This window comes from Dromiciops gliroides, chromosome 1 (assembly GCF_019393635.1).
Source record: "Dromiciops gliroides isolate mDroGli1 chromosome 1, mDroGli1.pri, whole genome shotgun sequence".
Lineage (NCBI taxonomy): Eukaryota > Metazoa > Chordata > Mammalia > Microbiotheria > Microbiotheriidae > Dromiciops > Dromiciops gliroides.
Genome location: NC_057861.1, coordinates 412,923,972 through 413,068,150, shown reverse-complemented (window position 1 = coordinate 413,068,150; position 144,179 = coordinate 412,923,972). Strand labels below are relative to the sequence as shown.

At 38.8% G+C, this 144,179-nt stretch overlaps 2 protein-coding genes across 3 annotated transcripts; one reads left to right on the top strand and one right to left on the bottom strand.

Annotated features, from left to right (window-relative positions):
• Positions 1–71,180: 71,180 nt before the first annotated feature.
• PTGER4 (prostaglandin E receptor 4) lies at positions 71,181–85,725 on the top strand. The gene is made up of 3 exons (XM_043978718.1): positions 71,181–71,876; positions 72,422–73,340; positions 83,252–85,725. The coding sequence occupies exons 2-3, from the start codon at positions 72,459–72,461 to the stop codon at positions 83,837–83,839; spliced, it is 1,470 nt and encodes a 489-aa protein (XP_043834653.1). The 5' UTR covers positions 71,181–71,876; positions 72,422–72,458; the 3' UTR covers positions 83,840–85,725.
• A 10,914-nt stretch (positions 85,726–96,639) lies between these two features.
• On the bottom strand, positions 96,640–137,121 carry TTC33 (tetratricopeptide repeat domain 33). Of its 2 annotated transcripts, none has more exons than XM_043978632.1 (5): positions 136,995–137,121; positions 132,243–132,464; positions 105,662–105,743; positions 100,596–100,727; positions 96,640–99,038 (listed from the first exon to the last, which is right to left on the bottom strand). In XM_043978632.1, exons 2-5 carry the CDS (start codon positions 132,461–132,463, stop codon positions 98,685–98,687), a joined length of 789 nt encoding a protein of 262 aa, XP_043834567.1. In that variant the 5' UTR covers position 132,464; positions 136,995–137,121; the 3' UTR covers positions 96,640–98,684. The 2 variants fall into 2 exon arrangements, with proteins under 2 accessions (XP_043834567.1, XP_043834566.1); XM_043978631.1 differs by lacking the exon at positions 136,995–137,121 and adding an exon at positions 136,697–136,963.
• Between the last annotated feature and the right edge of the window lie 7,058 nt (positions 137,122–144,179).

Here is a 144,179-nt window from a genome sequence, read left to right as displayed (position 1 = left end):
GCTGCTCTTTACGTGGTGGCAAAGAATAGGAAGTTGAGGGGGTGCCCATCAATTGTGGAATGGCTGGACAAGTTGTGGTATATGAATACAATGGAATACTATTGTGCTATAAGAAACGATGAGCAGGAGGAGTTCAGAGAAACCTGGAGGGTCTTGTGTGGACTGATGATGAGTGAGATGAGCAGAACTAGAAGAACATTGTACACAGTATCATCAACATTGAATGTTGATCTACTGTGATGGACTATATTCTTCTCACCAATGCAATGGCACAGAAGAGTTCCAGGGAACTCGTGATGGAAGAGGATCTCCAAATCCAGGGAAAAAAAAAAAGAACTTTGGAGTATAGATGCTAAATGAACCATACTATTTCTTTTGTTTTTGATGCTGTTGGTTTTTTTCTATTTTGAGGTTTTCCATCATTGCTCTGATTTTTTTTCTCTTATAACATGACTAATGCATAAATAGGATTAATGTTATTATGTGTGTGTGTGTATATATATATATATATAACCTATATCAGATTACCTGCTATCTAGGGGAGGGGGGAGGGAGGGAGAAAAATCTGAAATTGTAAAGCTTGTATAAACAAAGGTTGAGAACTATCTTTACATTTAACGGGAAAAAAATAAAATACTTTATTAATTTTTAAAAAAAGGTATAAGGTATAAGACTCAGAACCTGTCCTTGGGGAGCTTACAGTCAAGGTAACAAGACATAGATACATCAATAAGATAACTAATACTACAAGGTAGCAGATGTTAAGTGCCTAGTGAATAGCATGATATGATGGAAAGAGCTTGTAAGCCTGAGTTCAGATCCCACCTCTGAGAGAAGCAAACCTAGGTTTCTCTTGATTATCTGTGAGATCATGAAAAAGTCACTTGGCCTCTCTGATTCTCAGTTTCCTCATCTGTCAAATGGGGCTAGTAATATATGTAGTATTATGCCACAAGTCCCACAAGTGCTCTTGTGAAGATGGAATTAGATAATGCATATAAAATGCCACATAAAGCTTAAAACAACATGTAAATTAAAGCAACCATCCATCTTTTGTTATCCTTGTAAATCAGTCTCCCTTGTGCAGCTTAATTTTATTGGCTTCTTAATGACCCAGGCTTCTCCTGAAGCTCCTTATAAGAGCATGTTAGAACATGTTGGTATTTAAATATGTCCACATATTTGTCCAAGCTAGACCAGTTAAGTTCAGGTCTAAGCTTGTAGGAGACAATGATGAATTGCAAGCTATGTATATACAAACCCCAAGGCCAAGGTTAACAGGCCGGCTTGCAGCAATTGTGGATCCTGTAGAAGTAGACACACTACATTGTTAACTTACACCAAAAACATTGACAAGCTTGCTAAAGATCGGAATTTGAGAGGATTGAGTGCTTCCTGAAGGTCAGGATGAATCTAAATCAGCCATTTCTACTGTAATAGTGTTTACCCCGTCCCCTGCTGCCTGAAGCCCAGGTGTGCTATATTTTACTCCTCCTCGGGCTGCTCCAGTACTCTTAAAGGATTTGGGTTTGTTTGGTCTCTGCCACTGGCTGAAGCCCACCCCACAACTGTGTTTCCCTAATTTTAGGGTGTTCCCAGAACTCCAGTTCCATTTAATCATTTAACAGATTAGCTTTTATAAAGGAATATTTATTTCAAAGGTGTAACAAGAACAAACATACAAACATCACCCCCTTCCCAACACCTAGGGACGTAATAATCCCTTATATACTCCCTCAGTTTGAAAAGGAAGATTAAGTTCACAGCCTCATTCCTTTCCTATATAGCCTATTCCCACCAAGTTCTAAATCTAATATTTCCCTGGGCATCCTATATATTGGCACCCTAGCCTCTTAGATCTTCCCTGCTTCGATGGTTGCAACAGACAAATACAAGTTAAATGACTCGCCAGGATCACAGTAAGTGTCTGAGGCCAAATTTGAACTCAGGTCTTCCTGATTCCAGTGCTCTTCCCACAATAGCACTTAGCTTCCTCTAAAATCAAGCTTCTTAGAGACACAAGTGAGGGGGCAGTGTATTTCAAACATGGGGAACAGCCTGTACAAAAACCTGAGACCTGAGTTAGAGTGTCATGCTAAGACTGGAGACATGGCATTCAGCTAGTTCCCTCATCAACATTTTACAGAAATAGTAATGACTTCAGGAGAGTCTTTGATGAATGACTTGAAGGGGGATAGAAACACATAACACCCTCATGGTTCATGTTCCTTCAGGTAGGGATTGTTAGTCTTGGGCATCATCCACTGTGGAGGTGGTTTTACTTCTTGGGCTACATTTCCATCCTGTCACTTTTATAGCTCAGTGTAGTCCTATAACCTTGAAGATCAAGGACAATGTATCTGTTCTCTAGCCAAAGGAAAAGAAAATGACACCAAAGAGCTGAGGCAAATGTATTTTTAAAATCTGACCACAGGTTGGACCTACAAGGATGTGAAATTGTTTCCCTGGTGATCTTTATTGTGTGGGTGTGTGGGGTGTATTGGGTGTGTGTGTGGGAGGGGGGGTCCTGTCCTTTTGATTGGTTTGGTATTAGGTCATTTGTTCCAAGTGTGAAAGTCAAAATGCCTCTTTAGCTTATTCATCTGTGACAAATCCCTAGGTCTTGGGTCATGATCAAAAGGTAAGACCTCACAGAACAAAGTTAACTGCTGTAGCTCACTGTCCTGACTTTGGAGTAATTATCCTGCTAGGTTCACTGGAAAGGGAAAAATTACCACATGCCTTGTTCTCAAAAATCAATAAACCCCTGACAGAATATTCCCTGGATTCTTATCATCTTTCATATCTTAGTGAAAAGTGAGATGCTAATTTTCTTTCCTTCATATGCTTCCCAAGTTCCTGTGGGCAGTCAAAGTGGCATTCATTTCCTATTTTTAAAAATAAATTATAATAAACAGGGAAATAAAATTGAGCTAAGAGAAACAGAGAAGAGGTGAAAAGAAATATTAGCATGAGTGATAGTCTTAGTAATGAGTAATTCAGAGATACCCAAAGGGGAAAAGCAAATTATGCCTAACTACAAAGGATAAATATTATTTGAGGCAGAAAACCCCTAAAAATAACAAGAAGGCTGCTCTGTATTGTGACACATGGAAACATCAAAACCCACAACACTCAACAATGTGCAGTGTTGTGGCTAACCATTTGCAAAGGTCTCCACCTATATTTGTCCATGAGCACACATACACATACACACACACAGGCACACACATATACTTTGAGGGACTGTGAAAAAGCAAAAAAAAAAAAAAAAAAGCAGAGCTCAACATATTTGCTTTGAATCTATGAGGCTGACTTCAAATGTATGTGTAGATGAATTTTTTAACTTTCGTGAAAAAAGAAATAATAGGGGAAGAAGAGCATATTCATCCCCAACTTTAAGTCAACATCTATATTAGGGGAAAGCCTCAAAGAGAAAGCAAGCACAGGTTACTTTCTGGACCATCTTCATTGGTAGCAATGGACCACCTCTCTCCAACCTGTCATTCCCCCTGACTAGTCTTCCCAACCAGTGAGGCCAAAGCTTAAACCTACAGTGGAGATTGAGAAGCCCAGAAGTCCCTTGGTGGAACATTACCAATGCCTCCACTAAATTATGATAGCTGGGACCATGGACTTCTTTACAATTATCTTGATAACAAAATGTAAATGTGCATGAGCAGGGAAAGCAAAAACAAAACAAAACAAAACAAAACTTAGGACTATAAAGCTAGAGATAAAATGAACCCTAGAAACCATCAAGTTCAACTCCTTCATTTTACAGATGAGAAAACTGAGGCACAAAGAGATGAGCTGAATTGGCCAAGATTAGACCACTAGTAAGTGTCTAGAGAGGACACTTTCTAACTCCAGCCCCAATACTTCTTTCCCCTGTACTTCATGAACTACTTCTGTAACTTGGGCAAGATGACATGAAATTGCTAAAAACCATGGCAAATGGCTGACCATGGAATTGACAAGTCCTGGTTTAGAGATGCAGCTGATCAAAAAATCACCAGCCTGCCATGATGTCTGATATACCAAGATAATCATAGGACCACAGAATTTAGAGGCAAAAAAGAATAGTCATATTCCAATAAATGTTTAACAATAAACTCTGAGGCAAAAATGTATTGTATTTACTTTGCATGTGAGGGATGAGTCACAGCAGCAGAGCCATAAATAGATAATTGATAAATCGAGTCCAGCTTTTATAGCCCTTCTCAGAGCCCCCATCCTACCCTGCCTTGGCTAAAGCATCCCCAACCACTCCCCTCCCTCCGTCCTTCAGTGGGGATGCTTGTATTCTGCCACAGCACTAACAGCAGGCAATAATGGCAGCTGAGCACCTCAGGGGTTAATCTACATTATTGACAATTTCCATTACTTTCTGAAGTCTAAGTAATCAACAAAATGGTCATTCAAACCCTAATATGTAGCATTTGCCTATTTCTGAGGGGGTGATGGCTCTCACATAAAATTTAACAATCAGCTCTCTTGAACCTATGCAAGTCAGTTCCATTATACCCCTTTAAAGGACCCAAGGGATCATCTACAGACTGAGGACTACAGGGAGGCTTAAGTATCTGACTGGGTAGAAAGTAAAAGAGTTAGAATTTTAATCTAGATGCTCTAACTCAAATAGTCAAGGACCAAGATTTCTAGGAGACCCTGTTTAAGGGCTTTACCTAATGAGGAGCTTCTGTTAACCAATTAACACTGATTATTGTCTCCAAGTAGCTACTAGGATGGCAAGATCCTAAGGGAATGGGACATAAGACAGATCAGTGTTGATAAGAGCAGAAAAGATAAGGAAAGGTCTGAAACAGAGGATGCAAGGGTTCAGATGATAAACTTTGCCCACATTTCAGTCTGGAACTAGGTGGGGTCCCCACTGTCAATATCCAGATGTCATAAAATTGAGTTGAGAATGTAGTTCAAATGATCAGAGGTGAGGAATTTAACACAACTAGATCCTTTGCTCCATTGATAGGCTGAATTAAAGTAAACTAAACCAGAACATCTGATCTAGTATTTGTCCTACGCCCTGTTAAATGACAGCTCAGAGTTCTTATCATAGCCCTTCATGAACAGAAATTTTACAGTTAAAGTGGAGAGATAGGAGGGAGCAAGGAATAGGAGTGATATAGAGATGCCCATAACTTCCTCTGACTTTGAGGGGAATAGCTTCAAGGTCCATAGTTGACCCATTTTAAATCATCACCTGGGTTATATGACCTTCAGATTCAAAACTAAGAAAAATGGCAACTTCTAAACATAATGTATAATAATGCTGTCTGCCAGCAAGGTTTTTCCTTCCTATCCAAACAAGGCACCTGCGGGAAAATCATCTCCGCTCTTAGCAGCGAGCCCAGTTCAAATGCTACCTTGTTTCAATGAGCCAAGACCCTTACTGGGAACTAAGACCCTAAAGATTCTGCTACACGTTGCATTTGTCAGTCCATATGTCTCAAAGGCAATGTTTCTTTACAGCAACATAGAATTTGGTCTGAAATGATGCCCCTACTTAACTGTAATTATATTGAACCATGGTACCCTACTTCACCTTACCCAAGATTCAAGGCTAAGGTCTGGGGAAGGAACAGACACCTAAAAATAACCAGAGTGTTTCTATGCTTTTTACATCACCAGGTGTGCTTATGGAGAAGCCAAGTCAAATTGGCCCATCTAGGGGGAAAATCACTCCTATCCCTCTTCCAGATCCTCTTGACTTCGAGCCTTCATTCATTTGATGACTGTCAACAAGCTTTTATTAAGTGAATACTAAAATGCCAGGGATTATGCAGACACCGGGCAGAAAAGACAAATGATCCTTGAGGAGCAGGCATTCTGCTGCAGGGAGCCAGAATCCAAAGACTTGACCGCTATCCCCTTGCATATCCTCCCTCAACATGGATCTTATCCACAAGGCACTATGATTTAGTTCAACAGGTACTCTAAAGCCCCTGCTATGACCAAGGCCCTGCCTCTCCCAGTTATTGCCATCTAACTAAATCTCCCAGCAGCCTCCTTAGTTTTAAAAGATAAAGCAACATTGGCCTCAAAGACAAAAATCTAAAGGAAAATGGATAACTGCCCTTCAATTTAGTTTTAATAAATAATAAAAATAATAACAGTCCTTCAGGCTTATGCAATTCCCTTGCTTTTCAAAGAACATGAGCACTACTAATTGGTGTTTTGATGCCACATTGAAAGCTTTCTAAATGTATAAAAGTAAAGGTGTCTCAAGATTAAGCTTTATATACCCACCACCCTTCCCCCTCAAAGCAGGGGGCTGTCCCAGCTGCCCTTTAATCAAGCCCCTCATAAAATAAAATTTAAAAACCGAGGGCAGAGCAGAAAATAGAATGAGAAGCCTCCCACCTCCCAGCCATGCTACTTGCAAGACAACACTTGCTTCTGATAGAATGTTCCCTCAGCCATGTAATTTGTCATTTAAAAAACAACACTTCCATCAATTAGGGTGTTATGATACATGATGTAAGGGAAGGCTAGAATTCTAAAGAGCTGAGCTAACACCACACAAAAGAGCAAATGGGTGGTAGGAACATCTGTCAGTTTCTTGACAACCAGTTCTATGTCACCCTTATGATAATAATAGCTGACATTTATATCATGTTTTCAGGTTTATAGAGCACTTCACATAGATTATTTCATGTGACCCTTGCAACAGCCCTAAGAGGTAGGCAACCTAAGTGTTTTTATCTGAGTATTTTATATAGGCTGCAATATTGAGAGGCAGTGTGGTGCAATGGAAAGGATGCTGAACCAGGGTTTAAATCCCAACTCTATCACTTACTACACGTGTGATAATGGGCTCTATTTCTCAATAACAACAAGAATATGCATTTATTAAGTATCCACTATTTGCCTGGGAGGTGGGAAAGTGGAAAATAGTGCCAAGGCTTGAAGTCAGGAAGACTCATCTTCCTAAATTCAAATCACACTAGCTGTGGAACCCCGGGCAAGTCACATAACCCCGTTTGCCTCAGTTTCTCCATTTGTAAAATGAGCTGGAGAAAGAATCGGCAAACCACTCCAGTATCTCTGCCAAGAAAACCCCAGATGGGCTCACAGAGAGTCAGACATGACTGAGAAGACTAAACAGCAATTTGCCAGGGTGCTAGGTGATAAAGATACAAAGGCAAGCAAAACCTCACCAACCTTACATTCTAATGAGGAGAGCAATGCACAAAAGAGAACTGAAAGGGGGGACGGGGAGGATGCCCACATTGGGACATGTCAATAAAGTCCAGAGAGTGAGAAGCATAGCTGGGAGAAGAATGAAGCACGACCGGCCCAGGCCTTTCCTCAAAATGAAGGTTCCCAGAGGAACTCACCAATGGGAGAAGGGCACCACAGGAGTAAAGGAATGTTCCAGGACAAAAAGGCCATCGGGGATGAGGGAATTTACAGGGTGGTTAGCTTACAATTCCTGGACTGTAAATTGAAGAAGTTAGACTTGTTGTTCAGTCATTTCTGACTCTTCATGACTCTGTTTGAGATTTTCTTGGCAAAGATTCTAGAGTAGTTTGCTATTTTCTTCTCCCGCTCATTTTACAGATGAGGAACTAAGGCAAACAGGGCTACGTGACTTGTCCAGGCTCACAACAACTAATAAGTGTCTGAGGCCAGATTTGAATTCAGGAAGATGAGTCTTCCTGACCCTAGGCCCAGCATTCTATCCACCACGCCACCTAGCTAGAGGTTAAAGTAAAGATCTCTAAATTCCCTTATAGGTCTAGATCTATGATCTCATGATTTGCCCAATGTTATGACAAATAAGTGGAGAATCTAAAATTCAAACCTAGATTTTCAGACTTCAAGGTCAGGGATATTGCTATTGCACCCTGTTGTCTCCCAAGTCAGCAGACAATAGTTTTGTTTCTGCACTAGCATTTACACTAAGTTTTAGGTTATTCCTCTTCCTTTTTTTTCATTAAAAATCAATGAGTAGGGGGGCAGCTAGGTGGCACAGTGGATAGAGCACCGGCCCTGGAGTCAGGAGTACCTGAGTTCAAATCTGGCCTCAGACACTTAACACTTACTAGCTGTGTGACCCTGGGCAAGTCACTTAACCTCAATTGCCTCACTAAAAAAAAACAAAAAAAAAATTTTTTTTAAATCAATGAGTAGGGGCAGCTAGGTGGCACAGTGGATAGGGCACCGGCCTTGGAGTCAGGAGTACCTGAGTTCAAATCCGGCCTCAGACACTTAACACTTACTAGCTGTGTGACCCTAGGCAAGTCACTTAACCCCAACTGCTTCACTAAAAAAAAAAAAAAATCAATGAGTAGGGGCAGCTAGGTGGCGCAGTAGATAGAGCATCAGCCCTGGATTCAGGAGGACCTGAGTTCAAATCCAGCCTCAGGCACTTAACACTTACTAGCTGTGTGACTCTGGGCAAGTCACTTAACCCCAATTGCCTCACCAGAAAAAAAAAAAAAACGAGTAGTTTAAAGTTTCCAAAACCAGTTAATATTTCTTTTTCAGTTTTTCAAGTGAAGAATTTTGCAGGGAAACACACTTATAGGAGTATGGTTAGGGCATAGTTCAGTGGTACAATTTTCAAATTGTACACAAACAGAAGGACTCTCCTCTCAGACTCCAACTCTTGAAAGAAACACTAAATATAATTCAAATAAAATTTAATTCATTTCTGGGATATGACTTTTTCCAATATTCAACACAAGCTAGCCTTCAGAGTCAATGGACAGGAAAGAAATAAAACTCAACCACAAACTGTCTTGACACACAGGCCTTGTGAAAACCAATTTGAACCAGTCCACTGAAGGTTCATTTACCTTAAATTCCATAGCCCAGCTCCCTATTGACCTTCACACTGCACACTACTGGTTCTCTCTTGAGTTAAAGAAGATACTTGGTATTACAGGGGCATAGTGGTATGGAATCTGAAAGTAGAAAGGGTCCCAAGGGATCCTCCAATCCAGTTCTTCATTTTGTCTAAGAGGAAAGTGAGGTCCAGAGAGATGCCGACTTCTCGTAATTGAAGTAAGTTTCCCTCATTCTCCTCTTATTCATTTAGCCAGGGAAAAAGAATCATTGCTCTTAAAGGGATATACAGACATTCAATTAAACATGGAATGTTTTTTAATGGCCTGGTGATAATTACATAGCAAGATATCATTTCCAGTTACAAACTTGCTGCTGAAGCTCCTTTTATTTCCACAGTTCTTTCTGTTAATTAACCTGGTGGATCAATCCAGATTACTGTGACCAGACAAAAGGAAAAAAATCTCACAGGTAAAAAATATTTTGCTCATATAGTTCATTTACTCTAGTATAAAAGTCTCTCTCAGGACTTGCTAGCTAAAGATTTCTATCTATTTACACTATCTGGCATTTATCATTTCGCAACCTAAAGATACATTGACAGGTGTGGCCTTTTCATACAAACTGAGAACACAATATGATCTCCAAGAGTGGGCAGAAACTCAAAAAGTTACCTTCTTTAGAGAGCCACATCTGCAGCTGTAAGCTCTGACTGTAGGGGAATCACAGGGGAATTTGCCATGAGAAGCTATGTTATTCCTGGCCATTGAGCTACTGTTCTCTCTTAATTCAGGGGTGGGTGGCTGACCACATTGGCAGCCTCTTAGAAAGAAAGGAAAAAGGGAAGTATGAGCCTCGTTCTGTTTCTTCCACAAACATTTACTGTGCCCCTGTCTTGCTTCTCATCTTGTTATGAGCACTGAGAGCATTATCCAAATTGAGAGCTGCAATTCCTCTTGTTGAGCTTTGGATGCAGGGCTTCATTTGCAGTCAGGTTTGAGCACCCTGCCTTTCCAAGTCATGTCTATTGACCATACATTGGTGCCATGTTACATAAGGGATTACAGAAGTATACCATATAGAAATTTCATAAATGTACCCAGAGGTAACAATCATATGCACAAAGGAATAAGAAGTGAAGTTTTAATTGATGCCATGAAGTTCTGTTCTCATTAGCATTATAAAATTAATCAAAAAAAATCAAAAAAATCAATCAAAAATTTAAAAAAATTAATCATTTATTTATGGTAATTTTCACTTACCACACATCTGCCAAAGTGTTCTGAGGGCTACATAGGCAATTAAAAATAATCACAACAGGGTCAGCTAGGTGGCACAGTGGATAGAGCACCGGCCCAGGAGTCAGGAGTACCTGAGTTCAAATCCAGCCTCAGACACTTAACCCTGGGCAAGTCACTTAACCCCAATTGCCTCACTAAAATAAGTAAATAAATAAAATAATCACAACAGCAAATAAAAGGATGCCAATTAAAATCAGAAACAAATACTTAGGTATCCTAGGGATCTGTCATTGGCCCAGTGCTAGTTGGCATTTTTATCAATGACTTAAATGGAGACATGCTGGTGAAATATGCAGATAACAACAAAACTGGGAGGGATAGGCAGCATGTTGGATGACAGAGTAAGGATCCAAAAAGTTTTCAACAGTCTAGAACGATTAGCACATAAAACCAAGTGAAATGTAATAAGGATAAATGTGAAGTCCTATACTTTGGTTCAAAAAATCAGCACAAGTACTACAAGATACTTGAAGCGTGGCTAGGGGGAAACTAGAAGATGCAGTGGATGGAGTACCTGGCCTGAAATTGGGAAGACCTGAATTTAAATCTAGCCTCAGACACTAATTAGCTGTGTGACCCTGGGGAAGTCACTTAACCTTGTTTGCCTCAGTTTCCTCATATATAAAATCAGCTAGAGAAGGAAATGGCAAACTACCCCAATATCTTTGCCAAGAAAACTCCAAATAGGATCATAAATAGTTGGACAAAACTGAAAAATTCAGAGGCATGGGTAGACAAGAGTTTCTAGCATAAATAAATAAATAAATAAATAAATAAATAAATAAATAAATAAATAAAAAGATATGGAGGTTTTAATAGATTTCAAGTTCAGTATGAGTCAACAATATGGCAAATCAGGGGAGAAAATCAATGCAAACCTAAACAGTTTTCAGAGGAGTACATTGTGAATCTAGGAGGTTTTCATTTCGTTGCTTTCTACCCAGTTCAGACATCTGGAATGCTATGCTCAATTCTTGATGCCAGAGTCAGAAGCACATTCAGGAGTACATCTGGAAGAGGACAATCAATGTAGTGAAAGGACCAGAGGTCCTGACACATGATGATGGAGTCAGGAAGGCTTACCTCAGCAAGGAGAAGACAAAAGCTATGAGGTAGAGCACAAATGATTTGCCATGCTTGGTTTTAGAGGGCAAAACTGGGAACAATGAAAGTGACAGAGAAAATTTAGACCTTATGTAAGGAAAAACTTCCCAGCATTTAGAGCTACTCCAATGTGGAATAGCCTGGCTTAGGAGGGAGGGAGTGTCCCCTCACTAAAGGTCTTCACACAGAGTCCAGATGACCCCTTGTCCATGATGTTGTAGAGAGGATAAAGTGTGTGTTAGAGCAAGTGATCTTCGAGGGCCCCTCCTACTCTAGGGTTCTGTGACTTGATGATGTTAGATTAAGAGAGACCTCAGGGATGCCCATCAAATGGGGAATGGCTGGACAAGTTGTGGTATATGAATGTAATGGTACTATTGTGCTGTAAGAAATGATGAGCAGGAGGAGTTCAGAGAAACTTGGAGGGTCTTGCGTGGGCTGATGATGAGTGAGATGAGCAGAACCAGAAGAACATTGTACGCAGTATCATCAACATTGTGTGTTGATCTACTGTGATGGACTATATTCTTCTCACCAGTGCAACGATACAGAAGAGTTCCAAGGAACTCATGATAGAAGAGGATCTCCAAATCCAGGGAAAAAAAAGAACTGTGGAGTATGGATGCTGAATGAACCATACTATTTCTTTTGTTTTTGGTGCTGTTGTTTTTCTATTTTGAGATTTTTCATCATTGCTCTGATTGTTCTTTTATAACATGACTAATGCAGAAATATGTTTGATATTATTATATGTGTGTGTGTGTGTGTGTGTGTGTGTGTGTGTGTATAACCTATATCAGATTACCTGCTGTCTAGGGGAGGGGGGAGGGAGGGAAGGGAGGGAGGGAGAAAAATCTGAAATTGGAAAGCTTGTATAAACAAAAGTTGAGAACTATCTTTACATGTAACAGGAAAAAAAATACTTTATAAAAAAAATTTTAAAAGAGACCACAGGAAGTGGCATAGTCACCAGTCTTTTTCAAAAGCACCAAAAGTAGAATCATATAATATTACAGTTAGAAGAAGCCTTAGCAATAATCTAGTCCAAGCCCCTAGTGTTAATGATAAAGAAAACAGACCCAACGAGTTTGTGACATGACAAAGAGGGAAGGTTTAGTTAATGGCTAAGCTGGAATTAGAAACTGAGCATCCTGTCTCCCGGTATTCTTTCTAGTACCCCATGTCAGCATTTTTCCAAAGATGACAGAAGTCCAAGATTTAGCCAACATCAAACAACACAGCCATTGAGCTAAATGGATACCCACATACGTGCTCCAGGTAAAACAGTAATGTATATCTGGAGTCTTGTACTTTGCAGTCCTCACAGAGGTATATAGATATAAATCATTATTATGTTTGTGCTTTCAAATTAATTTCCTATGGTCTGTTTCTCCTCCTCTTTACCCTTACAATGTCAGATGTCGCTTCACATCTCCCTCAATAGGAGGGAGCCTTCCTTCCCATGCCTCCTTCTCTTAAGTGAGAAGAATTTGATTCAAAACTCAACTCTGCCATATTCGTGACATTGGGCAAGTCACAACCTCTCTGAGCCTCAGTTTCCTCATCTGTAAAATGTGGGGCATGAGACTAAACAACCTCCAAGACCTTTGCAGCTCCAAATCTATGATCCTATTAAAATACTTTTACTCAGATTTGCTTGTTGCCTTCAGATAGTTGGAAGACCTATTCCTCCTCCCCCACCCAGAGGTCTAGTCCTACCTTTGAGGTTCCTCAGGGCCACATTCTTTCTTCCTAGAAGTACAAAGGAGTGCTCCCACTTGAAAAGCTTTTACCTCTCAGAGACCCAGTGGAGCCCCCAATAGAGTTATCCATGACATCCTCTTACCCTTTTCTAAGGACAAGACTGGCAAGTTGCAATGGGTGTGAACTGGTAACATTTTAAAGAGTATTTTCATGGCTTTATTAGGCCATCATCATACCTCCCAAAGCACCTCACTGTGATCATTTAGAAAAACTTCTATTAAACTGACAATTAGCAACCTCCTGTTCCCATAATAAATTATTTAGCTATGGTTCCTGAAGAGATCTTCAGGACAACAGATCAGAACTCTCTTTTACTGCCCAGACTTATACAGCAAAGATCATCATTTTGGCATGACACTACCACTAAAATATTTTCCTTTTAACTTTTTTTATGTCTCCATGTCTCTCTCTCTCTCTGAAAAGAACTCTTATGCTATGAGTCCTTCAATTTTACAGTTTACATATACATATATTATACATGTAAATATTCCACCGCAGCATATCCTTCTATAATCCTTCAGAGCAAATGCTTTGCACCTTTGATACAAGGTGAGTTTATTGTTGACTGTCAAAGTTTTTTTCTTTATCATAGTCCAAAAGGAGGCACAATGGTAGAGTAGAGAGTTACTAAGAAAAAGAATCTCACCTCTGACACATGCTGGTTGTGACACCTTGAAAAAAAATCACAACCTCACAATGCCCCCAGGAAACTCGGCAGGAGAGCAGACATTCTGCATTGGCAGACAGAGTTTCCTCCCTGGGAGTTAACCCAAAAAAATGGAATTACAGGTCCAGGCTTCTACCACCACCCGACAAAAATTCAAAGAATATATTTTTTTACTTTTATTAATTAGAAGTAACTGATATTTGTATAGTGCTCTGAGATTTATAAAGTTATTACTTACACACATAATTTCATCTGAACCCCACAATTCTATGAGTATAATCAGCATTATCTTCATTTTCAGATAAGAGAAATTAGTTGATTTGACCAAGGTCACACAGCTAGCAGAGTCAGAGGCAGAAATCTCTCTTGGCTCTCTTTCCACTACAATATGCATCTGCACTTTTTTTTTTTAGGGGCAATGAGGGTTAAGTGACTTTCCCAGGGTCACACAGCTAGTAAGTGTCAAGTGTCTGAGGCCAGATTTGAACTCAGGTCTTCCTGAATCCAGGGCTGGTACTTTATCCACTGTACCACCGAGCTTCCCCTGCATCTGCACTTTTAAAAAATTATAATAATGACAGTGAAAAGAGCCCCAGACTGGGAATCGGGTGAACTAGATTTCAGTCCCAGATCTGTCAGTTATCCATATTGTTGTTCAGTTGTTTCAGTCGTGTCCAACTCTTCATGACTCCATTTTGGGATTTTCTTAGCAAGGAAACTAGACTGGTTTGCCATTTCCTTCTCCAGCTCATTTTACAGATGAGGAACTGAGGAAAACAGGGTTAAGTGACTTGCCCAGGGTCATACAGTCAGTAAGTACCTAAGTGTAGATTTGAACTCATGAAGATGAGAATTCCTGATTCCAAGCTCACTGCTCCATCTACTATGCCATGTGGTTGCCCTGTTATCCTTCTAGCTTGGCACAAATCATTTTGCTATCTCAGACCTCAATTTTCTCATCTATAATATAAGGGAAACAGACTACCTAATTACTAAAATTTCTCGTAGCCATAAAAATCTAAGATCTAGTTAAAGGTTTGAAATATCAGTGTGAATTATTCCCAATGTGAAAATCAATACAGATCAGCAGCTTTCCTGTAACTTAGTCAATAAATATTTACTGAGTGCCTACTCTTCAGCATGTGCTGGCACATACTGATACAAATACCAAAAAAGAAAGACAATCTTGGCCTCAAGTAGCTTACAGTCTAATAGAGGAAGACACCATACAAAAGAAAGCTGAAAAGGGAGAAGGTGGGTACCCAGTGAAAGGGTATCATGAAGAAATCAAAGAAGTCCAAAAGAAGTTCAGGGGAGAACTGAGTGTCTTGGACGTCCATCTTGAGAATGCCTCTATAAGGCCTATGCTCCCAAAGAGATCAAAGAAAGAGGGACCTGTATGGACAAAAATATTTACAGAAGCACATTTTGTGGTGGCAAAGAACTGGAAACTAAGGAAGTGCCAATCGATTGGGAAATTGCTGAATAAATTATGGCATAAAGATATAATGGAGTATTATTGTGCCATCATTAGAAATGACATAAGGGAGAATATATGAAAAATCTTGGAAAACTTGCATGAATTGAAGTTGCAGATGAAATGAAATTGAAGAGTGAATTGACCAGAACCAGGAAAACAATTTATGCAATGACAACAACATTAGAAAGACAACTTCAAAAAACTTAAACAGATAGACATAATAATGACTCATGACTCTAGAGCTCTGAGTATGTGACTCATGACTCTAGAGCTCTGAGTATGTAACATGCCACTTCCCTCCAGTCAGAGAGGTAATGGACTCAAGATGCAGAATGAGACGTAACATTTCTGGACATAGCCAATGCTGGAATTTATTTTTCTTCATTATGCATATTTGTTCCAAGATTGTTTTTTTCTTTTCTTTTTTCTTTTTTATCTAGAGGGGGAGAAGGGGAAACGGGAAGGTGGAAGAGAGAGCAAATAAATGTTAATTGAAAAAATATATATTTTAAAGAACGTTAAAAAAAATAAAAAGAAAGTTACCGGGAAGCTAGGTGGTGCAGTGGATAGAGCACTGGCCCTGGAGTCAGGAGTATCTGAGTTCAAATCAGGCCCCAGACACTTGACAGTTACTAGCTGTGCGACCCTGGGCAAATCACTTAACCCCAACTGCCTCACTAAAAAAAAAAGAAAAAGAAAGTTACCTAGGCAGAGATAAAGTGACTTTCCCAGAGTCATTCATTTAGTATGCTCCAGGTCATCTTAACCTCAAGGTTCTGCCTCCAAGTGGACATCTATCCCCTATGCCCTGCTTCCTCTCATACCTTATACAAATAAGAATTTTTAGCTTCTCTCAGACTATATTTGTACAATTTTCCTATTCCTTTCCTTATTCCCATATGCACATAGACTTTTATTCTCTGTAGATGCAGCTCTATGCTACACAATGTACCAGACAGCTGTCCAACCACAGTACTTGGGTTTGTTGGCCCATGATCTAAGCAACACCTCATTTAAGTCTTGTCTCAGTCTTCTTCTAATAGTCAAGTCCACAGTTCATCTTCTTCTTGTAAGAGTTGATCCTAAAGATTCAAAAGGAAGAGATGGGAGTGGGGGGGGAGGGGAACAGCAGTGGCAAAGTAGAAGTCAGTATATAAAACCAACAAATCAGATACTTAAAATATTTAGAGAGCTGCTAGGAACCACAGTGACCAGTAGTCTGTTGTTGTTTGTCCTTTGTTTTCAAAGAAGCTCATGACATTGGGGTGATGTCATGACTTATACTGAATTGGATTTAAGTGAGGGAGGGCTGAACCAGTAGTCTATCCATACTTGAAAGGAATACCCATGATAAATATATATATCTAAGCCCTAGCATAACCACCAACCAAGAGGCAACTGTTTGGAGGGCAACAACTACAGCTTCTATGATCTCAGCCCTTCCTATACTTGACAGCCCTAATCCCTAGCATAAGACACATGGATCAAATAATTATACCCCAATACCTTCACTTACATGAAAGAATATAAAATTAGTATATATACCACATAAGATTGTAGCTTTAGAGTTGAAAAAACTTTAAGGTCAATCTAATCCAACCTACTCATTTTACAGCTGAGGAAACTGAGGCCCAGACCTGCTAGTAAGTAACAGAGCTGGAATTTGAACCCAAGTCTAGAAGATTCATATAGAATGCATTTAATCCCTTTTTTGACATTTACCATTGCCTCAGGTACAAGGAAGAAGAGATGCCCTGACAAGACACAGAGTAGATCTGAGAAGATAAAGAGACATAGAAATCAATGTAAACAAGAGCCAAAAGAAGTATCCAAAAGGAAGTCAATGAATGCTGAGGTTGGCATCTTGTACTAAATAGCCCAGTGAAATTCTCAGAAATTGTAAGATGAAAACAATTGCGGAGGGGGGGGGGAATCAAATTCAGGACTACTATCTTATTTCCATAATGACTGGATTTTATATGACTAAAAACATGACCACTTTAAATGAATGGAACTTCAATCTCATTTTCCTGTACCTACACACACACACACACACACACACACACACACACACACACACACTCTACTTAATTATAAAGGGGGGGAAAACTTCCCTTCCTGAGAAGTGAGAAGGAGGAGGAGGGAAGTATTTTGACCTTTAAGGAGCTAACTGATTAAATAAATCAATTCAGAATTAGTGTTTTAAATTTGGATTTAGATCACAGCTGAAGGAATTTCTCTGAGATTTTGCAGTTGCTATAAAACTGGCCCAAGGGGAAGGTCAGCTAACTAACAAGAATGAGACAGGATACAGAGACAGCCCCTGTCCACAAGGAGTTTACAATATAGCTGGGAAAACAAGACATATAAAATAACTACAGAAAATTTGTTATATAAAAAATAATATAACCTTCACCTCTCCCTTATCAAAACCAAAGAAAGCCCAGATACCATCCAGGACTGCCAGAAGAACAACATGGAGGCTCATCCCCACCTGGATGAGCTGAAACTAACCAGCTACAATCCTTTCAGTAAGATGGAAAATTAGCAGGCCTTTCTATCTACATTATCACTGCATGCTCAGACTTAGTAACTATGTCCTCTGAACCCTTAGGCACTGTGACATGAAGTACAAATACACTGTATGGAGTCCCTGGTCTTTACCATCCATCCATCTTGCATCTGAACCCTCCTATATGTGTCGTCTCACTCAATTAGAGCATGGTACCTTGAATGCAGAGAATATCTCACTTTTTCTATTTTTGTCTCCAACATTTAAGAGATTTTGGCACATAGTAAGCTCTTAATCAATGACATGTCAACCATTGTACAAACTAAATCTATGGATGGGAGCTGAGAAGACAACAAATGGAGTAGTAAAAAAAAAAAGTCTGGGGGAAGAGCAATCCCTGAAGAGTTTCCTGAAAGAGGTGAGGCTTGAGGGTGATGTGGAACATGAATGGACAGAAAGTAAAGGGGAAGGCATTTAAGTTGAAGTAGTACTATATGCCCAAACAGAAGTAGGAACAAACAAGTCATATGTAATGCCATTAAATTTGTAAAGCCATTAAATCAGCCTGGCTGGAGCTTTGCGTCTAAGTCAGGAGTAATGAGAGATAAAGTTGGCCAGACAGGAGGCAAATAGCAGATCAGTTCATTTAGAGCCTGGAATGCCAGGCACAGGTTGCATATGATGGGATAGTCAACAAGGAATCATTGTGGATTCTTGATTAAAAAAAAGTTGATATTATAAAATATTTAAAAGAAATTATCAGATCACCTGTGTGTGGTATAGATTAGAGGAAATAAAATAGGAAACAAGAAAAAACAGGATTCAGTTGCACTAATTCGAGTAGGAAATAATTAAGTAACTAATGTGGTAATTTTTAGAACAGAAAATATGGTAAAATAAGAATTGTAAGCTTGCTAATGGACTGAATGTTTATGGACAAAACTGAGAGAGCACTGTACTAAGTACTAAGTTCTAAGGAAGATACATTTTGGATAAGATGTGGCCCCTGCCCTCAGGCAGAAACACAAATATTTAGAATGCACGATATTGCATCAGTGCATTAGGGAGTTGCAAAATAACATGTTCTGTGAAATCCAAGGGAAAGAGTGGTTAATAACTGGAGGGATAGGGGAGGCCTTTGTGGAGGAAGTAGCATTAAAATTGAGTTTTAAAGGATGGGTAAGAAGTAATCAAGGGAAGAAGAAAGAGAAAACTGATGTGAACAAAGTTACGGAGGTGAGAAAGCAAAAGGCATGGTTGGAGGGTAGAGAATAGTCCAACTTGACTTGAGTTTAGAGGTCAGGGAGGGGATATAGAGGAGATAAAACTGAAACAGTGGATAGAGAGCCAGGCCTGGAGTGAGGAAGACTTCTCTTCCTGCCTCAGACACTTACTAGCTGCATGACCTTAGGTAAGTCACTTAACCCTGTTTGCCTCAGTTTCCTCATCTACAAAATGAGCTGGGAAAGGAAATAGTAAACTACTCCAGTATCTTTACCAAGAAAACCCCAAATATGGCCAAGACAAGTACGACATGACTAAATGACTTAACAACAACACATTGGAAAGGTAGAGTAGTACCAGATTGTAGGTGACCTTTGTGATGTTTAAAATCTAAATTGTGGTCGCCTTAAATTAGAAGCTTTAGCACTAGTCTATCCTAGAGTTCCAGCCTGGTTGGGTTCTTCCTGAAGTCCTCCTCCACGAGCCTGCTTTAATCAGGAACACTCCAGCAAGCTCTTTGTGGAAGCTTTTTATAGATCTGGAACAGAGGCTGTCCTTACACACTACTTCAAGCTGATTGGTTGGCATCATCCAAATCCATTGGTTCTGAAGGTGTTCTCAAGGTGTGATTACAATCCAGTTAACTTGAAGTGGGCTTAATCAGCAGTCAATCACTCTCACTTGATTCAATCAGTCTAGATTAATCTCCAGGTGGGTCTTTGAGTATCTGTTAAATCCCATTATTTCATCACACCTTGAATGCAAAGCAAGGAGTTTAAGCTCTCCTCTTTCAATCAATAATGAATCAAAAACCATGCAGGTATTATGCATTGAACTCATTGAGAAAAGAAGGAAGTGTTCTGGAGGTCAATGCATGGCTTCCAGACTTTTTCTATTCCCCAATTCCTGCCATCATACTATGGGAATTTGAGAGAGACAGAGACAGAGACAGAGACAGAGAGATAGGTAGATAGACAGATAGACAGATAGATAGACAGAGATACTCTCTCAAATTCCTTAACTATCCAGATCCTCAACTTATTCATTTCCCATGACCAATTCTCCCACTCCACCTCAGATACAAAAAGAGATGTTCATATCCTTGATCTTGCACAAATACACCAATTCATATTCATGAACTTTGAAATTTATTCCCCCTCTCCTTCTGCTTTAAAACCACAAAGCCTGTTCTTTGTCTTCACTATGACTTCCAATCTCTTGACCCTTCAGTTCTGTCCCAGGTTATCACCTATGCACTGGCTATACTCTCTTCACTTCCCTATTTTCACCCCTTAACAACTAACAATAATAATAGTTAGCATTTAAGCAGTACATTTGCAAAGTGCATCACAAATATTATATCATTTTATCCTTGATGAACCAATTAAATTCTACTCTGTCTTCCTGAGTCCCTTGCCCTGTTATACTATCAACAGTCTTTTTTTTTTTTTTTAGTGAGGCAATTGGGGTTAAGTGACTTGCCCAGGGTCACACAGCTAGTAAGTGTTAAGTGTCTGAGGCCGGATTTGAACTCAGGTCCTCCTGACTCCAGGGCCGGTGCTCTATCCACTGCGCCACCTAGCTGCCCCTACTATCAACAGTCTTGCCCTGCCAAGCCTCAGCTTTAGATTTCCACCATCCACTGCTAAATGAACCAGGAATTGTGTGACTAGGCTACACTACAAATTTATGTTCCATATTCTCAACTGGGCTCTCACTGCAGCAAAGCCATCCTTTTAGATCTCCATAATTGACTCTTTATCCCACTCACCACAGAAGCTTTTCCAAACCTTTCTATCCTTTTTCACATCTCCCACAGCTCCCCCTCCCCCAGCCTTTCAGTGAAAAACTTCACCATATATTTCAATGAAAAATGAAAACCATTCACTGAGATCACTCTCTTCTCCCTTCTTCCTCATTTCTTTCACCTTCAGAGGACATTCTGCCACTGTCTCCTTCTTCACTGCTATCTCATATGAAGATATGGCCCTTCTCCTTAACAAAGCTAAGCCCTTTCCAGGCATTTCCCTCAGTGATTCCATTCCATCCCATCTTCTCCAAATGATTGCCTCCTCTATCATTCCAGCTCTCTCATTTATCTTCCATCTCTGCCTGGGTACTGGCTGCTTCTCTACTGCTTAGGAACTTGTCCATCTAGCCTAATCTCAAAAAACCCTCACATGACACATCCTTTCCAATGAGCTATTATCCCATATCTCTCTTGCCTATTTTGGCTAATCCCCTTGAGATGACTGTCTTCACTTCCTTTTATCTCACTCTCTTCTTAATTTTCTACAATCCAGCTTCCAACATCATCATCGAATTGAAACTACTCTTTCCAAAGTTACTAATGATCTCCTAATTGCCAAATCTCATGGTATTTTCTCAATCCTCAATTTTCCTGACTTCTTAGCAGGCTTTAACACTATTAATTACCCTCTCCTTTCTGATACCTTCTTCTCTAGGTTTCTGTGACATTATCCTATCCTGGTTCTCCTCTTACCTCTCTGGTCACTCCTCATTCTTTTTTTTCTGGAACTTCATCTAGGTCACACTTACTAACACTAAGTATCCCCTATGGCTAGGTCATGCACCCTCTTATCTTCTATCTACTCATTATTTCACTTGGTATTCTCATAGCTATGCTTATGATTCTTAGATCCACTTATAGCACACCAGCCTCCAGACTCTTGTTCTCAGCTGCCTATTAGACATCTCAAACTGGATGTCCCATAGACATCTTAAATTCAACATGTCCAAAACAGAACTCATTATCTTTCCAAAAAGAAATCCTCTTCTCTTCTGAACTTCCCTATTACTGCCAAGGGCACCATCCTCCCAATCACCCAGTCTTGTAACCTAAGTGTCATATTGGACTCATCACTCTCATCCCACAATATCCAGTCTGCTGCTAAGTCTTGTTAATTTTGCCTTTATAGCATCTCTGCTATATAAGCCTCTTCTTTCCTCTGCCACTGCCACCACCTTGGTATAGTCATCTCACAAGTGGACTGTTATAAGAGCTTTCTGGTTGATCCTCCTGCCTCAAGAATCTCCCCATTCCTATTCTAATATATTTCAATTCAAACTATTCAAAGTTATAATTATGTCAAATATATGGTCATTGGTTCCAGAACAATGAAAATATACACTGTAGGGGGAAACTAGGTGGCACAGTGAATAAAGCACTGGCCCTGGATTCAGGAGGACCTAAGTTCAAATCCGGCCTCAGACATTTAACACTTGCTAGTTGTGTGACCCTGGGCAAGTCACTTAACCTTAATTGCCCCATATATATACACATACATACATATACATACATATATATACATATACACATATATGTATGTGTGTATATGTGTGTATACACATGTATATACATATATGTGTATATGTATATATACATATATGTGTATATACAGTGTAAATGTGAACAGTGTCACCACTTCACAGGATTTGTTATTAGTATTAATTAGGACCTACCTGCATTAAAATCTGAGGAGCAAATAATATTTATTATTATTGATAATAGTTATTATCTGAATATTATTATTATAGCATTTAGATAGTACTTTACGGTTTGAAAAGTAATATTTACCTAGGTACCTATCTATATCTATCTATCAAAACTCATTCAATTCCTACAACAAACCTATGACACAGATGCTATTATTATCCTCATTTTATAAAGTTACTAAGGCACATAGGTTAAGTGACTTGCCCAGAATCACACAGCTTATAAGCGTCTGAGGCCAGATTCAAATCCAGATCTTCCTAACTCCAAGTCTTGAACTGTATCTATCCTCTTTGCCACCTATCTGTCCAAACTAGAAACTCAAACCCATGTAATCTTATAAATGAATAAGGAAATTGGAGAAATTTTAGATTGCTTGATCCATCTCTTCTTAGAGATATGTGATAAATCTCCATCCATAAAAAAATAATTTTTTTAAATGGCAAACCTAAAGAGACAGCCCTTCAGAGAAAAATTGGATTCCATTTAAGCAGTTACTTAGCAACCTCCAAATAAACAAATTAATCGGAAACATCTGAGTACAGATTTTGGCCAAAATTCAAACTTACTATAACTTCATGTGCCATAAATTTGCACCAACACTGATCTAGTTCAAGGGTTGAAGTGTATTTTTTTTTTTGTTAACTGACACCTTCTCATACTTAAGGAAAGGAGGGGAGGTCAAACTCCATAGATCAAACAGTGTCTAGAATGACATGAATATTATAAATAGCCATATATTATAAGACAAATGTTTATCCAGGTGACTATTCAGAGGACTGCAAGACCTCTGAGGTTCCATTCAGCATAGAATGTGTGATTCTGTGATCATATCTAAATGGGAAACAGGAATGGACGATGCTGTTCTTTTCTGGAAATATAGGTTGTTTTTGGAATTCTTTGTAAAGTCATAGGTAGTATCTTTTGCCAAAATCTGGGTTTGAGTTTAACCAGGCCAAATTCTCTTGAAAAATAATCTGTAGGTAGGGCATCTAGGTGGCGCAGTGGATAGAGTGCCAGCCCTGGATTCAGGAGGACCTGAGTTCAAATCTGGCCTCAGACACTTGACACTTACTAGCTGTGTGACCCTGGGTAAGTCACTTACCCCTCATTGCCTAGCAAAAAAAGAAAGAAAGAAAGAAAAATAATCTGTAGCATTTTGCCTAATAAAAACTACATCTAGGTTCTTCTATTCTTTAAACCTTTTTACTTTATAATGGCAGTGCCAATTAGAAAAACCTTCCTGCTTTTCTCTCATCACTTTACTTGAAAACTTTTGGCTTACTATAGACAGTCTTAGATAGCCAAATGCTAGCAATAATTACTTTTGGTTGAAATATTCATTCATTAGTTATGATTTTTTTTGTAAATAGCACACAAATCTTTTATATTCATTCAAGTATCTTTTGTCAAAATGACACCAGAATGTTTTTTAAAAGGGACTGTGGTCTTATATGTGCATAAATATTTGTGTACATATGTGTATGTATGTATATGTATTATATATGTGTGTGTTCTGATATAGAGTGTCTTAAAAAAAAACATGCATGGGGCAGCTAGGTGGCACAGTGGATAGAGCATCAGTCCTAGATTCAGGAGGACCTGAGTTCAAATCCGGACTCAGACACTTATCATTTACTAGCTGTGTAACCCTGGGCAAGTCACTTAACTCCAACTGCCCTGCAAAAAACAAACAAACAAACAAACAAAAACAACTACATGCATTTAGGGGTAGCTAGGTGGTGCAGTGGATAAAGCACCAGCCCTGGAATCAAGAGGACCTGAGTTCAAATCTGACGTTAGACACTTGACACTTACTAGCTGTGAGACCCTGGGTAAGTCACTTAACCCCAAATTGCCTCTCCAAAAAAAAGAGAGAGAGAGAGAGAGAGAGCCAGAAAGAGAGAAAGAAGTATATTGAGCTTTTGTCTTAGTCACTTTCAAGAGTATAGCCTCAGTTTATCCTCTGTCTCCCTGGAGTTTCCGACTCCAACTTCCTAAATGTATTGTTTTTCTCTATAAGAATGTCATTTCCTTGAGGTCAAGGACTGTCTCCTCAGCTGCTTAGTATAATGCCTGGCACATGGCACAGGCTTAAAATGCTTTTTCATTCACTATCAGCCAGTAGCCTAAATTAACTTCTTGTTCAGTCATTTCAGTCATGTCTGATGCTTCATGATCCCATTTGGGGTTTTCTTGGCAAAGATATGGGAGTGGTTAACCATATCCTTTTCCAGCTCATTTTACAGATGAGGAAACTGAGGCAAACAGGGAGAAGTGACTTGTCCAGAATCAAACATCTACTATCTGAGGCCAGATTTGAACTCATGAGTCTTCCTGACTCCAGCCCAGCACTCTATCTGCCTAGCTGACTCCTTCTTACTATACCATTATAGCAAATATCTTGGATATAAGTTAATTAAGGCTACTGGCTGATAATGAATGAAAAAGCATTTTTAAGCCCGATACTATGTGCTAGGCATTGTGCTAAGCCACTGAGGCCACAAACAACAGCTGGGTGGCACCACAGTGTACGGAGCGCCAGGCCTGGAGGCAGAAAGACTTATCTCCTTGAGTTCAAATCTGGTCTCAGAAACTTACTAGCTGTATAACCCTGGGAAAGTCACTTCATCCTGTTTGCCCCAGTTTCCTCATCTGGAAAATGGGCTGGAGAAGGAAATGATGAACTCTTCCAGTATCTTTGCCAATAAAACCCCAAATGGGATCACGAAGCGTCCGGCATGATTCAAAACAACTGAGCAACAACAACAAAGCAAGGCAGTCCTTCACCTCAAGGCACTTACAAAGTCTTATAGAAGAAGACAATATATTTAGGGAAGCTAGCTTTGGAAACTGGAGGGAGACAGAGAATAAGCTGAGGATACACCCTTGAAAACAGCCAAGATGAAAGCTCACCTATTAGAGACCAGAGCCTAGGGGCAGGGATGCAACAGTCCTAGAAACCCAGCCACTTCAGGCTATACCTGGAACCCTGAGAATATAATTCCACACTCTGAAGTAGCAGCCTCAAATTGCAGGCTCAACCCCCCCCCAAGCAAGTACTCTTTGGGGAAGTAGCCCCAGAAAAGGATGCTACACCTTACTGCTTCAGTAGGAGTTCTGATAAGGCTGTGGTCACACCCTCAAAATAAACTAGAATTAAGGGGAGTTATCAAGTATGTTGGGGGATAAAGGGGGGGAGAGGATTTTTCTTGAACTAGATGATTTCTTCATTACCTACTTTACTTTGCAGGTATAGACACAGCCTAAATATCTCTCAGCTATCACTTCAAAGGTTCTTGAGTCATCTCCTTTCTAAAACCTAAGAAGTGAGGTATTGGCAAGGAACCAAAATGTCTAATGATCCAGGTTATGTCATTGCAAATCCATTTAGAGCTGGACAGAAGCCTCTACAGTCTGTTATATAATTTATAAATAAAGTAAGGAAGTGGTAAATTTGGCCAAAAGTTTAAAGCTTTCAATTTCATGTAGCCTATCCCAGAACAGCTTATTCATTTTGTGACTATTTGTCTGCTATGTGAAATATTTTACAAATATTATCTCACCTGATCCTCACAAAACCCTGCTATTGTTACTCCCATCTTACATTTAAAGAAACTAAGGCAGAGGAAGGTTAAGGGAGTTACTAAGTATCTGAGGCCTCACTTGAACTCAGGACTTACTGACTCCAGGCCCAGCACTCTAGGACAGTGGTGTCAAACAAAAAGAAACGGACGGGGGGGCGGGGAGAGAAATGGGGGCTACTAAACTGTACATAAGGGGGAGCTAGGTGGTACAGTGGTTAGAGTTCCTGAGTTCAAATCTGCCCTCAGACACTTAACTAACTAGCTGTGTGACCCTGAACAAGTCACTTAACCCCTTTTGCCTCAGTTTCCTCATCGGTAAAATGAGCCGGAGAAGAAAATGGCAAACCACTCCAGTATCATTGCCAAGAAAACCCCAAATGGAGTCACAAAGAGTTGATCACAACTGGAAAATGACTGAACGACAACAAAATTCTTTATAGTAAATATCAGTTAATCAGTGCCAGCCACTGGAGGAGCTAAAAACTTTGGATAAGGGATGGTCTCTGCCCTCAAGAAGCTTACCATTTAGCACAGAAATAAATCATCAACACAGATAAACTCTAATACACAATCTCAGCAGACAAGTAAATTAGAGGGAAATAAAGCAAAGTGTTACTGTTGAGATCCAAGTGAGAGAGGTTCTTACATGCTCAGGCATCAGGGAAGGGTTGCTACAGTATTATATAGCTCAGAATCCAAAGAAGCATTGCTATAGCAAGGAAGAAAAGAAATCTTGCTGTTCGATAGAGTACAACATTACTGAATTCAAATCCCACCTCGGACACTCACTTGCTGTGTGACTCTGGCTCACTTCCCCTCTCTGAGCCTCAGTGTCTTGACCTGTAAAATGGGGATTATCACAGCACCCATTTTATAGGATTGTCCTAAGAGAATGCAAAACATGAAGCTCTATATAAATAAGAGCTCTGGTTGTTACTATTTCCTTCCAAACTGGGCTAGTACTTGAAAATTCATAGCATGTACCTAGAAAAATCTGCTATCTGGGGCAGCTAGGTAGCGCAGTGGATACTGGAGTCAAGAGGATGTGAGTTCAAATCTGGCCTCAGACACTTGACACGTTCTAGCTGTGTGACCCTGGGCAAGTCACTTAACCCCAATTGCCTCACCCAAAAAAAAAAAAAAAAGAAAAAGATATGCTATTTCAACTGAAAATGAATAATGCCTATTCCTTCCTATTAATAGGATTTTCTACTAGATTATCTGCTCTTAGAAAGCAGGAAGTATATCTTCTACTTATTTGCATCCTCTCTACTTCTCCTCAGGCAGTTAGGTGATGCAGTGGATAGAGAACCTGAATTCAGAAAGACCTGAGTTCAAATCCAGCCTCAGATACTTACTAGCTGTATGACCCTGAGCAAGTCACTTAACCTTGTGTGCCTCAATTTCCTCATCTGTAAAATGAGCTAGAGAAGGAAATGGCAAACTACTCCAGTATCTTTGCCAAGGAAACCCCAAACAGGGTCACAGAAAGTAGGACACAACTGAAACTGAACAACAACAACAATGAATGAGGCAGGATGATACAATGGAAGGTACTCTAGACCAGGTAATCAGAAAACCCCAAAGGGCATCACACTGAACAACAAAACCACCCCCTTTCCCCTCCTCCTCACTCAAGGGCCTTACATAGAGCACATTCTCTGTAAGTTGTTTTTTTTTAAATGCATTGAATGTGCTGGCCACTACAGAACATCCCTTTCCTATGCTGAAGGTACCGTTGTAGTTATTTAGAAGTGTAGGAAAAGTGGGAAACCCTGCAAGTTCTAACCCTTATAGCTGTAAGGATGGATTCATGAAAACTGTTCTTATATGGTCAACGTTGACGCTCAAGAATAGAAGGAAAGACACCTTTGGCCAACTAGCCCAATGTGCTTGATCAGTCTTGCCTTGGATGTCTCTGACCATAGGTATAACTGGACTAGCAAAGGAGGAACTGGATGGAAAGTTAGGAAGCCCCGTGTTTTAGCCACAAACTCAAATAACTGGAGAGAGATCTCACCTCAATTAAACATTCTTCATTTCTAATAGAATAATACTATCCAAAAAAAAGAAGAAGAATACTTTCACTTTACCTACCATGAGAATTGGGGAAGGGGAAGGGCGAAGGTCTGTGCATATGATTTCATCGATGTGGGAAAAATTCAAGAGTATGAAAACATTCTTTACCAATGCCTTTGACCTGCAATTTATGATCTCAGAAAGCTGCCTGGGGCCCCGAGAGATTAAGTGATTCACCCATAGTCATACAGCTGGTGCATGTCTTAGGCAAGAGCTGAACCCAGGTTCCCCATCCACTAAGTCTGGCTAAATCTCAAAATATAGTATAAGGATAATTAGATTCTATCTATTAATCCCTTTAAGTTGATCAGAAACAGATGTGAGGGAAATTCCAAGCATTGTTATAGGAATGTTATAAATGATAAGACCCTAGGAAAGTTTTTCATTCCATGTAACTCCAGAGATATCAGTCTACACCAGCAGTTCTCAAAGTATGTTTTACAGACCCATGGGGATCCCCAAAACCATTTGAGGGGGTCTACAGAGTCAAATGTGTTTTCAAAACAATGCTAAGATGTTATTTGCCTTTTAAAATAGTCCTCCATTTTCCCATTATGAATTTGTGTGAGGCCAGATTTTCTTCATATACTTTAACCAAAACAACATATCACGGTGGATCATGTGCAAAAAAACAGATATGAAAATCCAGATGTCTTCTATTAAGCCAGACATTAAAGCGATTTGCAAAAATATGTAAAACAATGCCATGCTTCTATTTTTTAATTTAAAAAATATCATTTTTCATAAATATGTTATTTATGCTAACGTGTATTAGCTTATTGTCCTAGCAAAAGATACATCATCTCCTCAGTTCCCAAGGGCAAGCCAACCACTGTTCAACCCCAAATATCCAGGTGGAGGCATTAGCAAAGCTCCCAATGGAATGGATTTGAGGTCAAGGCAGGCCCAGAGACTTAGATAATTTCCTTAGAAGGGCAAGGGAGAGTCTTCTCTAAGATATCCAGGGTCACCCTCAGCCTACTCAAGAGGGGAACTCAAGTTTCCAAATGGATTTTAGTAACAATTCTAAAGCCTAAGAAAATTCTTCACAAAAGCCTTTCTGCACACCCAGTATCACAGAACCATGCCATTTATACCTCCTCCCCATATACATACCTAACCCCCTGAGTGTTGCTATCACCCAAAAAACAAGTAGCAGGAATTGAAATTAAGGATGCTTCAAGAGACCAATGTAGAAATCATATGTAACTCAAGATTTATCTGAGGCCAGTTAACATAGCTGAGATTAAATTCGAGTTCTCTAGATGGAAGAGAGGGAATCAATGAGGCTAAATCATAATAATATTAATCATTTTTGCATTCAGCACACTCTCTGGGCTACTTCCTCCAATCTGCACAAAAATTCACAGGTTGGGTTCCCAGAGGACTGCCTACTACCTCGGGTTCTAGTGCTATAATTCTACTATTGCATCTCATGAGTCTCAACCATATGTGAAGATTAATAGGAGGTACCTTATGAAGGATTTAAATAGGGTTGCCCACCATGTAAATCTGTTTGGGCATGTAAAAGTTGGTTCTCAGGCAAAAGTTGATTCTCACTCAGCTGAACCCAAAGGGGCTAAGAAATGTGAAGAATATAAGGAGAAGTAAGACAGGTTTCCCTTTGTGTCTCATTTTACCAGGAGTTGGGCACCCTGGTAAACAGTTTAATTATAAGAGGCCTACAGTTAAGTACTCATAAAGGGTCCAAAGGAAATCCATGTGTAAAGCTTATTTGGTAGAAGAAGAAGAAGAAGAAGAAGAAGAAGAAGAAGAAGAAGAAGAAGAAGCAGCTCCCTCCTTCCCTTCTTCAGTCTTGAGTGCTTTTGTCTTAAGATCTTATCTGTATTACATCTAGTGAGCAATTTACATTTATATTATTAATCTCCCTCTACTTATAAAACTTGAGTTGACTAAGTAGTATTATCTCAATGTGCCACCATTGAGATTGTGACTTCTGGACAGAGTTACTATCTTCTATAGCTTAGAATGAAGTAAAATGTTTTTTGTTTTTTTCCTCTCTCTACCCAGATCTAAACCATGATAGTGTTAATAACACAGGGATTGGTGGGCAATAGACTTTCTTTCATAAAGAGGGGAATAAAATGAAAACAATGAGAGAGGAACAATTTGTTTACAACCAATGGCTCATGCTGCCAACTACAGAACAGAAATAAGCTTCTCCTGATTTCAATTCCTTCCCCCTTGTGTGAAGGAGAAAGAGGCAAATCTCTGAGAAGTTGGGCAGTTAATGGGAGGTACTTCCTTCCTCAGGGCAGAAGAGAGAGGGAATAAATAAATGAATAAACAAACAAATTTTAAAAGAGGGTGAATGGATGAATAAATGAATGAATTGTTGCTTTATCCCACCAATTATAGCTCTCAGAAGTCTCTTGAGTCCTGCTTCCATCTGCCCAGCAGAGCAACAGCAGCAGCATGTTTTGCAATGTCAAAGTCTCTGAAAAAAAGGAGAGTGAGCATCCAGAAACCAAGAAAGGTGCTGGTCAATCCTTGCCTTCCCACATAGTCCCAAAACAGAGAATGAGCTCTCAAACTCTGGAACTGACAGATTCACAAAACTCTCCTAAACTTTCCAATTTACTCTCCTAGTTCTTCACTCTCTGAAATTATCCACACACACACACACACACACACATCAATCCCAGAAGCCCAAGTTCCAAAATGCTACCAAATCATGGACTTTACAAATCGTGGTTCAACTCCCAAGCCAAATAGGTCAAGACCAAAAAAAAAAAAATTTAATCAAGACTTAAAGGAAGTCAGGGAAGTCAGTAGGTGGAGTTTGAAGCAGGAGAGCATTGCAGGCTTGGGGAAAATATGCAGAGCTAAGAGATGGAGTGTTTTATTTGTACCTGAAATATAGAACTCAAGGAGCTATAGAATCTGATTGTTATAAATATTTTTGTACAAATAGTTCCTTTCCCCTTTTTTTGATGTCTTTGGTATATAGACCTAGCAGTGGTATTGCTGGATCAAAGGGTATAAACAGGTTTATAGCCCTTTTGGGCATAGTTCCAAATTGCTTTCAAAAATGGCTGGATCAGTTCTCAATTCTGCCAACAGTGCATTTATTGTCCCAGTTTTCCCACATCCCCTCCAACATTTGTAATTTTCCTTTTCTTGTCATAATTAGCCAATCTGATAGGTATGAGGTGGTACCTCAAGAGTTGCAAAATCTTTTTTTTTTCATTCTAATGCCTTCCCTCTGTTAATTATTTCCTACTTATCATGTATACAGTATTTTGTGTTTCTTTGTATTTGTTTGCATGCTGTTTCCCCCATTAAACTAGCTCCTTGAAGGCAGTGATTGCCTTTCCGCCCCCCTTTTTTTGTTTTGTTTTGTTTTGTTTCATATCCCTATCAGGCACATAGTAAGTGCTTAATAAAATTCGTTAGATGGGATTTCAACTTGGTATACCAGTGATACACAAAGATAATAGGATTTATAACAAGAAATGACCCAAGAAGTCATAAAGTTCACTCCCTTTGCATTGCAGGTGAAGAAAAAAAAGTGAGGCCCAGAAGTTCTGACTTGCCTAGAGTCATGTGAATAGTTAATAGTACTGCCAGGATCTGACCTTCATGTCCTCCAGATTCTTTATCTTCTCCCCTATATTTCTTCCCAGTAGACCAGGCTCAAAACATAGGTGTCATCCCCAACTTATCTCACCTCCAATATCTAATCAGTTGTCAAGTCCTGTCATTTCTACCTGCAAAACATCTCTCCCATATGCCCCCCCTTTCTCCTCTGACATTGCAACCGCCTAGCATAGGCCCTCATCACCTTATCCCTGGACTATTGTAATAACAGTCTGGTTGGCCTCCCAGCCTTAAGCCTCTGCCCACTCTAATTCATTCTCTACTCAGCTATCAAATTGATCTTCCTAAAATGCAGGTCTGACCATATGACTACTCTCTTCAATTAGCTCCAGGGGACCCCTATTACCTCCAGGATCAAATATAAAATTCTCTGTCATTTAAAGTCCTTTATAACCTAGTTCCTTCCTACTCTCCCAGTCTCTGAACATTTTCACTGGTTGTCCCTCACTCTACAATGTTCTCCCTCCTCATCTCTACCTCCTAACTTCTCTGACTTCCTTCAAGTCCCATCTTTTGTAGAAAGGAACATCAGAGGTCATCCAGTCCAATCCTCTTTAACACAGAAGAGAAAAATGAGGACCAGGAAGGTTAACTGGCCAAGGCCAAGTATGTAGTCATCATCAGGGACAGGATTTGCACTTTGCCCTCTAACCCAAGGGTCAATGCTCTTTCCACTGGACCATGCTGCCTCACTACTATAGAGTTGTAAAAGAAAGCATTGAGGCTATCTGGCTATTTATAGTTATTTGAAAAAATGCTCCAAATCACTAATAATTGGAGAAATGAAAATTAAAGCAATTCTGAGGCCCTACCTCACACCCCTCAAATTGGCAACAATGATAAAAAAAATGACAAATGACAAACATTAAAGGGGCTTTGAGGAAACAAGTACATTGATACAAAGTTGATGGAACTGTGAATGTATGTAACTATTCTGGAAATTTAGGAATTATACATAGTGCATGTCTCTGACCCAGATATACCACTGCTCAGCTTATATTAAAAAAAAAGATTAAAGAAAGAAGAAAAGGTCGTCTATGTACAAAACTAATCATAGCAGCTATTTTTATGGTGACAAAAAAATTGGAAACTAAAGTGATGCTCATCAATTGGGGAATGAATGAGGAAACTGTGGCAAATGAACATAATGAAATACTAATGTGTCATAAGAGAAGAAAAATATAATTTCAAATAGATATAGAAAGATTTGTGTGAACAGGGTGAAATAAGCTGAACCAGAAGACCAATTAATACCATAACATCAATATTATTTTTTTAATTTTGAAGACATATAAATTGATAAAAATGAAATGAGCAGAACCAAAACAATTTAAACAATAGCAAAAACACAGTAAAAATGAACTTTAAAAGTTATAATCAACTCAATGACCATCTATGACTCTAGAGGACCAGTGATGAAGCATGCTATCTCCTGACAGAGGTGGACTCAAGTTGTAAAATGAGGTATATTTATTTTGATATGGCCAGTGAATTAATTTGTGCTTGGTTGACTTGCTATATTTTTACAAAGATTCTTTTCTTTTTCATGGGTTGAGGTGAAGAATGGGGAAGTAGAAAATAAATTTCTATCAATTTTAAAAATAAAATTCAAGTTAAAAAAAGAAAGGATTGAAGGCTTTTGAAATTGTAAAAGATTTACAAAGTAACAACAATATTGTAAGATGATCAGCTGTGAATGACTTAGCTATTTTCAGCAATACAATAATCCAAGACAACTCTGAAGGACCTATGAAAAATGCAATCCATCTCCAAAGAAATAAGTGATGGTGTCTGAATACAGATTGAAGAATAATTGTTTTTAGTTCCTTTTTCTTAAGTTTTTTTTGTCTGTTTTCTTTCACAACCTGACTAATGTGGAAATGTTTTGCAAGACTACTCATGTATAACTTATATTGAATTGCTTCCGTTCTTAAGGAGGGGGAGGGAGGGAGGAAGAGAATTTGGAACACAAAGTTTTAAAAATCAACGTTAAAGATTGGTTTTGCATGTAATTTGGGGAAAAATTAAATTCTAAATAAATAAATGAATGAATGAAAATAATTTTTTTTATTTTTTAGTGAGGCAATTGGGGTTAAGTGACTTGCTCATGGTCACACAGCTAGTAAGTGTGTGTTAAGTGTCTGAGGCCGGATTTGAACTCAAGTACTCCTGACTCCAGGGCCGGTGCTCTATCCACTGCGCCACCTAGCTGCCCCGAAAATATTTTTTAAAAAAAGAAAAAGAAGAAATTGTAAGGGCTTGAGGGCTGGTGAAGAGGGTTATTATCCTTCCTTAACTACCTTGTGTTTACCCCATATTGACTTTGTATCTATTCTGTTCATATTCCTTGAGAGCAGAGATTATTTTATGTTTGTATCCCCAGCACCACCTAGCATAATACCTGTCACAGATTAAGTATTTGACAAATGTGTTTGGTGATTAGTTGATTGAAGACTGTTAAATGACATTCCCTCCCCTCCCCTGTCTTCTTTCCTCTTCCCTCTCATTTTTGTGGCTATTGAGCTAAAAGCTGAAGGAAAGTGCACATTCCTCCCCTTAGCTTTTATAGATAGACCATTCTGAGGAGTGGAGAGAGAAAAGAGAAGTCACAGAGGGGGAATGGAAATAAACCAGTGATGAAATAATGAGGACCTGCCTAATAGTCTTATAATGCTATGCAACTAATCCCTGAGTGTACATTCTATTTATCCATGCAGATTATCAACTCTTTTTGTGTTTTCTACCTGGACATGTCACTATATTGAATGCTCCTCATATGGATAGGGAACTACTAACTACTCAGTCAATACAGCAATGCCCAGCACCTCTGTAGGATTGTCCAAAAAAATGGAAACATTCAATTTATACAAATTTTACAAATAAAGCTATCTCTTTAAATGACAAAGCAGGGGTTTTATTTTAGTCTTTAACCAGCTAGGTGGTGCAGTATATAGAGTGCAAGGCCTAGAGTCAAAAAGACTCATCTTCCTGAGTTCAAATCTGGCCTCAGACACTTCCTAGCTGTGTGACCCTGGACAAGTCACTTAACCCTGTTTGCCTGAGTTTCCTCATCTATAAAATGAGCTGGAGGACATGGAAAACCACTCCAGTACCTCTGCCAAGAAAACCCCAAATGGGGTCATGGAGAGTCAGACACAACTAAACAGCAACAACCATTTAACAGAAATCTTTCTCAATTATACAACACTTAAACCAATAACATGAAACATAATATAACTTTTTATCAGTTACTAAGTTATAAGCAGTAACCTTTGTACCGTGCTATAAAGTGCTAGACTGTAATATTCTGCTGGAATGCTGTGGGCAAGAAATCTAAAGACAATTAGATTCCTCCTGGGTTATCAAGGTATAGAGAATGGTTTGTCACTACATTAAATGTCCTTATTATGCTTTAAACGTTTTCTGACTGCTTTTAATAATTCTTCTGTTTTCTTTCTTTGTTAGATGTCATTTCTCACTTCAAGGTATCCTGCCTCCAATAGAATCCTTTTTCTAATCTGAAATCAGGAATCGTGATTGTTAAATGAGTAACTTTATTGGACTTGAGATTGTTAGGAAAAGACTGAAAGAGGGCCTCGGAATGGTGCTACATCTGTCCCACGGTCAACTGTAGCCCTTTGTTCTCGAAGAGGACCAAAACAACATCACTACATTAGAGTCAAGTTACAGTGTGTCCAACTGTAGCTGGTCAGACCAATACAAGCTCAGACGACTCTATCACAATTCAGGCATGAGGAGAATGGAGATGTCTCTAAATTTTCTCATCTCACATTTTTTTAGCTACTGCAATTCTGCTTTGTCATAGAGCACAGCACCTTCTTTGATGTGGGCACACCACAGGACCACAGTTGTCCTGTGCCAGTATCCCCTTTGTCATACAATCAATTCCAAAGCTGTTAAGAGACACCTTGAAAATGTCCTTGTATTGCTTCTTCTGACCTCTACGCGAGCACTTGCCTTCTGTGAGTTCTACATAAAACGGTCTTTTAGGTAAGTTCGAAAAATGTGGCCAGCCCATCGGAGTTGCGCTCTCTGCACTAGAGTTTGAATGCTTGCCAATTTAGCTAGAGAGAGGATCTCAATGTCTTGTATTTTATGCTTCCAGATGATCTTCGGAATCTTCCTAAAACAATTCAGATTGAAATGATTCCATTTCCTGGCATGGCTCTGGTAGACTGTCCAGGTTTCACAGGCATACAATGATAAGGTCAGCACAAGAGCTCTGTAATCCTTCAATTTGGTCAGTCTAATACCTCTTCTCTCCCACTTTCCTTCCAAACACTGAGCTAGCTCTGGCAATGAGTGGGTCAACCTCATCGTCAATGTCTACATCCCTAGAAAGTAAACCACCAAGGTAAGTGAACTTATCCAACAGTATTCAAAATTTCTCCATTTACTGCAACTGATGGTTCACATATGGATGGTGTGGTGCTGGCTGGTGGAGTATCTATGTTTTCTTGGTGTTCATTATTAAGCCAAAATTAGCACAAACAGCAGAGAATTGATCCATGTTTTGTTACATCTCAGCTTCAGAGGCTGTATTGAGAGCACAATCATCTGTGAACAAAAAAATCATGCACCAACTCCCCCTCCATCTGTCCCATGGAGTGGGGAGGGCACAAATAGAAATAAACATTCAGATGCCCAGACTCAGAAGTCTTTCATCCTATTAATTACATCTTCCAGTGCCTTATGGCTATTTCTGATATTCCCATAATAGGAAAAAGGGCCCCACCCTCAGACTAAGTAAGTGTTTGAGTTTGGGGTAGCTATTTCCTGGCTCTATTTCATGAGTTACTGAGCATTCATTGTGTCTGTGGCTTTGGCCTGAAAGAGAAAAGTGCTGAGTACCCAGCAAGGTAGACAAACCTCTGATAAAGGCCTACTTTCTCTTCAGTAAAGAATAATACTACCAGTCTCTACATTGCACTGGAAAGCTTGCATGTAATTGGCAATTAACATCTCCCCTCTGCATCTCCTCAGAGCTGGCTATCTGCGGAAGCCAAGGGAAGGAATGTATGCCTTGCCAATGTTCTTTGTTTCTTCTCATTTTCCCTTCCTTCAGCTTTCAGCTCAATGATCACAAAGGAGTAAGGGAGGAGGAAAGAGGAGAGAGAAAGGGAGGGAATGCCGATTTAACAATAGATAAATCTGGGTAGTTAGCTGGCCCAGTAGATAGAGCACTGGCCCGGGATTCAGGAGGACCTGAGTTCAAATCCGGCCTCAGACACTTGATACTTACTAGTTGTATGACTGTGGGCAAGTCACTTAACCCCAATTGCCTCACCCCCCAAAAAATAGATAAATCTTTTTCATCTCTCAAGGCTCAGGGACTTTTCTGAAGTGTCTGAATTTTTTATGTGAGGGAGACATCTAAAACTTCCAGGGATACCACTGAGTAAATCCAATAAAGCGATTGTGGACTTCACATACAAATTTACAATCAATCAGTCTATGTGACATATCTCAGATTGAAGCCAAGGCAAGCAAACCAATCCAGTATCTACCAGCTGTGACCGCAGAATTCATTTGCCTCATTTGTAAACATTTTTTTTAAATTGTCAGGCTTGTGGTTAAACATCTAAAATATACCTATTTGTTTTTCACTCACAGAAGTTCTCCTTTCTGGAAGAATAGACTCACCAAGCTCCAGCCACTTCCGCATTGACAGTAATCACTGTTGCATATTTATATCAGCCAGGGAAGCCTTTGTTGATTGTGGTTTTTATTTTCCTTCTCTTGAAAATATTTGGAAAACTTGGAGGGAAAATGAATCAGCAACAATGACAGCTGCACTTAAGAAAACATTCAATACAGTTTATCATTTATGCATGAGACTAGAGGAGCTTAAGTACTTAACTCCCAATTTCTGAGAGATATGTGAGTAATGATGCTTCATTGTGTGTACCTAATTCCAGCTTGCTGATTTTGTACAATTCAAAATCTTTTATCTAGTCCTTAGAAAACTATCCCTAACCCCAAAGTTAAGTCCAACACCAGATCTGCATTCAAGTATTCATTTAAGAAGTTAGAATATCTCAAATGTATTTTATGCTACCAAACTGTTTCTTTAGTGTCTTCAGAAAACGTTTATCTTCCTTTTAGAAAATAGAATAAGCTACAATGCATTTAATTCTGACAAAACTATTAGGGTTGAGAATTGTAGAGGAGAGTGGGAGCATAAGGGTAGAAGGGGGACTTTAAACTGCTTTCTGAATCAAGGGAATTCTTTGAAAATTATGTTATAGGAGCATAGATTCAGGGCTAGAAAAAAACCCTAGAGAACAGCTAATCCACCTCTCTCATTTAACATGTCATGAGTATCATCAGGGGAACTCCACCCACCATCAACTCCAGTCGAGTCTGAACCATGGAACATGCCTGTGTTGACCTGGAGTGAGACCCAATTTAAGGCATGTTCAGCAGGATGAATTCTCACCAGAGCCAATGAAGAAGGGTAGGGGTCTCTCTGATTAAACCCACATCATACAGATGGAGAAGCTGAGGGTCAGAGGGGTAAAGCAACTTGTCCAAGGTTACCCTGACAGTAAGTAGAAAGCTAGTATTTGGACTTCGATTCTTTGACTCCAGATCCAATATTCTAATTTCCCATCTAAAATACCACTTTCATCTTGTTGGTCCCCTGTCATCGAATCCAGTCCAAACACTTCTTCCTAACTTTCATCAACATCTGGCCCCACTCTACCTAGCCAGCCTTATTTCCCTCTATTCCCCAATATGTACCTTTGTTCCCATTAGGCAAGTCTACTCTCTGCATTCCCCACATGGTCCATGTTCATTCCCATCTCCATGACTGTTCTTCCTCCCCCTCTTGATACATCTTCCCTCCCCCTTATACTTATTTAAATCCTTTTCATTTCTCAAGGCTCAGATCAAGTCCTGACTCCTCTGTGAAACCTCCTAATTATTCCCACATATATATATATACATTTCCTTTTTCAAACTCATGTCAAATAGTTGTATTACACAGTTTGTCAGTAAACATTTTCATCACTATCACTTCTGTCTCCTCACCTAAACCGTAAGAACTTCAAGGTTAGGGACAGTGCTGAACCTGCAGTCAAGAAGACTGATTTCAAATCTGTCCTCAGACACTTACTATCTGTGTGACTCTGGGCAAGTCATTTAACCCTGGTTGCCTCAGTTCATCTGTAAAATGAGCTGGAGAAGGAAATGGCAAACCACTCCAGTATCTTTGCCAAGAAAACTCCAAAAGGGGTCACAAAGAATCAGACACAATTAAAATGACCAAACAACAACGACAACAAAAATTCTTAGAATTATGATGTTGCCTATCTCAGTTAAAGAACATACCTTATAGAAACAGGATTCTGTTTCTTTCATCTGTAAAAATGAGGCCATAAATTTGTCCTCTTCACTCTACTCATATAGTCAACTACCACTTCTTGCGTAAATTCTTAGCCTCCTAACTGGCTGACTTTCTTCCAGTCTCTCTTTTCTCCGATCCATTCTCCACACAGCCACCAAAATTAACCTCTTAAAGCACAGATTTAAAATTGTCCCCTACTACAAAACAAAACAAAAATCCTTTCATGCTTCTTTATTCCCTGTAAGACAAAATGCAAACTCTTTCACAAGGCATTAAAGGCCCTCTGCAATCTAGCTCCAAACTCCTTTTTTGCTTCATCTCTTTACATTGGCACAAACCATTTCCCATACTTGGAATATACTCCTCCTCATCTCTGCCTTTTAAAAATCCTTATCTTCTCTCAAGATTCAGTTCATATGAGGGTAGCTAGGTGGCGCAGTGGATAAAGCACCAACCCTGGATTCAGGAGGACCTGAGTTCGAATCCGACCTCAGACACTTGGTACTTACTAGCTATGTGACCTTGGGCAAGTCACTTAACCCTCATTGCTCTGCCAAAAAAAAAAAAAGATTCAGTTCATATATTACTCCTGTGAAGTCTTCCCTTCCCTTCCTCTCTCCTCCTTGCTAGTTCTGTCTCTTTCCTCAAATGACCTTTTATTTACTTATCTCTATTCCCAGGCCTGGAGTACTCACTCTCCTTTCTTAACCCCACCTCCTGGCTTCCCTGGCTTCCTTCAAGGGACAGATAAATTCCCATGTCCTGAAAAAAAAAAATCCCACTTGATCCTAGTGTCTTTTCTGAGACCTACCCCAATTTATCCTGGCTACCTCTTATTTGTACATAGCTGTTAACATGTTTTCTCCCCCATTACACTGTGAACTCCTTGAAAGCAGGGATCTTTTGCCTTTCTTTGGATTCCCAGCTCTTAGTTCAGTGCATGGCAAATAGTAGCTGCTTAATTACATGCTAGTTGACTGAGTGACTTTTCTCTTCCCACCTCTCCCAGTAAAATGTAAGCTCTTTGAGAGCAGAGAATCTGTCCCTTTTTTCCTTTGTATATTAGTGGTTTTTCTTTTTACCCCTAGTGGTCTAGCATAAGATAGCACCTTAAGCATAGTATGTGTTTAATGAAAGTGTGTTTAAATGAATTGAATTAAATGTGCTTTTGAGCTTTGAGCTGTACCTTGTTTTCCTCAGAGATGCTCCTACGGGAATAAGAATATTATCAAATTCTTCCGAATTCAGCTGCTTTCTTTCTATAATCGCAGAAATGGCCAGTGATGATAGCTAGATTTCTAATTAAGGGATACTACCAAATAACTCAGAACAACTGTGATCTTTCAGACCCAGGAACATAATAAGGTCAGGAAACAGAATAAACTATCATAAATTGAAATGGACTATGTGAGCATCCCTAGTGCCTCTAATCTCATTATAATCCACATCATTTTAATGGAATGTTAATTAAGTACCATTTACATTTCTCAACTCTGAAATTCTTCTGGAACTCTGGACAACCTAATTTTAGGAGGCAATATTTTATCATCTCATCAACTAATATTGATTTGATGCTCATATCACTATAGACTTAGAGAGTGGACAGAAGATCTAGTTTCTGTTCTCTTCACCTGGAATACTCTTGAAATGTGAGGTTAAAAGAAAAGTCCTTCAGATGATTAAGTTACACAGCCTAATCCTTATTTCACTTATAGTCACTTTTAAATGATTTTTTTAAGAAATAGGAAAAGAGGGGGCAGCTAGGTGGCACAGTGGATAAAGCACCTGCCCTGGATTCAGGAGGACCTGAGTTCAAATCCAGCCTCAGACACTTACTAGCTGTGTGACCCTGGGCAAGTCACTTAACCCCCATTGCCCCACAAAAAAAAAAATTAAATTAAAAAAGAAATAGGAAAATAGGGGCAGCTAGGTGGCGCAGTGGATAGAGCACCAGCCCTGGAGTCAGGAGGACCTGAGTTCAGATCCAGCCTCAGACACTTCACACTTACTAGTTGTGTGACCCTGGGCAAGTCACTTAACCCCAATTGCCTCACTTAAAAAAAAAAAAAGAAGAAGGAAAAGTTATCTGTATAAAAAAGTTTCCCTCCTCTAGATCAAATGAGTTAATACTTGTAAAACACTTAGCACAGTACCTGGCACATAGTAGGCACTACATAAATGCTTGCTCCTTTCCCTACAGACCTACTCCAATGTTTCATCATAGTAGTGCAGGTGACAGGCTTCTTGAAGGCTAAATCAGCAGAATTCGTGATGTGGCAGGTTCTACAAAGCTGGGAAGACTCTAAGTTTAGTTCCAGTGACAGAACTGCATGTCTTGTCATCCAAGAAGTAGTCTCACTAATTTCAGAGGCTAGTCACCAGATTAACCATTGGGTGAGATTATTTTCAGTCACAGCAGTCATCTAAAATTATCCACTAAGTTATAGAGAGATTATGATCTTTGTCATTGGAGGGAGTACCACAGTAACAAAATCGCAGATCCCTGAGAAGGCTAAGGCTGATGGATCACCTGAGCTGGGAAGTTCTGAGCTGCAGCAGGCTAAACAAATCAGGTTTCCAGAAACCAGTATGGTGAGTCCTCAAAAGCAGGTGGCTCCCAGGTTGCCTAAGGAGGAGGTAACAAGCCCAGGTCAGAAACAGAGCAGGTCAAAGCTTCTATGCCCATCAGAATGGGATTGATCCATAATAGCTACAGCACTTTCAGCTGGGGTGAAATAGAAAGGGTTTTAAAAATGATGAGGGAGATTGCCTATACATTTTCTGAAACGGTCTTCCACACAGTCAAAAGGAAATGGGGGTGGGGGGCAGCTAGGTGGCACGGTGGATAGAGCACTGGCCCTGAATTCAGGAGGACCTTAGTTCAAATCCGGCCCCAGACACTTGACACTAGCTGTGTGACCCTGGGCAAGTCACTTAACCCCAATTGCCTCACCAAAAAAAAAAAAAAAAGGAAATGAGGAATTTCAGTCAATTATCTAGTAATTTTAAGCAAATAAATTAAAAATTGACTCTGATCTTGATTTTGTAGACATTTTAGTGAAATTATTTGGGGACCTGAGTTACTTGGATAATTGCCTCAATTATTCACCTCACTTCACCATTGTGGAGATAAATCAGTCAATAAACAGGTATTTATTAAGCATCTAAAGAGATGCTGGTCATATGTTGTCAAAGTACTTCTTACACAATTTGATTTCCTTGTCCACTTTCACAAAAATCACCTCTTATACTTTTACTTCTTAGGTCCTTTGCCTTCCACCAATCAAAAACATCTTATTCTTGTATACCTGCTATGGACTCAGCCCCGTGAAAAGTACAGAAACATCTGTTCCTTGTTTTGAGATTACAGCTGAAAAAGTAGTTGAAAAGATAAAGTATCTTTATTACTTTATTACTAGAGTATGTCTATATCTAAAGTATATAAAATACCTTACTGGATCCACAATTCCCCCCCAATGCCAGTGCTGCCTCCAAGATACAGATAGGTAAATCCATATCTTATCATCCTGTAAGACTTTTTCCCATTTGCTTTTGTAAATCCTATGGAAAGGATGAATACTTAATGTGCTAGGGTGGTACCAATTTAACATGTGAGTTATTCATCTGCTGACCCTCCCTCATATTATTGACCCACCTTATTTTGGGGTCATACATTCCTTTGATATATTTTGTCACTCCTCATACATAATTCATTGATGGAAATAGGACATAACCAATTTATGCCCATTACTTATCTCCCCATTGTCCCATGGGTGACCCAACAGGTGTATTTTTCAGTGATTATGGTATTAAATGATTCAGTACCCAATAACACCACCAGAAGACTATTGGTCTTAGAAATATTGATGTTTTGTTTCTAAGAGAAGTTTGGGATTATTGAAAGCACCATCCAGCTTCATAAATAAATCAAACTTACTCTCTTCCTCCCATTCAAATGTGGGCACAGTTGACTAAACGACCACTGGATCTGTGTGATATAGACATCCTAATGGATCTGCTCTTTGGACTGTCCATCCAACCACATATCAGAGTCTGGAAAATAGGAGTTCTTTATTAACTTGCTTTTGCCCATAGGATTGTTAAGCCAAACTCATTTTGAATATTTGTGTATCTCCTTTAGGAGGTTCTGCAATATTACCGGTCTTGATGCCATCTGTAAAAAGCTGTTTCTGGAGGACTTCACCATCTCAAAAGGAATCAGTGTTTCATTCAGATTCCTCATTGGAAAGCTTTCATGACCTCCTGGTCACCCTGTTCAATGCATCACTTGATCCTACCAATCATGGGATCCTGAAACAAGTAATATCTCTCTGTATGATCTTAATATGCAAGTAGCAGGCAGCCTATTGGAAAAGAGATTTTAAAGCTCTATTTGGCTCTATTGAATCACATGCCTTTGTATAACCAATAAACAATAAGCTTTCATATTTTCATCAAACTTGTATAAATTATTTTCATCAAGGTTTTGTAGAGATGAGAAAGGAGGTCTGTAGGTTAGTAGTTATTTATGTCCTCTCTCTCATTCATCATTTGGTAGATATTAATAATATCCATCATTTTTCTTCTCCTCCTTCAGATGCCTTGAGAATGGATGACTCACTATCTTTAAAACAGACATCTGTGCCTGACTGTTTTGCTCTAGGTGCACTTCCCATTTCTTTAGTAATAGTTCTACTTTCCAATTCACAACATGGGGGCTGTGATATTAGAATCTGAATATGATGGTTGTCATGCATGAAGAAAACACTTAGTTAAAGAAATAGCTTCCCTTTTTTTCATCTGTTTGTTGTCTTCTTTCCCATTTTCTCTTTAAATGCATGTAGAACAGGTCAACTCCCAGTGAGATTTTTATTGCTCTTTTTAGAGCTAACTTTCACTGCAGGCTGAAGCTTCCATATTTGTTCCCAGTAGTCTCTGTTTATAAATGTGTGTGTCTATGTGTACTCTCCCTCTCAGGAACCTCCTTGGTGTGTACGAATCTTCTCTGCCTGACTGTGATGTTGTTATTTAGTCATTTTTCAGTCATATCACTCTTCCTGACCCCATTTGGGGTTTTCTTGGCAAAGATACTAGAGTGGTTCCAATAGGAATGATGTACATTTTAATTCTGTATGATTAATATATTTATATGTTTTCCAAGACAAAATCTTGTCACTTCTCTCCTTAAACATCCTCCTATATGTTCCTTTCTCTCCACTCAAACAAATACCACCCAAGTTCTGGCCTTTATCATCTCTCACCTGAACTATTGCAATAATCTCCCTGCCTCAAGACTCTTCCCACTACATTTTCAACTTCCAAAGTATTTCTCCTAAACCATAAATCTGACTATACCAACCTCCAGTTCTATAAATTATGTTGTTTCAGTCATTTTTCATTCATGTTCAACTCTTCATGACCCCATTCAGGGTTTTCTTGGCAAAGATACTTGGAGTAGTTTGCCATTTCCTTCTCCAATTCATTTTATGGATGAGAAAACTAAAGCAAACAAGGTTAAGTGACTTACCCAAGGTCACACAGTTACTAAGTGTCTGAAGCCAGATTTTAACCGAGGAAGATGAGTCTTCCTTCCTCTGGGCCCAGCACTCTATCCACTGTGCCACCTAGCTGCCCATCTATAAGTCATAGTGGACCCCTAATACCTCTAGAAACACATATAGACTTCTTGGGCTAACATTGAAAGCTCTTCACAAACTGGCCCCTTCCTATCTTTCCATTCTTTCACTTGAGTCCCCTCTGTACTACAATCTAGCTACATTGACCTACTTCTGTTCCTCACACGTAACCCTCCATCTCCCATCTCAGTTCATTTCTACTGGCTCCGCCCCCCCCATACCTGAAATGCTTTCCTTCCTCCTCATAATTTTTCTGACTCCCTTCAAGGCTATTTCAAATCTTACCTCCTCAGGAGGCTTTCATGGTCCACAGACACATACCTACCCCCAGCTACAATTGCCTTCCTCTCCAAGATTAACTTTTTTTTTTTTTTGCAGGGCAATGAAGGTTAAGTGACTTGCCCAGAGTCACACAGCTAGTAAGTATCAAGCTGGATTTGAACTCAAGTCCTGAATCCAGGGCTGGTGCTTTATCCACTGCGCCAACCTAGCTGCCCTCGAAATTAACTTTTATCTACTCTGTATGTTCCTGTATGGATCTACTTATTAACCAGTTATCTCCCCTATTAGAATGTGAGTTCCTTGAAGACCACATTGATTTTGCCTCTCTTTATATATCCCCCCTCCCCGAGATTAGCACAATGCCTGGCACAAAGTAAGTACTTAATAAATGCTCTTTAACTAATTGGCTGCTTAATTGATGCCTATTGATTACATGTTTTATTATCTAGTGACCAACAACAGCACAGACATTTTTAAATGATGACAGGGGTGAGAAAGGAGGTTGAGTGATGGCAGAGAAGAGAAACATATATATATGAATCACAGAATGGGAGGTACTCTGGGTGGAAAACATTTTAGGAGCCCTGCCTGACAGCACAGGAGAGCTCCTTATAGCATTATTCTGAATGCTCTGGCTCAACAGAAGACATTTCACTTTGCTAGTGATGCTCAAACAATATCATTCCCTTTTTAAAAAAATGGTCTGCTGCCTTCAGTTCCGGAGACAGAGTCCCGGGTCCAGTCTCATAACTTGGGCATCTGGCAGCATGGCATAGTACATTAGCCTTTGTCAAAGCTGTCTTCAATAAAATAAAAAAGGAACCCAGAATTGCTTAAGCATTAAATGAATAAGCCCTCTGAATGGGCTGGTGGCAGACACAATGTAGCAACTCTGCCAGGCTATTCCAAATTAAATATTGATACCTTTCTCCCTCTTTTTTGTAAGGCAATAATCTGCCTTCCACATGGTAGCTAAGCATAGGCCAAAGGCTGTGTGCTTTTTATCACAAGGGACAAGTGAAATGATTGCAGAAAGTAACAAAGGGGAAATGACATTATCGCTACTACCTTATCATACATGTTTAATTAATGCAAAGTTAATAAGCCTTATTCCTGAATCCTAACAATAAAAGGTCATGTCTGGATCTTCCCCTGAAATCTACAATAGAAGGCGAATTCAGAAGAAAACATACAGGAAGTAGTATATATTTCATTGATCATTTTGTTAGAACAGAAAGTCATGTTCTTTCAGAATTGCTGTAGTGTAATCTGATTGGTTGAAATAATATATTTGATTTGTACTCACTGGGCTATTATCTTTATAAAGACATGCAAAAAAGCATGTTACCCCTCCTCCCTATCCCCCACCCCCCAGAATAAACTAAATCAGATCTGGTTTTGACTAATAAGTCTTAAGGAAATGTACTAGATTATTTTGCTTTTATATTTTTCAGGGGAATTTTTGTTTGTGAGGCAACTCTGAGAACATTTTCATAAGAATGCATTAACTCTCTGAACCTAGGAATATGGGAAGTTGTCAGAAAGGATACTGAGGGAATTGGACGCAAATTTTGTGGGTAGCTAAAAATTTCTATGGGCATTATTCACACATAAGTGCTGGTTATGGTGACAGTTAAAGTGAAATGGAAAATAAAATAGAAAATAATCCAGGCAAAGGTTTTCAGGGTTTTATTTTCCCTTAAATTACCCAAATTATTGTTTTCAATCACTACATAAAGAAACTCAATTCCATCACCATAGTACAAAGTAAAACACAGATCCAGCGATGAAATGATAAACTTAATCAGTGTAGATAGATATTTGCTGACAAGTCAATGAAACAATGGAAAGTTTCACTTTGATGTCTTAAATCTAATGTAGTTATCAAAATGAATGGATAAATGTATGAAGGAAAGTGGGAGAGTAAAGGCATTTATTAAATATTTACTGTGTGTCAAGCACTGTGCTGGAGATACAAACAGAAGAATAAGATCTTCCCAACGGTCAAGGAGTTCACATTCTAAAAGAGGAAAGGTTTCAAATACCAGGAAGATAGGTCAGAGATCCTTAAAGGATAATAGCAAAACAGATGTAAATGGGGGCAGCTAGGTGGTACAGTGAATAAAGCACAGGCCCTGGATTCAGGAGGACCTGAGTTCAAATCCGAGCTCAGACACTTGACACTTAGTAGCTGTGTGACCTTTGGCAAGTCACTTAACCCTCATTGCCCTAAAAAAAAATAAAATAAAATAATAAAAAATCAGATTTAAATGCATCTTTACAGTGTCACTTCCATTGATGAGAAACTACATCCATATCTAATACTGAACTATTTGACAGTGGCTTTGGTGAGAGCTTTCTTTCCTGGGTCTTCAGTAGTTTTGACTTCTGAGGTGTCAGGGACTTCAGCTCTGGAAAAAATAGTTATGAGGTCAAATCTCTACAAGGATTCTTGGAATCAGGGCCAGTGGTCTTGAGCTTCCGGGTCTATCAGTAGTAGTTGGTCAGAGGTTGGTGTTGGTGATGGTCATACCTCTAGAGGTTGCTCCTTTGAATGGACCTGAGCTGGAAGCAGGACCCATAGTAGTTTAAGGAGAAGTGGTGGCAATGGTTTGACCAGGTTGGTGCATGCTGCCTTCTGTCTCTCCCCCAGAGTTCCTTGTTACCTCAGCCAAGCTGACTTGACTACCCCAAAGGTAGTAAGTGATCCATTGTTGATGTTGTTTGGTGGTGAGGATGATGGGTCCCTTCTCCACAGGTATTGTTCCCTTAAATAAGTGCCAGGCTAGAAGTCAAATCGTAGAATCACTTCTAAAAAACTAAAATTAGAAAATAAGAAGGTTGGGCAGTAACTCTGATCCTATTTAAAAAGATGTATCCCCTATGGTCACACCATGGGTTATCATTAGAATGTGACTTATGGAGCAGCTAGGTGGCACAGTGGATAGAGCATCAGCCCTGGATTTGGGAGGACCTGAGTTCAAATCTGGCCTCAGACACTTGACACTTACTAGCTGTGTCACCCTGGGCAAGTCACTTAACCCCAATTGCCTCAGGGGGGAAAAAAAGAATGTGACTTATAATCACTCTTTGTCCAAAAGGTTTTTTCTTTTCTTTTTTTTAAAAGTTCAGTGAACTTCACCATCCCTAGTGTTCACTACAAGAGAAAATAGCCCAAGAGAAGATATCTTCAACTCTTCCTTTGGCTAGAAAATTAAATTCTCAACTTTTAGAAGTGTTGCAGTTACCCAGCTGTAAATTCAAAAGTTGAGCCCAGATCACATAGCATGCTTTCATCTGGTTCATTTGAAACTTGTATGATCATGTAATATCTGCCCAAGTTTTAGTGTTTTACCTAACTACCTAAACAATACAGATAAAATACTCCTGAGTCTGCCAAGGTAAATAAGCCACAGGTAAGCTTTTCAACAGTTAGACCCAGTTTAAAACTTGCAATCAACAGATCTATTTTGAAGCTGAAATTTCCTGTTCCATTAGACAAACGGTACCACCCCTATGTTAAACATCATGAAGTCAAGCCTATAAGGAAAAAGTATAAAGGGCACTTAAATATAAAAAAATACGTATCCCTGATATATTCAGGTAATGGAGGCTACAGTAGGAATTGGTTTTCCTTTTTTAACCCACTTTATCTGGTTAAAGGCTTCAGTTCTCAGCTCTAGGTATCTACACATGACCTTAGGATGTCTTTCTCTGAGGCTGGTAAAATTTTCTAACAGAACAACCTTTGATCACCTTTCACCTGGGCAATTATAAGAACTTCCTAATTAGTCTTCCTGCCTCAAGAATGAATGAATGAATAACTGAAAAATGAAAGAAAAAGCAGGGATCTATTATATGCCAAGAAATGTAGCAAATATTGAACATACAAAATCAAAAGTGAAGACAATCCCTGAATGAAAGGACATTATGTTCTAATCGGGGAGAGAATACATAAAGGAAGTGGTAGCCAGTAAGGGGTATTTTGGTTTGGGAAGTTAGAGAGATGATGAGTGGATAGAGATATAGGCTAGATTGACAAACTCTTTCCAAAAGCAATGGTTGTATTCATTTTAGTTTAGTTTGAGAACTGGAAAGCAGGAATTGGAAGGCCCTAAAGGTACCTCAGCTTTCAAGAAGATGACTGAGGAATAAAGTGAAGCAAGGCTGGGGGGAAAAAACCTACAAATAGTAGGCCACATGAGGCACTCACCAATTAGGACAGTGGGTTCCTATGATGGAATTCCAGAGATGAGAGTTAAGTCCTCCAAGGCAAAGTCTGTTATCCAGGGGGAAGCCTCCACACAGCTGCCAAAAAGATGTTCCTTAAACAAAGATCTAAAGGTTATTCCTCTGATCAATAAGCTTCAGTGGCTCCCCTTGCCTCTAGGCTTAAATACAAACTTCCCTGTTCAGCATTTAAAACTTGCTTCTTGATTGAGTGATTGAATGAAGGACTTGAGCAATGTTGTGACAACCTACACAGAACTCCATTTAATTGAAGGAGGATCTAATCAATTGTGAGGTAAAGTTGGGTTGAGAAACAGAGTGGCTTTTCAGGGTATCCTAGCTGATGGCAATCATGTGGAAGTCAAGTATTGATCAAAAAGGTACATAAATGGCATGGTTCTCAGAATATATATCCATCATGCAATTGTTTTGATAATGAATATATGACCTCCTACATAAGCTATTTATAGATACATATTTATAATATTCAGAAAAAAGGTTTGGTCTAGGTTCTTCTCTCTGTCTTATTCCCAAACACAGTATATTTGGTTTTTAGGATTTCAGAGCTGCAAGTGACTTCATTTAAGTGAAATCATTTAATCTGAGTCTCAGAGATGTTTTTTGCCAAATAACAAGTGAGTAGCAAAACTGGAACCCAGAATCTTGAGTCCTTGCCTGGATTGACATAGACAATACCACCAAATGCTTGAGCTTTAAATATCTAAAATATTTTAGCACACTGTATTTAATATTAATAGAAATAAACTACTTTCTGCAGATATTAGAAGACTCATGTAGACCAGTGTTGTTCACGTCAGTTTGGTCACAGAACACCTTTTTAGCTTTGAGTACATCAAAGAAAGTAGGTCATCATGGAAAATATCCCAAATCCAGAGTCAGAAGAGCTGTGTTCAAAATCTTGCCTCAAGAGAAAATAAAATTCTTAAATAAGCCCATTTTAGAAAAAGAAATTGAACAAGCCCTTAATGAACTCCCTAAGAAAAAATCTCCAGGGCTAGATGGGTTTACAAGTAAATTCTACCAAACATCTAAAGAACAATTAATTCCAATACTATACAAACTATTTGGAAAAATAGGTGAAGAAGGAATCCTACCAAATTCCTCTTATGAGACAAATATAGTGCTCATACCTAAACCAGGAAGAGCAAAAACAGAGAAAGAAAATTATATACCAAATTCCCTAATGAATATTGATGCAAAAATCCTAAATAGAATATTAGCAAAGGGATCACAGCAATTGATCACCAGGATGATACACTATAACCAGGTGGGATTTATACCAGGAATACAGGGCTGGTTCAATATTAGGAAAACTACCAACATAATCAACCATATCAATAACAAAACTAACCAAAATCATATCATTATCTCAATAGATGCAGGGAAAGCTTTTGACAAAATACAGCATCCATTCCTATTAAAAACACTAAAGAGGAGCAGCTAGGTAGAATAGTGGATAAAGCACAGGCCCTGGATTCAGGAGGACCTGAGTTCAAATCCGGCCTCAAACACTTGACACTAGCTGTGTGACCCAAGGCAAGTCACTTAACCTTCATTGTCCTGCAAAAAACAAAACACTAAAGAACATAGGAATATATGGAACTTTCCTTAAGATGATAAAAAGTATTTATCTAAAACCATCAGCAAGCATTAGATGTAATGGGGATAAGTCAGAAGCATTCCCAATAAGATCAAGTGTGAAACAAGGATGTCCATTATCACAACTATTATTCAATATTGTACTAGAAATATAATAAGCAATAAGAGAAGAAAAAGAAAATGAAAGAATTAGAATTGGCAAGGAAGAAACAAAACTACCACTCTTTGCAGATGATATGATGGTATACTTAGAGAATCAACTAAAAAACTACTTGAAACAATTAACAACTTTAGCAAAGTTCCAAGATATATAATAAACTGACTTAAATCATCAGTATTTCTATATATGACCTAACAAAATGCAGCAGCAATAGATAGAAAGAGAAATTCCATTTAAAATTACTGTAGACATTGTGTTTTTGTTTTTGTTTATCCTTTTTTGAGATTTTTCCCTTTTGTTCTGATTCTTCTTTCACAACATGACTTATGCAGAAATATGTTTAATGTGATTGTACATATGTAACGTATATCAGATTGTTTTCTGTGTTGGGGAGGGGGAGGGAAGGGAAAGAGAGAGAAAGATTTGGAACTAAAAATCTTATGAAAACAAATGTTGAAAACTATCTCTACATGTAACTGGAAAATAATAAAATACTTTTATGATTTAAAAAAAATAACTGTAGACAGTATAAAATATTTGAGATTCTACCTGCTAAGGCAAACCCAGGAACTTGATGAACACAATTACAAAACACTTTTCACATAAATAAAATCAGATCTAAACAAATGGAAAAATATCAGTTGCTCATGGATAGGCTGAGTTAATATAATAAAAATGAGCCCAAAAAATCTCATCTCAAAAACTTAGCTCTGTAACCATGGACCCAGAGCATTAATAATAATACTTGTACTACAATATTGTTGTTAGAATAATACTCTGTAAATGTTGAAGCATTTTAAAACATTAAATGTGAGTTAGTATTAGTCTAAGGAATCATGCATATTCCTTGTTTGTTTGTTTGTTTTTGTTTGTTTTTTTCAGGGCAATGAGGGTTAAGTGACTTGCCCAGGATCACAAGTGTCAAGTGCCTGAGGCCACATTTGAACTCAGGTCCTCCTGAATCCAGGGCCAGTGCTTTATCCACTGTGCCACCTAGCTGCCCCCATGCATATTCCTTAAGCATAGATCACACCCCTTACTCAGTAAACTCCATTGTCTTTCCATGGCTTCTAGGATCAAAAAAAAACTCCTCTATTTTGTTTTTAAAAGCTCAACACAACCAGGCTTTCTTTCCACAACCTCTCTTTCCAATGCCATTGGACATTACTCTTCGATCCAGTCAAACTATCCTCTTCTCTGTTCTCCATACATGACATTCATCACTAATCTCCATACCTATGCATTGACCATGCCTGAAATACCCTCACTTCTCAGAGTCCTTCTCTTTCTTAAAGATACAACTCAAGCCATTGAAGCCATTCCTGATTCTCTGCAAGTGTCAATGCCCTCCTTCCCAAACTATTCTGTAGTTTAATAGCACTTAGCACAGTGTTTGGCATATAGTAGGTGCTTGGTAAATGTTTATTGAATGAATGTTTTTATTTATTAATTTTATATTTATGTTGTATATATTCTGATATGAACTTGTCTCTTTCATTAAGATGAAAGCTCCTTATGAAAAGATTGTTTCATTTTTTTTTATATCCCTAGCACAGTTCCTGGCACATAATAGGTGCTTAGTGAATATTTGTTAATTGATTGGTTGATAGACTACTTCCAGGACAAAGCAAAGTTTTTTTTAAAAATGAAGCAAAAATTACACCTACTGTTTAAGGACAAAACTGTTAAGAACAAGAACAATGAATATTTTTGATGTAGAAATGATTCTATACTTATTTTGTTATAGGAAAAAATGTTACCAGCACCAAAATGTCCCTGTGATATCTACAAATACAGGTGCAGACACTGAATACAATAATCTCATTGTGTCTTCGTTTGGATAATTAGAATATATTTTTTGCAGTGGATCAAGAGAAGGATTGGGTGCACATTTTTGATTCCTGCCATTTTTAAGAGGGCCAGTCATCAAAAGAAAGGTGACACCTGCCAAAGAAGTACATTACCAAAAAACTTGGGAATTCTTGGGGAATGTAAGTAACTTTTAACTAGTCATCAGAGATCCCTTGGTTACTGAGTGGTTTGCAACTCATAAGCTTTCTGTGAAGATTTGTTTTTATTATTTTTAGGACTTCCAGATGGGACCCCAAAATAATTCCAGTTCTCCACTAATTACTGGCTCTGTGACATGGGATGACTCACTTGACCTCTCTAGGCCTGAGTTTGCTCATTTATAAAATGAAGAGGTCAAACCAGCTGACCTCTACAGTGTCTTCCAGATGTAGATCTATGATCCTATCATTTTTTTTTTCCTAGTAAGGCAATTGGGGTTAAGTTGACTTGCCCAGGGCCACACAGCTAGTAAGTGTTAAGTGTCTGAGGCCAGATTTGAACTCAGGTACTCCTGAATCCAGGGCCGGTGCTCTATCCACTGTGCCATCTAGCTGCCCCGATCCTATCATTTTTCAGCTCTATATCTTATGTACTTCTATGACCTGATGTCATAGATCTATGACCCATATGGTCAGTGAGAGCAACCAAATGTCAAGCGCTAATTTTATTACAGTTTTATTTGGAACTTTCACATGATGGAGAGATATTAATGACTCATGGTTGGATTGTGCTAATATAATAAAAATGACAAAACTACCTAGCTAATTTACAGATTTAGTGCTAAAGCAGTCAAAGTACCAATGTGTTACTTTATAGAACTAGACAAAATAATAACAAATTTCATCTGGAAGAACAAAAGGTCAAGAATCACAAAGAAAATGATGAAAAAAGGAAAGCAGTGGCTAACAGTGCCGGATTTCAAATGTCACTGCAATGGACTAATCATCAACGCCACTTGGCACTAGTTAAAAAACAGAATAGTTTATCAATGAAATAGATGAATCAAGTAAAACAAGGCCAGTAAGTAATTGTACATAGTAGCAGAGTGTTTGATAAAGCCAAAGACAAAATAACTGTGGTAAGGATATTATATTTAAAGCTGGAAGGGATCTTGGAAGGCTTTGAGGACAGCCCCTTATGCTACACATGAGGAAACTAAGACTAAGGAAGGCTAAGTGATTTGTCCAGGTCACACAGCTCAGAAACATTTGAAACAGAATTCAGATTCAGGTCTTCCTGGCTCCAATTCCAGTTCTTTATCTCTTTACCACCCTGCTACCTACAGACTCCCTTTTCAATAGTACTTGCTAGTAAAACTGGAAGACTATCTCAATCAATCAGTAAACATTTATTAAGAGCCTACTATGTGCCAGGTACTGTGCTAAGTGGTAGGGATACAAAAAGAGGCTTATAGTCCAAAGAGAGATACAACGTATAGACAAGTATACATAAAGCAAGCTATCTACAGGATAAATAAGAAATAATTAACAGAACGAAGGCAATAGAATTAAGAGGGTTTGAGGAAGGCTTCCAGCAAAAGATGGGATTGGAACTTAAAGCCAGAAATGATATACAGTTATCCCTTCCACATGGCAGGGGTTAGGGCCATAGATCCTCTGAGATCTGGAAAATTCATGTAAATTTTTTGACCCTTTATACCAGAGAAGAAATCTGAATTTCTTCTTTTTTCTTTTATGAGGTATTTAGAACATTAAAAGATAAAGTATGTTGATATTATATGATACCATACATATATATTATGCATTTCTGCATTTCCAAACTTTTTCTGTACCTTTCACTGACCTTCACAGTTTTGTTCAGTTGCTTTTAGTCATGTCCCACTCTTCATGACCCCATTTGGAGTTTTCTTGGCAAAGATAATGGAGTAGTTTGCCATTTCCTTCTCCAGCTCATTTTATAGATGAAGAAACTGAGGAAAACGGGGTTAAGTGACCTGATGGGTCTTCCTCACTTCAGGCCCAGAACTCTATCCACTGTGCCACCCAGCTGCCCCCATTTCTATTTGAGTCTGATACCACTGTCCTAGAGTGCTGAGCCTCGAGTCAGGGAGACCTGAGTTCAAATCAGGCCTCAGATATTTTAGTAGCTATGTGACCCTAGGCAAATCATTTAAACTTCCTCTGCCTTGGTTCCCTCAAACGTAAAATGGGAATAATAATAATACCTACCCCACAGGGTTGTTGTGAAGATCAAATGAGATAACATTTGTAAATATGAAATACATTGTCTAGCACATAGTAGGCAAAAGCAAACCAAACATTTTGACCCTGAAGGGGAGATTAAAAGGGAGGAAAAAGGGGACAGCTAGGTGGTGCAGTGGATAGAGCACCAGCCCTGGAGTCAGGAGTACCTGAGTTCAAATCTGGCCTCAGACACTTAATACTTACTAGTTGTGTGACCCTGGGCAAGTCACTTAACCCCAATTGCCTCACTAAAAAAAAAAAAAAAAGGGAGGAAAAAGAAAAGCAAATAACTAGAACCTAAGGAGATGTTGATTCACTCACTGCCCATCACTTGGGGAATGGCAGAGCTAATTGTGGTATGTGTAATGATGGTATGTCAACTGAACAACAGGAGAAAAAACCCTGAATTCTGTGTAATTCCAATGAACAACCTGTGCAGATAAGAAAATTCTCTCTCTCTCTCTCTCTCTCTCTCTCTCTCTCTCTCTCTCTCCTTTGCAGGTGTGCAGGATTATAGCTGTAGAACATTGTGGCCTACCATGTCCCACTGTCACACTCAATCAGATAGTCTTGCTGAATTGCTTTTTTCTTCATTTTTTTAAATTATAAAAAATGTTCTTCTGAATAAAGGAAGGGAAAGGATATATTCAGAAAATTAAAACAAAAGCTATCAGTAGGGAAGCTAGGGCATAGGCCCTGGATTCAGGAGTACCTGAGTTCAAATCCGACCTCAGACACTTGACACTTACTAGCTGTGTGACCCTGGGCGAGTCACTTAACCCTCATTGCCCCGCAAAAATAAATAAATAAATAGATGATCGAGTAAATAAATAATTAAATGAATGAATAAATAAATGAATGAATAGATGAATAAGTAAATAAATAAATAAATAATGAATGAATGAATGAATGAATGAATGAATGAATGAATTAAACAAAAGCTATTGGTAAACTTTTTTTTAAAAGTTTAAAATTCCTAAAACATTTAAAATGTTTTAATCTAGGGGAAAAAAGTAAAATCTATGTGCAAAATTTGAGGCCCACCTATATATTGGGAAGGGGTGGAATGACAAGTAAAACTCATCTTGAATCGATACTTTATTTTTAGGTCTTATGCAAAAAACCACACACACACAGGATTGGCTCCTGTAAAGACAGAAAACTTTCTAATTTTCTTCCTCCTCCTTCTTTATCTCTGCCATCCAGCTTCCCTGGCTGCCTTAAGTCACAGCTAAAATCTTACCTATTGCAATATATCTTTCCCAGTCCTCCTTAATCGTAGTGCCTGCCCCCTGTTGGTTATTTTCAATTTAAGCTAAACATAGCTTGTTTGTACATAGTCACTGGCATGTTATCTTCCCCATTAGACTGTGGGCTTCTTGAGAGCAGCAACTAGGTGTTTTTTTCTTTTATTTCCTAAGCAGTTAGCACAGTGGCTGGTACATGCTAGCCCCTTAACAAATGCTTGTTGATTGACTGACAGAAAAGTCAGGGTTCATGTCCAGTTCAATAGAAATGCTGTTTCTTTAGTATGTGGAAGGCTCCTCTCTCCATGGCAAGCATACTACAGGAAGGTATTTATTATGTTGGTAAATTACATTACAGATATTCCTGAATTGTCTTGACACAGTTCAATAGACATTGCTTGATGCTATTCTTATTCTTATATTCTTAGAGAGTTCTTTTTAAGTCACACACCCTATCATATTGATTTTTTTTCCTTTTGTGTCCCCAGATTCTGAAAAATAATTTTCTTATTGGCTTTTCTATAAACTTTGCTAATTCACATAAACTAAAGGGTTAAAAGGGACCCAAGAAGCTGGGCAGCTTGGTGGCGCAATGGGTAAAGCACCGGCCCTGGATTCAGGAGTACCTGAGTTCAAATCCGGCCTCTGACACTTACTAGCTGTGTGACCCTGGGCAAGTCACTTAACCCCCATTGCCCCGTTAAAAAAAAAAAGAGACCCGAGAAATCAAATAGTCCCCACCTCTAATGCTTACACTCCAAGAGAGTTTTTAACTTGGATTGCCTGCATAGGGATTACTGATTTCAATACTTCCATGTACCTAAGAAAACTCCCTGGGGCAGCTAGGTGGCGCCGTGGATAAAGCGCTGGCCCTGGATTCAGGAGTACCTGAGTTCAAATCTAACATCAGACCCTTGACACTTACTAGCTGTGTGACCCTGGGCAAGTCACTTAACCCCCATTGCCCTGCAAAAAAAAAAAAAAGAAAAAGAAAAAGAAAACTCCCATTCACAGGTTTGCAAAGTACTACTGACTTGGAATGCCCATTAAAACAGAGAACCCACCATTTAAATACAATTAGTCGGGGCAGCTAGGTGATGCAGTGGATAGAGCACCGGCCCTGGAGTCAGGAGTACCTGAGTTCAAATCCAACCTCAGACACTTAACACTTACTAGCTGTGTGACTCTGGGCAAGTCACTTAACCCCAATTGCCTCACCAAAAAAAATTAATAATAATACAATTAGTCAAGGGCACAATATGTGCTAGATGCTATATACTCTTTTCCAATCAGAATGAAACCAAACGTGTATGGATGTGTGTGTTTATATGTATACATGCATGCTATGAATTTATAAACATATATATGTGTATGTGTGTGTGTGTATTATTGACTCTTCTATAAACTTTGTTAATTCCCAAAAGCTTAAGTTGAACCTAGAGGTCCTTTAGTCCTCACTTCTACCTGAAACACAAACTCCTATAATAGCCCCCGAAAATGATGAATCTAGCTTTTGCTTCAACAGCTTTAGTGAAGACGAAGTCACTATCTCCTAAGCTAGTCTACTCAGTTTTTAATCACTCTGTTTGGTAGGAAGATTTTCCTTATACAGGGTTGAAATATGCCTCCGAAAAACTTCCACTTGGCAGTAATATTTCTGCCTCTGGATCTCTATAATATAAGCCTAATCCCTCTTGCACAGATCAATACTTCCAATATCTGAAAAAGGACAAAAAAAAAACATAAAAAGGGAAAGTGTTCTAAAATACTAATGGAGTCAATGTACCTGTTTCTTGTCCCGAGTTCGGGTTGTTCCACTAAGGAGAATTCTTCCTGGCATTACTAATGTGAAAAGCCCTTGAGGGTAACTCCTTAGTAAGATGTGAATTTCTTGTTTTGTCCTTACTGGTCATTTCAGTGAGATAGTGCAATAAGACCACAGTGGTAGGGATTTACTTCTTCCAAGGCATTTCATACAACTGAGCTTATCCTTAGGGCTTGTTCACTGAAACAGGGGGCAGGTAAGAGAGAAGGAGGGATAGGAAAGAAAACAGAGAAAATGTTCTTGAATGCCCAAACTTAGTTCCTTGAAAGGAAACCTTTGTAGTCATGTGCCCCCCCCCCCCCAGGCTCTGGAGAACCACTGGCTTTCCTGGGGTATTTCCTGGATCCTCCAGCTTAGACACAAGGAAAGAATTCTTGAACCAAGTGAGGGCCAGAGCCAAGGGAGAACAGGGACAGACAGAGCTATAAAATGCAACAACAAACCCAGACTTCACCTTTCACTAGTATTGTGAGTAATTTAGATTCTATGTATCTGAAGGAATGCCCATTGACTCTGAGTCACTTACCCTTTTCAGGGAAGAAGATCACCGAATACTGGAAAAAATGTATATGTCCCTGAAAGGTGAGGGGTCACCAGAGGGCCTGGTTGCTTAACTCTCTAGCAATGCCAAGTTCTCTTTTCTTTCCACAGAAGTCCTATCTAACACAGTCCTCTAAGTCTGGAAGAATAAATAGCTCATCAGAGAGGAGTCATGCTTTCTAACAACCCCGAGCACTTTCCTCCAATGTGGGCAATGGGGGATGGAGGAATAACCTAGGGAGATAACTGTAAGATGAGAAGACTTTAAAGCTCTCTGTAGCAGCCTGGTGGAACAGTGGATGGAATGCCAGTCCTGGGGTCAGGAAGACCTGAGTATCTAAGTAACTGAGGGTACTTATTAGCTGTGTGATCCTGGGTAAGTCCCTTAACCCTGTTTGCCTCAGTTTCCTCATTTGGAAAATGAGCTGGAGAAGGAAATGGCAAATAACTCTAGTATCTTTGCTAAGAAAACCCCAAATGAGGGGGCAGCTAGGTGGTGAAGTAGATAAAGCATGGGCCCTGGATTCAGGAAGATCTGAGTTTATATCCAACCTCAGACACTTGACACTTACTAGCTGTGTGACCCTGGGCAAGTCACTTAACCCTCATTGCTACACACACACACACACACACACACACACACACACACACACACACACACACACACACCATTCTGTAAATTGACATATAACAAATAGCTAGCAAGAACACCCCAAATGGGGTCACAGAGAATTGACATGACTAAACAACAACAAGTAGAGGCAAGGCTTATAGAAGAGAAGGCTTTGAGTGTGTATCTTTTATGTTTTGGCTGGGTTAGAATAAAGAAGGTTCCATTTTCAATAGCTTACGTGCTTACCTGGGAGCTAAAGGTTGTCACACTATCACTTATATTACCTTCATCAGGTGTGAATACATCTCAATTGAATCTCTCAATCAGAGGTGTGAATAAGGGGTGGACTTCTCCCTTGAATCAATTAATCAAAGCTATTTAAACTACACAGGATGTTTGCTCAGATTCTTGAGGGATTTGACCATGCTGTATGGAACTTTTATAAAACCATAAAGATAGTTTGGAATTGAGGAATTGAGCATCTGGCAGGAGAGATGAGTTACCCAAACCCAGATCCTGAGAAGAAATGTTTTGAGAGAGGAGAGTACCTTGGCCTCTCCACTACATCCCCTTAGACAAGAAGAGAACCTTGTAAACCTCAGAGGGTTGAAGGATTTTGGAATTCCCATTGGCATCCTAGCACCCGGGAAACAGGTGATGCAGGATTTCCACTGGGAGGCAGGACAAACTGGATATACAGAAGAAAGACAAAAACAAATCAAATCCTTATGTTCAGATGAAACCCAGGATATTGGCACATACCTGAGAATACTTAGGGAGAAGTCCCTAAGACGGAACCTAATATGTAAATCAATAGCTTTGGTTCTGGGTCACAGGTTGCATAAGAATTCATTACTATTAAGGTATTAGCTCAACTAGTAGCATAATTAATTAATTCTAATTAATTCACATTCTGGAAAATATACTACTGGGAAAAGTCATTGGAAAATGATATTTTTAAAAGAGCATCAATAAAATATTAGCATACTAAAGTAGAAGGAATAGTAAATCGTATATTCATGCAAATTGCTAAGAAATCCTGACTCTATCCTCACTACTTATGTGACCTTGGGCCTCTCTGAGCTGCAATTTCCCATCTATAAGTGAGGTGGATAGACTAGATGACCTTTATAATCCATTCCAGACCTAAACTCATGATCCTCTGAGATTTCTATAATATGCATGTCATGTTCCACCTACTAAGCTCTTCCAAAATTGTTTATTATGTGACTTTACAATTAACATTTTTTCTGTATGCAAATGGTGCTCTGGAGAAAGGATCACCTTCTTAGATCAGTCTTAATTGGGCTTGATTTCCTAATGTTTAAATGGCAGAGAAATCTCTCTGTAAATCTGTTTAAGCAAAATTCTATAGCTTTTTTTTATGTAGTCAAATAATGACTTACAGTAAAATTAAAATTCAGATGGAATAAGTTAGTCTCCCCCAAAAAGCCTTATAACAAAGCTATTTGTTGATTTAAGATGAAACAAATCCTAGTGCTTTTGGAGATCAAACCCTTCAGGATTTATTTTCAAAATGATGGTAGAGGGGCAGCTAGATGGTGCAGTGTGTAGAGCACTGGCCCTGGATTCAGGAGTACCTGAGTTCAAATCCAGCCTCAGACACTTAACACTTACTAGCTGTGTGACCCTGGGCAAGTCACTTAACCCCAATTTCCTTACTAAAAAAAAACAAAAAAAAATCAAAACGATGGTAGAATTCCCTTCCCATAAACCAAAACAGTTCATTTGGCTTATTTTGAAGGAATTAACCTCCAAAAGACCTTTAGATCTTCAACTCTCCTTAAACTGCATTGAAATCTAACCACATAAACTTTAAAGCTTTAGTTTATGATCAATATCCATTAAGCTGGAGGGGAAAAGATGATATATTTCACTGTAGGGACCAGGCCTGCGGCTAAATCCTTGCTTTGATTTCAACTAAGTGACTATGGTGGTTGTATCTTCCCTTTCACACCATGTATGAACTCTCATTCCAGGGGTGACCATATTCTTCACCCTGTTGGTTCCCTTGGATCAGAGATCTCTTACTAAACTCTGTCATTTTTTCTCTAATCCTGCTCACACAGGTTTACCTGGTGCCCACTTTCCCTCGGGTTCTTGTCCCTAATGCCATATTCACCATTTCTCTCCAGCATATTAAGTACCGTCATCAATGCCATGAATAGGTTCTGTGAAAATGAGAAAACAGAGAGAAGCACCATTACAAGGACACAACTCCATATTCTACACATGCTTATGTATGTACTTATATAGCTTAGAATGTTGAGAGTAGGCATTACTTCATTCCATTAGTTCGTATACCAAGAACCTAGCACATTGCCTGAAACATAATAGATATTTAATGAATGCTTGGTAAAGGTGAAGGGGGTAGGAATAAGAAGGTAAAAAGGGATGCCATTGATGAATGATTATAAGGGTGAGGAAAGATGTTCCGTGAAAGGAGATAGGCATCTTGTGCTGAATATTATCTGGTGCTTGGAGAGACCACTGTTTCTGCCTTGGGATGGGGATTCTTGAGGGATTTGACCATGCTGTATGGAACTTGACACTTACTAGCTATGTGACCCTGGGCAAGTCACTTAACCCTCATTGCTACACACACACACACACACACACACACACACACACACACACACACACACACACAACATTCTGTAAATTGACATATAACAAATAGCTAGCAAGAACACCCCAAATGGGGTCACAAAGAATTGACATGACTGAACAACAACAAGTAGAGGCAAGGCTGACCTCTCAGATCAACTAACTTGTTCTTGCCCTGATTCCCCTGGGTTCTTGAACTGACTTCTACTTCCTGAGGGTTCAGTGTCTCTGGATTTTTGAGGTTGAAAGTTATCTGGTATCTCAGGACTTCAAAACCCTTGAGCCTGGGGTGTTTCCATCTGACCACTTCCACAGTCTCCAACCTAGGGCTTTCTTAGAGGAATCCTCCACTCGGTCCCTCAAGACAAAGCTTTATTTTGCAGACTGCAGGTGTCCCTGGTTGTCTCTGGTTGACCTGACAGGCTACCTCGAACTGTTGCCCATCTTGTTAGCTCCAGGCAGACTCTTTGCAGTTCTGGGGTGAAAGCAGGAATTTGCTGTAGTTGCTCATTCTCATATTCTCATTGGTTTTCTGGATCATTATTCAGCCTGGTGAAAACCTCAGGGTTTTATTAAAGTAGGTATGTGAGAGTTGGACCACACTCCAGTTTAGATGACCATCTTGGCAGTAGATCAACTGCTTTCTAACTGGTCTGAGATTAAAGGTTCCTGAATAATCTATACTCTACTTCCCACCAATCAGAGGTTGCAGGTTTTTAATCTCTGGGAATCAGTCACTGGTGGGGGGTGGTGGTTATAATATATTGAGGATGCTATTAACAAAACAATATTGATTGGGGGAGCATAGGGGGATAGGAAGGGGGAGGCTATACCTGCTATGATAGAACTACACTCACCTCCTCTCCCTCACTTCACTCCGAAAAGGGTAAGACAACTTTTCCAAAAAGGCACAGTTCTAGATAGTGAGGAAACAAAGCCAAAAATAAAAGTCCCTGCCCTCAGGAAGACCATATTCTACTGTGGGAATGCAGTAGAATGTAAGAGAAGAGCATTTTTCTGACTTTCATTCTTAAACCTTCTCCCCCTATTTACACTTGAAATTGGACTAACTGCCCATATAATCCCTGATCAGTTGGCACACTATTGCTCAAAAATAAAAGCTAGCCTTTATATGGCTGTAAAACACTTTATAAATATCATCTCATTTTATCCTCACAACAACCCCAAGACGCAGCATTTAACCGAGGTTAAGTAACTTGCCTAGAGTTACACAGCTAGTGCCTGAGGCTGAATTTGCATTCAGATCTTCTTCCTGATTCCAGGCCCATCACTATCTATTGAACAACCTAGCTACTTAATAACTTTTGCCTTGAATATATTCTTTCTTCTTGATACATTAGTCATTGACCACTAGCTCTTGACATAAATGGAAAGTTAGGCTATCTCTCTGGCTTGCCTGTCATCTTTGTTCTCCTCCAACAAAATATGAGATACCCTTGTATAGCTCAGAAAATATACTCATCTCTAGGGAAAGGAGGGTACCCAAAAGCTAATGACATTTTTTCCTCCCATCCTGTCAATATCAATATGCAGAATGACATCATGAGGGAAGTATAAACCAAGAAGAGGAAGTTGTCAGCACAGTATGAGCTAAGACTGACAGGTTGCAAAGTATATATTTGGTTCTGAGACACCACTGTTTTGGCTGGTTTTTTTCATTGCTTCTTTTGCTGATGTACAACTCCATAAATTTCTATGATTTTTTCCAATGTGATACTGATACACTCAAAAGCACAGACCTGAAAGTTGGCACTGTTGAAAGTTAGTACAATAATCAGATTTTTACCTTTTCTCAGAAATCTTGAGGATTTCTTATAATTCTTATAATTAAATGGTTTTGCTGCAGAGCTCTAAAGAAAATCTACCTGTGGCCAAATGACTCATTACTTGATTTGCCATTCTAACAAAAGCCATAGAATCATGAAGTTTCACACTAAACCATAATTTCCATGTTAATGGTTTAAAACCTATTTATTTGTTTTGAAAGCATTTTTAGCATTATTTCTTCTGATTTTCTTTTTAAATTTATCTTTTTGCCATTAGCAAAAAACCCTGACATTTTGTGTAGTGTATAGTTTTAAATTATAGGCACATACTTTTTATAAAGTACCTTATCTTTTAAAAATATAAATAATATAGCAATATACATAAGCACTAAACAGCAGAGAGAAACATGGAAACCACTAAGACCAAATATAAAACAATCCTCAGGATTTCATTTTTAATTTTCCAGTGAAACTACTTTGGTCTTTGAGCTGAGGGTTAATCAGACCTTGGTGTATTTACTATTTCTTTACATCCTGAGAGAAATGTATATGAGATCATATGGAAACCCCCCTCTCTTTATTCTCCTTGGGCCACTGCTCCCATCACTATTGTCCCACAAGCTTCAGCCAAAGCATGCAGCCCCCAATAATGCAAGGATCACATGATCATAGATTTAGTGCTAAAAGATTTAGAGGGCCTTGGAGGCCTTCATTTATAGATGGGAAACGTGAAATCCAGAGTGGAAAAAGCAACTTACTTAAGGTTAAACATACTTCATAACAACACAGGCAAAATTAAATTATTATATGGTAAATGTAATCAATATAAGAAACCAGTTAAGATATGGGAAAATCTCTTCTCTTTCATCAAAGGGCTCTCCTTCCCTAGGTTTGCTTGCCTTATCTGAATTATTATCTCAACCCTCACATAAGCAGGTTTGGTTTGGTTTGGTTTTTCTAAAGACCTTTTAGGTTTGACTTATGAAAAATAAATACCATTAAAGTTATCTGTATGGTTCTCATCATACTCAATTTAGGGAGTTATTGTGATTTGATAAGAAAAAACCTGAACTAGGAGGGGCTCCATTATTAATTAGCTGCTTAGAAACAGTTAACAATAGTAATCATGAGAAAGAGAAAAGGGGGGGAAATTGTACAAAAAATATTTATAGCAACTCTTTGTGGAGGCTAAGAATTGAGAATCAAAGGAATGTCCATCAATTGAGGAATGATGGAAGAAGCTGTGCTATATGATTGTGGTGGAATGGTCTTGTGCTATAGGAAATGACAAACAAGATGATCCCAGAAAAACCTGGAAAGACTAATGAACATCGATGTATAGTGAAGTGAGCAGAGCTGGGAGGACATTGTGCATAGTGACAGCAGTATTGTTCAATGAGTAATTATGAATGACTTAACTACTCTCATCAATGCAATGATCCAAGACAATCCCAAGGAACTAATGAGGAAGCTTAACTATCCACCCCCATAGAAAGAACTGATAAAAAGAACACTTGTGAATTGTACATATATAATCTGGTTGCAATCTTGTGGAGGGGGGAGGAAAGGGAGGGAGGGAGGGAGAAAAATTTGGAACTCTAAATCTTATGAAAATGAATGTTGAAAACTACCCTTACATGTAACTGGAAATAAAATAAAATAAATGTTTGTTGCTAAAATAAAACAAAACAAAAATTAGCTGCTTAGGCTGGGCAAGTAGATTGGATATTGGAATTTGGAATAAAAAAAATAGAATTAAATCCAAATTATTCCACCTGCTGCATATAGGAACTTGAACAAGGTACTTAAAATTCCTAAGCCTCAATTTCCTCACCTGTTAATTGAAAGAATTAGATGAGATCAGAGATTCTAAACTTGGGGTCCATTAACTTGTTTTTTTAAAAATATTTTAATAATTATTTCAATATAATGGTGGGGGAGGGGCGTGTAAACCTATGTATTTAATTTTATACATTTAAAAGCATTATTGTGAGAAGGGGTCCCTTAGGGTTCACCAGAATGCAAAATGGGTCCATGACACACACACAAAAAAATTTTAAGACCTCTGGATTCCATTGTCTCTAAGGTCTCTTTCTTTTTATTTTTTCCAGGGCAATGAGGGTTAAGGGACTTGCCCAGGATCACACAGCTATTAAGTGCCAAGTGTCTGAGGCCGGATTTGAACTCAGGTCCTCCTGAATCCAGAGCCAGTGCTTTATCCACTGCGCCACCTAGCCACCCCCTCTAAGGGCTCTTTCAATTCTAAAGTTCTATGATCTATAAGTTCTATAAACCCTATGCCTCAATTTCCTCCTATGTAAATGAAGATAAATATTTTCACTAGTCTAGCTACCTAGCATATGTATATCAAATGAGATAATTAATGGAAAAGAAATTACTCTGGAACAAAACACTAAGCAAATGCAAGGTCATCATCATTATTATTATTGAAAAGGAAAAGATCTGTTTGTCTTTAGAAGTAGCTGTGAGAACATGACTAATATGGAAATATGTTTTACATGACTGCACACATATAACCTATATCAAATTGCTTACAGGAGGGGGAAGGGAAAGGAGGGAGGGAGGGAGAAAATTTGGGACTCAAAATCTTACAAAAAATGGATGTTAAAAATTGTTTTTACATGTAACCGGAAAAAATAAAATATTTTTTAAAAAAGAAGTAGCTGTTAGGAGGATTTTTCTAGAACAAAAGTGGGGAGGGGCAGTAAACAGAAAGATTATTGGAAAGTCCTCACTCCTACAGAACAGATGTCCAAACCAAGGGATTCCCTGCCTGTAGGAATGCTCCTTCTGAATCTCTATCTTCCCAAAGATACCAAATGAAGCAAGTGTCTCCTATCCATTGCCCATTTCCTTAATAAAAAAAAAATCAATCATTCTTGGGTGAACATTACTTTCTGGGATAAGACTACCTCCAACTACCATGGTAACCATTATTCAATTAAATTCAATTGAGCAAACATTAAGAACCTACCATGGGTAAGGCTGGTTGTCCTAGGAGTTAAAAACAAAATCCAAAATGAAACTGTGACTTCCCTCAAGGAATTTAAACTCTCTCCTAAGAAGAATTATAACATATACACAAAGAAGTAAACACAAAGAACACACAAAGTTAGAACAAAGTAATTTCTGACTAGTTACCAGAAGGTAGGAATAGAAAGGCAAGGGAGAGAGCAGGAATCAGGAAAAACCTGGAAATCAGTGACATCTGAGCTGTGCTTTGAAGAAACTAGGTATTCCACTAAGTGAGATAAAATGGGACTTTGTTCTAGAGAAGGGGAAATCATTTAGGCAAAGCCACAGAGACAGGAGATTTCATGTCACATATGACCAATAGCTAGTAGGACCATTTGACTGAAACAATACATAAAGGGGGTTAATACGAAATAAGACTGAGAATGTTGTTAGGAGCCAGATTATTGAGGGCTTTAAATGCCAAGACAAGGATTTTGTATTTCATTCTGGAAGCAATTGGGAAACATCAATTATTTTCAAAGAAATGTGAGTCAAAAATAACTGTTCTAAAATGTTACATTTTTCCCTAGACTGCACAAAAAAAGAAGGCCTAGAAAATGAAAACAATTCAGAGCAACACATTTGACACATCAAGAGAGACACAGAGAAAGAGAGAGAAGGGGAAATACAAAGATCATGGCCATAACCACAAATACTCTCTTCCTCATGCTCACACTTGTTTTCCTTACTATCATGCTCTATGTAACCCACTGGCCAAGTATAAGGGAGGCTTGTATCCAAAGGTACTATGCTATCTGCTATCTGAAGTTTTTCCCCTATGATTATAGACATGTATGACCTATAATGAAAAATTGAGAACAAACACAATTTGGATAGACTTTAATACAAAAATGATTAGCACTCTGATCTTAGCAGGAATACTCTGGAAGTTACCAGTCTTAGGTTAATTAGGGGATCCAGAGTAAGTCCTATTCATTTCACTGAGCCTTCTCCCAGGGCTCTTTTATCTCATTCCTTAGCATTCCCAAACCACTTTCTCCTCCTTGCCCTGATTCTTTACAGATTCCTTCCTTTTGGGGGAAAAAAAAACCCCTTTCCTCCCTGCTTTTTTTCCTTTGGCCCTTAGATAGGATGGAAGCAGGCTGTTGCTACAGACATAGGCAGCCTTTGCTTTCAGGCAAAAAGAGCAACTCTTCCCTTTCTCTGTTTACCCTTGAGTACTAACGGATCAACTAACTGAGATATCAAATAGACGGGTCCTTTGGCATGATACTTAAGCTTCCCAGACTGGCACTACCAGGGAAGTATGATCCTACTGCTAATTAAGAGCACTCCTACTTCTGTCCCCCTACAGTCATTTTCCTCCTGATAATGGGATATTGACTTCAGGCCAGGCTCCGTGCCTTGCCGGAGAACTAAAAATCTGCAGCTGCATCAACACTGGCAAAGAGAAAGAACAAATGTGAAGCAATAATTGAGATTTCAAGGAAGAAAAAAAAAATCACAGGCACATATTAAAATTAACTAGATATTTCAAATGATTGAACTTCAAAACTATCATCCAAATAATCATCCCCAATTCAATTGCCTTTGCTAGGATATCATTTTGTCTGTGGAATATACACAAATCACTCTGGTAGCCAAAGAAAACTCTGCTGCCCTTGCTTTCCGAATGCTAAACACAAAAACAAAACCACCTCCTTGAATCATTTTCTTGAATTATAATAACTAACATTTATATGCTTTACAAATATTATCTCATTTCATCTTCAAAACAACCCAAGGAGGTAGGAGCTATTATTATCCCCACTTTACAGATGAGAAAACTGAGGATTGGAGAGATCATGATTTGCCCAAGGCCACACAACTATAGCAAGTGTCTGAGACAGGATTTGTACTCAGGTCTTCCTGACTCCAGGTCCAAGACTCTATCTTCTGCACCACCTAGCTAACCTGAACTGTCAGGTTGTGGCTGAAGGTTGTTAGAAAAATGGTTGTTTTTCATCAATCTAAACTTCTACTTTATGAATGTGGGCAGTGACTAATTTTGTTACATACTTGCTTGATGGATCTTTAATTTAGTTCATTTTCCTTCAAAACCATTGTCTCTTTAAAAGACATTTGGCATAGGAAGTACCATCTAAACGGTTTTCTCCAGCTGTGTCTTCTAAGCAGCCTGAAATTCACATTTTAATTGCTTCTTACTCAGTTTCTTCATTCTAATGTATCATCCAGTATCTAAAATGAACACTTTCTGTATCATGCAGTGTTCCTCTAGCTATCATCTGGGATGGAAATTATGAGACCAAGAAACTTTACTTAGATATAATCCACAAAATAGTAACCACAGTATTTCCTACTTCCACTGTAAGTTTTTTTTTTTACTGACAACTGCTATGAGCACAAGGAAAATATGATCAGCAATAGTGATGTAATGTGATTAACATGATGTAGACTGGGCAGTTTCTTATTTATTGCTGATTCTTCTGTAATGCTGACTTTTAAAAGATTGGTCAAATTCAGATAAGTATAGATGAAATTGTCTTGGGGCCACGAGAAATTGAGCCAAGGTCATTAAATTATACATATATATAGTTGAACTAATAGGTACTTTCCGATCTAGAATGCTACCATTTATGTGACCTTTAATAATAATTATGCTACATTTATATGTTTAAAAGGTTTATTGGTCCCTGCCTTTTGTGAAAAATAAAGATCAATTCAATTCAAAAGGCCATAGCAGCCCAAGTCTTTCTTTAATTACTACAGAGGAAGAGCACTCCCTCTGTAGTCAAATGACATAGGTTCAAATTCCACCCCTGTTAATTACTCCCTGTATGATCTTAGGCTAATCACTTAAACTTTCTGAGCCAGTTTCCTAATCTAGAAAATAAGAGGATTAGACAAGACTACCTCTTTAGTCCTTTTTTCTTCCTTTTTGCAGGGCACTAAGGGTTAAGTGACTTGCCCAGGATCACACAGCTAGTAAGTGTCAAGTGTCCGAGGTCAGAGTTGACCTCAAATCCTCCTGAATTCAGGGCCGGTGCTTTATCCACTGCGCCACCTAGCTGCTCCCACCTCTTTAGTCTTTCAGCTCTAGCTTTATGACCTTAAAATCACCATATTTGATTTCTTGATCATTCCCTGCCTTTAGAATTAAGCTCTGGAGTTTCTCTTGTAGCTAGTTGTGAATAGACCAGAGGTGGTTACAAAATATAGGAACGAAGAAAGAGGTTTATAGAAAGGGTGATTTACAGGAGTGTAAATTGGAAAGTTCCCCTCCCCCACTCAGCTTATTTTTGGTGACTAGGACTCCAAAATTACAGTTCTGATTTTTAGACATGGGGGTGGGGAAAGAGTGGTAAGTACACAATAAGAGTGACTTTTCCCTGCCTTCCTCTAGAAGCCAAAAGAAATAAAAAGAAACTAAAACTCGATAGGCATAGTAGGGGAAGCTGAGAATTTTGAAAATTTGGCCCCAGAAACCAGCAGAGGTAGGCTCTATTTAAATCAAGTTATCCATCCCCACACCCGCAAACTAACCAATCTTTCTTTCCAAGAAATAGGTGATATGAAGATCACCACTCTTAGGTTTAGCGACCCAAATCCAGCCACATATTGTCATTCTGTATCAGGTCTGGGTGGGGAAATCCCTGGGCCTGAGCCAGAGAAAGCAACCCCGCGGTTAGACACAACTACACTTAGGGGAAAACAAGCCAGTGGAGAAAGATTTTCACATTCACGTCGGGTAAGAGAGAGGTCAGGTTGGTGGCGGATGCTTGCCTCTACCGCGTTCTTTTTCATCCTGCCGCCTTCAAGGCCGCAGCTCCTTCTTCACCCAGCCACTGCCTAGGCACCCTCAGCTCCTTTTATGGCGTAAGGATGCCAGTGCACCCTCCCATCACCAGCCTGGCACCCATAGCCTACTGGGCACACCTTCCTGTGCTATCCTAATTTGCATTCCCTAAGGCTACGGGAGGACAAACATATTCCTAAAGGTTGTCTTCCTTTCCCATTCCGTACAAGAAAAGATTGGAGATTAGCCTACTGAGCATATAGGAGAGTCAGGAGGCATCTACCAGAAATGATTCTCTATTTCACCACACACACACACGCACGCACATCTCCAAAACCCATTCCTCTCGCCCCAACGGGGGAAAAGGAGGGAGGAAACAAAGAAGGAACTCAGAGGGGGAGAGAGAAAGGAGCTTCCCCGGCTTCTCTCCGGCGGGGAAACCTCGGGCTACATCGGCGGCCACGAGTGGATGATGATACTGCTGCTGGCTGTGCATGCTACCTTCCTACCAACGAGCGGCCAAGGTACGGGAAGCTGCCACCCAGTGGGTACGAGAGCTGCCTGCTGATAAAGTGGAAAGGAGGCAGGCGGGAGACCAAGTCAGGCTCCCTCCCAGTACGTAACCCCGCCCACAGAAGCCCTAGAGACCTCCCCCCTCCCCCACCCTACTCCACCCCCATCCTCTTTTTACCTTCAACAGCAGGGGAGCCTTGCTTCGGGCTGCGGAGGTGGGGGGAACTGACCCCTCCTTCTCCCCCGCCAATCAGGCCAATAGCTAGATGGGAGGTACGTTGTCGGTCTCCGCCCCCGCTAGGGAAACTTGGAGGAGGAGAAAACTTTTGTGCAGAGTCTCAGAGATCTGGACTGCTGCACATGCCCTGAGAGAGCAGAGGAAGATGAACCGCTCCAGGTCCGAACCCCAGCAAAAGCGGATCCCAAGCGATCCCAAGGACGCGGGAAGTTCTTACAGCCCCAGCCGCCGGCCTCGATAGCCATCCTCCGCCGGACTGCTGGGAGACCAGAGACCATCTGTGTCCACCTGTGGGATAGGATCTTTGCGAGAGCCTACCTGCGTGCGCCCCAGAGCTCAGGGACCTTCACTGTTCCAAGGAGTTAAGAAGGCGGCACATCCCCTAATTTGGGCTAAGCCCTCAGAAATCCAGACCCCGGACAAAGTTCATTCACCACATCCTCCTGCACATCCTGCTCTCCCGTCTTTCTTGATTCTCCTAAAATAAAGGCAGGCTGAGCTGAGATTTAGTCTCGAAAGCAGGCAGGCAGAGGAGACTCGAACCCTCCCTAGGAAAGAAAAGCTTGGCAAAACCACGCTGAGGAGGCAAAAGGCTGTGGAGGCAGATCAAAGTGTTTCAAAAGGAATTAAGGGTGCAGAAGAGCCTCTGGTGACACCGCGGTCGCCGCAGGTGAGAGCTTGGGGGTTTGGGGCAATGAGGAAGGAAGGAGGAGGAGGGAAGGAGAGAGGAGAGTAACTTTGACAGGAGCTAAGGTGTTGCCCTAAACTGAGAGCGGGAAAGGAGTACAGGGGCACAAACCAAGTTTGGCGGCTTCAACTTTCACACACACCCGCAAAAGACAAAACAACAAAACAAATCCAGCACCCTCAATTAACTTTTTTAAATGAGCATTGTTAAATAGTATCAAGTCCTAGGCAAGACAGCTTTCCTCCCTGCCCTGGGTCCTAATTTTCCTACTAGCTGGGGGGGGGGGGGGGGGGAAAGGTGAGGATGCTTTAAAAAACAAATCAAAAGCCTACATCTTTGGTGCTGTAATACTGGTTAAACCTGTAGATTTCTATCTAGATTAAACCTGATTATCAGCTGCACGAATTATAGTATGCTTACGCTTATTATATATGTGTGAAAGCCGAGCCCCAGAAAAAAAAATCAATTATGCTAAATGCTCGTTTCTTCTCTCCATCGCTCACACTCTCGATCTCTCTCGGTTGCAGACTCTCCCCCTAGGCTCCTTCCCCTCTAGCCATCATCATGTCCCTCCCCGAGGTCAACAACTCTGCCTTTCGCCTGGCAAATTCGAACGGGTCCAATCAGTTCTCTACGGTGACAATTCCAGCGGTGATGTTCATCTTCGGCGTGGTGGGCAACCTGATCGCTATCGTGGTGTTGTGCAAGTCTAGAAAGGAACAAAAGGAGACGACCTTCTACACATTGGTGTGCGGGCTGGCAGTCACCGACCTGCTGGGCACATCGCTGGTCAGCCCGGTCACCATCGCCACCTACGTGAAGAAAGAGTGGCCCGGGGGCGACGCGTTGTGCGAGTACAGCACCTTCATCCTCCTCTTCTTCGGCCTTTCTGGCCTCAGCATCATCTGCGCCATGAGTATCGAACGCTACCTGGCCATCAACCACGCCTATTTTTATAGCCACTACGTGGACAAGAAACTGGCGGGACTCACGCTCTTTGCAATTTATGTCTCCAACGTGCTCTTCTGCGCCCTGCCCAGCATGGGACTCGGGAGCTCCACGCGTCAGTACCCCGATACCTGGTGCTTCATAGATTGGCGCACCAACGTGACCACTCACGCCGCCTTCTCCTACATGTATGCTGGCTTCAGCTCCTTCCTCATCCTCATCACTGTACTCTGTAACGTGCTGGTGTGCGTGGCGCTCATTCGCATGCACCGCCAGTTCGTGCGCCGCACCTCGCTAGGCACTGACAGTCACCACCACGCTGCCGCTGCCGTGGTCTCCGCTGCCTCCTCCAGCCTTGCCTCCTGCTCTGCTGTCCCTCGTCTCAGTGATTTTCGTAGGCGTAGGAGCTTCCGCAGAATTGCTGGTGCGGAGATCCAGATGGTCATCTTACTCATTGCAACCTCGTTGGTGGTGCTCATCTGCTCCATCCCTCTCGTGGTGAGTTTGCCAAGATTCTACTCCCTTAGAATCCTGGAATGTCCGAAGGGAAAGGGATCAGCTAGAAAACCCCACTCATTTTACAGATAATAGCCTAAAGTGAGCTAGTTAGTGAACGATCCAGAACTAGCACCCAGGCCTCCTGATTCTCAATCGAGTACTCTTTCCCTATGACCCAGCTGCCGTTAGGAAAACTGCTGGTGAACTTTACCCTTATTTGGTCCTTTCCTTTAGCAGGTAGCTTATTCCCATTGTTTTGTCATCTCAGCATCTCCCAAGGCCTTACTTTCCAGTTCCCCTTGAATCTGTTGTACCCTCGTTCCACACCTGCTTGTGGTGAGCTCTGCCCACAAGGATTTGAGGGGGGCTTTCTACATGTTATTTCTTTCTTTCGGAGTATTTTTTTCCTTCCTTCCCCAGGCTAGCTGCCTCTCTTTTGCTGTCTTCTTGCCATTTGAGAAATACTCTACTCCCTCCTGTTGCCAGATGTGGGGAGAATAAAATAGAATACCCTCTTCCTTAGACAACTCTCATCCCTTTCTTTGCCCACACAGTGTCAGAATAGAACCCGAACTTGATGGTACTCTACAAAGATGGGATTTTAAAAGGGACTTTTCAATTAAAATCATAAAGAACAGTAATTTGGAGCTTGAAAGGGGCCTGATAGAATCCTGGATGATCTGTAGTTCAACAAAGAAACTCAGACATATAGAGAGACTCAGACACCTGTATCCAACACAGAAAGTCAACACTCCAACCTGGGTCTGCCAATTTGGTGCCAATCCAACTGCACTTCATTTTTCTTATGGAGAAAATTCCCTTAAATTTTCACAAAACATATATTTCAGCACTAATGCAAAACTGATCATTCACATACATTTGTTTTGTTTGTTTGTTTTTGTTTGTTTTTGCAGGGCAATGGGGGTTAAGTGACTTGCCCAGGGTCACACAGCTAGTAAGTGTCAAGTGTCTGAGGTCGGATTTGAACTCAGGTACTCCTGAATTCAGGGCTGGTGCTTTATCCACTGCACCACCTAGCTGCCCCCCACATACATTTGTAATAATTCACACATCTTCCTTCACAGTATGATTCTGACATGAGTATATTAATATTATTGGATTCTGGTTTTGCCATAAATTCTTTTTTGCCATACTCACCTAAACAGATGTAGATTAAGTATAGACCTGTGATTTCATTCATATAGGGAACTCCTTCCAAGGTGAAGGAGCTCCCTCTATGGATTCTCTGCATCTTGAATCTGACAGAGTTGCCTTGAGCGAACTGGGAGGTTTTTCACTGTGTCAGAAGCAGGACTTGAACCTAGGTCTTCCTGACTTTGAGACCATCTTTCTAACTATTGTACGTCATAGCTTCTTGTGGATTTAGATTGTCAGGAAAGCTAATGCTAAACCATAGAATTGATGATACTTTTTTAAAAGTAATTCAAAAAAATTTTTTTAATAAAAATAGAAAAGTAATTCTATTTTAATCCCACTAGTGTTTTCTTCAGCTGTAAATTCACCATCAGTTCAATAACTGGACACATCAATTCTTCCTTGCTCTGGTTGGAATGTATGATAATACATATAATAAAGCTTTTATTATTTGCCACCAACCACATAGGGACCATGATTGTTAAAACAGAGTGTCTCTGATAAAGATGAAAGTAAATAGAAGTGACTTGTGTGGATGGGAGCCAGTTTACAGTAGTATCTTGCCAGAGTGTATAAACAGAAGCACAACATATGGCCCAAAGAACCTAGGATCAAATATAATCTGCAGAGTTAAATCACTTTTGCTAAATTAATATGTTTCAATGTCCTTATCTGTAGGATGAAATAAAAGTGAGATTTTGGAAGCAACAAGCTTACTGCTGCTAGGACTAGAATTCTTTGGTGTTCTCCCTTGGCTTCACAGTATAGTAAATGACAATGTAAATGGTTGCTATTTATACAACATCTACTTTGTAGAAGTAAGAACTAGAAAGTTAAAAAACACGTAATTCAAAAATGTTTTGTGGTAGTTCCAAAAGGACATCTGTACAAAGTGTAGTAGGTTTCTTTGGAAAAATGTCTTCTTCCAAGATCTGAAAAGGTCTAAAAAGACAATCATTTTAATGGACAAATTCCTGGTTGCTTTGAATTTAAGAGTCAAGCTCATTTGTGATAAAGTTCTCATGATTGTGTGAAATAACAGGGAAAAAATTCAGCAAAAAACCTCATAGCTAGCAAACTACAAGTATCCTTTAAGTGTTCTTTCTCCTGTGTAAGATTTTTAAAGAGATAGTAAGGAATTTCAGCCTATGAATGAAAGACATTTGAACAGGATAAGCATTGAAATATGCTTTTGTAAGGAATCTATAGCTTAAATCTGTTTTTTACTTTAAAAAGACAGCAATGAAAACCAAGGTTTCATTTACATTCATGATAAAAAAAGAGATGTGATAATGGAAAAAATTGAATCAAAATTAACCATTTTGAGCACTCTAAAATTATTACCATATAAGACTATGTACTGCTTAACAAGCTTACGACTAAATGCAATGAGCCAAGGAATAATCCAAAAGTGAATAATCAATAAACCTAATTGAAGCCTAAGCTTCAATTTCAGGAAACCAATAAGCTGGACCTTAGGGATCAGTGTTGTCTGTCTGAAGGGCAAACCCTTTACAATCATTTAAGATGAGTAGACAATGATGATAGGCAATAAAAAGTTTACTTGGATTTCCAAAAAGCTGTGAAAAGATTAACCAGAATAACAAAATGTTAAGGAATAAAAGCCAAATATTGCCTTGTTTTGAAAAGGCATAAACTATCAGGAAAAGAGTAATAATGATCGTTTACCAGCTGTGATTTCTTTAGCTAGAGTATTAGTAAAAAACAAAACAAACCCTGTTCCTGTTCACGAGAATGATTAGAAGTTATTTCAGATTTTAGTTAAGTCTTTGAAAGAATTTTTACCTGCATAACAAATTGAAATTTATTTATCAAACTAAGCTGTAAGCAGAAAAACTCTACCTTTTAAAATACTCTAAGAAGACAATAGAAAAAATAGCTGTTTGCACACTCTTGAAGGGACTCAATTTGAATAATATGATGAAGGGAATCTGCAGAGTCCTCTGAAGAAAGTCATAATGAGAAAACAGATAATGGGGATGCTACATTATGATCATTTCATCCATTCCTCCATTTATAGCTGGTTTCAAAACCCAGGAAGGTTTGAAAAAATTATATCTCTACTCATGGAATAAACAAAAAGGAATTCACACTCTAGAAGGCTGCAGAGAAGACTGCCACCAAAGGTTGTTTCAATGCAATAGCTAGATCAATTTCTGGCTGCTCATGTTTGCAGCTCTCCAAACAAAGATAATCGCTGTAATCAAATCCCATGCTTCAGGGTATGAACCAATTTGCTGCAGGATCTGGAAAATTTATTTTTTTTTTCATCTCCATTCACAATTAGCCTAATGTGAGGTAGTCTTTTTTTTTAATTACTCCAAATTTAAGAAAAATCCATCTCACTATTAAAAGCAGGTTAGCAAATTAGACAAAAGTAACAACTCTGGCTTAATATGTCTTTAGTCTAGAAAATGACTGGCCATAGGAGTTTTTGTCTTGTTTTGGTTTTTGTTTGCTATAAAACCAATTGTCTTTATAAAGCCTTTGCTAGCATGTGATTAGGGGAGGTTTATAAAGACAGATGAAAACCAGGTAAAAGAATACTTCTTTGTTTATAGTCGGCTTACTGTAAAGAAAGCAATAAAATGCCCTGGGAGGCATTTCAGACTGGGTTAGATGGTGCAGGTTTAGGGAAACCACTAACACAAGAACAGTCTTTGATGCCATTAGAGCGGAATCTGAAATGTTTTGTTATTTTTCAAGTTTATTATCTCCTTAACTTTAAACATAGCACATTCTAAGACTGACAGTAAGCTTCCTGGTATGTATATTTACACATTACTTTGTTTCTGTGACAAACAGCTGTATTAGAGCACTGTGGTTGACATCCTCTCCTTTCTCCAATTTTCTTTTCCACAGCTGAGTTTTACCCATCACTAGATAACCTGAAGCCTTAGACAGGCTTTGTTTTAAAGTGGCTAAGTAGATTAGTCCACCTATTAGAAACCAAACAGCATCATTAACCTTCTCCCTCACATGTTAACTTCCTTCCTTATTGGTAAAGTCCATTGACCATAGTAATTACTTTATCACAGTAGCATGCTTGTGAATGATGTGATAAATTTCCAGCAGTTTTCAACTCTTAGAAACAGGTATTTCTTTCAGATTATACCCTATACTTGTATTTCATATTAGAGTTTTCCAAGAGGCTTTCCCACCCATTATCTCTATATCTTTAGCAGGTATATTATTTCCATTGTTCTGTCCCTTCAGCATCAAAGGCTTAGATCTTTATACCTATTCTCCACATACTTAGGTCTTGGATATAATCCAATCCCCATTTTACACCTCTTCATACAAAACCTCACTATAGGTATTATTAACCTCATATTACAGACCAAGGAAATGGGAGCTTAGAAAGGCTAAGCAGTATGTCACCAGTTAGTGACAGAGTCCGACTAGAATATTTGAATGAAGACCTTCTGGCATTTAATCCAATGGTCTTTTTGTACCACCACATGTATCTAACTGTGACATTTCTGTCAACTCTCTGGTTAACAAATGCTTCCTAAGACATACTGATGACAATGTGATGGCCTGCATTTTTTTTTCAGTGCTGAGGTAAGGGTTTTGTTTAAAAAATAATCTTTGTCAGGGACTTTGGTTAACAGTTGTGTCAATTTTAGATTTTTTCACAAGGTAACTATCTAGATGAGCACACTCAAACCATTTTATGCTCTTCAAGTAAAACAGGTACCACAGAACCTCAGTAACAGGCCACTTTCACTCAGCAACAGGTCATTTGAAATCATACTTTCTTTGCTCGGCTATGAAATCATTTTAATTAGGATGTCAGCATCCTTTCTCAGTGCAACTTCCTTGCTTCCTTGCTAATTTTGGACTGTTGTTATTGTTCAGATGTTTTTTTCAGTTGTTTGACTCTCTGACCCCATTATGGGTCTTGGCAAAGATACTGGAGTGGTTTGCCATTTCCTTCTCCAGCTCATTTTACAGATGAGGAAACTGAGGCAAAGAGGGTCAAGTGATTTGCCCAGGGTCACACAGCTACTAAGTGTCTGAGGCCAGATTTCAGTTCAAGAAGATGAGTCTTCCTCACTCCATCCACTGTGCTACCTAATTGCCCAGTAATTATGCACTAAGTCTGTATTTTTGCCCTGTGACTTTCAAATTGTGTTTGACTGAACCTCAGGTTTTTGTTTGTTTGTTTTGCAGGGCAATGAGGGTTAAGTGACTTGCCCAGGGTCACACAGCTAGTAAGTGTCAAGTGTCTGAGGCAGCATTTGAACTCAGGTCCTCCTGCATCCAGGGCCAGTACTTTATCCGCTGTGCCACCTAGCTGCCCCTCCGATTTTTCTAAAAGTACCTCTAGAGATTCCTGGAAAAGAAGCATGGTTATGGCAGGAGTGCTTTGTGACTATCCTATCACCTCCAGGCATCATCCCCATAATAACCCCAAAGATGACGATTCAGGGAAGGAAAGGCAATACCAAAGTTTTCACGGATTCAAGAAGTTATAAAGTCACTATCTAACCATTGCCAAGAATAAACCACATATATAAATCTACATTTACTCTAAGCCAGATTATTTTCTTAACGTTGGATTTAAAGTTGGTTAGGTTGTTTGTGTTCTTTTTTTTTTAACCTAAATTATTTCAAGATTTTTTTTTCCTGACTCAGATTCTGTTTTATCAGTAGTACACCTTCCCAACAATGAAAATCGCCTGAACATGTTTATTCTGTGTAACATTTAGGGCCTGTTGAACAGGATTTTCAGAAAAAAAAATGCTCTCAATTTTCCCACATAAATTGGATTGTTTCTCCGGATGTATTCATTCTGATACAGGCTTTCTACCCTCTGGGAAAAAAAACAGATCAAATAACCACGATAATGTATTTATATAAAACACTATTAAGATGCTGTATCTTGAAGTAAAATCTCCATGGAAATTAAGTTGGGGGGGGGCTAGGTGGCACAGTGGATAAAGCACCGGCCCTGGATTCAGGAGGATGCGAGGTGCAATCCCACCTCAGACACTTGACGCTTACTAGCTGTGTAACCCTGGGCAAGTCACTTAATCCTCATTGCCCCACAAAAAAAGAAAGAAAGTTGGCATGAAGATTTCAACATCAGCTCTGAAAGTGTTCCATTAACAACTACCTGAGAGGTTTTAACAATAGTACAACCCCCTCAACTTTGGTTTAACCATTTTTACCAGAAAAGGTTAAAATAGAAATGTGTTCTTCTTCACGTGACTGTCATCCATCCATGGCCTTCTAGTACACGAAGGCAGCCATTCATTCTGGACATTACCAATGTTGTTTGACTGCTAGGTAAACAAAAACACAGAGATTTTACTCTCCTTGCCTGTAGTCATCCAAGTCAGTGATGAAAGGAGGCTTGTGTTCTGTGAGTTAGTGCTAACCACCGACTTGTTAAACATTCAGTGGCATTCCCATTTCTCTAAGATACTGCCATGGATTTCAAAAGAGAACTGTGTTCTTTAACACTTCCACCTCTGCTGTGAATTTTCCAAGAATTTGCCTTCTTTCTCTAGTCTTTTTTTTTCTTTCACTAGTCTCTTGAGGTGAAAGAGTAGAGGCAGGCAGCACCTGGCCATTTCAAAGGCAACACTCTTTGCTAAATACAGAGTTTACATTCAACAAAGGCAAATACTTTTGAGTTGATTATCCTTGGCTGCAGGCTTAGAAATTGAAAAACTTAGTTTGCTTTCTTTAAGGAGATGGAGTAACCCTGCCACCTAGTGGCCGTAATTCTTGATTCTTGTTAAAATCATAACCTACAGATTTACCACACAAAGCTTTTTTAAAATTCAAAAACATTATTTACATTATTTGTTTTTACAATATTTACACCATTTACTTTTTTTAAAATGTAGATACAGTGTTTACATTACTTGGGCACCTAGGTGGTTCAGTGGAAACAGTGCTGGGCCTGAAGACAAGAAGATTCATTCATCTCTGAGTTTAAATCTGGCCTCAGAAATTTTTGTAGCTGTGTGACCCTGGGCAAGTCTCCTAACCCTGTTTGCCTCAATTTCCTCATCTTTAAAATGAGTTGGATAAGGAAATAGCAAATCACTGCATTTATTTCTACCAAGAAAAACCCAAAGAGTAGGACATTACTGAAAAATGACTGAACAACAATGATAATTTATATTACTTATAGGTGATATAAATAATGACTATATAGGCAAATAAAGAAGATACCTATAAGTATAGAAGTTAAAAGTGATCTTTGTGTTTTCTTTCAAGAGCTCCTTCAATACATAAATGAATGAAAAAATAAATAAGGCCCTGTATTTTCATCAGTGTAGGCAAAACTGGAGGGGGAAAGAGAGGAAGTGAGGGAATTCTCTCCATTTATGCAGCTTGGAAACTCATTCTTAGTGGCTGCCTGGGTGTATTAAGAGGCTGATTTGCTCATAATTTCCCAGCTAGTATTTCAAAGGGAGGACCTAAACCCAGCGCATTTGAGAAAAGGACCAATACTGGCCTTCTAACTTGCAAGCTTCTTTGTCTCTTTAATCTCTATATCAGACCTAGAAAAACAGTAACCAAGCTAGAGATATATTTGAGTGTCTTCTAAAATGTTACTATATGACCTAGAGAATGCATTAAGGGAGCAGCTAGGTGGCACAGTAAATAGAGCAGCAGCCCTGGAGTCAGGAGGACCTGAGTTCAAATCCAACCTCAGATATTTGACACTTACTAGCTGTGTGACCTTGTCAAGTCACTTAACCCACATTGCCCAACCAAAAAAAAAGAAAAAGAAAAAAAGAGAATGCATTAAGGTTATTATGCCAAAGTGGCTGAAATTGAATATAAAATACATGTGCATCTCTCATCCAAAGATTAATTCTATATTAATCACTATGGCCCTTTTGTTTCTAGTAATAACGGTAATAACAACTGACACTTATAAAGCACTTAATTATTTAACACTTTCCTCACAATAGCCCTGTAAGGGAGGCCATTTAAGTTTCAATATCCTCATTTTACATTTAAGGAAACAGTCCCTGAGAGGTTTAATGATTTACCTTTGGTCAGAAAGCTAGAGTGCTGTAGTTTGGGGTTAATTTCTATATGGATTACTATTTAAAAACAAGAAACTTTTGGGGGTAGCTAGGTGGTGCAGTGGATAAAGTACCAGCCCTGGATTCAGGAGGAGTTGAGTTCAAATCTGACCTCACTTGACAGTTACTAGCTGTATGACCCTGGGCAAGTCACTTAACCCTCATTACCCTGCAAAAAAAAAAAGAAAGAAAGAAAGAAACTTTTAAAAATATATATACAGCAATTACATTCACTGGCATAACTGGGCAATAAGTAATTTTTATTTAATTTTGTCAAAATGCTTTTGTCTTAATAACTTTTTGCAAATCTTTTTAAAATGTATTTGCCCACTTTCCTGTCCTCCTAATCAGAGGATATCAAATATCATTTAATGCTTGCCTTATGATTCAGGGTCATTATTATGAAGTCATGTTACTGTGTAATCCTAGAGATACAATAGATGATAATAGCTTCACTGGCTACTGAAGATAATAATGTGTTTGTCTTTATGTTGAATAGTAAAATGAACTGTTGTGGTTTTTTGAGTCTTTTAAGTTTGCTTTTTGTAGTTTTTCTGTTTTCTCCATTATCTACTATTAATTCCTTCTGTTTTCAGTGTACCGTTCTCTAACATCGCCTCTTCCAGCTTCTGCTCTGTTGCTTATAATCTGTTTTAGCCTGGGGAAATAGCAAAACAAGTGTGTTCAAAGTCATTTCTTACATGTGAAATAGGCTCTGAGTATTTGATACACTGTAGCTTTTTTAAACATTGAATATTAAACTGCATTTAAAAGATTTGTGAAATCAAGTTAGTTTTTTGGTTTTGCCTTTTCTAATTCCTTCCTTCCTTAATCCTCCTCTTCCTCCTCCTTCTTTTTCATTTTATTCTCCCTTTTTTTGTCCAAAAGGATCCCAGGGTAAAAATAATAATAATAATAACATACCCAGTAAAAAAAATCTCTCCATTTAAGGGTTTCTTTAAAAATTTGTGATCAGACTATGATTACAAATCTCCATTCACCTTTAGAGAAAAGAAATACAAAATTCCCCCAGTCATGTTGGGTGCTGGGATCACTAGATAGCTTCTATGTGTGAAGATTTAAAAAAAAAAAAAAAGAAAAGATTTGTATGCACCATCCTCATCATTCAGTAAGCAGCTGCCTAGCTGATTAGTTCCAGTAAAGCTGCATTTGGAAGGATTAAATCGTTCCCTTGACATTCCAGGACTGAAAATTACAGCAGCTATTTCTAAACTATATTAAAAAGGGCAATTCTAGGCTTGCCTGTGACAACTTATGTGAAAAAAGCGTTTCATCTAAAACATACAACAGTGAGAAGAGAGATTCGTGGTAAGAAAGAACTCAGATTTCAGTCATGGTAGTAATTGTGGAATGTAGCTAGGCCTCCTCATAGATTAAGATGATAGAAATAAAAGATAAAATGTATCTGAAATGACTTAGCGAAAGTTTGCATGCACCAAACAATGATCTAAAAAAGATAAAATATTAATGTCTTAGATAAAGGCAACCAATGGCATAATTTGCTGTTCATTCTTATTTCTCAATTTACAAACTGAGTTCCCAAAGTTTTTGCTGAAACCTTCCCTCTTGCTACAATCTGCCACTGGAAAAGCTTTTTTTTTTCAAGTACTTTTCCCTGGACCAAATTTAAGTTTGGGGTATATGTCCTTGTTTTAGGTGCGTGTCTTTGTGAACCAGCTGTACCAATCAGAAGAAGAGGAGGAAAAGAAACTTGACCTGGAGGCTATCAGAATTGCTTCAGTGAACCCCATTCTGGACCCTTGGATTTACATCCTTCTCCGAAAGACGGTGCTCAGCAAAGCAATAGAGAAAATCAAATGCCTCTTTTGCCGCATCGGAGGGGGTCACAGGGAGCGGTCAGGGGGTAACTTCAACTGCACAGAAGGCCATCGGACATCTGCCATGTCCAGCCACTCGAGGTCATTCATTTCCCGAGAACTGAAAGAGGTCAGCAGCACCTCCCAGACTCTCCTTTATATGCCAGAACTCAGTGAAACTGGCACTGGGGGCCGTAATCTGTTGCCAGGAGCCGGGCCCGGGCTGCCCGCATCAGACACCACCTCACTGAGGACTATGCGGAGCTCAGAGACTTCAGACACCTCCCAGGGGCAGGACTCAGAGAGTGTGATATTAGTGGATGAAGTTGGTGGGAACTCTAGGGCAACAGGCCCTGAACATAAGGGTGGCTCTCTGCAAGTCACTTTCCCTAATGAAACATTAAACTTTTCGGAAAAGTGCATATAGTGGGTATAAGACAAATAATCATGCTGTTTCCAGGACCTTATAAGTAAGGTCCAGTGCACTCAACACAGAAGGAGGGATTTGGTCATGCTCTGATGGGCTACTTTTGTCTTGCCACCTGCTCCAGAGCAGTGATCTCTGACTGTAGATCGGGCATGTCCCCTGGACTCCAGACATTCTCAGTGCCATGGCTGGGATATGTGTCTGTGACCTAGGACTGCTCCCAGAACTTGATATCTGTAAGAGTCCAATCTTTGCCTCTCTCAAGATGATAGATACTTTACTGTTCCTTTGGCATCAGGAACTTAATATCTAGTACTAAGCAATGGGTCAGATTGTAAGAGGCCTCCATTCAGACAAACTACAAGGACTGTTTGGTAGACAATTTCGGTGTCTCCCCAAAGCAAGAAAATGTGAATTTTTATTGCTGTATATATCATGATTGAAAATATTTAATGCATTTTCTTCTCCATGAGAAGGTTTTATTATTAATACAAAGTATGATGGAATAATGGCATAGACTTTCCTCCCAATATTACCTGCTGATATTATAGATGCTACAGGTATATGATTGATTTTTCATGAGGTATGTTCAGGCCAAGCTGTGATTGGTTGACTGTTGATGATGGAAACAGTAGATCTGAAATTTTAATGAGAGTTTTTAGTAATATCAGAAGGGTAAAGAAAAAAGTAATAGTCAGGTTATCATTTTCAAATTTTAAATGCTAAAAGTTCTTTTCAAAGTATATATAATACATATTAAAAGAGAGGGGAATGTTCATCCTTCAAAGGAGCTCATTCTTTTAGGAAAGCTAAATATGCCTATGAATATTTTCCCTTTAAATTCCCACTAGCACATTGATTTTAGTAGTGTGCTATGAATCTTTATTTCTTTAAATGAATAAAACCCAAACTGAAGTGTGTAATGTAAAAACAAATAAATAAATAATTTCAGGTCTCATTTTTTTCCATCAAAATAAAATGTACATATTTTTGCCTAGTTGCAGGGGGGGAATCTACAATATCCATTAAGCTTTGAGCGGAAAATGGGTCACATCATTTAAGAAAGTCCCTATTTGCCAGATGTGGACAGATGGAAGTATTTAGTCTTCCACAGGGCAGTCATGAAAGTGTACCTCTATAAGGAATGTAGAATGGGTTCTTTCAGGGTCTCCTTATAATAGCTTATTGTATCATACATTAATCTTGTACAGAAACTTGGAGGAGCCTTTTTCAAAGAAATATTAAGCATGTTCTGTTGCCTAATGTGTTTTGTGAATTGCTTTATTGTAATTAAATTCTGAGCCTGTTATTGGTACTGTTTGAGAAGTTGCTGTACCTAGTCAAATTATTTTGGCAATCACAATAAAAAAGAACATTCAGTCAGATATGACCTCTCCACAATTTTGAAAGGCTAATATAACTTTAGAATTGAATCACGTAGTTCACAACTTTCTCCAAGTCACAGCTTTCGAAGCCATTTGAATGCTTCATGAGTGAAAGTTCTTCTATCCTATAAAGTAGTTATCAGGATACAGAGACAACCATGAAATTCCTTTCAAGTTTCAACATACTCCCCAAAGTATCTACAAACCCACTTCTGTGGAAGAGCATTGGTGTAGTGGGAAAAGCCCTGGGAAAGACTCAGAAGGGCTGGATTCCATTCCTGGCTTTGCCACTAACAATTATGTGGATTTGGCCAAGTCCCTTCCATCCCCTGAGCCTCAGTTTCCTCCTCAATAAAATGAGTGGTTGGATTATATGACCTGAATTCTCTTCCAGCTCTGAAATCCTGTATTTCTCTTATAGCAATGGAAAGCAACATGGCTACGTCCATGTCTGACATGAGTTGGTGTACATAAAATAAAAATGGCTTTCTGTATATAAGACAAGTTTTGTGAACATGTTTCTTGATCATTATTCCTTGTGTAAACAAGCCCAAAATCTCTCAGACAGACATACCCCATAAGGGAGGTACTAAAAACATCTTTGAGCACTTTAACTGAATAAACTGCTGTTAGTAATGAGAGACCAAAGGGTTAGAAAAATGTGACCCTAAACCTCATAAACCATGTAACATGAAGTAATTAACAAACACTAGAATATGCTTATGGAAATCCTGGGCGTATGTCAAAAACAGTATTATGAGAGCTTAAACTCCTAATACATTCTGTTTTGCCAATTTAATAAAAGCCTGAGAGGATATGCTTTCAAGTACTATCTTAAGTTAATAAGGAATATCAACATTAATTCCTTTTGAAAATATCTGGAGACTCAAGACAATGCCCATTCACAAGCAGGTATTGCTAATATGTATATCAAAGACCATGAAGAACATCAAATGACCATTTCTTCATCCTTTTCTGTCTAAAAAGATTTCATCTAAAAATCTAAAACAAGCAGTAATTTCATACTGTTTATAAAAAGATTTCTACAGCAGAAAATTCCATGACATTTTAATAACTCAACAATTCTGCAAAGCAAGTAATGGAAACATTGCCTCCATTGTGTAGACAGATCCCAATGGCCACACAACTTGTAAATGTTGAGAACTAGGGCTTGAATTCAAGTCTCCTAACCCAAAATCTGGTATTTTTTCTATTATATCACATCCATCTCTGCTTTAACTGTTCACTTTGAGTGACATTTATTCATATCCCAGCACTAAATCAGGTACATTAACATTTGAGAATCGATAAACCTGTGCATAAGGGAGTGCAATTTTTACCTTGACATCTGAAACTGGTTTCGAACATTGGGTTGGGTTTTTTTCCAGAAAATAGAAAAGAACAGATATCACTCCCAGATTAGTTTTGATTGGCTTTTCTAGGAGTGGCTCACGTACAAATGGTAAGTAAAATAATAACCCGAAATCCAAAGCCCTGGTCCACGTAAAGAGTACAAGACAGAACAGGGTGTGAACTTTAGGCTATTCTCTATTCTTGAGAAAGCTGATTCAAACTAACAAATTATCTTTAATTCCATCTGTAATGCTCAAATCAATGTTAGCACTGCTTGATGAATACAAAAAGTCCTATAAGAATTGTATCAAAATGTTAAAGCTGAAGTTGTCAAGGAAACCTAAGGACAACCAAAAGCAGAATGGGGACTTAGCTCAACTAGGAAAATGAGGAAGATCAAAGAATAAATAGGACCACTGTTGGAGTGGATGGATAGATATCTGACAAGAGAAAAGGCAGTTCTCTACTTTTATTTCGCTTCAGTTTTATCTGCCAAGAAAAATTATGTAGGAACTGGAAAGGTCAGAACAAAAATTTCTAATGGAGCAAGATATATGAAATAGGAAGGAAGGAAGGAAAGAAGGTGGGTGCATTGGATAAAGCACCGGCCCTGAATTCAGGAGATCCTGAGTTCAAATCCAACCTCAGACACTTCATACTTTCTAGCTGTGTGACCCTGGGCAAGTAACTTAACCCCAATTGCCCCACCAAAAACAAACAAAAATGCATGAAAAGAAGAGAGATGGAAAAGTATTGAAGAAGGGCAATGTCCTGATTTCCAAAAGAGGAAGCAAATGAAAACTACAAACTGTAGGCCAGCTTGTTTGTACCTGATTCCAGGCAATATTCTACAATTAAGGTATAGCACCCTCTAGTGGTGTACTTTAGAACAGGAGTAGATATTGCCTGCTAGCTATGATTCTTTTAGTTGGCTACTAAACCAGAACTCAGGGCAGCTAGGTCACACAGTGTGCCAGTCCTGGAATCGGGAGGACCTGAGTTCAAATTCGACCTCAGGCACTTACTAGCTGTGTGATGCTGGACAAGTCACTTAACCCTATTTGTCTCAGTTCCTCATCTGTAAAATGAGATGGAGAAGAAAATGGAGAACCACTCGAGGATCTTTGCAGAGAAAACCCTATATGGGGTCATGGAGAGTCAGACATGACTCAACAACAAGCCAGAATTCAATGGATATACTAAGTAAGTAATTTCTGACCCTCAGGATCACCTTCTTGACAGCTTTAAGATATTTGAGGACTCAGCTCCAGAGGGTTGGTAAGGCTTAAGGATGGGAGGAATCTTCCTTTGACCCTGTGTGGCCCAGCTATAGGAGCAAATGACATCCTAGACAAGACTTTGCCTGGGATGGGGCCATCTCCTGTTTGTTATCTTCTTTTATTTCATACAAAGGCTTGTGAGATTAAAAAAAAAAAAAGCTGGCAACTCAACACATCACCACCACCACCACCTTCCTGGACAACCAAGCAATGAAGTATTGGCTACAGAAGCAATCAAAGTAGGAAATAGCAATAGAATCAGAGGCAGATGGGATGGGAAGGAAAGAGACACCCACAGGGGAAAACTACAGGAAAGAAAAGAGACCATTTGGCTTTAATCTGGCTGTACTCAGTGAAGGTGAAATGTAAAATAGATAATGATCTGCCCTGTCTGCAAATGTCCCAATGAGGTTTGAATTCTAACCTCTCAATTGATCCAAATTCATTCTATAATTATTTATTGCTTAGCATTCCCTTTTCTGTATCTTGGGAATAAAACTGCCTGTTCTATAACTGATTCGTAGTTGTATTCTGATACCATTTTATCCCCTCCCCTTAAATCCTATTAGGGAGGACCTCTTGGACTAAAGCTCAAAATAGAATTGTTCCTCAGGAATTTGAAGTAAGAGTAGAATTGAAGTATTGTGGAGCCTGGGTCCCCTATGGAGGAAATCAAGGCAACCCAAGAACAATGAAGCTAAGGCTAATTCCAGGGCAGGTAAAAGACAGGAAAGCGGGGCAGCTAGGTGGCACAGTGGATAGAGCACCAGTCCTGGAGTCAGGAGGACCTGAGTTCAAATCCAGCCTCAGACACTTAACACTTACTAGCTGTGTGACCCCAGGTAAGTCACTTAACCCCAACTGCCTCACACACACACACACACACAGACACACACACACAATCTAAAGATAGGAAAGCAAAGGTCACTTGGTCACCTAGGACCTGGTAGCCTAGGTTGGTAGTCCCAGGATAGCAACTCGGCTAGAAAAAAGAATCAGGGATCACAAAGAGTCAGCCCAACCTCCTCCACAATAGGTTATTATACCATTCCTAATAGGTAAGTGGTTATAAAAAAAAAAAAAAGGTATGAACAATGTTCACAAGAATCACAAATTACAACTAACCACACGAAAATGTAAGTAAGAGTAATTAAGACTATGTAAGAGAAATTAAACTAGTGACAGACATTCAACTTAAAATAACTATGAGGTTTTGTCTCACACCATGAAAAGTGAGAAAGATAAAAAATATGAGACTAGATATTCAAGAGGCTATAGGAATACAGGCACACTGAAGTGGAGCTGAAGTGCTTTAACCATTCTGGATTTCAATTTGGAATTACGGAATTGGATATTTTTGCTTAATTGTTTTTCTTTTATCACAAGGTAAGACTCAATCTAAAGGGAGGAGTGGGAAATGACTGATATAAAGACAAAAGATATAAAAAAGAAAAAAAAGGTGTCAGGAATTTCTTTTTTGGACTAGATAGGTAGATGAGCGAAATGATGTAAATACAGTTTACTTAGCAAGGCATCTGACAAAATATTTCATCATATTTCCATAGAAAATATGTGAAGTAAATGAAAGTACAGTTAGACAGATCTATAATTCGTTGAATAGTCAGGCTCAAAATGTAGTCATTGATGGTATGCTGTCAGCTTGGAAGGTCTCCAGTGTAGTGTCCCAAAGATCTCTGCTTTTTTCAAACATTACTGTCAGTAACTTAGACAAAAGCAAAGAGGACACAAAGTTGGGAGAGATAGCTACCACTGGATGCCTGTCAGGAGTCAAAAAGAGAAGACTGAGCCAAAACTGATAAGATGAACTCCAATAAGGATAAATGGAAAGTTTTACACTTGAATAAAAAAAGTCCATTTAACCAAATCAAGATTGAGTTCCAAAACAGTTTGTCTAAAAGAGATCTACAGGGATTCATGGACGCCAGGTGAAGTTCAATGAGTCAACAGGGTGACATAGCCAAAAATAAATAGATAGATAGATAGATAGATAGATAGATAGATAGATAGATAGATAGATAGATAGTGAATGAATAAATAAATAAGTGAATGAATGAATAAATAAATAAATGGATAAATGAATAAATGAATAAATAAGTGTGTGTACATGTATGTATATATGTGTATATGTGTGTGTATGTATATATGTGATCTTTGTTGTTTTTTCATTTGTTTTCAGTCATGTTTGACTCTGTGACCCCATTTAGGGTTTTCTTGGCAAAGATACTAGAGTGATTTACCATTTCTTTCTCCAGCTCATTTTACAGATGAGGAAACTGAGGCAAAAAGGATTAAGTGACCTGCCCAGAGTCACATAGCCACTAAATTTCTGAGGCCAGATTTAAATTCAGAGATGAATCTTCTTGCCTCCAGGCCCAGTACTCTTTGCACTGTCCCACCTAGCTACACCAATATGATCCTGGGCTTCATTTAAAAAGGCATAGCTTCCAGGAGTCAGCCCTGATCAAACCACATCTGGAGTATTGTTCTTGACATCACTTTTTAGGAAGGACACTGATAAGCTAGAGTGTTCCTGAAAAGCAGAACCAGAGTGGTGAAGGGTCTCAAGTTCAAGTCATACGAGAATCAGTTGAATGCAATAGGGATGTTTAGTTAGGAGACAATAAGACTCAGAAGAAACATATCTTTAAGTACCTGAATAGCTATTAGGAGAAAGAAGAATTAGACTTTTTCTGTTTAGCCCTAAAGGACAACCAGGAATAATAGGTAGAAGATGGAAGAGAGGCAAATTCGAACAACATCAGGAAAACTTCATGACAATTAGAGGTATTAAAAAGTGAAATAGGTTCCCTAGTTAGGTAGTGGGTTCTCCCTTACAGGTCTTCAGAGGCTAGATGACTACTTGTCAGATGTATCATGCTAGGTATGAGCTAGATCAGATGACAGAATTTCAGCTAAGAATTTCACCCTTCCAACTAGAAATTTTGTGATAAAATCTGTATGTGATAAAGATTAATCATAATAATAGTTAACATTTATATAACATACAACATTTATATAGTATATATGCCAGGCACTGTGGTAAGGAAGCACTTTACAATTATTATCTTATATGATCCTCACAACCATTGGAGATAAGTTCTATTATTATCCCCATGTTACAGATGAAAAAACTGAGGCAAACAGGGATTATGACTTGTCCAGAGTCACACGGTTAGTGCCAGATTTGAAGTCAGGTCATCCTGACTCTATGTCCAATGCTCTATCCACTGCACCACCTAACAGTCCCTATCTAGCAGTGGTTTACAGTATGGATTGGAATGGAAAGAGGTAAAAGAGATGGAGCAGAGAGAGATTGGAATAATCTAGCCAAGAGGGAATGAGGACCTGAACTCTAGTATCAGTAAGCAGGGGACACTAATGTGAGGGTGAGTGTAGAGGTAGGGTTAATAGAAGTTAGCAACTAACTAGATATAAACAAGAAAAATTCAAAGATGACTGTGTTTTTAAGACTGGGTGGATAACAGTGGCATTAAAAAAAAAAACAACAAGGAAGAGGATTATTTGAGGGGGTACAAATTCCATTTTGGACATGTACTTCAGATGCTAGTGATACATCCAGATGATACAGTTTAAAATGTTGGTCTAAGGCACCCTTATACACAGTTGATGGAACCAATTGTTCTGTAAAGAAATTTGGAATTATCCTTTAAAAAAAAACTGACTAAAATGTCCATTTTCTGACACAGGGACTCCACTGCTAGATATATACCCCAAGGAGGTCAAAAATAGAAACAGATGTTTTATTCATCAAAACATCCATAGGAGAACTATGGATATTTGCTGTTGTTGTTGTAGCAAAGAACTGGAAATAAAGTAGATACCTATTGATTAGGAAATGGCTAAACTTATTATCTAAGGTCTCTTCCAGCTCTAATGATCCTATGGACCATAAGAAAAAGAGATTATGAAAAATTAAGAAAAGCCTGGGGAGACATATTAACCAATTCTGGGAGAAGTAAAAAGAACCATAAAAATAATATATCAAGGACTACAATGATATAAATGAAATTAACAACAAAAAAACAAACCTACAACTAAATGTTATGTATTTATGACCTAAGCTTAGTCCCAGGGAAAACAATATTACTATTGTAATGTTCCTCTCTCCCTTTATCCAGAAGGTAGAGAAGTATTCATGTAGACTATTGCATATTTTTCAGATTTGATGTGCTGGTTAGTTTTACTGAACTGCTTTTTTCCTTTTAAATATTTGTTATGGGGAGGCAGCTAGGTGGTGCAGTGAATAAAGCACCGGCCCTGGATTCAGGAGGACCTGAGTTCAAATCCAGCCTCAGACACTTGCCACTTACTAGCTGTGTGACCCTGGGAAAGTCACTTAACCCCCATTGTCCCACTGACTAAATGAATGAATGGATGGATAGATAGATAGATAGATAGATAGATAGATAGATAGATAGATAGATAGATAGATAGATAGATAAGTAAATGAATGAATGAACAGCTAAATTAATAAATAAGTGGATGAATAAATAAATGAATGAGTGAGTAAGTGAATAAAAAATAAATGGAATGAATATTTGTTACAAAGGATGGTTCATTGAATAGGGTTGTGGAGAAGGAAATATTTGGAAATTAATATAACAAAAACAAGACAATAATAAAAATAAGAATTGTTTTTAAAGAAATGCAATTCAAGAGTTCAGGGAAGAAGTCTGAATTCAAGATATAGCTTTGAGTCATTCACAGAGGTAAAATTGGAAGAAACTGACAAGGCAGGTTCAAAACTAGTTATGACCAAACCCCAGGAGTTGTTATTAATGGATCATAATCAAGTTGAAAGTCTCTAGTAGAATCTCCCAGGGATCTGTCCTTGACCCTGTGCTGTTTAACATAATTTATCAATAAGTTGGAGAAAGGCATAAATGGAAAAATTATCAAATTTGCAGATGATACAAAACTGGGAAGGATGGCTAACATGCTGGATGACAAAAGGCCTTGATGATAGGCCAAATCTAATAGAATGAAATTTAAGAGAGAAATGTAAAATCCTACACTTGAGTTCAAAAACCTCTATACCACACATATTATATGGGAAAGGCATGGCAAGAAAACAGTTCCTAGGGGAAAAAAATGGGAGTTTTTGTAGACTAATTCAATGTCAAGTCTCAAAGAAGCAAATGTGATCTAATATATTATTCAAGATACAGTCACATGAACTAAGGAGATTATTCCATTGCATTTTGCCCTGGTCAAATCACATCTTATGTTGTATTCAGTTTATACTAGGAAGAGCACTGACAAAATGGCTCATGTCCAGAAAAGATTTAAGACCAAGGTGAGGGGAGAGGAGACCATATCCTATGAAGATGCTTTATCTGAACACTTGGTGAGAACACAGTGACTGTATTCAAGTATTAAAAGAGTTGTCACAGGGGCAGCTAGGTGGCACAGTGGGTAAAGCACCGGCCCTGGATTCAGGAGGACCTGAGTTCAAATCTGACCTCAGACACTTGACACTTACTAGCTGTGTGACCCTGGGCAAGTCACTTAACCCTCACTGCCCCACAAACAAGAACAAAAAAAAAAATAAGAGTCGTCACAGAGAAGAAGTAATGAATTTTATTCAACTTTTCCCCAGAGAGCAGATCTAGGAGCCATTAGGGCAGGTTATTAAAAAGGCAGAGTTGGGGATGAATGCACAGAAAATCTTCCTGATAATTAAGAGTTGTCCCAAAGTGGAATGAGCTGTTTTGGGAGATAATGAATTATTCTTGTAACGATTGGAATGACGCCACCTGCTGGAGACTTACTGTAGAAGAGTTCCGCCCATGAAGCGAAGGTCTTTGAGGGCAAGACCGGGAGTCTTTTCTTTGGCATCAAGAAGTGACGCGGGCTGGTGGGAGGAGGAAGGAAGAGACTGGCGCTCAGTCTCGCGCTCTTTCCTGGGGACTCTGGTGGAGAGCGGAGCTAGAAATGTGCTCTCCCTTTAATAGATAAGAATCTAGGCCTTTCTCTTTACCAAATTCTTATTCTCCTTAATAAATGCTTAAAAGTCTAACTCTTGCTAAAGCTTATAAAGTATTGGCGACCACTCATTAGATATTTTAGACAGTTTAGCTAGAATTTTAGCCCTTAACATTCCTTACTGGAGGTCAATATGTCATGGATCTGTTATTCTTTCTACCAAAGCAGATTTCAAACCCTCAATGACTCGGTAAACAGAATTCAAGACTTGCTATAGCTGAAGCAAGAGAGTAATCAATATGACAACAACAATGAAAGGTAACATAATATTTAATATAAAGCTTCTTGAGGGAAGTGACTTTTTCACATTTGCGTTGATATCCCTAACACAGTACCTGGAACATAGCAGGCACTTAATAATTGCTTCTTGATTATTGAAAGGAAAGCAACACTGAAAAACCTTAGAACAATACTCAGTGCAGAAGGTATAAGAAAGATGGTTGATTACAGGTATGGAATGATGCATACATTTCCAGATATAGCCAATGTATTACTCTTTTGCTTGACTACACACACACACTATATAGATATAGATATAGATATGGATATGGGTATGGGTATGGGTATGGGTATGGGTATGGATATAGAGATAGAGATAGAGATAGAGATAGAGATAGAGATAGAGATAGAGATAGAGATAGAGATAGAGATAGAGATATATGTGTGTATATGTATATATACACACACATGTATACACACACACTTTTTGTTTTACAAGAGGGTTCCATTGGGAGTCAATGAGAAGTGACAGTAATGTTTTTAAAAAGCTATTTTAAAAATTAATGTAGGGGCAGCTAGGTGGTGCAGTGGATAGAGCACCGGCCCTGGATTCAGGACGACCTGAGTTCAAATCCGGCCTCAGACACTTAACACTTACTAGCTGTGTGACCCTGGGCAAGTCACTTAACCCCAATTGCCTCACTAAAAAAAAAATTTAAAAAAAAATTAATATATAGGGGCAGCTAGGTGGCACAGTGGATAAAGCATCGGCCCTGGATTCAGAAATACCTGAGTTCAAATCCGGCCTCAGACACTTGACACTTACTAGCTGTGTGACCCTGGGCAAGTCACTTAACCCTCATTGCCCTGCAAAAAAACCCCAAAAAATTAATGTATAATGTTTCAATCATAAGAATCCAACTATTAAATCGTTTAATTTAAAAATAAAAAAAGCTCAGTAGTCAAACTGGTAATTAGCCTTTCTCTAAATTGAGCTAGACTAGCCCTTGGACAACAAAGTCATTCACTGAACCCAATACTTGGTGACTGCACCTTAGTCTGACCTGCCAGAGTTTGTGCTCCATTGGCATAGCCTTTGAGAATACAGGATCATCTCCATGTCATAAGGAGTCCTTGGTCTTTAGCAGAGGTCAGAGGGCCTAGCTGAGATAAAATAGGATACATTTAAAATCACACAATTCTAATTAGAAAGCACCTCAGAGATCATCTGGTCAAACCCTTTCACCTTACAGATGAGGAAAGTACAGCTCAAAGCGGGTGTCTTGCACAAGGTCATACTGGGAGTAAAGAGCATGGAGGTTGTTTTCTCCTATAAGCCCAAGAGCTCCAAATTCCATGGAATCTGCTGCCCCCTGGTGGTTTCAATAAACATGGTTCTATTACTTTCTCCAGTAATGTTCTACAGTTAAAAGAAATACAGAAAAGTGGATACCGAAGGGTTATTCAAGATAAACAAGATAATTGAAATTGCACTTGGAGATCAATCAACAGCATCAAATACCTAATATGTGCCAGGCATTATGACAGACAATCAGGATAAAGACCCCACTCCCTCCAAAAAATGAGAGAGAAAAGTTCCCCAAAGATAGTGAGTACTATGAGAGGCAGTGTGGTATCATTAACACAGCACTGAACATAGAGTTGGGTTAGCCAGTTTCAAATTGGCTAAGAACGTCACATGGAACCCAAATGTGTGATTGTGGAAAGTCACACCCTCTCAGAGCCTGTTTCCTCCTCTGTCAGATGGAAATAGTTACCTGCACTATGTACCTCACTGGCACATAGTTGTACCAGTTGTACATAACTGTAAGAAAAGTACTTCGAAAATTTTAAAGTATTATATAAATGTAAATAACTTTTTTAAAATGCTGCCTCACTTAAAGCCAATTCACTTGCAAGACAAGACATTGCCTTCCTGATGCCATTGGTCCTCTCTGAGAAATAATGACTCTGCTATCCACAAAGTAATCTTTTAAAAGTTACATTATCTATACTTATTAATTTTATACAGCTCATCTTTTCTTCGAACAAATCTATACCACAATATCCCTGGAAACAATTGTATAGCAAACTTTGCTGGCATATTTGTGGAGTGTAATAACTTGACTAACCAAATATTTTATTTACTTAAAAACTGACATAGTTAATATACATTCCTGCACCTCTTTTCAAATTAGAGCATGTTATATGCTTCGTACTAAGATTATGCTTAACATAATTTACTGTTATTTTTCTGTTAATGTGATTGTACTAGTAGTTTGGAAAGGCTTAGGTTAATACTTTCAACTGAAAGACTATCAAATAACTAAGTTTTCACTGTATCTAACCCTTATTTGCAAGAATGAGAGCACTGATAATATATATGATAGATTATACACATTATTCAGAAAGTGTTGCTAGCTACTTTCTCAACATGGAAGTAAAATGATGCTTGCCAATCCCTCCTGTTTCCTTTTTACCTTGATACTCTCATGCCTATCTCAAATTATATGGAATCACACGTGTAGAAAGAAAGCATAAGCAATAGTACGATGCTTTATTTGACTAAAGAGGGAACAGCCTAGTTTACATGCAAAGGAAAAATGACAAATTAAGTTTGGGGTTAATTTTGAAAGATTCTAATGGTTGGACAGCAGCTCCATGGGCTGATAACTTATAGTAATAACCATATACCCTGGCAGAGGCTTCACTTTCATGTGAAGGAAAGATCATAAAACAATTTAACTGATTATCCTCTGTTTTTACATCACTCTTCCCAAAACTGAAAAAAATAGAATAAGATTAAATATCTACAAATGAAGTTATCTCCTAAGAAAGGAGACATACATAGGAAACAATAGTTTATTGTACTGTTTTCAAAAATCTCCCACACTAAGTAAAATTAAAATTGGAAATTGCAGAAAACCCCACAACTTTATTTATACATGGATTTTACAATAAACAAGAAAGCATATATATCCATCACACAAAACAATATGTTAAATTACAAGACTGTTCACATCTATGCTTAACCAATTTGTAATTATTATTTAAAACATTAAGTATTTTCTTTTGAAGCTATCTTAAACTTACCATTGTAACTGGAACCACCTCCCTGATAGATCAAATACATAGTACAATACTTTCTACAGCAGAATTAATCTGCTGATTTCTCCATCTCTGAGTAATGCACCCATAGATCCTGTCAAAAAGCCATCCAATTATCTGCCTCCAAAGTAGATGGGGGGGGGGGGGGGAAATCCACATAATGAAGCAGATTACTCTGATTCCTGTCAAAGGTAATGAATCTTAAGACCAAAAAATATCTTTCTGAGATTCAGGAATATGATAAAACTTCTTCTTAACAGTATATTACACTGGTGGATTATAAAATCAACTTGCATTAGCAAAGATGTTTAATTTTCTATGCATTTGATAGTTTTCATTCAAAGATATCTTCAGTAATTTCCAATGGTTAGCAATATAAAAAATGAACTTTTAGATTTTAATTATAGATATGACGAGTTAGTGACTTAAGAACTAATAACTTCATCCTCATTTTTTGAAGGACAAAATTTAACTAGTTTTTAATGCTAAGCCATGTTCTTATCCAAATGAGATAGCTCCTATTGAGATCCACAGCCTGAAAATAAAAATCTACCCTCTTAAATATCACATATTAAAATAACCATAAAGATAATTTTAACTTTTTGTAGAATTTAAACTGGAAAAGGGTGTGTATGTTGCTGTGCTCTAACTGTAAAAAAATATAATAATTTTAAAAGTCCACATTTTTAAAAAATGATTAATTTGTGGCAAGGACTACTTACTCCTTAGTGCCAGAATAATGCTTTTTATCATGGATTTGACACATCTGATAAATGTTGAAGGGAAAGAAAACCATTACAAATCAGTAATTTTTTTCTTTTCTAATATTAAAACCCAGACCAAAAGTATGGATCAGTTAAGAGAAGTATCAGAAATTGATTATAATGTATAGACATGCATACTTTTTGAAGTCTCCAAGGTTCTGAATGACATTCCTATATTCCATATTCCTAATGATACTCTGACTATTACCTCTCCTTTTTTGTTACAATGCTTAAATATTTTTAGGGTCTACTTGGGTTCCATCTTCTTTTCACCTAAATAATATATTTTGAAGAGGGAGAAAAAGCCTGCTACTTTTGCCAATTTCAAAAGATAAATATAAATTGGAATAGTCAATTCACAATAAAGGTCTTCATATCAATCCACAAAGGACAAAGGGGACCTGCAGTATTTTTGAACAAGCTTTTGCTTTTCAAATTATGCATTAATAAAATGAGTGCTTTTACATAAAAAAACCTAAACAAAATATGTTAATCACTCAACATTTTACTCACATTTCTTGAGGTTGCAATTCTAAGTCAAGAGTCATCAAAATGCTGACCAGACATTATGCAATGATTCTACCATTAAGTTTTCAAATTTCTCATCTCAAAAATATTGGTTTCACCCTGTTCCTTAAGGATGGTTTTCTCTGCTGCTAAAACTTTTAAGTGATGCCCAACATGCCAGATTCAAGCTACATGCATTGCTTTATCGAGCTTTGATAAAAACAGAACCATCTGGAATTGTGGCACCATCTTCCTTCTCAGTGATGGTCTCTACAGTCCCGGATGCTGACACAATCACCATTGTTTTATTTGCTGAAACTGGCTTGTGTTTTTCTGCAATTGCTGCACAAACAGCAACAATCTCATCACTTTCAAAGTCATAGTCTGGAATCGAGGTTGGTGACAACTGTATTTCTTCAGCTGGCGTTTCAGTTCTTTTAACCTTCTGCGCTGCTTTCTGCTGCTTTTGCAATGTTCTTGCCCAGGAGAGGTCTTCTTTCCATATTTCAGGATTCATTGGATAGATGTGCAAGGCCACTTGGAAACTTCGAATTGCCTACAAAAAAAAAAAAAAGGTTAGAGGTGTTCAAGGTAGTATCTTTTTCTATATTTTCTATTTGTGTTTTATATTATGAGTTCCCTGGGAACAATTTATTGCCTAATATAAAAAACATTATTTGTTGGGGGCAGCTAGATGGCACAGTGGATAGAGCACCGGCCCTGGAGTCAGGAGTACCTGAGTTCAAATCTGACCTCAGACACTTAACACTTACTAGCTGTGTGACCCTGGGCAAGTCACTTAACCCCAATTGCCTCACTAAAAAAATAAATGAATGAATGAATAGATAGATAGATAAACAAACATTATTTGTTGATGATGACACTTCCCAGGGTGCAAGCCAGTGACTGGCTGGGGCCTTGGTAATTGGTACTGATACTTCTCATCAAAGTCTTGTGCAATGAAATATATCAAAAAGGCACTAATGAATGAGAGGAGAGGAACAGAATAGCAGAGGGTGAAGTTAGCATCTGTTAGGATCTCTATTAGTGGACACTCACTCCCTTCCCCCCTTCCCCATGTCAGAACAGCACAAAGCTATAAGAAGGAAACAAACAGTGCAGTGGCTGTAATCACTTTGCCCTTTTCTAAGAGCCAGTCCTCTCACACCTGTAGAGGCAAAGCACCTGAACCTCTTCTGCCAATAAATCACTTACCTGAGGAACTTGCAGCTCAGCAAGATCTTCAAGAATTTATTAATAATTATATTGCTCAAATTTTTACAAATTTTACAAGAGAAGATATAATGAATTTTTAACAGAAAACTCACAATTTATTTTCCAAATGGCTTTCCTCTAGAACCTAAACACTGATTGCTTTAACATGGAAAACCCTTGGTATATCCACATTTTATTAGTACAGAATAAGAGGCTGTAATGAATTGAGAAATATATATAGAAGGCAAAATGACTTTTCAATGGATGCTTCTAAAAAATGAAGGGGGCCATATATATATATATATATATATATATATATATATATATATATATATATATATATATATATATATATATATATATATATATATATGGTATGTGAGCCATTGAATTTAGAAACAGCCTCTTTTGTTCAAAGAGTGAATGCCAAAACTACTATGACCCAGGTACTTCCCAACAGTATGTGAATTCCTTTTGTAGGTGGGCAAAAATATGAAATGTAGAGTTCCAATAGCAAAAGTTGCTTTTGCACCACTCTGTCACTGTTACTATAGAAGTAGGTGGGGTTAGTACTTGCATTTGTTCTCCTTTCCACTGATTACCCAGGCCAAAGATTCTAAGTGGCTAGCCTACTGGTGATGAGTCTCCATACTTAATTAGACTGGTCCTCAGAGCACATACAGAGTCTGTTTCCAAGATTCTAACTGGAGACTTTTCAGCATGGGAAAATCTACCAGGGCCACTACTCTGCTAGCACAGTTCTGGAGAAGAACCTATCCAGGTCTAACTCTATGATACTATGAACAAGTCATATGAATTATATAAATTAATGAGCTTTTATATTCAAATCTAACTTCAATAAATGTAAGTCTTCAGGATTTGGAAAATGTTTCCTTACCAAGACAATCTCTCCTAATCCAAGCTGAGCACGTCCCAGAGTTTGCCAAGCTTCCCATGAATGTGAATTTCTCTGAACAGCCATTTCTGCTGCATGAACTGCAGGGAACATTTCATGAAGAGACATCAGAACCTACATCAAAGAAAAGAAAAGCAGAAAAAGGAACCAAACCATCAGTTAGTGTCGAAAACTAACAATTAGTTTGCCCCCTAAAAAAAAAACCTAATGAAGCACTTTTTTTTAACTTTTCTCTCTCTGAATAAAATTTCTTGTCACATTAAATGATGCCATTTTAACTTTTGTTCCCTTCCTCTTCCATTTATGTTTTGAATTAGGAGACCCCACCCCCACCCCAAGTAACTAGAAAGTTCTTATTTAAACATTAAAATATATCACTTTTCTTCTTCTAAACACAAATTCTTATAGCCATAAAGACAAAGAAAATATGGTTTGCAGGGCCACATTTCCAAGGCAGTCACACCAGTGCTAAGAGTTACCTAGGCTAAAACACAACCTTCAAGTCACAACCCAATGCTGGGAGGACCAGCAGCTTTCCTACTTTAACTCTAAGAAGTCTCTGCTCTTGTAGGGAGAGAAGTGGGAAGAGAAAGGGAATGTTAAACTTCCCTAGAGTGCTTTCTTCAAGAATTAATGAGTTCTTTCTTCAATCCCACCAAGCCAGATGGAACAATTAATTCTACAGTGCTCACGAGGTCAAGAGATCTGGCAGGACCCATTTTTAGACTACATGAGGTCAAGTTCTTCTTAGGTGTTAGGGAACTCCAATAATTCAAGATCATTAGCAGATTCTAGAGCTCATTTCACACAGGTGGCCACAAATCCTAGTTTAGTGGACATAGAAGATTTAAAGCAAAACCTATATTATAAAATAAGGCTCCCTATGGTGTATGGACAATTTTTACATGTGTTTTCCCTGGTTACCCAAAAAAGTCTGTAAAAGACTTGGCCAATTTTAGATCTTAATAATACACATGTCCATACTTGTGTGTTAAGGGTTCACTTTAGTGATGTTTTACAGCTATTTCCTAACAAAAATGTTTTCTATTTTTTGCTGTTTTATTTGAGGCTTTCAAATCTTTTAGTAAAACTTAATCCTTGGGCAGCTAGGTGGCACAGTGGATAAAGCACTGGCCCTGGATTTAGGAGGACCTGAGTTCAAATCTAACCTCAGACTCTTGACACTTACTAGCTGTGTGACCCTGGGCAAGTCACTTAATCCCAATTGCCCCGTTTAAAAAAAAACAATCTTAATCCTGGTGCCTAGTTCCTGACTCCTTCTGTCTGATTTTCCCATATAACTATCTGATATAATTAAGTATGAGTATCATTTTAAAACAATTCATAAATATTTCTTTTAAGTATATTTTAATCTCCTACTCAGGCCTTAATTCTTATATATATATATATATATATTAGATCATTAAAAGGTTAAGTGATTTATTTTATTTTTTTTTACATATAAGGTATTTTATTTTTTCCGTTACATGTAAAGATAGTTCTCAACTTTTGTTTATACAAGCTTTACAATTTCAGATTTTTCTCCCTCCCCTAGACAGCAGGTAATCTGATATAGGTTATATCTATATATCTATATACATATACATATACATATATCTATACACACACACATATATACACATAATAACATTAATCCTATTTCTGCATTAATCCTGTTATAAGAGAAAAAATCAGAGCAGTAATGCAAAACCTCAAAATAGAAAAAAAAACAACAGCACCCAAAACAAAAGAAATAGTATGGTTCAATCAGCATCTATACTCCACAGTTCTTTTTTTTTTTCTTGGATTTGGAGATCCTCTTCTATCATGAGTTCCCTGGAACTCTTCTTTACCATTGCATTGGTAAGAAGAATCTAGTCCATCACAGTAGGTCAACACTCAATGTTGATGATACTGTGTACAATGTTCTTCTGGTTCTGCTCATCTCACTCATCATCAGCTCACATAAGACCCTCCAGGTTTCTCTGAACTCCTCCTGCTCATCGTTTCTTACAGCACAATAGTATTCCATTGTATTCATATACCACAACTTGTCCTTAATTCTAAAAAGAGTTAAGCTGATTATCAGGAACCAATTATCTCTGAAGACAACTAAGCTCTATATGCCAAATATAGGGCAACCAGTTCCCAAAGAAGATTCTAAGTTTAAAATTATAAAAAAATTCACTGATGACTCTTACAAGAGAAATCTCGCTGCCTCATAGACAACCATAATTTGTTTTTTATAATAGTCAATTTAAATGAAAATTTAAATAAATTCCTTCTTTAATCTATGCGCAAAGGCATTGTGAGTCTTCCTTCTGATGCACACTCGCTGCCAGGCCCTTGGCAAGTCCTATCACCTCTTTTTGCCTCAAATAACTAATTCTCTGGGGGGCGGCTAGGTGGCGCAGTGGATAAAGCACCGGCCCTGAATTCAGGAGTACCTGAGTTCAAGTCCGGTCTCAGATACTTGACACTTACTAGCTGTGTGACCCTGGGCAAGTCACTTTACCCCCATTGCCCCGCAAAAAAAAAAAACAAAAAAAACAAAAAAAACTAATTCTCAAAGACCAGAAGTTGAAAAGCAGGTGTCACTATGTCCTGGTAGTGGAAGTTTCCCCTACCAATGAAATCATAGGTCACAAACACCACTAAAAATAATCCATGAGTAATGGAAATGTGCTTTAATTCTTTTCCAAATAAAACTGTCTTCAAATGATAAAATAAGAGGAAAAATGCTACTATAATTCACCTTGGCCTACCAAACAGATGCTGTGTGGGTGGTTCTTCATCATCATCATCGTTTATATAGAATTTCAAGGTTTGCAAAGCACTCTAATATATTATCTTATCTGATCCTCACAACAACCCTGTGAGGTAGGTGCTATTGTTATCCCATTTTACAAACGAGGAAACTCAAGTTCAAAAAGGCAATATGACAGCTAATAAGTATCTGAGGGGCAGGATATGAATTCAGGTCTTCCTGGCTCCAAGCTCAGCATTTTCACCCACTGCTCTATCTACCTGACTCATGATGAGCATGTTTATCATATAAGTTTAATAGCAGAATACTCCAATCAGCCAATGAATCCATAATCTTGCTGATGTGGGCATTCTTTTTAATAATACATAAAATGATACACCTAGGTCCGCCTGTCCTGTGAAATTCTTGTTTGTATTTCTTAAAAAATAATTCTGCCAAATAAAATTGTTTTTTAACAAAAAAGCAAGATTAAAAAATACCATTAGTTTACCTTAGCCTACCAAATAAATACTACATTTACATAATGAATTCCAGCAGGTAGCATCACAAAAATTTTGATAATATTATACTTACTATAAAACAAAGGGTACATGCATTCTCAGTATGATTAGTAATGTGCTAATATGATCACATGATTTTAAAATGCATTCAATGAGGGGGCAGCTAGGTGGCACAGTGGATAGAGCACCGGCCCTGGAGTCAGGAGTACCTGAGTTCAAATCTGGCCTTAGACACTTAACACTTACTAGCTGTGTGACCCTGGGCAAGTCACTTAACCCCAAATGCCTCACTTAAAAAAAAAAAAAAGAAAAGAAAAGAAAAAAAAATGCATTCAATGAGACAGCCAAAAAAAGTAGGAAAGATGTGTGTAAGAGAACTTAAATACACATCTACCACAGACAGCTATTTTAAATTCTCAAAAAGGAATTCAAAATAACTTTCACTGCCATCTAAGAAGCCCCACACAGTACTTCAGAATACCTTTGAGAATCCAGCAAAAACAAATCTTAATAATACAGAAATTTTGATTAACAAGTTTTCTATGCAAGCAATTTTTAGGAATTGGAAGGCAAGAGAATCTGAAGCACAAAGTAAAAACTCAATAAATATTTGCCGAATGAATAAATAAAATACTGCAGTTGTTTCTCCTTCCCTTGGCTTAGTCACCAGCAAAGTCTAGGCCTTTTAGCCAAAAACTTAATCTTCCCACAACCTACCTCCCATGAAGTTTAAGGTCAGTGAGTGACCCTACGAGAAGAAAAGCGCTCCACAGACTAGTGGTATAAATCTGTCCAAGAGATAATATCATGCTGGCCTAGCATTCAGGGAGCCATGTATCATGCTATCGTGCCATGATGGAGAGTGCTTTTAACTGTTTCACAACAAGAAGGCACCAAGTAGGGCAGGGAATTCAGGCAGTTTTCTAGCACTAAGTCAGGCTTTGTTTAATTACTTCATCAAGTTATTGTTGCTGCTGTTGTTCGCCTTCATTCTCGAAGAGGACCAACGACATCACAAGGGTGATGTCTTGATTTGACTTTCACATGAACTGGGTTTAAGTTAGGCAGAGCTGCAAAGTCGTCATCCTCAAATGACGTCTAATAAGGCTGCTGATGTGACAAGAACAGCCACATTGACTGCATGACTTCAAGTCATTTAGTTCCCTGAAGTAAGTTCTTTACTTCCTGAGGCAGAAAGGACAAAGTTTTCTCAATAATTATCCTTTTTGGAGGAGATGAGAGCAGAGGGACGAAGGGGACAAGAAAAAATCTGGTGAGTCTGACTACATTCACTCATATTTCATCGGACAGTGTTAACTTGTCACAGTCCTCTAGAAAAAAACATAACTGGAAGTCAGGTTCTACTTGGCATTATCTATGCAACTAACTAGCTGTATAACCTTAGATAAATCATTTATTCTCCTTGTGCCTCAATTTCTGTATCTGTCAAAGGAGATCATATCTGAACTACCAATGTACAGTGTTGTTGTGAGGATCAAATGAGAAGAGACAAGAAAGAATCATGAAACAGTTAAAGCACAGAATGTCATTAAATTACATAAAATGGGCCTTGATTAGTGGCATATATTAGTGTCCTCTTTGCCAGAAACTGTAAAAGAGACAGAGATGGCTAAAGAGAGGTTTAAAGTAGGGCTAAGTTTTCCATCCATTTTTAATAATATTACACACAAAAATACTTTTTTCAAATTCAAATCCAATTTTTAGGACTACTCACTTTCTTCACTTGTTACCACTTAAAATTCTAAGAGTACAAATATTACCTGTGATTTCATCTCATACAGGGTAGCATCATCTGGAGTTAACTGAAGTGCTTCATCCCATTTGTGAATTGCCTCCCAGTACCTGTAGTCATTAAAATAACATTATAATTTCACTAGGTCCCTCCAAGTTCGCCAATACTATTAAACAAGCATTTATTAAGAAATGTGAATGGATAAAATCATTCTAGGAATGAGAGAAATGAAGAGCACAGAAAGATGAGAGCGATGATATGGGTGAGAACAGGCAAAGAACCTTGAAACTTTCTAGGGTCTGACTAAATCAATCTTATATTCAATAAATGATAGAAGCTAAGAACCCCAAGACCACTGTGAAAAAAGAACATGGGGCTGTTTTCAAGGCAAAAATCTATAAAGCACTTTGGTAGGTTTTACCTGTGATTTCAATCAATGAGCACTTATTACATGATCCACTATTTTCTCAGAATTGTACCAAGCAGGCCTGGATTGGCCAAGGCCCCCAATAAGAAAAAGCCTGATTCCTACGTGCTCCCTGGGAGGACTCTTATCCCTGTCCCCACACTCTCTGAGAGTCACAGAATCTTTTAGTTGGAATGGCCCTCCCCAGGAATCATCTAGTTCTAATAGGTCATTTGGGGTTCTACCTCTCACGTCAAGGAGCAGTTCCATTTAAAAGGCCTGTCTCCATAGAGGTAGTCAGGAAGCCTCAATGCACCCAAGAACAAGACACTAATTATCTCACTAGGCTGATCACTCCATTTTTGGTCTGATCAAATTGTTCAAAAGTTCTTCCTCCTAGTGTACTAAAATTCAGTTCAGTTCAATTCAATTTAACAGGCATTTATTTAGCACAAGCTAGGTGCTAAGTTCTGGGAATACAAGGACAAAATGAAAACAACTACTGCCTATGAGAATTTACAGTTTCCTGAGGGAAAATAAGTATAAAGAGACAAAATATATTCAAAATAAGTTCAATAGGAAGAGGAGGGCAGTAATAGCTTGGAGCAGCAAAGAAAGGCTTCCGAGGTATAGGGAAGGGGCATTGGAGGTAAGCCTTAAAGGGAGTTATGGATTCTAAGAAACTGAGGCAAGAAAAGAGAACCTTCCAGGACTGAGTGAGGGCTGGCCCAAAGACATGGAGGTGGGAACTCGTAAGGAATCCACTCTGGCAAGAAGGTAAAGTGAATGGAAGGTAGCAATAGGAAAATATTCTGGAAAGATGGGTTGTAAAAGGGTTGAAACACCAAACAGAGGACTCTGCGTTTTATCCTAGAGGAGACAGGAAGCCCTTGATGGGGATCTGGGAATAAGATGCATAGAATCAACAACATCACCATCACTGCTAGCATCTGTGTGGTGTTTTTGTTTTAAAGACAGCAAAGCACTTTGCCTATCTTATGTGATCATCCAGACAAAACCATCCTCTGAGGCTGAGAGAGGTTAAGTGACTTTTCTAAGGTTACACAGAAGGGTCTGAGGCAAGACTGGTCTTAGTTCTGCCCTTTGGAGATACAGAGTAAGGTGAACTCCTTTTCTACATAACGAACCTTCAAGCACACATTTTTTTAATGACAGCTTGTGCTATGCCCTCAAGTCTTCCTTCTAATCCACCCCTCCCCCAGACTATACATCCCCAATTTCATATGGCATGATTTCCTTGACCCTTCACCATCTTATTACAAAGTTTCAAATACTTCACTTAAAATACAGACTTCAACAAGGAGTACAGTAGGACCTAACTTCCTTGATCTGGATACTATACTTTTATCAAGGCAAGCCAACACTGCATTTGGGGTTTTGGCTGCAATATCACTTTTCTGGCTAATACTGAACTTGCAGATAACTGAAACCTTTTCCAAATGAACTGCTGATAATGAAGTCGGCAAGCATTTATTAAGCCCCTACTATATGCCAGGCATCATGGTAAGCTCTGGGGATACAAAGAAAGGCAAAAATAGTCCCTAGCCTTAAGAAGCTCACATTCTGACAGGGGAGTCGAAATGCAACAAATGATATATAAACTACTATGTACAAACAAGATAAACACAAAGCAAATGGGAAGCAAGCTCAGAGTCAAAGCGCTAACATGAAGGAGGAATAGGAAAGACTTGAAAGAAGCCAGGGAATCCAGGCAGTAACTACTGCATGTACTTTGATCAAGCCAAATACTGAGTTCAGGAAAAAAAAAAGAAAGAAAGAAAAAAAAAAACTTCATAAATTGCCTATTTCATCTTATTATTAGTTGTGGGCAGTTTTGGGGGAAAGAATAAACTCTGTTTTGGCAACAGGATACCCAGGGTAACAAAGCAGAGTTAAGATTTCTAGCAAGGTCTTCTCACTTCAAATCCAGCGCCTTTTCCACACTACTTCTCACGGTGAGTTTGAGGACCCAGCAGGACATGAGATGTGGGGAATAAGGTTGGCAAAGAGATCAGAGATGAAAATAGAGATCTGGGAATCATCTATACAGAGGTAACAGCTGAAAATGTAGGAGTACATGAAACTTTCTTAAGGGAAAGATTGAGAGGAGAGAGAAGCAGACTTAGAACAGACCCTTGGGAAATACACAACTTAAGGGGCTCTTCACTTTCCTCAACATTTCTAATATCTCTACCCGTTTATACATTCTTAAGTATTTATCCCTAATCTGATTTCAGTTTCTTCTCTCTCTCCAAACTCTGCCCTATAGTTAGCCATGTGACCTCTACAATGGCATCTGCTGTTGAGTCCTCTGCCCCACTGTCCTCTGGCCATTCTTCTCTTGCCAAATCTCAGTTCTGGATCGATCACTCCTACCTGCCTCCTCCACTCCACTCACAAGCTACTGAACACAACCAGAGGAAGTCTCACAACCATACTGACAGAAAACATTACGAGGGGGCAGCTAGGTGGCACAGTGGATAGAACACCGGCCCTGAATTCAGGAGGCCCTGAGTTCAAATCCAGCCTCAGACACTTGACACTTACTAGCTGTGTGACCTTGGGCAAGTCACTTAACCCTCATTGCCCAACCCCCCAAAAAACAAACAAGCAAAAAAACACTACGAATTCATGTTATCTAGTCCTCACTGCAGCAAGGCAGTCTTTTCATTCCTCCCTAATTAATTCTCTATTTCACTTCCTTCAAAAGATATTCATACTCTACAATTTAGCAGTTCCTCAACCAGAACACTCAATCTTGTGTTTTCATGCCTTTGTAACAACTTTTCTCAATGCCTGAAAATTTCCTGACTTCCTCAAAACTCAAGTGAAATCCCAGCCACTCCAAAAGGCCCTTCCTAGTCTTCCCCACTCAAACAATCTGTGGTATATGATGATGATGGAATATTATTGTGCTATAAGAAATGACAAGCAGGATGATTTCAGAAAGGCCTGGAAAGGGGGCGGAGCCAAGATGGTGGAGGAGAGGCTGTGATTCCCACAAGCTCCAGTTAAACCTGTCCACTCACTCCCAAATAATGCAGTAAAAAAAAACAAACAAACAATAAAACACCAGAGCAGCCTAATGCACCTGCTGATCGGGTTGAACAGCTCAGCCAGCTGTCCAGACCCAGCCAGGAACAGACAGTGCCTCTAGCGCTCTTCAGAATCTTCAGCAGCAGCAGCAGCTTCTTCTGAGGCTCGGATTGCAGACTGGTGAGGGGGTTCAGCAGTAGGCCAGGGTGAAGTGGAGGCAGTCTCTGCTGGAGTTGGGGCAAAGTGCCCTGGTTGTGAACCAGCAGGCTGAATCGGGTGGTGGTGGCCCAGTGGGGGAGGGGCACAGGCACACCAGGCTTCAGACCATAGAGAATAAGAGTTCAATCAGACTTCTGTTTCCAGGTCAAAGAGAAAGAGGCTGTGGTTACTCACAGGCCAGGCAGGCTGAGAAGAAGCCCAATCACCCCCGGCCACGCTGTAGCTCAGAACAGTGTGTCATGGAAGCAGCACTACACTTTAAAAAGAACTTAAAAGCCAAGAAATAGGTGGCCAAGATGAGCAGGCAGAGAAAGCAGCAGACCATCGAAAACTTCTTTGGGGGAATGGTAGACCAGAACACACCCTCAGAAGAAGAAAATAACAAAATCAAAGCTCCAACATCCAAAGCTTCCAAGAAAAATATGAATTGGCCTCAGGCCATGGAAGCTCTCAAAAGGGACTTTGAAGAGAAAATAGGAGAGATAAAAGGAAGATTTAGAGAGATGGAGGAAAGAATGGAAAGAGAAATGAGAGCAATGCAGGAAAGTCATGAGAAAAAAGTCAACAGTTTGAAAAGCCAAATGGGAAAGGAAACAGAAAAGCTCTCTCAATAATTTCCTAAGAACTAGGATTGAACAAATGGAAGCTAGTGACTTTCTGAGAAACCAAAACACAGTAAAGCAAATCCAACTGAATAAAAAAATAGAGGGCGATATGAAATATCTCCTTGGAAAAACAGCTGACCTGGAAAACAAATCCAGGAGAGAGGATTTGAAAATCACTGGACTACCTGAAAACCATGGCCAAAATAAGAGCTTAGACACCATCCTCCAAGAAACTGTCAGGGAAAATTGCCCTGATATTCTAGAAGCAGAAGGTAAAATAGAAATTGAAAGAATCCACCGATCACCTCCTGAAAGAGATCCCAAAAGGAAAAACTCCAGGAATATTCTAGCCAGAAAGGCCTGGAAAGCCTTATAGGAACTGATGTATAGTAAAGTGAACAGAAGCAAAAGAACCAAAAGAAGACTATGCACAGAGACAGCAATATTGTTTGATAAAGAACTGTTAATGACTTAACTATTCTCAACAACACAAAGATCCAAGACAATCCCAAAGGACTACTGATTAAACATACTATCCGCCTCCAAAGAAAGAACTGATATTGAAGGAACACAGACTGAACACTGATGTTTTTCACTTTCTTTCATTTCTTTTATTCAAATTTTCTTGTACAAAATGACTAATATGGTCACATTTTACATAATCATAAATATATAACCCATATCTGATTCCTTACCACCTCAGGGAGGGGAGAGGGGAGGGAGGGAAGGAAGGAAGGAAGGAGATAAAAATTAGAACTCAAAACTATAAAAATGTTTATTACTTTAAAAAAAAACTGAGCAAAGAAGGAAAGCAAAAGGTAAGGAAGATACCCAACAGAATGCAGAATTCCAGAAAATAGCAAGGAGATAAAAAGGGTTTCTTTTATGAGCAATGCAAAAAAATAGAACAACAGAATAGGAAAGACAAGATATCTCTTCAAGAAAATTAGAGACATTAAGAGAATATTTCATACAAGAATGTGCTTTATAAAAGACAAAAATCATAGGAATTTAACAGAAGTAGAAGAGATTATGAAGAGGTGGCAAGAATATACAGAAAGATCTTAACATCACCAATAACCATGAAGATGTGCTTACTAATGTAAAGCCAGACATCCTGGAAAATGAAGTAAAGTGGGCTTTAAGAAGCATTGCTAACAGTAAGGCTAGTGGAGATGACAGAATTTCAACTGAGCTTTTTAAATTCTAAAAGATGGTGCTGTTAAAGTGCCGCACTCAATATGCCAGCGAAATTTGGAAAACTCAACTGTAAGGGGCTATAATTCTAGCTATACTATTTAAAATCTAATGAGTGGTTGCCAATATATTATAAGCTTTAGCAAGAGTATTTAAGTGTTTAAGTATTTATTAAAGAGCATTAGGATCTAATGATCAGAGAGAAAGGTAAAAATCTATTTCTAAGAGACCCCATCAACCAACCTGCCATAGAGAGGTCAGGAACAAAAAGAACCCAACGCCTCCTGTGAAACTGGGCACATCCCCTCCACATGTGCACATACAGCTCTAATCTAATTGGCTGGTAGCTTTGACAGACAGTACCCACGAGCCAACATCACTTCCTGACACCAAGAACCTTGACCATATGGCTTGCCCTCAGACACTTTCTCATGGTGGAGCTTTCCTACAGTAACTCTCCAGCAGGTGGCATCATTCCAATCGTTACACAACAGTGGCCAGTGGATTAGAAAAGATCAGTTTACATCCCAGTCCTAAAGAAGGGCAATACCAAGGAATGTTCAAGTTACTGAACAATTGCACTCATTTCACAAATCAGCAAAATTTGCTTAAGAATCTTCATACTAGGCTCCAGCAATATGTGAACTGATAGTTACCAGAAGAGCAGGATGGTTTTCAAAGAGGCAGAGGAACCAGAGACCAAAATGCCAACATTCACTGGATTATGGAGAAAGCAAAGGAGTTCAAGCAAAACATCTACCTCTGCTTCATTGACTACTTCATTAAAACCTGTGTGGATCACAACAAAATGTGGCAAGTCCTCAAAGACATGGGAGTTTCAGATCATCTTACTTGTCTCCTGGAACAACTGATTGGTTTAAGACAAGAAACAGAGTGTGACAAGATTATATAACATCGCCTTGATGTGACCATCAAGGTCAGCTACTGCACTGATCGTAAACAATTTAACTTGAAAAGGCTACAAGTCAAGACTAAAATGGAGGCAGAAGTGGTAAATAACTTTTTGTCTGCAGATGACTGTGCACTCAATGAAGCCTCTGAGGCTGAGATTCAACAGAATATGGATCAATTCTCTGCTGCGTATGCTAATTTTGGCCTGACAATCAACACCAAGAAAGAAAAGGTTCTCCACCAGCCAGCACTGCACCATCCATAAGTAGAATAATGGAGAAATTCTGAATGCTGTGAATAAGTTCACTTACCTTGGCAATATATTTTCCAGGTATATCTACATGGATGATGTAGTTGACACACACGTTGCCAGAGCTAGCTCAGCATTTGGGAAACTCCAAAAGAAAGTGTGGGAGAGAAGAGGTTTTAGGCTGCATACCAAACTGAAGGTCTACAGAGCTGCTGTGATGGCTTCATTGTTGTATGCCTGTGAAACCTGGACAGTTTACCAGAGCCATGCCAGAAAACTGAACCACTTCCATTTCAATTGTCTTAGGAAGATTCTGAAGATCACCTGGCAAGATAAGGTATCAGACACTGAGGTTCTTTTCTCAAGCTGAACTCCCAAGCATTCAAACTACTGCAGAGAGCACAACTTCCACGAACAAAGCCTGAATATCCAAATACGCATTTATCTAAAAGATTATTTTATGGAGGATTTGCAAAAGGCAAGCACTCAGCTGGAGGTCAGAAGAAGCTGTTCAAAGACACTCTCAAGGTCTCTCTGAAAAACTTTAGTATCAATTGTGAGACATGGGAGACACTGGCACAGGAGGACCCAGCATGATGTGCCTGCATCAAAGAAGGTGCTATGCTAGATGAGCAAAGCAGAATCACAGCAGTACAAAGGAAACATGAGATGTGCAAATCTCCATCTCAAATGTTCAAATGGACTCTCTGTGCCCAACTTGTGGCAGGACTTCCAAGCTCATATTGGGCAGATCAGCCAGTTGAACACGCTGTATCTTGATCTCAACATCATGATGTCATTGTTCCTTCTTGAGGACAAAGGACAAATGACAACAACATTGTAACCTTATTTATATGCAGAGTACACCTCATGACATGCCAGGGTACATGAATCAAAAGTTGGAAGCAAGGTTGCCCGGGGAAATATCAACATTCTCAGATATACAGAACATATCACTTTGATGGCAGAAAGTGAAAAAGAATTAAGAAACCTCTTGATTAGGGTCAAATAAGAGAGTATAAAAGCTGGCTTGAAGCTTGCCAGCTTAATAGCAAAAAAAAAAACAACAAAAAAACCCTAAGATCAGGAGCAGCTAGGTGGGGCAGTGGATAAAGCACCAACCCTGAATTCAGGAGGAACTGAGTTCAAATCTGGCCTCAGCCACTTGACACTTACTAGCTGTGTGACCCTGGGCAAGTCACTTAACCCTCATTGCCCCACCCCCACCCCACCCCATCCCCCCAAAAAAAACCGAAGATCTTGCTAACTGGTTCCATTACTTCCTGGCAAATAGAGGGAGAAGAAATGGAAGTAGTGTCAGATTATTATATTCTTTGGCTTAAAGATGACTGCAGATGGTAACTGCAGTCATGAAATTAAAAGATGATTGTTTCTTGGAAAGAAAGCTATGGCAAATCTGGATAGCATACTAAAAGGCAGAGATATCACCTTGCCCAGAAAAATCCATATAGTCAAAGCTATGGTTTTTCTGGTAGCAATGTATGGCTGTGAGAGTTGGACTATAAGGAAAGTTGAGCACTGCAGAACCAACAGTTTTGAATTGTGGTGCTGGAGAAGACTTCTGAGAGTCCCTTGGACAGCAAGGGGATCAAATAAGTCAATACTTAAAGAAACTAACTCAGACTATTCACTGAAAGGTCAAATACAGAACCTGAAACTTAAATATGTTGGCTACATAATGAAAAGATAGGACTCAATGGAAAAGACCCTGATGTAGGGAAAGATTGAAAGCAAAAGGAGAAGGGGATGTGAGAGGATGTAGTTTCATGGAAGCAATAAGCATGAGCTTAGACAGTCTTTGGGATATAGTGGAAGACAGAAGGGTCCTGCATATACAAAGTCAGACATGACTGTTTGAATGAACAACAACAAATATGGAGGACAGAATGGAAAAGGGTGAGACTGGAATCAAGAAGCCCAGATGAGAGGTTTCTAAAGTAGTTCAAGTAAATGTTGTTAGGGTGAGGGAGATCTTGTAACTGGAGAGAAAAGAATGGATGTTGGATGTTGTGGATTTTTATATTACACATGCAGATGAAAAGAAAGAAATGACTTAGGTTTGTGAACCTGGTAGTACCCATTACAGAAATAAGGAAAGGTCAGTTTAGAGAAAAAGATGATGTTTTAGACATTTGAGTTTGAGAAAATAATAGGAAATCCAGCTTGGGACACAACCTTAAGAATCAAACAGTAGGAAATGAATAATGATTCAGCAAAGGGGACCAAAAAAAACTTTAGTCAGACAGGCATATGAAGGACCAGGCTTGTGTGACACACACCAAAGAATGTTTAACTCTATTATGAAAATGAAATTCTAGAACCTGAAGGAAAGGAATAATATAAGTACAGGTAAGCAGGCAAAACCTTCTTTAGGTTAACTAATATCATTAATATCTAAGAAATAGTTTGAAAGACTTTTTTGGGGGGGTGGCAGGGTAGGACAATGAGGGTTAAGTGACTTGCCCAGGGTCATACAGCTAGTGTCAAGTCTCTGAGGCCGGATTTGAACTCAGGTCCTCCTGAATCCAGGGCTGGTGCTTTATCCACTATGCCACCTAGCTGCCCCCTAGAAAGACTTTTAAAAGAATTGATTAAATTACTTATTTCAGATAATATTTTAAGGTAAATGTGTTTTTCACAATCATCTCCTAGTATTATAAGCATAATTATACCCGTTTTATAAATAATGACACTGAAAATTAATAGTATTGTATTATAGCAAGATGACAAAGTTTTTAAGTGTCAGAACCAGGATTCAGTCCTGGGCCTCCTAGCTTCAAGTCTAGTATTTTTTTCGGGGAATGACCTAGTGGTAGCTCCTCTACCTTCTAGAAACAGGTATAGATCTAGCCCCTTTAACACATCTACCAGAGGGATAAATGAGATAATATCTGCAAAGCACCTAGCACAGTTCCTGGCACCTAATGGATGCTATATAAATGCTTATTGCCTTCCCACACCACCCACCCCCTGAGGGAGGCAGAGCCAAGATGTCAAAGCAGCAGAAAGTACAGCTAAGTGCTACCCAATACTTCTCCTTAGAAAATGCCCCACACCAAGTCCTGATCAGAAAGTCCAAAGGAAAAAAAAATCACAGTGAGTTATTTTTCCAGCCCAAGTTGGCTTTGGAAGATGAATGAAGAGGTCTGAGGATAGGGTCTAGGTCTAGAATGGCTACACAGAGCATATCAGGGCAGGGAGAACCTATGCTCCAGAGCAAGAAGAGGTTCCAATCCAGCACAGAGGAGCCAAACTTGTTCAGCATGTAGGAACAGGTGCCAGCTGGCTGCTCTGATCTTGCTACACAGTTCTGGGTTCCATATACAGGGGAGGGTAAGGAAGGGGCTTATCCCTAAAGGTGGCATTCTAGGGTGAGGAGTAGTCACAGCCTTTCAGCTGTGTATACAAGCAAGGAGCAAGTTCAGAAGCATGTAAGCTTCTCGATTCCAAAGCAAGGTACGTCGTTCTGAACCCAAGAATGGAGCAGGCTCTCAGTTCCAGCCTCCAGCCCACCCTGCAGTAGAATAATCAGGAAAAGAAACTCAAACCAAAGGGGTGCTCACACTTCTGTTGCTCTGAACTGGCAGTGCTTTTTAAATGGCTGATTGTGGCTGAATCTAGCAGCAATCCCCTGGGATACTAACTGGGCATAAGTCCTCAGGCCTGTGGCACAGACCCACAGAAACTGCTGGTCAAAAATTTGCAAAGCTCACATCAGGAGGGCAGCTATCAGCCTTTGCCCTAGATCAGACCATTTTGGGAGCCCTGAAAATTTGCAGGTCCTCAGCCTAAGCTGTCGCTGAGATGCTAGAATACCACATTGAATAGCTCAAGAAAGAAGCAACAAGACCAGCCCAGACATCCTCTCTAGAAAATGTGCAGAATCCAACCTAAAATGAAGTTCAAAATCAGGAAGTATGCTGGAAAAATGAGCAAACAAACAAAAACTCATCATAAAATGTGAGTGTGGTGTCAGGGACACTTGAGACAGAAACCAAGAAAAAGAAAATAATGCCAAACATCTACAAGCAAAGCCTCAAAGACAGACACAGCTTGGTCGAGAGTTTAACTATAATTCCTAGAAGAGATGAAAGAAGAATTTCAAAGAGTTTTAAAATATTTTTATACGTTAAATGAGAACATTGGAGGAAAAAAGTTTTTTTGTTTTTTTGTTTTTGGAGGGGCAATGAGGGTTAAGTGATTTGCCCAGGGTCACACAGCTAGTAACTGTCAAGTGTCTGAGGCTGGATTAGAACTCAGGTACTCCTGAATCCAAGGCCAGTGCTTTATCCACTGCGCCACCTAGCTGCCCTGGAAAAAAGTTTTAAGGGAATGAGTTAAAGAAGAACAAACTGGAAAGGAAATCTAGTCTGGCATAAGAGATAAAAATGCTGACTTGGGGGCAGCTAGGTGGCGCAGTGGATAGAGCACCAGCCCTGGAGTCAGGAGTACCTGAGTTCAAATCTGGCCTCAGACACTTGACACTTACTAGCTGTGTGACCCTGGGCAAGTCACTTAACCCCAACTGCCTCACTTAAAAAAAAAAATGCTGACTAAACAACAAACTTCCTGGAAAATTAAAATGGACCTACAAGAAGCTAATGACTCCATTAAACAAGTGGAAATAGTAAAACAAAGAGAACAGAAAATATTAATACAAAGTCAAAAGACTGAAAAAAAATGGAAGATAAGGTATCTCATAGCAAAAACAGCTAACTTGGAAAACAGATCAAGGAGAGATAATTTAAGAATCAATGGACTACCTGAAAAACCATGACCAAAAAAAGAACTTAGATATCATATTTCAAGAAAACTGCCCAGATATCTTAGACTCAGAGGAAAGAATGGGAAGACAAATAATCTACTGGTTACTTCCTGAAAGAAACCCCCAAATAAAAATTCCCAGGAACATCATAACCAAAATCAAGAGCGTCTAAGTTAAATTAAAAAACACTACCTGCAGCTACGAAAGAAGACTTCAAATTCTGAAAAGTGACAGGAAAAACTGACTATAATCCTAGAGGCAAAAAGAATTTTTCTTTAATGAATCTAGGACTTCTAAGCATTCCTGATGAAAAGAACACAGCTGCATTGAAACACTGATGTAAAAAACACAGTAGTCAAGAGAAACATAATAAAGGAATTTAAAAAGGATAAACTGTTTACATTCTCATGAAACAAGTGTCCCCTTATCAGCAGGTGCAAGCAAGGGAGTCTAAATTAGACTGAGAGCCTGGGATTAGCTCTGTCATGTTTTGATGATTTTATAAGAATAGAAAGGGAGAGGAAGAGGAATAAATGGAAAGCAGGGGGTTAGGAAAGAAGGAAAGGAAGGATGAAGAAATTTTCTCATAATCAAATGTACAAGTAGAAGTCTAAGCAAACAAGGAGGAAAGATGAAATGGAGTAGTTGACACTCAATCCTCACTCTCATATGAACTAATTGAGGGAGAAAAAATTCTCTCTCTCTCTCTCTCATACACACACACATTTTTGTTAAGTTCTCAAGAGGGAAAGGAGGAAGAGGAGAAAGGAGAAGAGGAAATAAGCAAGATAGATTAAGAGAAGGATTAATCCTATAAAATATTCTAACAAAGGATATGCAAAAATATTTATAGCAGCTGTTTTTGTAGCAACAAAGAACTGTAAACTGAGGGAGTGCCCACTGATTAGGGAATAGCTGAATCAGTTATGATATGTAAACATAATAGAATATTATTGTGTTATAAGAAATAATGAAGGGGATAGTTTCAGAAAAACCTAGAGCAAAACCAGGAGAATAGTATATGCAATGACAACAATAATGTAAAAACAAACACATTCGAAAGACTTAAGAACTCTGGGCAATGAAATGATCAACTATGATTCTAGAGTACTTATGATCAAAGTACAGATTACAGATTAAGGTATATTTTTTTTTTACATGACCAGTGGAAATTTGTTTTGCTTAACTATACATGTTTGTAAAAGGTTTTGTATTTCTTTCTTTTCTCAAGTGAGGAGGGGGAGTGGGAGAAAGAGATGGTAGATTTGTATTTATTGAAAAAAATTTAATTTAAAAAAAAAAAAGCTTGCTGGGGGCAGCTAGGTGGCACAGTGGATAGAGTACCAGTCCTGGATTCGGGAGTACCTGAGTTCAAATCCGGCCTCAGACACTTAACACTTACTAGCTGTGTGACCCTGGGCAAGTCACTTAACCCCAATTGCCTCACTTAAAAAAAAAAAAGACAAAAAAAAAGCTTGCTAAAGAATAGAAAGTAGAGGTGTGCCTGAGTATTCCTCTGGTGCAGAGGCAGAGTAGAGTAACTTCATCTAACTAGCCATCAGAGAAAAGAAAAGAGATGAAGGGCATAGCAGAAGCCCTATGTCCTTCTCAGTTCTTCTCACTTGCTCCTCAGTGGGTAGAGTTTGCCTGAGGTTTGAATACATAATCACACTTAGAGTTCAAGTTCTCTGCCACAATAATGGATGCTGCCCTTTTTTAGGGATAGGATAGCTTTGAACTGAGAAGGTACAAATCTGTTTTTAAGTGAAAAGTTGCTGTTTCATCCCCGTCCCATAAAAAAGTATTCTTATGGAAGTCAAATGGGAGAAAGCACCAATTTTATCCCTACTTCCAATTCAAAATAGCTAAGAGGTAATCAGATGTCATTTGATGATTCTAATATTACCAAGGATAGCTAAGCAAAAAGACTCCCCTTTCACAGTTTGCAATATGTTCCTTGTTCAATTAGTTACAAACTGCAAATTATGAAAACAAAATTTAAAACCATCATCCATACAGAAAAACAGTAGACTATGAAGGCATCCCATTTCCTTCTACTAAACAGTTTCAGATTTCAAATACTCTTACTTAGCTGTTTCCAAGTTTACTGTCAACACCTTTTTTAGGAGTTCATATTTTATTTTTTATTCCACTGTTTGATGAGCCTATTAATAAAAATTTTATGGTAAATGGCCTTTTTAGTGACCCATTTTTATATTCTGCTCTTAAAGGTGGATTTATTTTATATAACATTACAGCAATATTTGGAAGCTGTTTTGTTTACTTTTTAAATTATGTTTACTTTTTTAATTAGGCTATTATAGAGATATGATACTGAAAGTACTTTTTGATGGATCACTTTCATTGAAGAAATAACATACACACTCAATTGGGTATAAAAATCTATCTTACCCTGATAAAAAGTAGAAGGGGAAGGGGATAAAAGAAGGGGGGGGGTGACAGAAAAGAAGACAGACTGGGGGAAGGAGTAGTCAGAAGCAAAACACTTTTGAGGAGGGACAGGCTAAAAGGAGACAATAAACGGGGAGGGGAAGTAAGATGGCGGAAAATACAGTTAGCAATAGTAACTATGAAAAAAATTTTGAAGCAAGTCTATCTGTGAATGGCCTCATTTCTCAAACATATAGAAAACTGAGTCAAATTTATAAAAATAATAAGAGCCATTCCCCAATTGATAAATAATCAAAAGATATGAAGTTTTCAGATGAAGTAATCAAAGCTATCTATAACCATATGAAAAAAAATGCTCTAACTCACTATTGCAAATCAAAACAATCCTGGTGTACTACCTCATACCTATTAGATTGGCTAATAGTACAGAAGAAGAAAATGACAAATATTGGAGGAAATTTGGGGAAAATGAGACATTAATGCACTGTTAGAGTTGTAAACTCTAACATTCTGTAGAGCAATTTGGAACTATGTCCAAAGGACTATAAAACCATGAATACTCTTTGACCTAGCAATACCACTACTAGGTCTTCATCCAAAAAGAGATAAAAAACAAAAAGGAAAAGGACCCATGGGTACAAAAATATTTATAGCAGCTCTTCTGGTGGGAAAGAAATGGAAACTGGGGGATGCTCATCAATTGGGGAATGGCTGAACAAATTGTGGTACGTGATTATGATGGAATACTATTGTGCTATAAGAAATGATGAACCTGGATGCTCTCGGGCCAGCTAGGTGGCACAGTGGATAAAACACTGGCTCTGGATTCAGAAGGGCCTGAGTTCAAATAGGGCCTCAGACACTCGACACTTAATAGCCGTGTGATCATGGGCAAGTCACTTAACCCTCATTGCCCCGCCAAAAGATAAGAAACAAATAAACTGATGCAAAATGAAATGCACTGTGTACAAAGTAAAAGCAATGTTGTGGGATGATCAGCTGTGAATCACTTAGCTATTCTCAGCAATACACGGATCCAAGACAACTCTGAAGGACTTATGATGAATGCTATCCAACCCCAGAGAAAGAATTATGGTATCTGAATACAGATTGAAGCATAATTTTTTTTAATTTATGTTTCTTGAGGGTTTTTTTGGTCTAGATTTTCTTTCACAATATGAGTAATGTGGTAATGTTTTGCATGACAATTCATGTACTGTATCTAATTGCTTCCCTTCTCAATGGGGACTTGGGGGGGGAGGAAGGGAGAGAATTTGGAACTCAAAATTTTAAAAATGAATGTTAAAATTTATTTTTACATGCAACTGAGAAAAATAAAGTACTAAATAATTTTTTTAAAAAGGAAAAAAAATGGTCTTACCAAAAATCATCTCCTTTCCAAAATAGGGAATTAAAATTCCAAATTAAATAATCAATTGGACACCAAAATTTTTCTTCCAAATTAAACCAGATATCTAGATTATGCAGTGTTTAACTCCCTCAAACAGAAAATAATGATGTGAAAAAGAAAACCAAACCATCTTAATTTCTTCTTCATCAATAAAATAATGGGATTAAACTAGATGATCTCTAAGGTCTCTACCAGTTTTAACATACTATAAAGTAAACAGTATAAAGTTCACACAATTTGTAATCCCAGAACATAGGTCACACCTCTAAAATGAGATCTCACTGAAAGGAAAGGTGAGACTATTATGTGTGCAGCAGCAATAGAAGGGCTATCAGGTACAAGCTCCTACAGTAGGAGAGAGAGAGAGAAGGAGAGAATAAGTTGTGCTAGTTCTCTTCTAGAAAGAACAAGTACTTAACCATTTTCCCACTAAGAACTCAACACATCATAAGGTTTTGTATATTTTAATTCTGTTTCTTCCTTAAGGCTCAGCTCAAGTGTCATGATGATTGATTTATCTGATTCCGCCACCCCACCCCTAAGAAGTGACTTCTTCCTACCCTGATCTTTCATGCCTATGTTTGGCTTCTCCTATGCACTTCAACATATTTGTATGGTAGAGTTATTTCTGAAACACAACTAATTGTCCCCAACTGTTTGATCCTGACTCCTGCTGTGTCGTTCTGAGATAACAATGAACCTGAAAGAAAACCTACATGTATCTAAGTGCTTTATGGAGTCTACATGGCTTCAGCTAGAAGGTATGGGGAATGTAGATAAATATAGACAAATGATCCAAGTCTACCTGCTATCTCAGTCCCCAGGTCATCACATTCTACTCCCGCCCCCCACGTTCTCATTAGGTTTGAAGGCATTCTTTGAGCTTCTCCCCAAACATTGCAGAGTCATTCTTTCCAGATGCCCAGTTCAATTAGTTTTTGTTGCAGGCTTTTGTTTTGTTTCAAAAAAGGCTCATACATGTCTAATGGAAGCCCAAACTCTTGGGATCCTTTTATTATGTGTACTACTGATACTGCTGCTGATTCTACTGATATTTTCATTATCATCCTTCAGGTTATTTTTCCATTGGTATCTGCCTTGTATTTGGTGTTCATTTTTAAGAACTTGTTTCTTTCATATCCTCCAACAGTTTTCAAAATAACATATTCTAACCCTGAAAGTGGCAAAGTAAATAAATGTGCCATTTGAGGGACCCCTTCCTTCTAATCCGAGCCTGCATCAGCCTTATTCTCTGTCTTTTTCCTACACCCAAGTCTTTGATCAATTTTGATCTGCTAGACAACAAAATATCACACAAGAAGATTATAATCCTCATAAAAATAAGAGTTCTGTTGTTTTTCATCTTTGTATCCCCAGAATTTGGCAAAGTAATATATGCTTAATACATAAATTTATAGAATTGATTGGAAAACAAAGTGTGTACTAAATTCAGAAAGAACACAGTAACAGCAAGACTGTTCCATAATCAACTGTAATAGACTACGCTCTTCTCAGCAATATAATGATCCTAGACAGATGGAAAATGCTCTCCACATCCAGAAAAAGAACTATGGAGTTTGAATGCAGATCAAAGAATATTATTTTCATTTTTTGTTGTTATTGGGGTTTTTTTCTTTCTTTACATGTAATTGGAAAAAAATTAAATACTATTAAGGAAAAATACATAAAAATTCAGATAGACATGACAATTATGATTTTTAAAACTTTAATATGGACCAAAGAGTCTGATCCCTTTTTCCAAAAGACAAACAGTACAAAGTATCATCTTTAAAAGTAATTCTTTGGGCAGCTAGGTGGCGCAGTGGATAAAGCACTGGCCCTGGATTCAGGAGTACCTGAGTTCAAATCCGGCCTCAGACACTTAACACTTACTAGCTATGTGACCCTGGGCAAGTCACTTAACCCTCATTGCCCTAAAAAAAAAAAAAGTAATTCTTGGGGCAGCTAGGTGGCACAGTGGATAGAGCATGGGCCCTGGAGTCAGGAGGACCTGAGTTCAAATTCGGTCTCAGAGATTAACACTTACTGGCTGTGTAACCCTGGGCAACTCACTTAACCCCAATTGCCTCACCAAAAAAAAACACTGCAAAAAATTAATTCTTGAAATTATTCAGAGATAGTTTTAAAAGATGTCACTTAAATAAAATTAAATAACCTATGAGATTAAGTAAATTTTACTTTTGCTAAAAAGTTTATTTTCAAAAAAAGAAAAATATTAAACTAAAACATTTATAATTTAAAGATAATTAGGTTTATGTGAAAAATTTAGATCAAAGTAGTTCATTTTAGAATCATAGAAAAGAACATAATTTTAAATAATCTTTAAATACAAGAAAAATTAAATCAGAAAAAAAATTTTAATCAGTTTACCAAATCCTATTGCTTACTGCAATTTTCTTTTAAAAATGGGTCAACCTTTAACTTCTCCATTTTGACTTCTGGAACTCATATAAATTCTGATGTCTCCCTATTCATTTCTCTGATTATTTTTTTTTAAGTCAAAAAATAACAAGAGATTTTACTCACTACTTACTAATTTATAAATGCCTACAATAATCTGGACTATAAGGGGAAAATTATGTGGATTTAATACTAGAAGGGTTACTGAAGGATGTCATATATTATTTTCATGTAGAATGTATAAAATATGCAAAAAGACAACATACTAGCACTGGGATTGAGCCTTATAAGTAGGCAACTATGTGTGGTGTAATTTAAGAGATGCTTTGTAGGACTACCTACCCTATCACAATGTTGGAAATTCTACTACAATATAAATGCCTTAGTTCGTTAGACTTTTTCTACTCTTCAAGATACCCTTTTTAAAATGCAAGAGGGGCAGCTAGATGGCGCAGTGGATAGAGCACCAGCCCTGGATTCAGGAATACCTGAGTTCGAATCCGATCTCAGACATTTAACACTAGCTGTGTGACCCTGGGCAAGTCACTTAACCCCAACTGCCTCACCAAAAAAAAAAAAAAAAATGCAAGAGACCTGGATAATAGGGCAGCAGAAAGCAATGCAGTCCGGCTCCCTTTCACAAAAATTTTTCTAACAGGCCTAGAAAATGCACAGCTCAAATTCTAATGGGGACATTAAGAAAATGTTAAAGTGAATCCTTTGTCAGACCCAACTTGCCATAGGGAGACAAAAAGGTCTACTGACACAGGGGTTGGGGTTGGGACAGGAACACACTAGCACTATGGAGTACCCCAGTGCCCAGGGAGAGATTGTGTATCAGTGTAAGAGAAGGTACTAGATCCATATTAGAGTGCTCTGTAAACTAGAAAAGCAACAACTTTCTACTGTTATAATACCCACAATAATCTAGATTAAAACAACTCAGATTTTTATGGCACTTTCCAGTTCACAGTGTGCTTTCTGCACAACCCTACAAGATAGGTTATAAATATAAAGTAGAGAGATTATATTTTTTTCTTACTGATAGTTGAAACAAATTCAGTATTATTTGAAGCACAGATTTGTCACAGTAAGGTTATTCCCCAATAAGAAAAACATATTATTCTTCTTGGTGTAAGGGGATTAGTGAATGTATACAGGGAAGAAAGTTCCATTCATTCAACTAGTTATTTTCAATGTATTTTAATTTGGTTTTCAATATAACACTAACTTGACTTTTGTAATAATTCTGCACTAAATGTTGAAATGTAAGTAATGACAAAGATGGACACCCTACCTACTCTATTGAAGTTCAGACACCCTAAATTTTTCAGTAAACCAGTCTTGCGTGGTTTATGTTAAAGAATGTTCCATATAGTAGTTTCCAAATAATTCAATTCAGCATAATCTAATACAGAGGTCTATGATAGTTTCTAACATTGTTACTCCTTCTACAGTAAGAAATATACTAATCAAAGTAGAAAATTCTGCTGATACATAATTTTATATGAATTTTGTAACTATTGGAGTGATGCTACCTGCTGGAGAGTTACTGTAGGAAAGCTCTGCCATGAGGAGAAAGCGTCTGAGGGCAAGCCATGTGGCTTAGAAGGTCAGTTCCTTGGCATCAGGAAGTGACATTTGCTCATGGGTACTGTCTATCAAAGCTACCAGCCAATTAGCTTGGAGCTGTGTGTGCATGTGGATGGGATGTTCCCAGTTTCAGAGGAGGCTTGTGGGACAAAGAAGGAGCGAGGCTTGTTCTCTCTCTTTTAGGAGGACCTCAGGGGGGAGCAGAGAAGGAGATGCTGGCTCCCTGAGATAGATAGCTGAATCTAGGCCTCTTTCTCTCTCTCCTTCAACAAATTCTTATTCTCTTTAATAAATATTTAAAAGTCTAAACTCTTGCTAAAGCTTCTAATTTATTGGCAACCACTAATTAGATATTTTTAGACAGTATAGCTAGATAGCAACTTTACAATTTATTATCTCTAGTTAATGTCGAAATAACAGTTGGTCCACCACATAAAAACATTTTTACAAGCAATTTTTAGAATAAATAACAAACTTTGGAACTTGAAAACAATTTTCCCATGAAAGCAATATTATAAATGGTGATTAGGTTTCCACAGTAGCCCACAAAAGTCTATAATTAACCCATGACAAAGCTGTAATACTGTATTCTTTTTTTTTTTTTGAAGGGGCTATGGGGGTTAAGTGACTTGCCCAAGGTCACACAGCTAGTAAGTGTCAAGTGCCTGAGGCCAGATTTGAACTCAGGTACTCCTGAATCCAGGGTCAGTGCTTTATCCACTGTGCCACCTAGCTGCCCCCAATACTGTATTCTTTCAATGAAAAATCACAGAGAGCAACATGGCTATCATATTAGTAACTTTTTTTAATGATAAAATTTAGAAAAATTTTATTCGCTTTTATTTGAATGCTGGAACTCAAGGATATATACAGATGTCTTTTCTTCTAAGATGTCTTTTCATCAAGCAAGAGACACTGGTCCATGTTGGTCCCCTACCTCCACCTCCACATCACAGCAACAATTAACCAACCATTCTGCTCCAGATCACAAACTCTCTACTCTAGAGCAATCCTAGCCTTTGACTAAGTTTTAATTCTTAGCACCCCATAGATATCAAGAGAATTCCCAGATGAGGAAATTCCCTCTACCAATGCAGGTTAGCCCCTTCTTTGTAATTTATAGCCTTAGAGCACTTAAAGGTCGAGATACTTGCCAAAGGTTACATAGAGAGGATGTATAAGAAGTAGGACCTTATAGAAAGAGAAAGATGGAATCACATTTTAAAATTTTTTTATTTGTATGCTTATAGTCATTATTTTTTGTTTTATGCTCTACCTCTGAAACTAAAAATAATACATCTATAAGTATGTAAATGTTAAGTAAATCACAAGTGTTTTTCCATTTTTTCTATTTCTGTAAGATTTACTAATTTATGAAGTCAGCAAAAAGTTTTCTCATGTCATCTAATGCTTTATCCAATTTAACAAATACCTTAAAGAATGTAGTTTCTCGTGCTTTTCCATCAAAATCTAGTTAAATAACAGAGTATTCCCCTTTAAAAAATAATAATAAATATTTTTATTGAAAGTTTGGAGTTCCGAATTCTATCCTTCCTTCCCTCCCTTCCCTTTCTCCTCCTTGAGGCAGTAAGCAACCAGATATAGGTTGAGTATTCCATTCTTAATCTAAAAACTTATTTTCTTAATTGAATCTCATTCTAACAATTTATATCATTATGTACCAAGGAAAGTATTCCTTTTCTGCTTTGATGATTACATTCATCATCTATTTTCAGGCAAATATTTCAACTTTTGTTTGTCTGACAGCAGCCAAACTAGTCTATTCTACTAGCCTCTAATTGATGTTTAGTTATTCTATGAAGTCATGTATACATTATGCCAAAACAAATGGCTGGAAAAAAATTAAGTTAAACATTTGGTTTTTTCCTCCATTTGACGTCAAACAAGATGTCTGACTCATTTTTCATTAAAATAACAATATCTGGGTATTACATGAGCAGGTACTACACATCTTGTTTATCTATATGGCTGCATTTTCTGACAACTACGCACAGGAAATTCGGGGGTATATCATAGTAATGACTAACTTTTCTTTATCTTCTTCCTTCTTATGCAGTTTAGGAAAAAAAACAATAACAACATTATTAAATGGCACTTATAAAAATTCCTAAAGTGATTTCAATAAATGTGGAAATTTACAGTTAGCCTTTTTTTGTGCTCAAGATATAACTGTCAACCTCATAAAGTCCTATAAAAGGAAAGTTTGTGTATTAGACTGTTAATTCACAATCTATAATATATTAACCTGGGAGTTTCTGCTTATTCTCCTTTTAATAATGTTTATTCTATTTAAAGTTTTATGATTGTCTCCTAAATCAAAAATTAATATAGGGACAAAAACAAACCCCAAACTCCTTAACTTTAATACATCTGCGATGCTTTTAGTACTATAATCCAAAACTGATTAATTCAGGAATGTTATAATGTTCTCACTCTCTATCAAAGCATGTTTTTTAAAGGCAATTTTGTTTTCAGGAGAGGCAGCTTGGTGTAAGACATGAGTTAAAGTCCCACCCTTGACTACACTGGCTATGATTCTGGACACTCCATGCTAAAAAGCCATCTGTGCTACCGGAAACCTAGGACTCGAAGTTACAGAGAAAGCTTGTGTATAGAAGGCACCAATACACACTGGAAGAGGGTGCTTCTTCATCCAGGAAATTCTCTATATTAATGAAATCAGAGGTACAGATCCTATCCCTCGGTTTTCAATAGATACCAAGCATCATGAACATGCAAGAACATGCATTAGCTCAGTTTCTAAAAGCCACAATAGCAGTTGGAATAAGTAAGCCAGCCAAGAAGGTAAGCCAACCCTCTTTCATTAAATATTTACTGGTAAGTCTCCTTCTAAATATAACATCATGTTGATGGTAAGGAGTAAAAAGGCGGCTAGGTAAAGGTAGTAGTGAACATGCAATGGAAGGCAGAATTATGCCAAGAAGAGAAGCACAACCATCACAGCCTATTAAGAGAACAAAGATGGAGTTGATTTTCTTTTTCTCCTTTTCTCTTCACTTTCTGTTATTCAGGATCTTCTTTGGCTCTTCAATTCATCCAATGTTCTAACTCTTTTCCCTCTATTAATACCCTCTCTACACTTATTATCTTATGCAGTTCCTCAGTAGAATAAGTAGTGTGGGGTCATGGGAGGATAAATGTCCCAAGTACATCATAAAAGACAGCCAAAACAGACCTACTAGCCAGAAGCTGCTCTCAGAGCAGTCCAGCATTCACATATCCCTTCCAAATTCTAACCATAAAATTTCCCTTCTATGCATAACATGGCTCTCTCTCATTACAGCTGTAAAGCCTGGAGTCATCACTCACCATTTCAATCATATGACATATACAGAGTGGTTGGTTTCAACCATCTATACTTTATTTTATACCATTTTGCTTTATAATTGTATCCTATGTACACATCTGCTAAATTGTAAACTCATCTAAGATAGGAACTATGACTTACACATCTTTTATATTTCTTACAAGACTCAGTACTTGCAATAACTTAGAAATTGATTCAACTACACACTACCTAAACTTATACTCTGATATTCTTGATCACAACCTACACATACCCCACTGCCATACTCAACCAGTGCCACTGTAGCTAGAGTGGCAGAACAAGACTGGAAATTGGGAGACTAGGATACTAGACTTAGTTCCAATACAAACTAATTATATGACCATGGGTAAGTCAGTTCACATCTTTGTGCCCTTTTTTTATAAAATGGGGGGAAGGAGGAAGGATACTGTACCATCTAATCTCTATGGTCCCTCCTAGTTCTGTCATTCTGATTCTATGATTCACCGTATTAAAGGGATTTGAGATATAGGATTTGTCCTATCCAGACAACTCTGAAAACAGGTTAAAGATAACAGGAATTACCAGCCTAAACACAGAGGCTGCAGTTGGAAATATAACACAGAACAAACACTCTCCAGTCCTACTATTGGTAGGAGAAAGTACAAAAATAGAAGGTACTAGGGAAAGGGTTATTGAGAAATAATGAGGAAGACTGAAGATGGCAAAAATTCCATATACTCCACCCCCTTAGTTTATTTGAAACAAATGAAACAACAGAGGTCTAAGAGATCTAGGTCTGGGAATGTATAGGGAGGGGGGGGATGTTGGGATATTAGATTGGTAATGTGGAAAGAAGCACTAATTATAACTTACAATGGGGGGGAAGTACACAATTCTTAAAAACTTGCCTTAATACTAAAACTTCTAGTTAATCTTCTGCCTTCTCTCCAATATCATAAATCTTTTTCTACTTCCTTCTGCTCTTTAATTTTTTTTAAATTACTGTAAAAAGAAAAAAAGTTGCCCTAAAGAAGTAAAAAAATTATCAAGTGTTCTGTATTTTGTACTTGACAAAAATTAACAAGGCACAAAAGTAGCACTCTTAGAAAACATAATAAAAATATACATCTTAAATCTTTAAAAAAAAATACTTCATCTCCCTATGCCACCCAGGCTGAAGCACAGTGTTTACTCATGAATTCAACACTACTCACTGTCAGAGAAGCTCTGAACCGATCAATTTCAATGTGGGCCAGTTCATCACTCCTTTGACACCCTGGTGTGGCCTCTTGCTCCCATGTTGGTACTAGACTTGATCGGTTTAGCTCTCTATAGTTCAAAACTCCCAAGTTCAAGAGATCCACCAGGTTCAGCTTGTGGTAGCAGTGATTACAAGCATGTAATGCAACGTCTTGTAATGCGACTCTCCCCATTAGGTGTACCATGGACAGTAATTCCTTCCTTCCTTTTTTTTAATCACCAAAATAAAACAATATTGTAGAGATCACTAACAAAAGTAAATACTATCAACTCTTAGACCAAGGATCAATTACTAAAACTTACTTAAAACTTAGAATTTTGACTAGATAATTCAAAGTAAAACAGAAGTCCTACTGGCTAATCTGGCAGTGAGACTGTGTGTGTGTTGTTGTTGTTCAGTTGTTTTAGTCATGTCTAACTCTTCATTACCCCGTCTGAGGTTTTCTTGACAAAGATACTGGAGTGGTTTGCTATTTCCTTCTCCAACTCATTTAAGAGATATGGAAACTGAGGCAAATAGGACTAAGAGATTTGCCTAGATTCACACAGCTAGTGTCTGAAGCCAGATTTGAACTCAGGGAGATAAGTATTCCTGGTTCCATGTGTGGCACTTTATCTACTATGCCATCTAGTTGCCCTTTATGTGTGTATAGACATGTAAAGTATGTGTTCATATGTGTATATACATATATACATATATGTGTGCATTGTGAGAAAATAATGGGATTTGGCAGCTACTCAAAAGATCACCTGGACATTAATCTAAAATGACTGAATTAAGTGAGAGTGGTTGACTTTTTTGGTTAGCCTTCTTAAAGTTAAGATTGTAACCACACCTGGGTGGCCCTTAAGAAGTTATTGTTTTCAGAAGCTAAGGACTTTGAACTCAACTGAGACCACCTTCAAGTCCAGTGAATCAATGGATTTGGATGACGCCTGCCAATCAGCTTGAAGTAGTGTGTGAGGACCGCCTCCTCTCCAGACCTATAAAAAGCTTCCACACTCAGTCTGAGAGGGGTTCATGGTTGAAGCAGGCTCCTGTCGGAGGACTCAAGGAAGAACCAGACCAGACTGGAACTCTAGGCTAGATAGGCCTTTTCTTAACTCCATGTATTCTTTTTTTTTCCCTAATACCTAGTGTGCTTCAATAAATGCTTAATGCCCAAAGACTGGTGCTAAAGCTTCTAATTTAAGGCAACCATATATTTAGATTTTAAACATCACAGCGTATATAGATATATATGTATATATAAATACATACTTCTGTAACTGCTCTTTACCCTGTATCCTCTAGTTATAGAAAACAAAAATATTGTAATCATTAGATGATTAGCTAGCTACTCCCCAACAGCCAATTGGTAATATTGTTACTAGGCTTCCCAGTTCAGAGTTAGAAGCTCCTTACTTCCAGAAAAGCTCCTTACTTCCAGAACCTATGAATGAAGATATAGATTAGTATCCTGTGCTCTGTAGTCATCAACTACACCAAAGGGTCTGTTCTTGGATGAAATCAGATATAAAGGATCTCATAGCTGGGGACAGCAAGTTCTCTAGGACAAACTACATAGGAGCAAAAAAGTCTAGAGTTGGACAGATCGTTAGATATCACTTAATATAATCTAATCTTTTCACATATTAGAACATTTAGATCCAGTCACTGGTAAGACCAAATAATGACCATGGAGGGACTACTACTAGAAAAAATCAGCAGGAGAAAATGAGAAAGAAAAAAGAAACCAGGAGAATTAAAAAAAAAAAAGTTAAAAGAAGAAAGGGGAGGAAAAAAGACAAGACACCCACAGTGGTGGTGGGCCACTAAAAGATGTCTCAGATGCCACTCCATTGTACCACTGTCTGAAAGTTGCCTATCCCTGGCCCTAAAGAAAATACAGAGGCAACTAGGTAGCACAGTGGATAAAGCACCAGCCCTGGATACAGGAGGCCCTGAGTTAAAATTTGGCCTCAGACACTTGACACTTACTAGCTGTGAACCTGGGCAAGTCACTTAACCCTCATTAACCAGCAATAAAATAAAATAAAACAAAACACATAGTTTGATTCCCCACTCTGCTAAAGTTTTTTGTTTTGTTTTGTTTTTTAATTGTAAAATCAAAACTTTCAAGGAGTAGATTAGAATTCTTGGAAGACTACTATAACTCAATCTCCCACCTGGGGATGCCTTGGACTGGGAGGATTATAATGAGAGTATATATTCCCAAAGTTACTACAGAGAACACCTAAGTTCCCTAGTACTGATTCAAAATTGTTAAAGTCATAAGAAAGTTTCCAGAAGTGAAGCATTCCAGGAGAAGTAAGTCTGATGTGCTTTACCGAATACAGCTGTCTTTTCTGATGAAGCTATAAATGGTGGCAGAGCAAAACGGAGGAACAGTTCTGAACACGTGAAATAATATAATCAAAACTAAAATTTTTAATTTACACTATTCATAGGGAGGTTTGCTTTGGGAACCTATTATTTATCTTATAAACTTAAAATGGGGCAGCTAGGAGGCTCAGTGGATAAAGCACCGGCCCTGGATTCAGGAGGACCTGAGTTCAAATTTGGCCTCAGACATTTGACACTAGCTATGTGACCCTGGGAAAGTCACTCAACCCTCATTGCCCTGCCAAAAAACCAAAAACAAACAAACTTAAAATGTGTGAGTGTCCAGGTCTTCATCTATTGACTACACGGTCAGAAAATTAAACACAAACTTCATTGACTGACACAGAAAAATATATACCATACCTTCTATTTTCTGCCAGAATTGCACCTTCATCCTTTAGCCGTTTACTCTTCTCTGCACAGTCTTCTAGGAGAATTGCTTTCTTTCGTTTAATTGCATGGAGCCAGTTAACTTCATCATTCTCCACTAAGCCCTTCTCATCAGCAGCTTCCGCTTCAAACTGCTGGGATGTGACTTTTGAGACCTTTTCACCAATTTTCCTCTTCCATCCAAAGGAAGCCATTCTGGAAAATTATAAAGGACAAACTTTAATCATTTCCCTAAAACTTCAAGACTGTCTGGAATGGTGGTCAAGGACTTGTTGAGAGTGATGTCTTCATTGATGAAGAGCAGTAGGAGGAATAGGAGAGGGGTGTAAGGATATTAACTCTGACAATAAAGCCCCTAAACAGCAGAAAAAGATCTGCCTGCTAAATTCCCTTCCCTGATGAGAATCTCTAAGAAAAAAGTAGACTGTGCTAGGCAGGGGCAAATGGTATGGAAACCTATGAGGTAAGACAGTGCTTCCCACTTTGTTGGATAGGGACTCTTAAGGAGCCACTGAGCTAGGGGGTCAGAGAATTCATACACATACCAAAAACTATTTTTCTTCTTCATTCAACTGAAACAAAACATGCCAGATGAACTGTGACCCTAAGATCAAGTGAGTTACTATTATATTTGAGGCTAAAAACCTGAAAAGATTATAAACTCCTAAGGTAAAGCACTGAGATCTACTAATAGATTCCTAGAGAAGCCCTGGCCCATTACAATGTGCTATTAGGTCAAAGATTGGCCCTTAAAGCAACAGCTCATTTCACAACCCTCAGGCTCACCCCAAGATGACTGATTCACAAATGGGTATTATTGTTCATACCTACCAGAAGAGTGTAACTGGGTCCATGTAACGATAACAATATTCTTAGAAAAGTAATTCATGAATACATGCCCTACTGGTTGTAGATCAATAGTGCCATCTTCAGTATGAAGAATAGCACAAAGATTGTTTTAATGTTATTTTTACTGTTATATTTTGTTTTTACTGAATATGTCCTTTCTTCCCTCCCCACTTGGCAAACTATTCCTTATTTATTACAAACATTTAATAAGAGAAAAGACTAGCTTAGTAAATCAACCTATCTGAAACTATATGCAAAATTCCACACTCATAATCCTCTCCTTCTGCAAAGAAGGGAAATGGTAGTACTAGAACCAAGTAAAACCCAAATAAATAAGTTGTTTATCATATATTCCTAATAATAATATTTTTATTTTTATTAGATAAATCTGGCAATATTAAAAGTAGGCCCTAATTATTTAAAAATACCGACAGTGTTTTGCTTCTGCATTTATAGAAGTAGCATATTCATTCCTTAGAAATATGAACAGATTACCAAAATTAGATTTAATAAGCTCTAATGTTCTTCGAACATAGCCTTACATGCTCTGACCACAGAGAATTTACATGTCAGTTAAAATTAGATTTTTTTAAAAATAGCTTCTATGTATTAACATCTTCCCAGTACAGACACCCTGGAAACAATAAATGAATTATTGAACACAAATAGAATGACTATATAAAATCTCAAGATTCTAGAATGTTCTCAAATTTGCTAAATTTAACCTTGTAGCCAATGTCTGTTACTTTTCATTCAACAATAAATATTAGGTGCCTTTGGAGGATGGCAGAAGCTACAATCTAGAGGATATAAAAAATGCATAAATCATAATACAAAGCAATATATTATAAGTTCTATATGACTGGTTTGGATAAAAAGTATTTTAGGAATTTTACAAGAGGTGTGGAAAAGAAAAATTCACTGCTATAATCAGGAAATACTCATTAAAGAGGTAACATGGGACCTTGATGACAGATAGATTTTCTTACTTTCTGCCAGAATTGCACCTTCATCCTTTAGCCGTTTACTCTTCTCTGCACAGTCTTCTAGGAGAATTGCTTTTTAAAATTTTTTTTAAATGAACAAGTCTGAAGACCTAAGAATGTGGATCTCAATTAACCAATGATCAATTATGATTCCAGATGACCAATAATGAAGAATGCTACCCACTTCTTGACAGAGATGTGACAGACTAAATATGCAAGATAAAACATATTTTTGGATATGGCCAACATAGGAATTTGTTTTGTTTGACTATTCATATTTGTTACATGAATTTTTCCCCCAGTGGAAAAGGAGAGGAAAAGTTCATCAGTTCTCTTTCTGCAGATGGATAGCATTTCCTTGATAATTCTTTAAAGAATTTCAAAATCTGATGCAATAGGGGAATGGGGCTTTCCAGGCACGAGGAAAGATATTAACGAATGCTCAATATATCTGTGTGGGTGTATGAATAATGAAGCTAAAAAAATATAAAGCATGTTTGGGAAGTAGTAGATTAGAATGAATAAGCAGGTAAGGAGATAGTCTTTTTTTTTTTTTAAAGTGAGGCTATTGGGGTTAAGTGACTTGCCCAGGGTCACACAGCTAGTAAGTGTTAAGTGTCTGAGGCCAAATTTGAACTCAGGTACTCCTGAATCCAGGGCGGGTGCTCTATCTACTGGGCCACCTAGCTGCCCCAAGGAGATAGTCTTTAGGTATTTTTTTAAAATCATAAAAGTATTTTATTATTTTCTTGTTACATGTAGAGATAGTTGTCATGGGGCCCAGAGTACCCCCAGAAGTTCTCTGGGGCACATCAAGGAATCTTCTCCTAGAGAAACTAAACCAGAGGACAGATACGCCTAGAGAGATAAGGGGAACCAAATCGGACAGAGCTAGCTTCGGGACCTCCACCCTTCATTCTGTTCTCCCTTACCCCAGGGGAGATAAATTTGGGTGTGGCTGCTGCCTTGGTATCCCGAAGAGAGATGGCTTGAGAGATCAATAGCCACCCCTCACCCAATTCCTCTAGTCACCACCAGTGGGGGATGGTCCTCCCTCACTAAAGGAACTTTCCACAGGCAGATGGTCCATTCCCATCAGCCCCCTATAAAAGTACCTGCCAGTCTCCTGCTTGAGGAGATTGGTACCTCAGAGCCACGTGCTTTGTTCCATACCTATCTCCCCATGAGAAGTCCAAGGATTTCTTTCATGGTTTCCCTTCCCTCCCCACTTCCCTTCCCTTGCCCCTAAATAAACTACCATCTTATTCTAACTGCTTTTGTGTGCAAGAGGATGTAATTCTTTAAAGAGGAATTCCTAAGAACCCCTACCCCTAACCCAACCCAACCCAACCTGTACCCCATTTTTCCCCCATAACATAGTTTTCAACATTTGTTTTTATAAGATTTCTAGTTTCAAATTTTTCTCCCTCCCTCTCCTCCTTTCCCCCTTCCCAAGACATCTGATATAGGTCATATGTGTACAATCACATTAAACATATTTCTGCCTTATAGATTATACTTCTCTAATCAAGAAGCTTTTATTAACCACTTAATATGTGCCAAGTAGCATGGTGTATGGATTAAGGGTTGGCCTAGAAATCATGAAGAAAAGAGTTCATGCCCCTCCTCTGACTCATACTGTCTTTGAATACGGGAAAGTCATTTAACTTCCCAGGGAGCTAAGACAAAAACGAAATAGTCCCTGTCTTCAAGGAACTTATAATCTAATGGAATTCCAAAAAGTTATAAACCTCATAAATTTAGAGAAATTAAAACACCAATTTCTAATTATTTTAGCACTTTATAGTTTTTTTTTGTTTGGTTGGGTTTTTTTGTGTTTCTTTTTAGTGAGGCAATTGGGGTTAAGTGACTTGCCCATGGTCACACAGCTAGTTAAGTGTTAAGTGTCCGAGGCCGGATTTGAACTCAGATACTCCTGATTCCAGGGCCGGTGCTCTATCCACTGCGCCATCTAGCTGCCCCAGCACTTTCTAGTTTTCAAAGCAGGTTTTTATTTAACCAAAAGAATTCCTAGACATACTATAATTTTTCTCCACTGTCATACTTTTAAAGGTTAATGAAGATTTTTTTTTCAAAACAGTACAATAATACTTTCACAATTCCCAAAGAAATTCCGAACATCAAGGACTTCTACATTTAATGAATGCCAATATTGAGGTCAGAGCCTGGCACAGGTGCTTAGTATTTGACTGGTCTGTCAAATGACGTGTACCCTACAATACTGCGCAATGGGCACTCTATGTTATGCCTGTAGGAAATTTTATCTATTTGTATAAGCTACTTTTTATTCAATCCCGTGGCTCTGAAAGGCGAAGCTTGTCACTGCATTACCTAGCCCCAAACCATGGGCAAGTACAGCGAACACAGCTCACGATTCCCATGCTTTCGGTCCCCTGAGGTGGAGTCAGTGGTGACTCCATGAAATGATTTATCTATCTATCCTTTAAACCAGAAAACAGGCTCGGCAACTTTCCTCCTCTCCCCACCCGGCGGGGGTCGAGGACTGTGTAAAATATGCCCACGGACGCAGAAGAGGGGAGGGAGGGTGTCTAATCAGCTGATCTCACTCACCCCGGAATCCACCAAACCGCCCTGCGGGGCACCAATACAGGCCCGGGGAGGGGACAGGAGAGCTCACTACCCCTCCTCTCATCTCCGAAGAGGGCGGGGCCGGGAGCCCACGGGGACGCCGGAGCCCCCACCGCTAAGGGCCACATAGGCCCCTAACCTGGGGGGGGGGGGCAACCCACAGGGCTGAGGTCCGCCGACACCCCAGAGGTTCCTCCCGACTCTTCCAGAGGCCTCTTCACCAAAACCAGGCGCTTTTCGCCCCCCATCTACCCAAGCCACCCCGAGAGCCCCGAGTTACCTGGCGACGGCTCCCTAAAGCCAGTGTTTACGTTCCACTTTGCTCCAGTCCACCGGAAGCGGACGCGGCTCCGCTCGCACTTCCGTCTCTCTTGAAACTGCGAGGAGGGGGGCGGTCCTTGGAAGCATCAATGCGTCTCCTTGGAAACGGAGGTCGGATGCCTCCTGCTGGGGCTTCGGGGAATTCGCTTGGTGAGCGATCTCGGTTGCTCAAAGCCGGAAATTCCAAACAAGGCCCTCAAAATGCTCAGGCTCCAGTAGTCGGGAGTAGACTGCAGGGTCTAGAGCCCCCAGATGTGCCCATTCTGTGGCCAAGCCCTGTCCATCCTCCCTTCATAACATCTCAAGAATTCGCCCCCTTCCCTCCTCCAACATTGCCACTGCCCTAGTGCAGACGCTCATCACCTCGCGCCTGGATTATTGCAATAGCGCGCTGGCGGTCCGCCGCCTCAAGTCTCTTCACTCCAATCCATGCTCCATTCAGCCACCAAGGGGATTTCCCTAAAGCGCAGGTTTGACAGTATCACTACCCTACTCAACAAACTCCAGTAGCTCCCTATTCCCTCCAGGAGCAATTACAAAATACTCTGTTTAGCCTTCAAAGCCCTTCATAACGTAGTCTCCTCCCATTCCAGTCTTCTTACATTTCACTCCCCAAACAAGTATTCTTCCATCCAGGGACAGTGGCCTCCTGATTGTTCTGTGAACATGACACTCCATCACCTTGTCTCAGCATTTTCTCTGGTGTTTCCAATGCCCTATCCTCATCTTTACCTACTGGCTTCCTTTAAGCCCCAACTAAAAACCCATCTTCTACAGAAGGCCTTCCCCCATCCATTCTTAATTCTAGTGCTTTCCCTCTGTTGATTATTTCTTATTTATCCCCGTATGTAGGTGTCTTTTTTGGGGTTTTTTTTTTGGGGGGGGGCTTTACATATTGACTTTTTTCATTCCATTGTAAACTGCTTGAAGGCAGAGACTATCCTTTGCCCTTTCTTGTACCCTGCCACATCGTAGCTGTTTAATAAATGCTTCTTTTGGGGGTGTGATTGTGTAGGCTTTTCCTAGCAGACAAGATAGATATCTCTCCTTCACCATCCCACCACACCCCTATACTAGGAGAAGGATGCCACTTCCCCAAGGGGAAGGATCCAGAGGGGCCTTATAAAAAGAACTCTAAATTTGGGAGAAGAGGACCTAGATCCAAATCTTAGCTCTACCCTTCACTCACTCACTGTACAACTAGAGGCAAAGTTATTTAACCTCCAAAATCTGTTTCCTCATCTATAAAAAGAGATTAGGTCATTTTTTTCTTTGTAACAGGAACCCTTGCCCTGCTCCTGACGCAGGAGGAAATGGTGAGGGGCGGGGCAGAGAATCAGTCTCTTCAGTCTCTGCAGACTTTCTTCCAGTCTCTGGAATCTGTGCTCCACCGTTGTTTCAGGTTCTACTGGCTTCTAGCTTTGAGAGAAAATGGATGTGTCGATGATCCCTTTCCAGGGTACTGAAGGCAGAAAAGACCTGGAAAGAAGCCAAATGAGAGGAGCTTGCAGTTTCCATCATGTCCCTACCCCCAGCTTGCTCCTCTCAAGACTTCTGGTAATTTCCTCTTGGGTAAAATATGGTATTCTCTTCCTTGGTTGAGCTGTTATCTTACTCCTCACGCTATTGTCTAGTATGTAGTCTCTAAAGTATACTTTCTCTGATTTCTGCGTTACTATGAAATTGAATAAATGGGTTTCTTTGGTACTTGCTATATATGTTCATTGCAGAACTGGTATTTGTTGGGAAGTCAAGTGTTGAATGGGGCAGCTAGGTGGCACAAAGGATAGAACACTGGGCTTGGAATTGGGAAGGTCTGAGTTCACATCTGACCTCAGACACTTAGTAGCTGTGTGACCATGGGCAAGTCACTTAATCCTGTTTGCGTTGATTTCTTCAACTGTAAAGTAGGATGGAGAAGGAAATGGCAAATCATTCCAGTGTTTCTACCACAAAAACCCCCAAAAGGAGTCAAAGAGCCTAACATAACTGAAAAATAACTGAACAACAAGCCTTGAATATAAACCTTGGGGTTTTCCTTTCTCCATTAATTAATAGTAATCAGAAGTTTAGTTTGAACCTCAAAAATCACATCCCCTAGACCAACAATGTCTAAGGAAGCACACAGCTACAAAATTAGGCCAAGTACTCTCTCTTTCTGAGGACAGCAGTAGTCAGCCTCTGTCCTCTACCTTACCTTCTTCCCTTCCTGACAGAAAAATAAAGTCTCCCTTGGAGAAGGGTGGGGAGAGAAGAGGTTAAACATGCCTATTTTGCTTCCTCTCCAGCTACACAATGACATCCCCATTCTACATGTGGGGGATAGCCTCACTACATGTGGGAGCTCTATAGGAATATAATTTCTGGTTGCTTACTTTTGCAAGAGATTTTGGGGTTTTGCTAATTTTTCTAAAAAAAAAAAAACTTTGGACAATTTTTTTTTCCTCTCTGTCCTTCTGTTCATTGATTCTGAATGGGATTACTTGAGTAATATACCCTTTTATCCCAAATGGGAGGCTTTTATTGATAACCACCGAGTTCAATTCTAGAAGACACATAGTTTAAGTTTGTTTGTACTTCTGCTGGCTTGGAATGAATTTAAATAGGAATTGTTTTCTACAAACAGCACCTGTGGAGCAATCTCTAGAAAATATAGGAGCTTTTGCAGTTGAAAAGAAAGAGGCAGCAGCTAGGTGATGCAGTGGATGAAGCACCTGCCCTGGATTCAGGAGGATCTGAGTTCAAATCCAGCCTCAGACACTTGACACTTACTAGCTGTGTGAACCTGGGCAAGTCACTTAACCCTCATTGCCCCACAAAAAAAAAAGAAAGAAAGAAAGAAAAGAAAAGAAAAGAAAAAGCATAGAGGTCTCGTTACCAGGAGTAGCCCTAGATCTTAAGAATGAGGGCATTTTAAGGTTACAGGCAATAAAAAATAAAAGGATTAGAAGAGTATACAATTAAGTTAAATTAAGCACAAGTTAAGGCTGGTGAGACAACACTAATCCTGCCTCTGAATTTTGATCATGGAAATACAATTAAGGAAATAATAGTAGGAAATTTATTCTTAGAAATTTCAGACTTGTCCATCCTCTAAAGATAAGGAATTTCTTAAAGAGGTAGGATTCGAATCAAAGGAGGCATTGCTATAGAAAGACAATGTCACAATTTAATCCAGAATCTCTACTTCATTTATGAGTAAGGCAGAAGCCATTTTGCCCTCTCCCCATCCTACCCATTGTATACAAATACCACAGGCTCCAAATTTGCATCTTCTCTGGACATGAACCATTACTCTGAGGAGAAGAATCCTGAAAAACTTGGGTTGGACAGGCAAGAGTGTGCCTAGAACACTGAAAGGCCCTTGACATGTGTCTAATACCAGAAAAGGGAAAGGGGCAAAGGCAATGGATACCCTCACAGAGGCAAGGCCAGATGTTACTTAGCAAGAGGGCTTACAAACATTAGCTCACTTGTTTGAGAGGGGGGGATCAGAAGACCCCTATGCTAATTTTGTCTCTGATACTGTGCAGCACAAAGCAAGGAGTGATGAGACTAACACAGACAGACACTGGATCCTGAGAATGTAGGAAAAATTACATTGCAGAGATTGTTCCAGGGCTTGGTATATGATCCTCATGCAGCTGATGTCATTACATCTATGCAGACACAGAAACCATTCCCAACAATGTCTGAGGTGAGACAGGTACTCTTGATATTCAAGGACCAATACGGTCCACAGGGCTCTAGGCCTTCTCAAGAATAGACCAGAAGAATTAATCAAGACATGAGAGCTACCAGTCCTGAACTCCAGTCACAGAACCTGAAACGATCAGGTAAAAGATGGATCAGTGCACAATCCTATTCTTCCTGGGGAGGAAGAAGTCCAAGGGAACAGAAGGCACAAAAGCCTAACACAAGACAACCTCCATCAAGTAATCATCAGAGTAACATCAACTTTTTGTTATAATTGTGGACCATACTTATCTTGTGGCCATACTTATACTGGATATGCTGGCAAAGAAAATGCCATTTTCTGCATTAACTTCTGAGGAAGTTAAACTCTGATCCAGCTGTGGGCAACCAAAGCAAGGACAAGAAAGGAGGTCATCCTGGGCTTCGAGGTCCATCACATTGATCTTATCACCAATTTCTTATGGGTATATTCCACCTGAACACATAGGACTTCATGCAGAGTTAATAGTAAAAATTGAGAATGCGGACTACAATGCTGTTCTGGACAGTGGATCTTAAGTTACCATCAGTTTCCAATCTTTTTATGACAAATAGTTTGGCAAAATACCTTCAAAGCCTATGACAGGGGCTTGGACTTGGTCATTTTGTTATGGGATGAGGGACCCCAACCCCCAAGGAATCCTTAAACTTTCCCAAGGGAAAAGCAGCTCTGCCTGGTCTGCAAGGAACAAAGGTGATATGTTGATATGGATGGGTGCTATTCATTCCTAGGCACTCCTTCCCAATTATTTCCCTTCTGGTTGTTTTGCCTCTCCCAGTTGCTTTGCATACAGCTTTTGTTTGTAAACATACAAAAGACCAGTTCTTCTCTTACTCAACAGAGTCTCCATAATGAGTCTGTCTCCTGGCCATATATTCCTCTCTCCTAATAAATCTTTTCATTTTACAAAATTCATGATGAGCCTTCAATTCTATGGGTGAGCTAACCCTCGATTCAAGTATAAAGTCCCCCCAACAGTTTAAGTGATAATGAATATACATACCTGAGTATATCCAGGTGAGCTTGAAAATTCCTAAGAAAGTTATTGATGCCAACAGAAATGTGAGGAAAACGACTCCTGCTCAATAATTCTCTGGAACTCAGCAGCGGTGATGTGTCAAAGGCTCATTTATTATCATTCTTGTGAGAATGGGCAACCCCATGTGCAGCTGGTGGGTGCAAAGAATGGGGTCTCACAGGCCCCATTTTTAACCCTAGTCCCTAACACAAATGTACCCTCCCCTTTTTCATCACTGGTCCGATTATTCAAGGGTTACAATCTATGGGCAAAAACTAGCTAACCAGAACACAGTATTCCTAACCCTAATTTCCACAATTATTCTTTAGGTTCGTAGCTAATGGGGGAGGTGACACAGGGGTATTTCTTCAATCCTCCCTTATATGGACATATCTCAGGAGAGGACCTAATTGAGACCAGCTCAGGGTTCCTTGAACCATGTATTTTTGTTTGCCAGAGGGGAAAGAGGGGATCTGAGACCTTTGCCCTAAAACAGGTCAGGAGGAGTATAATTTGAATGGTGACTGTTGTGGTAAAAAGTTTTAACAGTCGGTTAGATAATGGAGAGATGCCAGGTTTTTTTTAGGACCACCCTTTTGGGGAGGAGACCAACAGCATGAGCTACACACACCAGTCCACCTGCAACGCAGGCCAGATTACCTGCTGAGCACTCGACTTCCGGGGTGCGAGCTTAAAAGGCAAGGAGAGAACAGAAGTGGGCCTTTTTTCCTGCTCCACTGGTCTCCTGGCTGCGCTGCACAGACAGACGCAGACTGGAGTTTGACTCGGCCCGGCTCTTGGTTAACAGCACGCGCTTGACTCGGTCTCTCGCCCCAAAAGTGGCCTTCGGTTTTTGGTGAGTTTTATATAGAATATAGACTAAGCCTAGACTTAAGACGATTTGTATTGTATTTCTACTTTCCTATCTTTCTAATCAACATCACCTTGTGACTACCAAACAAAAAAAGCTCTATCTAGAAAACCAGAAGCTTCTTCCATTTACTAGTCTGAGAGATAAATTAAGGGAAAGGTTAAGTAGGGTAGATTTATGATCTAATATCCAATTTTAATCTCACACTGTTATATCCTCATTGAGAGGAAACCATTACCCATTTCCTCACAAGAAACATGTACATTCTGGTTCTAGTTATATGTAGATTCTCCAACATTCACAGGAGTGTAAGCACTGATTGGAATTAATTCTAGTTTTTCCAAAATTCTAGCAAGCAACAAGATGAGACACCTAATACCTGCATACTTTGACCATTCATGTAGGTTGTGCAGAGACTTAAAAGAAAATGAGGTAAAAGATTCTGGTGGACATCACAGGACATATGCATATCCCTCAGATGTAACCCAGATGACCTTCTGAGCATTCCTAGTTTGACTAGTGTTTAGTGTATAGTCCACTGTGTTCCCTGCCATATGGGGAACTTCCTTGATTGGCTACCAATGTGGTTAAAAATGGTTAGATGGGGCAGCTAGGTGGCACAGCAGATAAAGAATCAGCCCTGGAGTCAGGAGTACCTGACCTTAGGCAAGTCACTTAACACTCATTGCCCTGCAAAAATAAATAAATGAATGAAAGAATGAATAAATAGACAAACAAACAAACAAATAAATAAAATGGTTAGACAAACTCATTTTTTCCTCTGCCATTTTTTTGGCCACTCCTAGCTGCTATGTCCAGTGTGGAGGCCGTGAACTGAACCAGTAAAACAGGATTTCCTTCCTTTACCTACCTGTCCCTTTTACCACCACTTTCCAAGAAATGGGTCTGGGGAGGTTTCTTTCTGCTTTGAGTTTTTTCCTCGTTCAGATGCTGGTGGTGATCCTCAATGGACTGGGAATAAGAGCCATGGCAATTTTGAAGCCAGGAATGCAAGTGAAACATGCAGCCAGTCAGTCAGCTTAGCATGGAAGCCCTTAGAAGCCAGGATACCTGGGACTTAAGTCTAGGGAGTCTGAACTTGGAACTGGGACTGTATATCTATGGGAACTTAATTAAGCTAAAAACTGAATCCTCTTCTTAGCCCCAGAGACTGAAGAAATATAAGGCGGGAAGGAGGGATTATGCTTCTTCCTAAATGTGGGAGGAGTACATTTGTATATTTCTGATTATACCTTCTGCAATAAATATTTCTTTTGTAAAAGGTCCTTTATTACACATATTGGGGGGGGGGAGCAATAAGGGTTAAGTGACTCGCCCAGGGTCACACAGCTAGTGTCAAGTGTCTGAGGTTGGATTTTAACTCAGGTCCTCCTGAATCCAAGGCCAGTGCTTTATCCACTGTGCCACCTAGCTGTCCCCTATTACACATATTTTTAAAGAAAAACCCTTATTAACAATCTCCCTTTCCTTTGAACTATTACTCTATCTCCTTTCTTTT

Bases quoted from the DNA above. Each gene is read 5' to 3' on its own strand.
- PTGER4 (XM_043978718.1), top strand. From the start codon at position 72,459: ATGTCCCTCCCCGAGGTCAACAACTCTGCCTTTCGCCTGGCAAATTCG. The intron at 73,341-83,251 runs GTGAGTTTGCCA...TCCTTGTTTTAG, and splicing joins TCTGCTCCATCCCTCTCGTG to GTGCGTGTCTTTGTGAACCA.
- TTC33 (XM_043978631.1), bottom strand. From the start codon at position 136,842: ATGTGGCCCTTAGCGGTGGGGGCTCCGGCGTCCCCGTGGGCTCCCGGC. The intron at 132,465-136,696 runs GTGAGTGAGATC...ATAATTTTCCAG, and splicing joins GCGGTTTGGTGGATTCCGGG to AATGGCTTCCTTTGGATGGA. The intron at 100,728-105,661 runs GTAATATTTGTA...TCTTTGATGTAG, and splicing joins TGTATGAGATGAAATCACAG to GTTCTGATGTCTCTTCATGA.